Below are 144,179 nucleotides of genomic sequence, written 5' to 3' on the forward strand. Positions count from 1 at the left end.
CATAAATTCTCGGGTTAGTTGCACTTTAATATGTAAACATGCTTTTTAACTCTGTCGTAAATCCGAGTTTGTTGACTGTTATTTTGGTTTGCAGTTATTTGTAATAAGTTATTAGTAATAAGTTGTTTGTATTAATAAGTTATAAGTAATACGTTGTTTGTATTAATTTTAATTTTAAGTCGCTCTCAGCTTTATCTATCAGTTCTTACGAAGTTAGCCCTGTTATCTGTACCCTCTCGTTTGATGTGATTTTCCAACTTTGGTTCTGTGTAAACCGACGTGATATGTACTAGTACATGAACATCGGTATATAAAAGCCTTTAAATAAATAAAATAAATAAATAAACAATAGGAACAGGCCGTGGGCTCAAAAAATCAGGTCGAGAGACTGAGGGTCTCTCTGGGGAAGGCCCAGCTGATGAGACATGCCTTGGCTTTTTCCCTGAACTTAAGGTAGCAAGGTTCAAGGCACGAGGCCACTGGCACTTTGTTCCAAATATTCAGAACGTAACAGCTGAAAGCTGCTAATAATATACCTAATTCATGGCTTAGAAAATTTTCAGCAGAAGGATATTTGCCAGAGGCTCTGAATGAAAATAATCAGAGCTATGTTAGAAAAGCAGAGTAGGAAAAAAAAAAAAGCTCCCGTACACAGGCTTTAGGTTTGTCTCTATTCTCAAGCCCACACATTATCATCTTCTTCCCATAATGCACGAGCCTCATTATCTTTTTCCAGATATGCAAAAGTTACTCTTCTGATGTTACTAAACTCTAAATGTTCAATGTAAAGCCCAGTTGGCTACCTTTTGTTGTATGGAAACCGATGTGATGTTCCCTGAACGAATGTCGGTATACAAAAATTGCAAATAAATAATAAATAAATAAATAAATAAATAAAATGTGGCTAGAGGATACTCCAGCTGTGATGTCAGGTCAGACTAAAGGAAAGCTGCAAAAATGCTTACCTATAATTTAATTACCACTTGGATTCTGTAAAATATCCCATGAAACACTTCTGTACCCTGATTCCATCGAAACAACAAGTAAAAGGATCAATAAAGGAAAAATAAAAATACATAACTTTAGAATAAGAAATCACTTTATATATATATATATATATATATATATATATGCTAATGTTAGAGAGATTGTTCCAAAGGAGTTAAGTAACAGTAACATAATTATGATAGAAAATAATGAAAAGAAATACGATGTCATCTCCATTTGCCCTCACTCCCTTATGACCATCAGTGCACAACCTTTCAACAACTGTAAAGCAGCTCTCTCCACTTCATAACTCCAGACTGGCATGATTTCACATTTCTAAAATGCACAATATAGAACATACTCTCCAGAGGGTATTCGGGGGGGAGGAAGAATGAAGGATAGTGTGCATCTGGTTAGGATACAACAGTCATTAAATCTGCTTTATTAATGCTTTTTCTCATTCTGTGAGTATGGGAAAAAAAGCTTATAAATCGGGTCCATCAGCTATAAATATCACATTAAGGAAATAGGCTTGGGATTTTAATATTTCTTAACTTTTTTATGTTCTGTAAATACATGTTTTATAATATTTCGATATGTTGTCAGTTTTTGCATGAGCGCTTTTATGTACTATTGTTTATGCTGTATTATGTAAGACTTATTTCCTGCAAGGAGAATTATGTATGTGAAGTAAAACAAGGGTGTGAGTGAAATATGTGTTCAGCAGGTGGTTTGATATACACATTAGTGTACTGTACATAGTAATACTACTTACTTAATGCTATAAGTAGTTTTTGTTGGTGTCATGATCATTGATGTAGCTGTACATATTACATTGCTATTTATGACTTCTGATAATAATATAATCTGGAAAATATGGATGTGTTTAAGTGCTTGAGACATGTATATGTATAAAAGAGTTTTCATGAATGCATTAAAAATGTGAAGTGAACCTGAGATTTTGTCAGGTGTGACAACTTGGGTATGGTAGAGAGAGAATGAAAGTTTAACGATGTTAATGTAAGGAAATATAGGGTAGACCAGTATAAGAGATGTGAATGCAGTACATGCCAAAGTAGATTAAATGGCAGCTGTCTCCATCTTCAGCAGTAAAGACAAGGGAATTTTTCAGAGGTTTGACACAAAATCTAGGGATTTCCCATAAAAATACCCCCAAAAAATCTGTTTCAGATACCACTTCTACTACTACTACTTATCATTTCTATAGCTCTTCTAGACATGTGCAGCACTGTACACATACACCTAAGGGACAATCTCTGCTCCATGCAGTTTACAATCCAGTTAAGACTACAAAGTAAATAAGAGGCATCTGCAAATATATTATATTAATGAAAACATGGTTACAATCAATCAGGGAGAGCCAGGATGGAAGAACTAAATGCAACCTCAAAAAGATTTTGGATTTCCTAGTGACACAATTAAGTATTTTAGATAAAAGATTTACTTTTACGACTAGAAAATATTGGCATTTCTGGTCTAGCCCTTGCTTGATTCAAATCATATCTCTCTAACAGAAAGTTCTCTGTTAAAATAGGAAACAACCTTTCCACCTCATACCCTCTACAACAAGGAGTGCCGCAAGGCTCATCTCTCTCCTCAACCCTTTTCAATATTTACCTTACCCCTCTATGCCATCTACTCTCTGAACTCAAGCTCAAGTTCTACCTTTACGCGGATGATGTTCAGATCATCATCCCCATCCACACCTCCATTTCTGATGCACTAGAACACTGACAAAATTGTCTCACAGCCATTAACTCACTGCTCACTAACCTACACCTTGCCCTCAATACTAATAAAACCGAACTCCTCCTCATCTCCTCACACTCCTCCCCCACCCCCCTTCAGCCTAACAACCCCAAACTCAACCTCATCACAGCACAGCTCTTTGTCAGGGACCTCAGTGTCTTCCTCGACCATCAACTAAGTATGAAACCACACATCAACTCCATTCTCAAAACAGGATTTTTCAAGCTCAACGTACTCAAGAAACTCAGACCCCTACTGTACACCCAGGATTTCCGCATAGTAATACAAGCCAAAATAACCTCCAAATTAGATTACTGCAACGCACTCCTCCTAGGGCTCCCCCTCTCTACCATAAAACCTTTACAAATGTTACAAAACGCGTCAGCAAGACTCATCACTAACACACGTAAATACGAAAACATTACCCCCATCCTCAAAGACCTTCACTGGCTCCCCATTCTCTCTCGCATTCACTACAAAACCTTGACCATAATACACAAATCCATCCACGCCCACAACTCCAATTGGCTCGACATCCCCTTCAATACCCCACAGTCCACCCGTCCCACCAGATCCACCAACATGGGCACACTACATGTTCCCTCTCTGAAAACAGCCCACCTCTCTTCCACTCGCGATCGTGCCCTCTCTATTTCAGGCCCCTCTCTTTGTAACTCCCTTCCTGTACACATGCGCCTCGAACCATGTTTATTCAAATTTAAAAAGAAACTAAAAACGCTACTATTCAAACAGGCCTATTCAGAATAGATCCCCCATCCACCCCATCCCTGCACCGCCTCACAGTGATCACAACCTCCTTATATTAAGGAACTAATTATACTGTTAACTTATGCTGGTTCCTGTTATGTTAATCTTTCTTTCCACGCTGCTCCTCGTTATCCCCCTCCCAGTTCGCTTTCCCTGTTAACATGTATTTTCAAGCCTTTTGTTCAAATGTAAACCGGTATGATGTCCCCACTAATACCGGTATATAAAAGTTTCTAAATAAAATAAAATAAATAAAACTTTGAAACTATAGACACATGACGGCAGAAAAAGACTGTATGGACCTATCCAGTCTGCCCATCTGCCCAACTAATTTAGCATCACTTCCTTAGAGATCCCCTAAATTTGTCCTATGATTTCTTGAATTCAGCTACTGTTTTTGTTTCTACCATTTCCACTGGAAGGCCCTTTCCTTGCATCCTCCTCTTTGGAGTTCTTAGATTTTAGGAAAACCCTAGTGCAAGTTCAGCCTTAAATTTGTTCATTCGCCACTATCAAGAAAACTGACACTGGCTCTTTAAAACTGCTATTTGCACAGAGACAAGACAATGTTTAACAACAGGGTAAGATAGTTAACATTTTTTTTTAGCTTTTACATAGTAGAATAATATAAGAGGGTTTATTATAACTTCCTATTATTCCAAAAGCATAAAAAAAGTTTTCAAAGTGTCACAATCACTCCCATGGGGAGTGCAGTACATGGTTACAGAAGTGGTCTGGCCTGACTTACACTAACTTCAAGCATAAGCAGAAATAAATGTCATCCGGTCCAAGATCTCCCAAAGAAAATACAAGGCATCATTGTAGTCTGGTGAATTGTGAGTAGGTGGCTAAAGAGAACATTAATGAGAGTTATCTATGACTGCTCCCTCTCCTGTGCTCTCCAAATATCTTGCTGGGCTTTGTTTTAAGTCCTGTCAAATATTTTCTTTTTTTACCGCTGGATATATACCGAGTGCCTGCTTTCATGACAGCTGCTATTAAGCAAAACCCAAATGTTCTTTGCTATTTGCCTTCCGGAGACCAAAATTACATTTGGGTGAATTGACTTCCAGATTTGCTTTTATGAAGAACCTTTTTGGGAAGGTGGTCCTGCTTGATTTTTTAATGGGGAAAATATGCCATCAACATTTAGGAGCTCCAGGGTATGTTGCAGAGAACATGGACATTTCTGCCACTTGTCGATAGGGGACTCTTCATACCGGCAGCCTCTAATGCATCTTTAAGCTCCTAAATGTAGCAGTCCACGTTAACAACGGTTTAGATTAAATAAAAAATTATCCACATTTTTTGGAGCATTATGTTGATTCCGAGCAGCCATTACTACCTGAAAAAGTCACATTTAGGGAAATAAAGTATTGAAATAGGAAGGAACTGGAAAGTGATGATCAACCAGAAACACATCTGCTAGGTAGTAATATCTGATTGGTAAACCCCAAGCTGCAGCTGCTTTCAGATTATTTGGGTTGTATTTCAAATGCAAAGCAGAAGACCGAGAAGCAGGTACTCTTCTTTAGCAACCTGTTCATGGCAAAGTCTCTTCAGATGTTTTTTAAAATTAAGATGCACAGAATTTCTTGGCAGCAATGTACACACCTTGTGAGACTGGAAACATTTCTAGTTAAGATGAATTGCTGCATTAAGTCAATCAGGAAAGTAGTTGTTTTAATATATTGGAACATGGCAAGAACTCGTAAAAAGAACTAGGGAACAGTGAAAGAAAGAATAAACAGAGACAGGAAGAAGAAAAAAGGAGAGAGGGGCACTTTGAGAGAGGCATGAGGAGAATCTGCATGCAAAGTAGAAACCATTCTCTGCTTATTGGGTGATTAATATTTATGAAGCATGGAAGGCAGATGCTATTGACATCTGTGTGATGTCAGGATGCTGTCAACACATTGTTAGCATGGCTGACATGCAAACTGCTCAGCAGCCTCATCCACATGGTGTCATGAGTTATGCAGTGTGAATTAAATTTTCATGTTTATCTTACGACATTTGGCATCATCTCTGGCTTATGTTCCTTTATAAAATACCCAATTAGAGCCATGTGGCACGATGCGATGTTTTTATTAAACTCATCCTGCAAAGTGTAGATCTCAGCTAAATAACAAATGGCAGCTTTGAGGGAAGGAGTTTAGAAATTTAGAGTTTTAACTTATGGTTTCACTCAAAACACAGGAACACAAAGAATCTCTTCCTCTCTCTCTCTCTCTCTCTCTTTTTTTTACGTTGTGGTTTCAATTAAGAGGAAAAGAATTTTGTGATATGAAACAAGTTGAGGCAAATGTGCCAATTAGTTTGTTTGATCAATGCATTCTCATACCTTATATTGCAAGAATTCTCTCAGCCTTGGACTACATGAGGTGGAAGGGGCATGTTTTAAAATTATTTCTGACCTGTAGCATTCAGAGGTTTATACCAACCAAACAGTAAGGTTTTTATTTTTTTATCAGCAGGTGATTAAATAAATCCAAACATTAGAGATTAATAGGATAATGAATCTGAACTCCAGAGGCCAATGCACAATAAATGCTCATCACCAGAGGTCAGTGACTTAAGGACCACCAGTTGCCAATGCAAATGGATTGAGAGTGACTGAAGCCAGTAAAAAAATATTATGAGTGAGAATAGTCAATGTCCCATCCAGTTTCTGGATTTCTGTAATAGCACTGTGTAAACAAAGTGGAGCATTTGTCTGATGATTGTTGCATATTCAGTTAATTTGGTAACAGAGTAACATAACAACGTAGAGGTCAATATTTAGAAAGCCAGCAAGTGGGTAAGTCATGTAACTTTATCTGGATATTCAGTGGGGCTTACCTAGATAAAATTACATAACTAAGGGGGTCATTTTCAATAGCTTTCGCACGCGAAAAATCCCTTTTCATGTGCGATAGGGTGATCGGGGCGGAGTCAGCCCCGGAAGAGGAGGAGTTGAGGTCAACGCTGCGGAGACATCACTGGCGGCGAAAGGTAAGGACTCTTATCGCCGCCAATTTCGCACCAAATAACTACATCTTTTTTGGTGTAGTTATTCGGTGCAAAAGCCGGCAGCCAGCGCACTGCAATGGTGCGCTGGCTGCCGGCTTTCTCAGGCCCGCCCCCCGCTTCGCCCCCCCTCCGCCCCCGGTACCGCACGATTCACTATTCTCTGAATAGTGAATCCAGGCCTAAGTTTACTCGAATAACTTTAGGACAGGTATATTTCTGACCAGACTTGTAACTTTAGTTGGATGGCCCTCAGTGTCTGTCCATAATGACTAAAGTTTAGCTCTAGTGCTGGGACACCTTCCAGCACTGCCTATTTTAATCCAGATAGGTTTTGTGTGCACAGTGAGTTATGTGCACAAAATGTATCTGCTCAGTGGGGGAAGATATTCAAACCTTGGCTTTTACCCCGACAACTCCAAACATTAGCTGGGAAAAGCCTTTGAATATAGAGCTCATGGTAGATGACAGCAGATAAAGACCAAATTGATAATTGATCCATCTATTCTGCCCACTTGAAATGTTTCCACTTTGGGAAGAAATACATGAACATTCTCAAATGCAATCCAACACCAGCTCCCCCTCCCTGTCCAAGTTGCCTTTTACCTGACCTGTCAGTCTTTTACCAGCCACTGCCCTCTACATCTGACCCAAGCATGCTCAAAATCAGTTTAAAGTGCTGGCCTCCACCACCTCTGCTGGCAGGCTATTTCAGGCCTGATCATCTTCAACTTTGATTCTTACAAGATTGATATTTAATGTAACACCCAGCCTCCCTTCTATGTCACATGACCAAGTTTTTTAATAAACACCCCAGTCACCAAAATTAATGGACCTACTGTACAAAAAAACTCTATGCACATTGAAATTTGGGTTTTGACCATGGTCTTTCCATTCAGGCTATCCCTAGCCTTCTTGGAAGCCTAATGTACTATTGCTCTTGGTTAAAATTGCCTCTCTGTTCAGGTTATATATTAATTTATTTACAGTAATCTATTACCCGTCCATCACCCACCCAGACACCTGTTCTGGGCATTTTACAAGTTACATATATGCATAAGACAATAACAATCACTTAGTACAGAAACCCGCATTGCCTAGGTAGATTCAAAGGCTTCAGGACACAAATAAGCTTTAACCTGTTTCCTAAAGGTACAATAATCCTGTACCTGGTGAATCTCATCAGGAAAACCATTCTGCAGAATTAGAGTGGCCCAAGGAAAGGCTCGATTCCTAGTTTCCTGCAGCTGTCTGGACCACTGCTGTTTTGGGATTTAACTGCATTGCCATTAGATTATCCCAAAGCACTACATTAGAGGATATCATTAGTGTACATTATTCAATGCAGAAAATGTGAAGAAAGCATGCTATATTGATGAGGCAGGCCAGACATTAAAGGCAAGAATGAATTTTCACCAACACAAGATCAAATGCCACTGGGAAGACCAGACCGACACCTCAGTGGGGGAGCACTTTTTGGAACCAAACCATTGCATGAATGACCTTCTGATCAGGGTAATCAAAGGAACATGTTAAACCCATCCAAGAATGTAAGACTTTTGAAGTCAAAATGATTAGAGAATTGGAAGGAACAAAAAAGGATGCAATAAAATCCTAAGTTTCCTAACACATTCTGAACCATAAAATTATATTGCCTGTCACCTTCTGATCACCCATCAAACCTCCTCCACCCCTTCCCCTTCATCCTGTCATTGTAATGTCTTTTTTTATTCACTTCTTTATATTTGATTCACTTCTTTATATTGATTCACTACTTTATATTTCCCGATAATGTCATCTTTTGCACACTTAAATTCTGGACCTGAAGGCAAGCGTATTAGCTCTCAAAAGCTGGTCAAGACATGTATTGATAATCCAATAAAAAGACATCACCGTATATATATTTTTTGTTTTTATGTGTTAACTTTTATTTCTATGTTACTATGTTTGATAGCATTTCACTATAAGTGGATTTTCTCTTTTACAGTAGTTTTCGGAACACTTTGTAAAGTAAATTTATTCGTGACTATTCTCCAGATGATAACCACGTCCGGTCTTTCATGTATTGATAATTATTTTTCAGAACTTCTAATTGGAAGGAAGCAAATGAAACCATTTTGCTAGTGAGGAAATGGAAGCAAGAAGCTCCAAACAGAAGTAATCCAATGTACTTTTCATGATCTATGGCCTCATTTGCTGTGCACACTCATGTGTGGAGCCGAAAAAACACCCTGGTCCCCCTTACCCCTACCATATGACATATCCTAAAAATCTGGTGTCAATAGGGCACCGAACAGGATAGTTATGAGGGACCCCTCCCCACAAACACTCACGCACACTGACAGATGTGATCTCATAAACCTTCTTTCCCGTTAGAAAATAGGCTAAGAATTAGGGATGTATATTCATTTGACATCAAAGTTAAGAAATGCAATGAGACACATGGTTTTATTTTGTTTGGCAGTGAAACAAAATAAACCTGCTAATGAAAACGTTGTTTCGATTACATTCATTTTGTTTTGGTTCCCATTAAAGAAGGGATCCTGAGGGAGAGATTATGTGACCACAGATTTACTGCTTTAAGTTGCGTTGTAGAGAGAACCTGAGAGACTTGTACCAAATATTCATGTTGACTACTTCTGTAGAGGTTTACGTTGGAACACCTTTACAGTGTCCATCCTCGAGTCTTTATTGACATTTGAAAGTTCAGAATATACCAAAGGCCCAGGGCTGGGAGGTTTATCTCCCCCCCAGTGGAGAACCTGTATCTGGTATATCAAGAGATTAGGATTTTGTTCCAGTATTGAGCCTGTGCCCATCCCTCTTATTATTGACCCAAGATGGGATTACAGAAGTAGTTTAGAAAACAGTGCACTGCTGTACTTCAGGCATGTGCAGATAGAAAGATTTTGTTTATTTTAATTATTTGCTTTGTTTAGTTTGGGTGATTGTTTCGGGATTTGTGTCATGTAATGTTTATTTTGGTTCAATTCATTTGCTGAACTGAAATACACATTATATTTAAACAACAAACAAACATAAAAAAAACAAAACAAAACATTCCCCCCCCTCACTTTGGTCCCCTTGGCTATTACTTGCCCTATCAAGTGTTTCAAAAGGAGAAAAGGTAGTGTTTTAAAAATTGCACCAGTTTCAGGGCCAGACTTTTTCTTTATGGCTGTATAAGCGACAGGAGGCACCAAATGCGCAGCTTGTGTCACATAACCAATATTGTCCATTTACGCATTCGAGTACTGCCCAAGATCGTAGCTAACACTTCCTCTCCTGCCTTACGTAAGGAATTCACACATCCTACTGATAGACTGCCACTAAGAGGAAAGGTGGCAAACAGACCATTGGTCTTCAGAGAGACAGGCCTCAAACTACAGCCACTGTGCAGCTCCTTGCCCGCTCTTGTTGTCTATTGGGACTTTCACCATTTTCAGCATACTATCACTTTTTCCTCATTGCTACCAGCTCTGTTTCTCAAGTGGTCTATTCATCACCACAAATACCAAGGGCAATGCAACTTAGCTCTTCCAGTATGATGGCGCTATGCTGTTTTCTGCCTGCCTTATACAAGCCTCATTTTAGACTGCTACCTAGGCTCAGCCTTGCGTTCCTTCATCACTTCACAGTCTCTCACTGGATCCTTCACATCTGCTTGCCACCAACCCTAACCTAAATGTAATCCACACTTACTCCTGTCTGACATTTTTTATCCACCTCCATCTCTTACTACCTTTAACACTACCTGCTCAATTATTTAACCCACACATTGTTCTCTTTTCACTGTTGCCAACAGCTACTCTTTAAAGGAGAAGCAGGAATAAATGCAGGAAGAGGAGATCCTAGCATTTCCTGCTGCAACAACCAGCAGCACTTCCACCAGCCACCAGCTTCCCCCACTAGTTGGCTCTGGCCTCTTGGAGCCCTACTGTCCCACAATCCTGAGCCAGTAGGCTCTGCAGCACCGCCTCCCTTTCAGTTGCCCCCCCATGTAGATCTCCATCCCCTTTTCCTCCTGTTGCAACCGTCCCTTCCCGATGGCTGCACTCCTCCTACCTCTCTCCTTTTGCTCCTCCTCTTGCTGTTGGTGGACATCTGGCTGCCCCGGCGTCTGTCTGCCGTCCTCTTCAGCGTCCCGGGACCGGCTTGGGCACTGCCTCCTGCCATGCTCCGTCTATACCTTAGGGTGCGCACGCCGCGTGGCCTTCGTTCTTATTTCCTACTTGGCGCGAACCTCAGGGGCGTCCCCCTGTGATGACATCATGCTGCCTGGATATTTAAAGCCTACTATGTTTGTTAGCCTTTGAGATAGCAAGGGGGATTCTTACAGATGGGATTCGCTCTCCGTACCCAGCTACTCTGCCTCCAATCTTCATTGGACTCTTAATGCTAATGAGGTACCTGCTCCTCGGGGGCCTCACTTGCTTTTCAGGTCGCTATCAGGAAACCGGTACTCGCTCCACGAGGGCCCATGCTCCCTGACTCGCTGCCTGCTCCTACCTTCTCTTCTGCCTGGAAGGATTCGCTATCTTCAACACCAGGGAGTACTACCATCTCCACCTCAGAGCTTTCCCTGGAACCAGGTACTCGCTCCTTGAGGGCCTGCCTCCATTCCAGCCCTGGTGCCATCTCCTACGTGGAACCACTGTGTGAGTACATCTCCTACAAGTCTCTCAGCTCTCAGGGATCAGGTACTCACTCCTCGAGGGCCTGCTCTTCCTATCCTGGGGTTCTCCATACTGGGGATTGTTCATATTCCACTATACTCATTATTCTCAGTACTTTCCACTACAGCACTGCTACCGGAGGAGTTGCTGTTCCAGCGCCTGAGGGATACTAGCCCAGCTGGGCTACTTCAACTACTCATCACTGCCGCCTCTGGTGGCTACACAACATTTTTTAAATAAAGGTCAAATCTCTGTGTTTGTGTGTCCTCAACTGAGCCTGACCTGTGGCCCCTCATGGGACTGCCCACTGTGGGCGTGGCCAGCTGCCACAGTGTCCAAGGTTCCACCCAAACCTAATTATAAAACCTCCTGGGAGCCTGAAAATTAAGATATAGATCCTGCTGATGACCTCCATTTGGGGGGGAGAGAAGGAGGAATGCCAGCATGTTGGTCTACTGCTTCATTGACAAGCATGCTCTCCAGAGCTAGCTGCAGCTCTTGAGGGTGGCTCTATTCCTGTGCTGGAGCTGGCCTTTCAAAACCTGTGGGCGTGGTTCTGGAGGGGATAATGAAAATGTGGCGGCATGCAAGCTCATCTCAGAGTGCTGACTCTCATCTCATCATCTCATCTCATTTAGCAGCTGCTCTGGAGCCGCTGGCCATACTGCCATGACCTGTGCCACCCAGACCCCTAAGCCCTTTCCCTCCTCCAGTTTAGTGGTCAATTTTTACAAAATTTTAAATTTTGAGTTCAGCTTTTTATAATTTCTTTAAATGTATTGTTTGTTTTTCTTTATATGAAAGCTGCCATGTCTCTTCTTACTCCACCTCTTTCAGTAGTGATTTCCTGCACGGTCATGTCAGGTCACCATCCCAGAACCTGAGCCTATACCTTTTTTCATTACAAAAGAACTACTGCACAGTGCACAGATACATGCAAAGGAACCATTCTGGGAACGCCGTGGCCAAACAGTAAGCAGGAGGTATGCACCAAACTTTTCTCTCTAACTCCTCCACAATGTCATTCACAAAGTTATTGAGCAGAACTGGCCCCAAAACCAATCCTTGAGGCACTCCAGTCCACATAACACTGTTTTCTCTTCAGAGTACATTCTATTTACCCATACACGCCATGTCCTGTCAGTCGAGCAATTTGTAGTCCATTCCACCTCTTTGGCACCTACTCCCAGGCTTCTCATTTTATTCATGAGCCTCCTATGCTGGATCATATCAAAAGCTTTACTGAAATCCAAATAGATGACATCGAATGCTCTTCCTCGATCCTCTCTGGTCACCCAATCAAAAAAAATCAATCAGATTTGACTGACTGGACCTTCCTCTGGTGAATCCATGCTGCCTCAGGTCCAGCAATTTACCGGATTGTAGATAGTTCAGTATCCTTTCTTTCAGCAGTCTCTTCATTAATTTTCCCACCACCAAACTGTGGCTAACTGGCTTGTATTATCCAGCCTCTTCTCTGCTACCTCTCTTATGAAGCAGGACCACCAACACTCTTCTCCAATCTCACGGCACCACTCCCATCTCCAGGGATCTATTAAACAGGTCCTTTAGCGGACCCACAAGGACATCTCTGAGTTCTCATAGTATCCTGGGATGTACCTCATCCAGCCCCATGGACTTGTCCAAATTCAGTTTTACTAGCTCTTCCAAGATATTCTCTTCTGTAAAGGGAGTTTTGTCTAGCCCATTCCCTTCTATGGTCTTGTCAACTAGCAACCCCTCCCTCATACCCCCATCTGCCTTCCGCCCATCTCTCCTTCCTCATCTTCCATCCTTCCCCTCCTCTCGCTCACCTTCCATCCTTATTCTTCCTCTCTCCTCTCTCCTCTTTCATCCCCTTCACATTCCATTCTTTCCCCCCTCGTCCTCATTTTTTAAAATTCCCATCATCTTCTTCCTTCCCTCCTTTCACCTTTCAACCCTTTCACGTTGAATCCGTCCACCTCCTGTCTCTTTTTTCACATCCAGCCATCTTCCAACCTTTCCTTTCTCACCTCACCTCACCCTCCATCCTTCCCTTCCTCTTTTTTTTACCTTCTAATCTAACTCTTTCCAGCCTTTCCTTCTCTGCCTTTCTCCCTCCCCCTTTCCCCTACATTCTTCCCTTCCCCTCTTACCCCCCCCCCCCATCTTCCATCCTACTTAGGACCGATGCTAGCTTTTTTTCTGCCCTGAGCAATAATTACTGTGCTGTCTCATCCCCACAGCAAATCATTCAGTTTCTGTCCTGGACCCATCAAAAAAGTCCAACCTATATTTTTAAATATTGACACCTGCACCACCACCATCACCCCCATGGAATCCATGGTCAAAGTAAGGGTATTAGGTACCCTAGGCAAACCTTACAGCCTTGCACACATGCCACCCTCAACCCCCCACCCGCACACTCTCTACAGACAAACACTATTAAATTATTCATTTATATCAGATTTTACATGAAAAAGAACATTCAAAAGTGCAGTCTCATGAGGCAAAAATATCACTTACAACATGCAAATTGGGGCAGATTTTCAAAGCCTATGCACATAAATCCAGGTAGATTTTGCATAGGCCCGGCGACGCGCACAATCCCTGGAATGCATGTAAGTCCAGGGGCTTGAAAAAATGGGCAGGGTGTGGGCGGAGCGGTCCGGGAGTGGGGCATGGGTGTGGCCAGAGGCCTCTCCAATGCCATTGGGTCCGGGGATTGCGCGACGGTACCTCGGCCAGCATGCTCAACCTACGCCTGCCCGGAGGCAGGCACAACTAACAAAATAAAGGTTAGGGGGGGGGTTTAGGTAGGGATGGGGGGCAAGTTAGGTAGGGGAAGGGAGGGGAGGGGAAGGTGCGGGGGCCGAAGGAAAGTTCCCTCCGAGGAACAGGAAAAGCCATCGGGGCTCCCCTATGGCTCGGCGCGCGCAAGGTGCACAAATGTGCACCCCCTTGCACGTGCCGACCCCGGATTTTATAACATGCACGTGGCTGCATGCGCATGTTATATAATCGGGCATACATTTGTGCGTGCCAGGTTGCGAGCACAAATGTACACCTGTGCGTACGACTTAAAGTCCGGCCCATTATATTTATGTGCACTGCTATGGTGCCAACCAGAAAATTCTGCAAAAAAGACACTTGGAACTCCTATGAAATTAGACTTTTTGTAATGCATGTTGTGTGTGGGTTTGGCCCTCAGAAATCCATGAATAAATGGAATTACCATTACAATATAGTAAACCTCCCATACCAAATAACCCTAACTGCCAGCACTCAAACAGTAACAACCTTATCTATGAAAAAAGCAACACTACATAAACATTCCGAGAAGAACTGAACTGGAACCCACAAGAAGCCGGCCTATATATGTAGAGCAAAAATAGAAAAAAGAAACATTGCCATTCTTCATAAAATATTAAATAATAAAATCAAGAAAAATAAAACATCAATCATAATAGTAAATTCATATTCATAAAAAGAATAAATATTTCTAATCAGTTAATAAATAGAATATGCAAAATGTCCCAAACATCAATAAAATATTTCAAAACATCTGTTGAATAAAAAATCCAATAAAAAATGTTCTAATATTTCCCCCCAAAAAACAACAAAATATTCCAAAACAGTAGAAACATCACATTACACCAAATTAATAAGGATTTAAAAATCTCCTGCTCTTTATACCTGCGATCTTTTAATTTCCAATCTCCCTGAGATTGTCATGGTTTGGGGAAGGTAGGGCTGCACAAACTTTATTTTCTCTTGTTCACACACACACACCCACACATAATAACACATTCATTTTCTCACACACTCCCTCTCTCATATACCGGTATATGCCTATGCTCTCACACACACTCCCTTTCTCTCACATACAAAGGCTCTCTCTCTTTCACAGACACATTATGTTTGTGCGTGTGTGCCTGTACCTAGCCACACACACACACACACACACACACACATATGCACACAGACACTCTCACACAAACATACACACAGGCATGCACACAGGCTCTCACACAGATACAGTCATACACACACACACACACATGCACACAGGCTTTCACACAGACACAGTCACACACACACATGCATATAGACTCTCACAGAGACACACACAGAGGCTGTCTCACATACACACAAACATACATGCACACATGTTCTTTCTCATACACACATAGGCTCTCACTCACACTCATACACACACACACATACATTTATTTTTTATTTTATTTATTTAACACTTTTCTATACCGACCTTCATGAAAAAATTTCATATCAGATCGGTTATACATATACACACAGACTCTCACACATACACACACACACACATGGCTTCCTCTTCTCTTTGGGCCATGCTAGGATGAGCTTTACCACAGCCCTGTGGGCCTCCTTCTGACTTTGGGCCATGGTGGGATGAGCTCCACTACAGCTGCTGGCCTTCCTATGCTGGGGAGGGGATGGAGTAGAAGCAGTGCGTGTCCACAGGAAAAGTTGTGCATGGGCATGCATGCATGCAGATTAGAGGGAACACCGTGGTCTCTCCTTATTTTCAATTGCCGGTGGGTTGAGCTCTGCTGGTTGTCCCGTGGCCTCTCCTGCTACCAACACCCTCCCAGATGTGCTGACCCATGCAAATGCATGGTATACAACCTGTTCACACTGGGCCTGGTCCTACCTCTGTACCCCTTCCAAATTTACCCTCATCTTCCATCTTTCCCTTCCTTTCCCCCTTTCCCCCTTTCCCCCTTTCCCTTTTATTCTTCCTCTCCCTCTCCCTCCCTTTTTACTTCTTCCAAGGCAGACAGACAGCATATGGAGTTGGAGCCAGTAGCTGACATGTCTAGACTCCTCCTGCTATGGGCTCCTTCCTTTCCCACTCAGAACAGCTTTTGAACCATGGAGGAGGGAACGGAGCCGGTGACAGGAAGAAACTGAAAATATGGGCCATCAGCTTCCTTCCTTTAGCAATTGGCCATTGGGGAGGAGGAGGGGTGCAAAACCACTAATCTTAGGCCCTGTAGGCCATCACAGGAAAAAAGGTGGCAGGAAATGCCATTTTTTTTCCCAAACCACACAGCCACAAACAAACCAACAGGAGCAACTGTTACTGCAGGGCCATCTCCAGATGAAGGGAGGCAGTAGTTGGGGTAACCCACTGCCTTTGGCTTTCGGGCAGCAGCAGCTCCTCAGGACCACACACCCAGCTGTTTTGCAGAAACAATGGCGGAGAGCTGTGGCACCTCTAATTGATGGTACTTATGGTTGTGTCCATGTTGGTCAAAGGCTAGATATGGTTTACTTACCTTAAAAATGTCTCTGCATGAAATGAATGAATCTTTTTGGTAGATCCTACTTATGTTCCTCCTCTAATGTAGTATATATTATTCAATGCAGAAAATGTAAAGAAGCATGCTATATTGGTGATACAGGCCAGACATTAAAGGCAGAGTTAATTCACACAGACACAAAATAAAATATCACAGGGAACACCAAGCTGACACTTCCATTGGGGATCACTTTTCAGAATCATACCACTGATTCAATAACCTTATGATCGGGATAATCAAAGGAATATTTAAAGGAATCTAGAAATGCAAGACTTTTGAAATTAAAATGATCAGACACTTTGGAACTGACAAAAAAGGACTCAAACTATGAGTCATAAAATTATACTGTCTGTCATCTTCTGATCACCTTTCAAACCCCTATCAACCCTCCCTCCCTTCCCCTTCACTCTATCAATGTAAATGCCTTTTATGATTCTCTTATGGGAGCTACATTACTTTATATTTTCTGGTAATGTCATCTTTTGCTCATTATATTCTGATCCTAAAGCTAGTCAAGAAATGAATTATTAGTCCACTAAAAAGATATCACCTTATCTCCCTACCTATCTATCATTTTTTTATTTGTTAACATTTATTTTGATGCCTTGTCACGGGCATGGCATTTTATCTCTTCAAGTTCCACTTCTCTTTCCAGTCCCTCCTCCTACTCTTCCTCCAGGGTCAATAGGCTGTGGGACTTCATCCTTAGGAGGTGGCAGACCATGACTTTTTTCCAGATTGTGGAGCTTGCAGCAGGCTAGAAGAATGTCACAAACCTAAAAAGGGCTGTAGAAGAGACATCCTCTATATCTGTCCAGAGACAGAAAGTGGGTTTTGAGTGAGCCAGAAATCTTCTCTGTGATATCCCTGGTATTTTTGTGGTCGTACTTATAGTACTCTTATGCCATAGACTTGGTCCTTATTATGGTGTTCATGAGCCATGTTTTGAGGAGATAACCTCTATCACCTGTGGGGGAGAAAGCAAAGAAGAAAACTGATAGAGAGGCAAAGGTGGAGAGCACTGTTGCTGGGCCTTGGTAAGACTGGAGTGGATCTCCTTTTGAAGAGCTTCAAAAGGAGACCAGGAGACTAGGGGGCACTCCATGAAGTTAGCATGGGGCACATTTAAAACTAATCGGAGAAAGTTCTTTTTTACTCAACGCACAATTAAACTCTGGAATTTGTTACCAGAGGATGTGGTTAGTGCAGTTAGTATAGCTGTGTTTAAAAAAGGATTGGATAAGTTCTTGGAGGAGAAGTCCATTACCTGCTATTAAGTTCACTTAGAGAATAGCCACTGACATTAGCAATGGTAACATGGAATAGACTTAATTTTTGGGTACTTGCCAGGTTCTTATGGCCTGGATTGGCCACTGTTGGAAACAGGATGCTGGGCTTGATGGACCCTTGGTCTGACCCAGTATGGCATTTTCTTATGTTCTTATGTTCTTAGGGAACAGAGCAACGGCTAGTTGTAGAGTAATGGATGTGTGAGCTGCATAAATTTAGAAGACATCCTCTAGTGATGCTGTCACACTTAAAGCAGTCATGAATGGCCAACTGTGACAGAAAGTAGACATTGTGGAAGGAGCCAGAAAACTTGATACAATGTCAGTTATGAGAATTGAGTTGAGTTGAGGGAGTAAAAGCCCTTGCAGTTGAGGAAGCTGGCCTTAGTCCCAGCATGTGGTCTGACTGCTATGTGTGTCCAATCAATTGCCCCCATTATTGGTGGCTAATGAGCAATGTCATTAAACTCTGTTATTGTTTGATGTTGCCTCTCACCAGGAAAAGAAATATATTGCACATAAGAAAATAAGAATTGCCTCCAGGAACTTGTCCAAACTTCTTTTAAACCCTGTTATGCTAGTCACCATGAGGGTGGTGGATGCCTGGAAAGATTTCAAAGAGGCATCAGATAAACACTGTTGATCACTAAAGGCCAGAGGATGGAAAGGAAGAAAAAATACATGGGGGTAACTTGCTGGTGTGGCAGTTACTACTCTTAACCAATAAGCCTTCATACTGTTAATGCAACTCCATTATTGCTCTCTGCTTTTGCAGCAGGGGGAAAAGAGGAAAAGGGGGATTAGATTCAGACAGCAATCAACAAAGACACTGGATTTTATGGTCTGGGAAAGCAAATAAGCATGGGGGGGGGGAAACAAATAAGAATGGGGGTAATTTGCTGGTGTGGCGGTTACTACCCTTAACCAATAAGCCTGGTACTTTGGATGCAATTCCAACGTTGCTCTCTGCTTCAACAGCAAGAGGTAGCAGAGAACTGGACTCAGACAGCAACCAATAAGGGCCCTGACTTTGACAGTTTGGGAAACTAAGTAAGGGGGTGACTTGTATGGTGTCGCGCTGGAGGTGGACCCTTGGCCTGGTGCAGGATTGGAACAGCCCTCTTGTCAGACAGTGCCTGCCACCAGGAGGCAGAGCACACTCGGAGACAGAGGCTAGCTGGAGCTTCGCCAATAGCAATCCGGGGTTTCCACAGGTTGAGCCCTTGGGTACCCGGACCGCCTGGACTTAGGTGGGCTTCAGAGGGTCTCCCGAAGAGATAGTGGAGAGGTGTGCCCACCACTAGCAAAGGTGCGCGGCTGATGAGGAATGGATGCACTAGACCTGGATCTGGATCACTGGAGACCTCCAGAAGGAGACGGGAGGTGAAGGTGTTCCAGGTGAGATAAGCAGTGCCTATGGGTCTAGTAGGAGGTAGGCCACTGGTAGCGTCTGAGCAGGCTGGTCTAGTTGTCACAGGAGCGAATAGAGTATCCGAGTGTAGCACAAGGGTCAAAGCCAGGTTATCAGTCTGAGAATGGTCAGCCAAAGCAAGGGTCAGTTCTGAGATCAGTCCATATGTGGTCAGTAGGCAGGCAGTGGTCAGTTCCAGGCAGTGGTCAAACATGGTTAGTAGGCAGGCAGTGGTCGATTCCAGGCAGCAGTCAACATAGTCATGCAGGCAGAGGTCAGTACCATGTATCAGTCTGAGGAGTTACAACAAGAGGAGGAACGAAGGCAGGAAACAGGAGAGACACTGGAACACGAGGAGGATCACAGGAACACAGGCATGCAGGAGCACTGGAACGCAGAAACACCAGAAAGAGACTGGATCAGGCAGGGGAACAAGGAACAGCAAAATAGCTACACCAAAGTGTTGACCCGATTGCCAAGGCGAGGTTCTGGGGACAGGGCCTCGCCTTTTATACAGGAACTTCGTGATGTCATCACCAGGCACTGCGGACCGAGTTCCCGCGCTGGGCCCTTTAAAAGGGAGTGCAGTCCATGCACGTGCGCCTATGGGTGGGGCCGACACTGAGGAGGATACCGAACCCCTGCGTGAGGAGCGCTGAGAATCAGAAGGCCACGACGGGCCTGGGATACCTGGGAGCGCCGCAGATGGTGGGAGCTGGCTGTGGCAGCCAGAGATGAGGAACTGGAGCTGGTGGAAGGGAGCACGAGATGAGCAGGCCCGGTTGTGGCACCAACGCGGCTGGGGCGCGCAACATATGATGCAGCAGATGCTACCATGAGCTTGCTGGGCATAAAAAATGGACCGTTTGATCCTTTTCTGCCATCATTTTCTACGTTTCTATGTTTCTATTGAGTATGTCCTCTGGCATCAGATTCCACAGCTTGACAGTGCACTAAGTGAAAAAGTACTTTCTTTGATTTGTTTTGAATCTACTGGTTGTTAGTTTCATGGAATGTCCCCTAGTTTTACTATTATTTGAAAGGGTAAATAACTGTTCTTTATTTACCTATTCTACCCCACTATGATTTTATATATTTCTATCATGTCTCATCTCAGCCGTCTCTTTTCCAAGCTGAAGAGCCCTAGCCTGTGTAGCCTCTCATCATAGGAGAGATGTTCCATCCTCATTATCATTTTTATTTTATTTTTTTTATATCTTTATTTTCAATTTTTCCAAAATACAACCATTCAAAGTAACATTTGTGAAAACTGTATGTGTTACAAACATCTTACCCCCAGGTTACCCCATCCCCGTCCCCAGTCCCCAGTCTCTAATATGAATCGTCGTCCTGAAAAAATCCAATCCCATCCCATCCTTGTAGGTGAGGTATAGAGAGGCCCATCATAATAAGTCAAACAGCCTACTCCTTACTCTGGCATTTAAGGACAAAATATACACAGACCATCGGTCCAAGAACTCCTTGTACTTTGCAGGGATGGCTCTCTTAGCAGATAGATGTCCGAAGACGGCCGAATGATGCAATTTCAGTCTCCACAATGTCACCGTCGGGGCGTCCTCCTTGAGCCTCATATTCAGTATCATTTTTGTCATCTTCCTCTGAGAAAAGCACAAAAAACTGTTTAATATAGAGCAAGATGGCAGACTGGCTTATTCCTGCTGTGACCTTGAGAGGGGTCTGGAAGCTGCTGGTGGTGAAAAAGGCCAGGGCTGTGGTGACTGAGGTGATTAGCAAGGTGTGACCTCTCTGTGTAGACGGGTGCAGATCTTTCTTCAACTGCTGGCAGAGGTTTAGAATGATTTCCTTATTAAACCTGATCCAGCGCATGACATGCTCCTCAGATAAATCAAAAAACTGTGTTCTGGGCCTATATATCCTCTTCATGGGATAGCTCCTTCTCCTCTGTTGTTCCTGCTTCCACTGATGCTGATTTCTTAATATCATATTATCTACATATGTATAGCACTCACTACTGCATTTTTACCACCACCAGTAACATCCAGACCCTTCACCAGTAACACGCAGACCCTTCACTAGTAACATCCACAACAACAGACATTCTTCAAATATAGCCACATAAACTCAAAGCTCACAAACACAGAAAAAATATATAACCTGAGACACACTGAATGACAAACTAACAAGACAAATATGCTGATAAAGACAGAACAGGTACTTGATAGAAACAGCAGGTAGAGCAAAATAAAAATATTTATCACCAAACACTTTGCTAGACTGCCACCAATCTCCAGTGTTCTGCATTGACCACCACATCAAGCATCGGGTCCTCATAGACAAGTGAGATTTGAATTTCATGCTTTAAATAGCAGTGTAAAAGCCTCCAAACATATCTGATGATGTATGCATGTACTCCATTTACAAAATCCTGATATGTGAATGTACTTGCAAACCACACTTTGGAATACTCTTGACATAACTATTTTGCTCACGTGGACTTTTCCACATGATGAGTATGCTTAAACTTGTTATTTCCATGCTGTATGTACAAACCATTTTACATGTGTGACCCCTGGGTAATGGTTTGAAAATGCTTTTATGCACACAAGGAAGGATTTGAGTCTGGGCAGAGTTGGTACTTATGCCTATGCTTTTTGATTTTAAAATGTATGTGCTTAAATTTCTTGGCAAAACTACTGTGTATGCCTCAAAGAGGTGATTTTGTATGCAAGTCATTTTTCTGGGATACATTTCAAAGCAGACTTATTTCCATTTCATTTCCCACCTTTTCTTAGGAAAGACACAAAGTGAATTACAAAAGAAAGATGTGAATTGCAGTACTTATTCCTGGGAATATGGAGAGAGGGCATGAGAATATGAAACTTTGACTTAAGAATGCAAAACAGTACAGTACTAATGCATGATGTACACTAATTTCATAGTATTGGAAGGATACCTAGAAATAAGATAAACAAACACAGCACATAAAAGCAGAATATTATTTTCATAGTTAAGAGAGCATACCTAGCAATAAGATGGTTGGAAATGCAGAAGTTCACAAGAGGGTTTGGCTGAATAGCTGGGATTTGATTTGTTTTCAAAAGGAAGAGTAATAGGTTACCTTGCATAAGTCCTGTGGGATATTATTCCATAAGTTAAATGCAAAGCAACTGAATGCACAAATCCTTGAGCTGGCTAGTTTTGCTGGAGCTAGTGAAAGGTGGATAAAAGGGCCTGTTAGGGGGACCAAAATTCCCTCATTAGGACAACAATGTACATATTTGCTGACTAACTTATGTGCAATGTTACAAAATTACTCCTATAGAATTTGATAACAGCCTGCTTAGGACTGAAGTCCATGTGCATAAAGTACAAGTGGGCTCCAGCCCTAATTTTCAAAGTGGATTTATGCACGTTAAGTCCGCTTTGAAATTTAGTGGGTATATGTTAAACCCTGCATGGCACACGTGCACACATATATATTTATGTATGTATGTATTTATTTATTTCATAGCATTTATATTCCGCACATTCTGAATGATCATGGAATAACATGAATAACATTCATAAAAATTAAACAATAAAATAACAGCACTGAGTACAAGTTAAAATAATAAAAACTCATAATCAAAACACATTGGGGTAGATTTTATACATTTCCGAGCGCGCGTACTTTTGTTCGTGCAACAGGCGCGAACAAAAGAATGCTGGATTTTATAAGATACACGCGTAGCCGCGCGTATCTTATAAAATCCGGGGTCGGCGCGCACAAGGGGGTGCACATTTGTGCAACCTGCGTGCGCTGAGCCCGGCGCGCGCTGTCTGTTCCCTCCAAGGCCGCTCCGAAATCGGAGCGGCCTTGGAGGTACCCCCGCTGAACGACCTCCTGCAGTCGATCTCCTGCCGGCGCCATTTTCCGTACGGAAAATGATTCGTGGCAGGAGATCGCTCCCGGACCCCCGCTGGACCCCCAGGAACTTTTGGCCAGCTTGGGGGGGCCTCCTGACCCCCACAAGACTTGCCAAAAGTCCAGCGGGGGTCCGGAACGACCTCCTGCGTCGAATCGTGTTGGTCTATGGCCGCCGCCATTTTGCGGCAGCCATTTTGCAAAATGGCGCCGGCTGAAGACTACACGATTTAGTGTGCCGGTTTTCCTGCTCTCCCCCTTCCCCCGATTTAGCTACGGACCACCGCTACGGACCCCCAGGTAATTTAAGGCTACGGAGGTAATTTAAGCTACGGACCGCCGCTACGGACCCCCAGGTAATTTAAGGCATTTGGGGGGGGGGGTTCGGGAGGGTGGGGGATTTAATTTAAAGGGTCGGGGTGGGTTTTAGGGGGTTTTAGTGTGCCGTGTTTTAGTGTGCCGCTGGACCCCCAGGTAATTTAAGGCATTGGGGGGGGGGTTCGGGAGGGTGGGGGATTTAATTTAAAGGGTCGGGGGTGGGTTTTAGGGTGTTTTAGTGTGCCGGTTTTCCTGCCCTCCCCCTTCCCCCAATTTACGATTTTTTGACGATAAATCGGGGGAATTGGTATTGTATCGTGGCCCTAACGATTTTTGACGATTTAAAATATATCGGACGATATTTTAAATCGTCAAAAAACGATTCACATCCCTAATAGCAACTGCTATATACCGTTTATTAAGATAACTGCAGCAAAATCTTTGCTTTATTTTGTAATGACTATTCACCAAATACATTTTTAAACAAAAAATGTCTTCAAAACATTTTTTTAAAAGAAATTGGCTCAGTTAATGCATGCAGATTCTCACGTAATATGTTCTAGAATGTAGGTCCAGCTATGGACTGAGTTCTTTCTCATGCTACAATCAAATGCACTATTTTCTACAATGGTATCTTTAAAATGTTTTTATTGGCAAATCCCAAAGCACGGCTAGGCACATGGATACATAAAATTGAACCAATGTAGGGTGCTAGATTATTATTTAATATCAGTTTATGAATCACGGACTACACATATTTAATGTGCTATTGGAAGCAAGTGAAGCTTCTTCAGCACAGAAGTAATGTGTTTGAAGTGACTGGTACCAGTCAAAAGAGCTTTCAAAGAAGTCATAGGTAAGTCCAACAATAAAGAGTTACAGAAATCTAGGCTTGGTGATAGCAATGCCTGAAGAACTGACCAAAAGGCATCACCATGTAGCAGTCATTTGAGATGTCAAAGTAATCACAGTTTTATAAAAGGTAGATTGAACAATAGAATGAATATGCAGATTCATTGATAGCTCACTATAATAATAATGCCCAAATTCCTCACTTGAGAGGCAACTGGAATTGACACATCATTGAAAGTAAAGCTCAGAGGGGTATAGCAAACAATTCAACACAATAATCTCAGTTTTACTTAAATTTAGTAATAATCGATGATGAGATAACCAAGCTCTAACTGAGCCAAGACATAATGATAAGAAACCGTGATTTACCTGCCATGTAGAATACTTCAGACACATAAAATGTATGTCATCTACATACAATTTGTAATTCATGCCAAGAGTAGACAAGATCATACAAAGAGGGGCTAAAAAATAGATGTTAAAAAGGGTGGCTGACAGCGCAGATCCCTGGGGCACAGCATTATCAACAGTGTTCGAGGTCGATTGATTAGAAGCGGTATACACACAGTGGCTTCTGTTCAAGAGGTAAGAAGTAAACTAGTTTAGCACAGTGCCAGATAAACCAATGTCTTTTAAATGCGACAATAAAATTGATTGGTTAAGTGTATCAAATGCCACTAAAATATCAAGCAACACTAAGATTACCCATTTTCCCAAATCCCAGTTTCTTCTAATATGTTTCTTTCTAAAACCAAACTGATATTGATCTAAAATGTCATTAGTCTCCATAAAATCATTCAACTGAGTTAAAACTGCAGCTTCTAAAACTTTTGATATAAACAGGAGAGAAGAAACTATCTATAGGGGGTCATTTAATAAATCTGTCCGATAGGCAGTTGTTAGACATGAATCAGTTTGGTTTCCATAGGAATCATTCCACGGAGTATTTATTATTAAATATCATGGATACTCTATTTGCCTGCTTAGACCAAGGATCTTCGGGAATTTTGATCCAGTTGGAGCTGTCTGTAGCTTTTGATTCCTTACATCACGACATCCTTTTAAGGACTTTGTCCTTGAATGGAATTGGAGGCACTGTATTAGACTGGGTTCGCTCATACTTGAAGGACAGAGTACAAAGGGTCCAGATTGAATCTATGTACTCTTCATGGCGGAAAATAACGTGGATCATCCCTCAGGGCTTGGCCTTGTCTTCAGTATTATTTAATATTTATTTGGCCCCCATTGGAACTATTTTTCAGTCATTCAACATTAGATATTTTAAATACACGATGACATTCAGTTTTTCTTGTCATGTAGTCCTATATATACCCTGTGGGAATATCTACTTTTAAAGTGGCACATATAACTGCCTAGTGAATATTTCTAAATAAATAGTGAAAATAGGTGGTTATCATTTAACTGCTCTATATAGTAGAAAGTTTTCAGCCAGTCTGATCTAGTGACCTAACTCTGTTGATAGGCAGCTAGATAGTTTTGAAAATTGACCCTTAAGGCATGTTCCCAGTGGAAATTACTGATGTAAGAAAAATCACCATTCCAACCTATAATACTTGGAACTTCAGTTGGCAGTGTTAGTAGGGCAAGGACTGAATGACACTGAAAACCTTTCTAGCTCCCTAGAAACAGTTTCTGTACAACATGGGGAAAGCAAATTGGCGGGGAACTGTGGAGAAGCTTGCAGTTTGTATCGCTGGTACCTGTGATGTGTGCATGCTGTGGGCCATGTCTGTTCTGCTCAGTCTCATATTCTTTGTTAGTGCAGCATTTATTAAAAAAAAAATAAAAATAAAGCTGATAAGTACTGAAGAAGGCCCCCTCTTGTGCGAACAATAATGTTGGGAAGCCCATCTAAAGTTCCCAACTCTATAATAGCACCCAGTCCACATGAGACCTTAGAATCACAAGGTGAGGGAAAGTTGGTAGAGAAATGGATTCTAATCAAGAACTCTAGATGTGTGAGATTAAAGGAGACATGCAATGAAAACCAGTCAGTGTCCAGGTATTCTATTCCTCCCAAAACTAAATGCACCACATAATTGGGCTATCTTCAGGCATAATTTATAATGCTGGTTGGACTCTTTCCATCGTACTGCAGGAGCCAAGGGAATGGAAGAGATGTTCTGCAGTCCTAAATAATAAAAATGTTTTTCAATTTCAATAACACCGTAAAAATATTTCCTGAGGTGAAATTTTGCTAAATTAAGCATTAATTAAGCATAACTTCCCTGGAGCAAAGTCTTGCTGAAAAGAAGATTTACTAATTAGACTTTTTTTCATGGAAACTGCAAATGAACATCAAAGTGCAACACATAAAACTGGCTTGCTTTCCAGTAGCTTTGCAAGAAAAGAAAAGAAAAAAATGTTTAACTATTTTTTTACTTTGACTTTTTTCTACTTACTGTAAATTGTTGGAGGTAGCACTAACCAGCACACAACCAATTAGCGTTACCATCTCTTCCCTAATTTGTATGAAATCCCTTTGTAAAACTTAAATCTTCAGGTTAATTATATGTGACCCCACCCCGGTGTGCCCGCCCTTCATGGGTGGGGCCATAAACGTATTTGTATCCATTCTTTGGAGCTGGAACCTTGCCAGGCTAGCTTGAACATAGTTTCTTATTTCCAGAGCCTAGATTCTTTGTGGAGTAGGGGGGAGGGGGAGATTACTTCCAAGACTACCCCCCCCCCCCCCCTCGAGTGCTAAGGGTGTCCCTTGATGTCTTTGTGCTCCTCCCTGGGAGAGGGGTTATCTGTATGTCCCAATGTGCTGAAGGTGCCAGATAAAACCACTGGAGTCAGTAAGTTAGTGTCCAAAAATAAAGGCTTTAACTGTTGAAATCACTGTTGTATTATGGCAAAATTAATTTAAACTGCAGCACCACAGTATTCTCAGATATATTCTTTTTTACAACCTGTGTCCTCTATCTGTGCAGGAATATCTTAATCCAGGCAAGGGAACTACTTCTACCTCCCAGGAAAGAGTTCCCAGGAGGGCAAGGAATCCCTTAGCTGGGCGGGGAACCCCTTCTAAGCTGGTAAAAATGTTATGGCCGTGGACCCTTGGGCTGGCTGAGACTGCAGATGTTGCACTGTGGGGACCCACAGTGAGCGTCACAGCCGGGAGGCGGCGCTGAAGAGAGACTCCAGAGAAGATTTCACCACTGGAAGTCCGAGGTCCCACCAGGAGGAGCCTGTAGGGACCCGGACCTCTTGGACTTAGGTGGCACCCTCTGCGACCAAGGATCCAGGAAGCGGCCGAAGAGATGGTTGATGAGGACGGCAGGGCCCAGGAGGCTGGAAGAGTCTTCACCCTCGGAAGCCCGCGGCTCCCCCGCGGCTCCCTCGGGAGGAGCCCATGAGATCCCGAGCCGGTGGGACTTAGGAGAATCCCCTGGGCCAGCAAGAACCAGATTCCTCAAGAGGCGGAGGGAGCAGAAGTCGGAGTCCAGGAACGAAGCAGGGTCAGAAGCCAGAAGTCAGAGGTCCGAAGTCAAAGTCAGGGGCGGAAACTGGAAACAGAGTCGTAGGACGGAGCCGGGTCAGAAGCCAGAAGCCAGAAGTCCGAACCAAAACCAGGAGCGGGAGCGAAGACGAAGTCAATGGACGAAGCCGGGTCAGAAGCCAGAAGCAGAAGAGACGATCCAAGATCCAACGCAGCAACTAGTAACTCAGGGGACTGAGTGAACCTCATTGCAAGGCGAGGCACGTCAGTGACTGCTGGGTTTAAATAACCCAGCAGCGTCTGACGTCAGTGGGAGGCTGTCCCTGAGTTTCCTGCGCTGGCCCCTTTAAGACTGAAGCCCCGGCGCACGTGAGTGCCTAGGGGGCGGGGCCAGCTGCAGATCGTTGTCGGCGTCTCCCTCGCCGGGAGAGCGCCGCAGTAGGCCGCGTTTCAGGCCTTTGGGGCCGAAGTGGAGGGACTCCTGCGGCCGGCCCGGGCCGGGAGGTGAGTGGAGGTCCCGGGGCCCGGCCCGGGACCGTAACAAAAATGTGACTGTCCTGCCTCTGCACATAGATCTTAATCACTCTTTCTCCCCAGGGGTGAAGACTCCTTTGTGTGGTGTCTTCAGTCCTATCAGTTAGCTGGTTATACATTTCCTAGTTATATTAAATTCTCTTGTTATTGGATTCCTGGTGGGAGGAATTCCTCTAGAGCAGCAGCTCCATGAAGTTTAACATTGGAATGGCCTGGCAATAGGTCACCACCTCCTCTGACCTCATCAAGGTTGAAAGAGGGGCAGGTCTTCCCTAAACAGTGCTGCCCCAAAAACAGGGTTCCCCGTTCCCCGAGTCCAGGCGGTGCCCAGGGTTTCACCAGGCTTCCTAGAAAGTAAAGCCTTTTCAAGCCCAAAATATTCCCGGGATACAGACCTTACCCACCAGAGCGTGGATAGGAGAAGCAGGTCCCCAGCCACCAGGGTTTACTGACGTTTCCAGAGCAGGCCCAAAAATCCAAATCAAGGCAAACGCTCCTCTGCACCTCCACTAACGCCAAAACTAAAACTCACACTGCCCCCAGAGCTCTAGCCAGAGCACTGCTATAAAACCTCTCCAGGGGGACGGTCACTCCAAATCCCTGTTTTTCTGTACATCCTCCGACTTAATATTGCGGCAATATTATCGGATACTCAATTTTATGAGCGTCCATTTTCCAAACCCGCTGACAGCTACCCCTCCTGGGCTTCCACTGCTAAGGAGGTCTTAGGGGCACGGTATTGCCCCTAGAGCCTCCTTTTCAGCAGGATCCCCTCATTTAAATACGGTATCACGCACCCAGGAGAGGTGGCTGGGCAGGCGTTAGGAAAACGGGCGCTCAACACTGAGCGCCCGTTTTCCCGCGCACTTTACAGTATCAGCCTGTAAATGTTTCATCAAGTACTGCTTTTCACTTTTGTACGTGTGTTTCGGTTTTTCGTTTTTTTTAAGTGTTATGACTTGCTTTATGTCTACACCTCTCACAGGATCTGTGTTGCTACTTTTCAGCTATGTTCCCAGGGCTAAGGGAGCAAGGTTAAGTTTCTCGAGTAAAGAAAAGTTATAAGTGCTATTTCATGGACTTGCCTTCTCTTCCTTCTGCCAGTCATTAGTCACTGAAGTAGAAGATATTTAACAAACAATGGTGTGTCTTTTATTAACTCTTTTTTTTTCTCCTTTAACAACCTCATCACTTGTTCTTTGCTCTGCTTCTTAACCATAGAGACCTTGGAGGCTTCACAGGAGAGTTGGTATATTGTATTAGAACAGCCTTGTACAAGAACTAAAATAGGGCTTGTTGCTGCTGCTGACAAACTTGTCAATACTGGAAGACCAGCTTGGGAGGGGGGGGGGGGGGGGTCCATGGGGAAGGAAAGAACAGAGGGAGAATGAGGAGGGAATTGAGAGGAACATATGGGAGCAACAAGAGAGTGCAGGGAGGAGAGAGCAGGAGGACCATGGGGAAAAGAATGAGGATCAGAGGAGACATAAGACAATTAGAAAGGAAGAAAGACGGGTGGTATGAGAAGGGAGGAGACAGGAACAAAGAGGAACCACAGGGAAAGGAAAGAGGAGAATGGACAAATGGAATATGTGGAGGGAGGGATAGTGGAGAACCACAGGGGAGTGCAAGGAGCCACAAGGGAGGGAGGAGAAGTGGAGGGAGGGATAGTGGAGAACCACAGGGGAGTGCAAGGAGCCACAAGGGAAGGAGGAGAAGGCAGAGTGCTAAGATAGGGAAAGAAGGGAGAAAGGAGGCTCAGCTGACTGGGGCAGGGGCCTCATAACTGGGCAGGCATGCTGCAGCCAGCTCGAGGAGGGAAGGGTGGGGAGCATGCGGCCAATAGGGCTCCTTGGCTGATTTGAAACCAAGCCAGGAGCCAATGAGAAAGGGAGAGGCAACAAGGGCTCAGAAACAATACAGGGCAGGATATGTGGTGGTAGCACATTAGCTGACGGAGGATGAGAGAGCAACCCTCCCACAACCCCACAGCGCTACAAGGCATGGGCTATGGGTTGGACTTTGTCACAGCCTTAGCTAACAGTGGCGGCAGGATCCTCACCGGCACATAGGGGGATGCTTTGGTGTTTGGGGGAGGGGGAGGGTCCATGCACCAAAGATTACACATAAGGGGAAGCTTGTGGGGCACATGAAGCGAGATGCTATTAGCCTATTAATTGGCAGAGGGTGATGAATCTATTCAATGCATGGCAAGGACCGAGATGGTGGCTGGTCTGGGGGTGGCCAAATGGAGGCCTGGCATAAATAAATAAGCGTGGCCTGCAAAGACTGCCCGGGGGTAGGTGAGGCAGCAGTAGGGATGTGCATTCGTTTGCGACGAAATAGGAAATATAGACGATATTTCCTATTTCATCGCGGTTCAGGGGACCCCGAAATGATAGGAAAACCCACAAACTTTTGTGTGGTTTTCTTATCGTTTTTTTGGGGGGGAAAGAAAGGGCACATAAAAAAAAACCCCAAACCCACCCCAACCCTTCAAATTTAATTACAATCCCCACCCTCCCGACCCCCCCCCCCCCAAAATAAAAAAACTTGCCTAAAGTCCCTGGTGGTCCAGCGGGGGTCCTGGGAGCGATCTCCCCCTCTCGGGCCATCGGCTGCCACAAATCAACATGGTGCTGATGGCCCTTTGCCCTTACCATGTGACAGGGGCTATCGGTGCCATTGGCCGGCTCCTGTCACATGGTAGGAGCAATGGATGCCCCGCGCCATTTTTTAAGATGGCGGCGTTCAAGGAGCGGGATGCCAGTAGGTACCACCTTCACGGAGAGGAAGGTTGGAGGGCTGCTGCCTCACTGGGATAAAGCAGGGGGGGGGGGGAGGGAGGGTAACAGCATGCAGTCTTTGCCGGTGGGGGGTGTAGACCCAGTCTTGTAAAAAGTTAATGTTAAGTTTGCATAAAGTATTTCTGTATGTTTATTTTTAAGTTCATGCTCGTATGGCTGTGGCCTTTTTATCCACTCAATAAAGAGCATTATGGACATTGTACTGTATCATTATTGGCAATGGGGCAGGGACAGATTGGGGGGGGGGGGGGGGGAAGGATCTCAGGAAGCAATGGCATGCCCGTTATGCAAGGAGGAGTCACACATGAGAAAAAGGAATCAGAGGAGAGGGAGTGAGAACAGGGGCAGATGGAACTACGGGGAAGGCAGGTGAGAGGGGCATGGGGAACACAGAAGGGGGGGGGGGGGAGAGAAAGACAGAGGGGGCACAATAAGAAAGAGCCACCAAAGGGGCAGAAAGGGAGAAGGAGGGGTTACAGGAGTATGAGGAAGGAGAGGAAAGGTCAGATGGAGAACTGGAAGCGCAAGGGGGAGATAGTGGGATGGGAGGGTGGAAGAGTCAGCTTAGAGGGAGTAAGAGACAGGAGAGGGAAGGCTGGGATGAGGTGATGGAGGAATAAGATGGGAGATAGAAGGTCGAGTGGCCAAAAATGTATACGAGGTGGAAAAGAACGAGGGGTGTAAAGAGTTGAAGTATGGCAGACAGATAGGAAAGAAATGGGAAGACGTAGCAGGAAAGAGAAAAAAGATCAGGCAGAGAGGGAGGGCGTGGGAAGTAGAAGGGGGTGCGGTAGCTGGAAAACGAAGGAAAGTCATAGAAGGAGATGTAAAATGGGGGGGAAAAAAAAACCAAGGAAAGCAAAAGCCAGAAAATGAAAGGAGAGGAAAGAGAGCAGGATGGTATGGGAGAAGAGGCAAAGAAAAAAAGTTGTTTTTTTTTTTATTTTAAATTTACATACCTGTTTATGTAAATTTGGAAGTTTTAAATTAAAAAATATGTTTGTTTTTTTTTTAATTCTAGTTGTCTGAATATTAATTTTAAAGTTGCATTTCAGGGCTGACACGGCCCAAGTGGCGAGCTTCAAGGTGCTGATAATCTCCCTAGCTCCTCCCCTCTGCCCTCTTCTTTTCCTCAGACTGTGGGCAGTGGCAAATTTGTTTATCTGTGCAATGTTGCGGCCCCACTTCCTCCTCCTCCTGGATATTCTTTTGAAGTGAGAGGAGGAGGCAGGGCCACATGGCAGCTCACAGTCCCTGCGATCAGGCACCTAGCAATCACTCAATGTCAATTTCATCATCCGAGCCAGATATATGAGGAGAGCGGGAGGAGGCGGTGCGTCAGCAAGGGGTGAGGGGAGAGGGTGGGCACCACCATTAGGCAAGAGGAGTGGCATTACCAACAATGGTGCCGTGGGGGAGGAGTACACCAACTTTAGGAGTCATACAGGGCAGACAAAAACCGAGCCAGGCAAATCCTGCTTGGGGATGCTAACCAGGGTCAGGAGTGTTTTCCTTATCAAGTCCACATCCCTGGCTGGTTAGGATTTTCCCTCTGGGTATATTTTCCGGGTTTAAGATTTTAAGCGGTAGCAGGCCTTGTGAGAGCCTGTAGACCACCTGGGCCCAGGGCACGGGGAACCCTGTTACGGAAGGCCTGGCCTCCAATTCCTCAACGAGGACAGAGGCGTCAGTGACCTGCAGCAAGGAGGAACTCCAGTGTTAAAATTTAGTTGAGGGAAAAAGACACTGATTTCCAGATCAGGGGGACGTTTTGACTTCCCTACCTTCCTGTCTGAAGCAAAGAGAACTGCTTGATTCAAGGGGATCCCTCCCATCGGGGATCTAGAATTAAGAGATAAAGAGGGTATGTAAGAACCGAAGAGATCCAGAAGATCTGCTAACTGTGAGTAAAACAATTACAAAGATCATTAAGGCCGCCCATCTGGGGTCATCATCCCATAAGGAGAGAGAGATACTTTTACATTTTTGCCAGTTTGGAAGGGATGTCCCGCCCATCCTTGGGATACTCTGCCCACCTGGGAACTCTGGTTATCCTTACCCTGGAAGCTAGAAGTTCTTGGACCCTGCTATAAGTTATTCCTTTACAGACTGAGTAAAAGGACTGTAAAGAGTGCAAGAAAATCTGTGATGCTGGAGTCATATTTATGGTGCCATTATTCATAAGCGTTTGACAGTAAAGATTTTATTTTGGACAGTAACCTAGTGAGTCCATTGTGGTAATTGGGGCACACAGCACACACAATGAAGAACATTGTCCCCCTCATAGAGACAATCTGAAGGAGGAGAGTCCTGTTCCCTCCCCCCACTGGGCCCTGAAAGCAAATGTTTCCCCCATAAAAAGGAAAGAGGAGCAGAAAAGAGCTAACCAGGGTTCCTGCCCCAAAGAGTTAACAAATTCTTTTATGGCTCCAACCATGCAGGACAGGCACACCGGGGTGGGATTACACTTGCATTGACCCTAGAGCTTCTGTAATGCTTGCCTTTTCTGCACCTGCTGACATTGTTAAGTTCAGTGAGCAAAAAACAATCACATCCTATGTTTAAAAGTGATTGCGGTCACTGTCTCAAAGTCATGAAAATTCCCTTCATGTGTCTTTCTAGATCTGACCCTGTTTGGGATATAGAAAACAATACTAACAGCTTCATTATAACATGCATGGCTCATCACCTATGTCCCGATTTATAGTTGTAACAGAGTATACACTATAATTACTGCACAGCAAAACGGGACTCACAAGCCCATACACAATCAACAGATTAGGGACTCGGATATCCCAACACTCTGGAAACAAAGACAAAGAAAAACAAAAACGTTTGGGCAAGAACATAAGAAATTGCCATGCTGGGTCAGACCAAGGGTCCATCAAGCCCAGCATCCTGTTTCCAACAGTGGCCAATCCAGGCCATAAGAATCTGGCAAGTATCCGAAAACTAAGAAGATCCCATGCTACTGATGCAATTAATAGCAGTGGCTATTCCCTAAGTAAAATTGATTAATAGCTGTTAATGGACTTCTCCTCCAAGAACTTATCCAAACCTTTTTTGAACCCAGCTACACTAACTGCACTAACAACATCCTCTAGCAACAAATTCCAGAACTTAATTGTGCGTTGAGTGAAAAAGAATTTTCTCTAATTAGTCTTAAATGAGCTACTTGCTAACTTCATGGAAAAGGAAAAAAAAGGGACCCCAATATGTAGCTCTGGGAGAGAAAGGGAGTGAGCTCAACCACAAACCGACCACACCTCAAGGTCTAGAAAAGGGAGGGGATTATCGAAGCACTGGGAGAAAGGTGGATGAGAAAGTCTTGCCTGCCTCAGACAAAAAAAAGGTGGAGGGGAATTAAGAGTTTTACACCCCTTGTGGAGCCTTGTGGTATTCATGCCAGTGCTGATGGTGAGCTTTGCCCCTCTCACTTTTTCTTGAGGTGTTAATGCCACCCTTTACTGACAAACCTCTGGGCCTGTGATTTGGGGTCTTGATGGCACTGTGATCACTGCAATGCTTCTCAGGTCTAAACTCGTGATGTTCATGCCACTGTTGTTAACACTTAATTCCTCTTTTGTTACTTCTGGGTATTCATGCCACTATTGTGGGTGACTTATGCCCCATTATCTGTGCTGTGTGGTGTTCGTACTACTATTGCCGGTGCCCGTTTCCCCTCTTTAGATGCTTGAGGATTTTCTTTGCCCCCGTTGGTGCCTCTTTGCTCCTTTGGGTTTTGATGCCTCCGTTTTGGCTACTTTACCCTGTCATGGTGCCGTAGGCCATTCATGCCACTCTTGCTGCCACTTTGACACAGGGTGTCTTGGCGTGCTCTTCTTTCTGCTGTTAATATCTGTCTGCGAGTTTCACTAAACTTAAATAGAAAAACTCCAGTTTTGGAGCCCAAAATAGGATGCATTGAGCGCCCCATTGGCTTTAAGGAGAAACAAATGAATGAATGAATGAATAGCATAAATAAAATGAATTATGAGACAAACAAACCAAATTAAAACAAACCAAAAAGGAACCCTAATCTGTAGTCCCTTGATCTATCGGTCCCTTCTTTATTCTTGGATGGAACGTGAAGGTTCCCTGGGCAAACTGGAATAGGGGTCTCCTATCCCTTTAGGGATGTTCCCTTGAAATAACTGGAGATCCACTGCTTGATTTTGAACTCTCCAATTTTTATCCTCTGTTTCTCTTACTGTATCTTTAACTGTTGGTTGTTAGTGAGCACAAGTGCGGTGACTCAGTTTCTTCCCTCTGCTCCTGGATATAGTACCAATTGGATATATCCGCTCCTTCTTCGACCAGTCGCTAGATTGACAACAGAATCTCTTAAAACTAGGGCATCTGGATGATTTGGAAAAAAAAAAATCCAAATCTTCACGCCTTTCTCTCTCCCAAGTAGGAAGCGTGGGTAAAAACTTTCTCTCAACAAAACTACTTGAAAAGAGAAATAAATCGTCGATCACTGAATGTGAATTGAAATAAATCTAACTCTCTTAAGACTCCTCAGCCAAGGCTGTGGGCCTTGCACACAATACAAACAGAAATAAACCATTATAGCAACCTCCATTGGAGATGCTGTGGCACAGATTGCACTTTCCTATATGTAATACTGCTTGACCTAATTAGTAGCTATTAGGCAACACTCCTTAGAGAGGATCCCACTAGGACCCTACACTAACTCCTTGAGAGATGTGTGAAGCATTTTCCTGGGTCTGGGCACAGTCAACAAATAAAATATTCTTTCTCAGTTGCTTTGCTTTTCGTTTATTAGGTTTGCATGTCTTAGTCTCCAAATATAACATAATTAATTGTGGTCTTAATAGGCATTTGTTGTTTTACAGTGACTTGACAATGCTATTCTTTACTACTGTGTCCCATGGAGCTGAACTGTGTAAGTGTTCTTGACCATATTTAAATGAGTCAGCGAGTTCCTCGAAGCCTGGGAAAACATTGTTAGCTTCTTAATTTGAGTTGCTATCACAACAGAATAGTGCTCAGATGGCTTTTGTGCCCAGTTCCAGATGTTGGTGATATCCAGAATGTGACTCTGCATATCAGAATGGAATAGGGTCATACATATAACAAAGCTGTTAATGTATTATGTGATTTGGAATAAGAACCTACCTGAAAGGCACATAAAGGGTTTTTACACTGGCTGACTGAGATAGATGGGGTCTCTAATGCATGCTTTTTCAACACATAATTTGAAATTTTTTGTTCACCAAAGTAAACAGATATCTTTTGAAGGAAATTCTTCTAAGTCTTACATTCGTGTGAATAAATCGAAATATGAGAGAGAAGCCTGCTTTACTGGTGTATTCTTCATGACTTATAAACTCTGGAAGGCTGAACATCTTGTGCGTGCTGTGTGTGTGTCCCTTTTTCCAGATGGCAAGCCGAGATTATGGTTAGTGATCAACCTTCCATTTGTAGCACTGGAATTCATTTTGCTTAGCCTCTTATACATGCATTCATTCTGCAAGCTATATCTTATGTCCTACTTTATTCAGGCACATGTCTGGGTTGTTGGAGTCTGCAGAGTCAAACAAAACTGCACTCAAATGTAGCATTTTCTTCTTTTATTTCAGTCTCCTTTCCTACAATGGCCAACCTAATACTTAATGTGGAAAAGTAAACTAGTTTATGCAGAGATAAACATGAATAATGTACCTGCTGACTGTTAAATTTTTAGTATTCTGGTATCTCCAAATGTGTGCTTTTGTCTTTTCTACTAAATTCTGCAGATATATCTCTCTACTGTTTGCATCATATGTATTAAGCCTTTTAATAATACCATTTATTGAAGAAACACTTGACTGGTAAAACTTACACAGTTAGAGGATAATTTTAAACCATGTGGTTGTGCACCCTTATACGTGTGTAAGCAGCACTTTATAAGGCTTATCTGGCTAACTGGGTCATTTATTATTTCACTATAGGGTCTTAACGCGTGTGATAACAACCTAACATGCGTGATGACGCCCTAAAGCGTGCGATAAATACCGCAACGCAAATGCGTATGCAAGTATATAATTGAGTAAGTGGGAGGAGAGTGGGAGGAGTAAATGCTAAAGAGGGTCTTCTATCTCTTTCTGCAGCCAATTAATGCACAGTAATGTAGGATTTAGTGTCAGAAATAACTACACCTATTTTTTTTTGGAAGTACGGGGAAAAATGTTTTTATCGCACGCGATCAGCCGTTACCGTGGTTCGTGGCTATTACTGAGTGTGATAATTTGGGGCATTCTTGCAAACACACCTACCAGGTCCTCCTGGGCCAATAAAATCAGCTGTTCCCACCTGGCCTGCCTTCCTACACCTATTGGGGCTGATGCAATAAATATGCACAGAAAGCGGGCGCTGAACAGTCAGCGCCCGCTTTCTTATTGCACCCCCAGGCACCCCTCCTTGCTAACGAGAACCCGATCAGTGTCGGCTGTCCATCGATTAGGAAAACTCGGCGTCGGTTTTCCTAAACGGTGCACAGCCAGGGGTTTTGGTTTGGTTTTCGAGACGGTTACACTCCTACTTAAAATCGCAACGATATCGCAACGATATTAGTTAGGAGGCAGTACAGAAAAGCAGTTTTTCTGCTTTTCTGTACTAGTTTTAAGAGCACTCAGCTATTAATGCCTACTCATTTTTGCATTGGGAGTCAATAGCTAATAGACTCATTCACATGCCCATGCAAACTTTCTGCTCAGCTCTCTTACATGGAAGGGGAAGGGGCTGTGAGATGGCTGCTAGGAAGCTAGTATTCAGCTCCCTACACTGTCCAGTACAATTGGTGTCAAAATGTTTGGCTACTGATGCAGCTGCTATGTCTTCACTCTGTGAGGGGTCCAATCAGTGGCGTAGCTCTGTGCCCATCATAGTGCAGATATAACAAATCATTGCCCTATTCCTTTGTGAAGATATATCACTTCTGACCTAACAGTGGGCCTTCTGTCTTGCTGTGGGTCCGAATGCGCTCATAACATCACTCTTTTCTCAGTGGCCTACTTGAGCAGTTACTAAGTCCAAGGTTTTGTTCATTGGTAGTGAGCTGAAATGTGTAACTGCAGGGTCCAGGGCCAGAGAGTATGTTTTGAACGTGTCAGGCTTGTGTGGTGTTAAGTGGAAGTTTCAGTCATTGCCACACAAACTTTACCTTGGGCCCCCTTACTTGTGCCCTTAGTACAGTTAAAATGCTTTGTGGACCCAATCCTTTTTAGGGTTCAAACTACACCAAGTAGGTCATCAACTTGCAGACTGCTGGAACATGATGTCAACTGCCATGTGACAACTGAGGAGGAGTGAGGGAGTTTTGTCGTGTAGAAAATGGCCACAGGCCAAGGGCAGACGGTCTAGAGGGCTGCTCAGCTGCTGTTTGGAACCAGGCAGACTGGCACAGACTGGCTGCTATCCCTGTACTGGCCTTGCCTATGGATCTGTCTAATACCTGTTAGCTAAGGATGAGATTACAGGGTTTAGCCAGATCCACAAGAACTGGCCAGTACAGGGGTAACAGCCAGTCTGTACTAGTCTGCCTGGTCCCAAAGACCGTCTGCTCTTGGCCTGTGGCTATTCTCTACATGAAATTTATTTATTTTATTTTATTTAACATCTTTTCTATACCGACATTAAAATACACATCATATCGGTTTACATTGTAACAAAAAGGCTGAAATTACATCGAACAGGGGAGGGGAGAACTGGGAGAGGATATGAGAGAGAGAGAAAGGGCTCATGAGAGCCTAAAAGTTAAGCAAGGGAAAGGGGAGGGTGCGATGAACATATTTACAATCATTGATCTTGGTCATGAGGGTGAACATATTTACATAATTACAACGGAAGGGCGAGGGGTTGGGGGGAGGGAATCGGGGGGGGGGGGGGGGGGAGAAATGACTCTCTCACTCCTCCTCAGTTGTCAGATGACACTATATTCCTGCAGCCTGCAACAAAACAGCGGTACATAATGCCAAGGTTGGTTATTGGCCAAGTTAAATGCCAAAGGTTTAAAGGCAAACCTGTCTCCTAGATTAGACTGAAGATAGATGCCACCACTTCTATGTCTGCATAGTATATATATTGAGCTACATATACCTGATTCCAGGTAGTCATACCCTGCCAGCGTATACAGATGGTATGTGTCAAATGATGTGGCCTGCTGTGGCACCCTCTAGGTCGACTGTACATGTTATGATCTACAGAGAGGAGGCTAAAGAGGCCACTGTCTAGAAAAAGGGACCTTCAAATCTGAGTCCTGACAGACCTCTGTTAGGACCCGGACCCATACCTCCAGTCTGCCAGCGTGATTGGGACCCTCTTCAACGTGGCCGTGTGCTGTGGCATGCAAATCGACGCAGCCACGCTCCTCCCCTCACGTCTGCGTCTCTCCCAACATCCCCCGTGCCTAGCACAGGAAACATCCACTATTTAGGCTGACAGCCCAGCACAAGCCCTTGCCTCAGCTTCAGCTTGCTTGTGCTGATGCTACCCTCTGAGCGCTCCCTTTTGCCTTTTGGACTTGGATTCAGACTGCTTCTGGATTGCCTTGCCTGCCGCCTGCCCTTTGGATTGGATTGCTTCTGAATTAACTTGTCTGCTACCTACCCTCCTGGATTTGGACTGCCTTCTGGATTACCATACCTGCCGCTGGCCCTTGGATTTGGACTGCCTTCTGGATTACCTTGCCTGCCGCCTGCCTATTGGACTTGGACTGCCTTTGGATTGCCCTGTCTACTGCCTGCCTCTGGATTTGGACTGTCCCTGGATCTGTCTGGCCTGCTGCCACTCCAAGCTTGGATTGGGCCCTGAGTTTAGGTAAGGCTGTTATTCTGCCATTGGGTCCACAAAACTAAGCAGCTAGCTGAGGCCATGTATCCAGTAGATCTAATAGCCCTGCAGGCAATCCCAGGACTTGCCACACAAGTACAACAACAACAGGGTATACTGGACCAGGTAATGGGAGTACTGGAGAGATTAGCGGCTCATTTGGATGCCTTGGCAGTAGCACCTCCTCCATTACCCTGATGCCCCCTTCTCCCAGAGCCATCCTGTGCCTGCCTCCTCCTCCACGTTTCGATGGAGATCTGAAGCTCTGCCATGGTTTTATTAACCAATGCAAGATGCTCTTTTCACTGCAAACCCCATTATTTCCTACCAATAAAACCAAGGTCACGTTCATCCTTTACTCTTAGAAGGGTCAGCCCTGGCATGGGCCTCTCCTCTTTGGGAGCATGACAATCTGCTACTAAATAATCTGGATCAGTTCCTAAAGGATTTCCAGCTGGTTTTCGATGAACCGGGGTGATCTGTTTCAGCAGCCTCAGAGCTGCTTCAGATTCGACAAGGCTCAAGAACTGTAGGAGAATACACAGTCCAATTTCGGACTCTTGCCACAGAGCTTCTATGGGGGGGAGGAGAGCCTTACTACTATCTTTCAACAGGGCCTCTCGAATGCCATAAAAGATGAATTAGCCGGACGAGACCCACCAGAATCCCTGGAAGAATTAATCCAGTTAGCAAGCTGTCTGGATCTCCAATTTCAGGAGCGTTCTCTAGAAAGGAGCACTCTTCAGCGATCAATGTGCTTGGCGCCTTCATTTCAGTGACCGCTCATCTCCTCCAAGCCTCAGAAGATACCTATCACCCCCGAAGAACCTATGCAAATTGACCGATTTCGGATTTTAGCTGAGGAACAACAACGACAACAACAACAAAACCTGTGTCTCTACTGTGCTAGCTCTGGCCATTATACCAAACTTGCCCCCTAAAGCCGGGAAACTCCTGGACTTAGAATGGGTGGGAGAAGCCTCCCTGGGTAGTGCGACTTCCTCTCAACAGATACTGATTCCTGTAGCACTTTCTATTGCCAAGAAACTCATCCATTTGCAGGTCTTTCTGGATACCAGGACGGCTGAGAATTTCATTGAGGAAAATCTAGTCCAACACTATCAAAGTCCCACAGAACAACTAAAAGTGCCCCTTGTCATTTCTTCAGTGTCTGGACAACTTCTCCAGTACAGGATTTCATGCATCACTGGGCCCATCACCTTGACTGCTGGAGTTTTGCACCAAGAAACTATCCGCCTTTATGTTTTATCTTCCTTGGTTAATCAGATCATTCTGGGCCTGCCTTGGTTGAGACTGCATCAACCCAGAATAGACTGGGAGACACTACAATTGGCCAGTTGAAGTTCTGAATGTCATAAGAACTGTTTGCTTCCCATAAAACCTCCCCCTTGCAATCTCTTCTGTATGAAATCCACTCTATACGGATTGACTAATCAATACACAGGCTTCACGGATGTCTTCAGCAAACAGAAAGCGGAGAGATTGCCTCCTCACCGTGACTATGATTGTGGTATTGATCTATTTGCAGGGAAAATTCCTCCCCAAGGAAGAGTTTATGCACTTTCAGGACCCAAGACAGAGGCTATGGGCCAATACATTCAAGAGAATCTGGCCCGGGGGTTTATTAGGCCATCTTCATCTCCAGCAGGGGCCGTTTTTTTTTTGTTAAAAAAAAGGACGGGTCTCTACGACCATGTATCAACTGTCGTGGGTTAAATGCTATCACTCAAAGGAATTGATACCCAATTCCTCTCATTACTGAATTATTTGATCGACTTAAAGGTGCCCACATTTTTACGAAGTTGGATCTTCAAAGAGCCTATAATCTCATATAAATTCGAAAAGGGGATGAATGGAAGACAGCCTTTAATACTCTTGATGGGCATTATGAATAATTGGTAATGCCTTTTGGATTACGCAACGCTCCAGCAGTTTTTCAGTCCATGGTCAACGATATTTTCTGGGACCTTCTCTACTCTCATGTCCTTGTTTATCTAGATGACATTCTTATATTTTCCAAGTCCATGGCTCAACATCATCTTCATGTTCGACAGGTCTTCCAACGTCTTCGGAAAACAAATTATTCGCAAAAATAGAGAAATGTATGGTTCACAAGATGGAACTCCTCTTCTTAGGGTACATTATTTCTCAGGCCAGTTTACAAATGGATCCCGAGAAACTTAAGGCAATTCTAGACTGGCTGCAATTAGTAGGATTAAAAGCCTTACAACAATTCCTGAGTTTCTCGAACTATTACCGACAATTTATTCCCAGTTACTCAACCTTAGTGGCACCCCTCACAGTAATGACAAAAAAAAGGGCGATGTCCATAATTGGGGCCCAGAGGCCATTCAGGCCTTCTAATGATTAAAGGAAGAATTCATAAAGGACCCATGTCTGCAATGCCCAGATCCTATGAGACCTTTCTTTATTGAAGTAGACACCTCTGCCCTGGGCACTGGAGCTATCCTTTTACAACAATCAAAGGAAAATAATTTTGCCACCTGTGCCTATTTTTCTAAAACTTTCTCTCCAGCAGAGAGGAACTATGCCATTGGGGATAGGGAACTCCTGGCTATTAAGTTAGCATTAGAGGAGTGGCAACATCTGTTGGAGAGCGCAAAATACAATATCACTATCTATACGGATAATAAGAATTTGGCATACCTCTCACACGCTGTTGCGTTCATGCCTCTTCTCGCCCCTCGCTCCACCCTCTCTACCTGGGATGCAACTCCCTTTGGCTCTGACGGACAGTGCAGCCGCGGCTTCTCTCCACCTCCGTAGTCCTGGTTCTCCCGAGCTGGCCTGACGCTTTGGATCCGCCATGTTCCCGATGACGTAAGGGCACGCACATGCGCTCCAGACTATGTACCAGCAAAGGCGGAACCTCGGGGGCGTCCCCCTGTAGTGACGTTATCCATTTGCACTTTAAAAGGTCTTTGTTTGCTAACCTCTAACGAGTTAGCAAGGAACTCCAACAGACTTGCTTCGGCAGTCCACAATACTTGCAACAACGATCTGAGTCAGCCGGGGAACCCGTCCCCACTGCTCAGCCTTTTCAAACTTACCAGGAGTACCCGCTCCACGGGGGCTCCGCTCTCTCTTCTTGATTTCAGATTGCCAGAACACTCTGAAGACTCCTTGTTTCCTGGAAGCGATTGCGGATGTGAACACAGTGAGTTCTGTTACATAGGAATTGGTACTCGCTCCACGAGGGCCTACATTCCTATTGCTCTGAATATTCCCTTCCGTCCAAGACATTATTGCAGGTACAGAGATCAAGAGTTACATTGGCAAGATTACAAATAGGAACCGGTGCTCGCTCCACGAGGGCCCACATTCCTAGAATCCATTACAGACTCTCTTCTACTTTGGAAGCCATTCCATATACTGGAATTGTGAGTTCTTATTACAGACTGTTTGTGGGAATCAGTGCGCGCCTACGGCTCCTGTTCCTGAATGTACTGAAGACTCTCTGTGGCATAGAGACCATTGCAGACATCTACTATTGTGAGTGTACCATCTTGTATCCAGTATACCCTGTCTACTCACTACTTCTAGTCTCTCTCTACAGCTCAGCGACCCAGAGATTATATTCCAGTATTAAAAGGACTTCAGCCTTGCTGGACACAGTGACTCACTACTGCCACCTCTGGTGGTCCAGCTTCCAGTCTGATAAAGAACTATTGTGTTTATCTCATATTCTAGCCTAGTCGGTGGTTCCTCTCAGGATCTTCTCCTGGGGGCGCTGTCATCTGCCATCGGCCCAGGGATTCACCATTTCTTTCAAGTGGTCATTCCTTTCACTATTGTCACCTTATGGGAGCCAACCACTACAGACCACTGACTCCTCTCGGAAGTATTATATAGACAGCTACTCCTTTTTCTCTGAGACTTGCCAGCAGCTTATACATATATATATATATATATATATATATATATATATATATATATATATATATATTTATATATATATATATTACTACTCCATAGCGGGGGGCATGATAGATTGCTATCTCTATAGCGAAGAGAAGAACTATATACCTATTGCCAACTTCTCTTCCTTGGAGAGTTGATCCATAACAGATTGCTACTCCTTAGCAGATTGATACAGCTTACTACTTCCTTCCTTATAGGAGCATCTAACAGCAGTTCGCTGATAGGATTACAGATAGCTAACTCCTCCCTTCTGGAGGAGCAGGACATGTCATATTGCTACTCCTTCCCCTTTCAGGAGCACAGCAGAACAGCTTGCCAACTCCGCTCTCCTGGCGGAGTGAGCGACAGCAGATTGCTACTCCTCCCCTCTGGAGGAGGTGAGCGTAACAGATTGCTAGCTCCACCCCCTTGGAGAAGGAGAGAGTAACAGATTGCTAACTCCCTAGCAAGGTCTGTAACACATGCACAACGTTTGAATCCACGACAAGCCCGATGGGCTCTATTCTTTATCCATTTTAATTTTAAACTACTCTTCCGTCCAGCCGAAAAGAATCAGAGAGCGGATGCACTATCTAGAAGTTTTCTTCCTGATGATACTCCAGACCCACCTCAACACATAACTGACCCTGTCCGGATTGTGATCGCCACTAACTTTACTGTCCCACTTGGAAAGACTGTAGTACCCATGCGTTTGAGGGAAAGAGTTTTATGTTGGGCCCATGAGTCTTGTTTGGCAGGCCACCCAGGAGTCCCTAGCAGTAAAGAGCTTCTTTCCCAGACGGGTGGCCGCAATGGAAACAGGATACTAAAAGATTCATTGAGTCCTGTCCCACTTGCACTGCTCACAAAACTCCCTGGACTATACCTTGGGGGTTACTTCAACCATTACCAGTACCTGACAAACCTTGGACTCACATTGCCACTAACATTTTCACAGATCTGCCTTTATCTGAAGGGAATAATGCCATCTGGGTCGTGGTAGACAGGTTTTCTAAAATGGCCCATTTTGTCCCTCTTCCTGGTCTACCCTTGGCACCAAAATTAGCCTAGCTCTTCGCTCAACATATCTTCCGAATTAATGGACTACCCCAACATATCCTTTCGGACAGAGGAGTACAGTTCACAGCACGATATCGAAAGAACCTAAGTAAAATGTTTGGTATACAACTTGACTTTTTTTCAGCATACCACCCGATTAGTCTGGCAGAATGGACTAATCAGACTCTTAAAACCTTCTTGTGTTGCTATGTAAACCAACGACAAGACAACTGGTCCTCGCTACTTCCCTGGGCAGGGATCTGTCATAACAATCACCGTAGGCAGGCCACCGGATCCTCACCCTTTTATTAGGTCTTTGGACGACATACTCGAATACTTCTACCTGTCATTACATCTTCAGCCTGCCCTGCTGTGGATTTGGCCATCCAAGACCTGAAGGAATTGTGGAAAAATACTCATACTCTCCTACAGCAGGGGCAATTAATGCTAAGAGATAGGCAGATAGGAAGCGAAGACCAGCTCCCCAGTTCCATACTGGAGATCTTGTCTGGTTCAGCACCCGCAACCTTAGATTACGCATGCCCTCCTTGAAGTTCGCTCCTCGCTTCGTGGGGCCTTTTCCAGTCGATAATCAGATCGGGGAAGTTACCTATAAATTGCGGTTACCTCCAGCACTCTAAATTCATGATGTTTTTCATATATCCCTCCTGAAACCAGCAATCTCGCCTTGGTCTTCTAGAAAACCTAAGCAAGCTTCATCCATCATAGTGGAGGAGGACACACAGTAGGAAGTTAAGGCAATTTTGGACGTCAGACGAAAAGGACAGACATTTCAGTATTTAATATCTTGGAAAAGCTATGGCCCAGAAGAGAACTCCTGGGAACCAGCCAAGAACATCCAAGCTCCCCAATTAATTTGTGAATTTCATTTACGGTTTCCTCTCAAGCCCAGGCCTCAGAAACAGAGGAGAGGACCTTGCGGAGGGAGTACTGTTAGGACCCGGACCCAGACCTCCAGACTGCTGGCATGATTGGGACCCTCTCCAATGTGGCTGTGTGCCACAGCACAGCACGTGAATCGACGCGGCCGCGCTCCTCCCCTCACGTTGTCACCCCTCCTGACATCCACTGCGCCTAGCGCGGGAAAAATCCACTATTTAGGCTGACAGACCGGCATAAGTCCTTGCATCAGCTACAGGCTTGTTTGTGCTGGTGCTACCCTCTGAGCGTTCCCTTTGCCTTTGGGACTTGGATTCGGACTGCTTCTGGATTGCCTTACCTGCCGCCTGCACTTTGGATTGAATTGCTGCTGAATTGCCTTGCCTGCCGCCTGCTCTTTGGATTCGGACTGCTTCTGGATTGCCTTACCTGCCGCCTGCACTTTGGATTGAATTGCTGCTGAATTGCCTTGCCTGCCGCCTGCCCTTTGGATTGGATTGCTTCTGGATTACCTTGTCTGCTGCCTGCCCATCTGGATTTGGACTGCCTTCTGGATTACCGTGCCTGCTGCTGGCTCTTGGATTTGGACTGCCTTTTCGATTACTGTGTCTGCTGTTGGCCCTTGGATTTGGACTGCCTTTTGGATTACCTTGTCTGCCACCTGCCCATCTGGATTTGGATTGCCTTCTGGATTACTGTGTCTGCTGTTGGCCCTTGAATTTTGACTGCCTTTTGGATTACCTTGCCTGCCGCCTGCCTTTTGGACTTGGACTGCCTTTGGTTTGCTCTGTCTGCCACCTGCCTCTGGATTCAGACTGTCCCTGGAGCTGTCTGGCCTGCTGCCACCCCAAGTTTGGATTGGGCCCTGAGCTCAGATAAGGCTGATATTCTGCCATTGGGTCCACAAAACTAAACACCTCGGGCAACTGCAAACCTCCCTCCCTCCCTCTCCCCCCCCCCCATACACCCCCCCATAGGTCTCAGCACTGTGCCCCTCCACTAACTCATTTCTCCAGATAAGCCTATCATTGCTTGCATGAGGGGGCTATTGCTTCTCTGCATTCCAGCCATTCCTGCATCCCCACATTCAGGAGACAGCTTCTTAACAACCACAGCCCTCCCAAACCTGCTAGGCCTCCCTGTCAGCAGAACATCTGAGAACCCTGCATGCCCCCATTTTATGGGACTATTAGGAACACTTCCAGTACTAGGCGGAAGAGCTGCTGGGGGGTGGGAGATATACACTACAGGAGACATCGAGTCATACCAAACTGTCAGACTGCATATTGGAGTTGTGACATGGCCAATTGTCACTCCTTTCCCCACCCCTTCCCCCTCTCAACACAAGGTCTTACCAGTGATAGGTCTAGGGGGAAGGACATATTACTAGTCATGAGGCCATTCTGATAACAGCCCATTCTATCAGATCTCTGAGGCAACCCTTGTCACGAGTGGAAGCACTGGATCACTGCTGGCCAAGGACAATATTTCTAAAATGAATACATTTAATATTTAGTTCTTTTTTACACCGACATTCATGATACAGATCATATCATATCGGTTTACATGGAACAGGGGTTATAACGTTAGCATAGAAGAAGAGGCAAAAAAGTTACAATAAAACAGGGGCATGGAAACTAGGGAGATGAAGAAGCCAGAAACAGAAGATAAACTTGGTAACTATAGCAAATATTGATTTACACTCTCTTTAGGTGCAGATAGTCAGGTTCGGAGAATGGACGCTGAATTTATCAGCATCTTAGTTTCACTCTGCGTTGGACGCGCGTTGTAGAGGCGCTAATCCCCCTATTGCATAAGAGGTTTAGTTAGCGCCTATACAATCCACATTCAACTGCAGGCTATACAGTGCGCTCAGCTGAGCGCACTGTATTGCATCGGTCCCCTTACACACACTGCCTGCTGTGGGTTATGCATTGCTAAAGTAATGGAGGGAATTAACCGGCCTACATCACCCCCCCCCCCCCACACACACACACACACATAGATATTGACAGAGGCTAACACCACACTTCACTTACCCCCACACTGGTGTTGCTTAGCCGGATAAGTCTGAAAAGTACTACTTGTCCATCTAAGTAGCGCTTTTTGGACTTATCCAGATAAGTGCTGCTAATTAACCGGAAAATCACATTTATCCGAATAAGTGCAAACTTGCATGGCTCATGTTTTTTACATGCGCAAGCATATGTGCACACATATGTACTCATATTTTATAACCTGCGCAAATTATAAAATACAGTAGTAACTTTGAGTGCATCCATATATACGTGTAAATGGGCACATGCAAACAGTTTTGAAAATTATCCTCCCTATGTTCCTAATGTATTCCAGAGTTCTCGACTTGAGTTTCAGTAGTTGAGTACTCAAATGTGTAATGCAGTGTGCTGATTTGTAAACTCATGGTTTTTCAGATAGACCTTTGCAGGTGGTTGTAGTCTTCTCTGAAGCAATGAACCAGTCATAGCTGGGCTGTACTCTCATGATAACTGTTGTCTATCTTTGACTTTTGCCATTGAAGATCAGTAAAGTAAATTGTCTCCCTATTCATAAATAAAATCAATCAAATAAAAATGTCCATACTCTTGTGCACATTTTTGAAAAAGCTATTTCCCTGGTCCAGATATTTTAATGAAATATATTCTTGCAAAAAAAAAACAACAAAATTAACAGAAGTGTTGACCTATTTCTGTCTTGAATTTTCCCAGCAAAGATGAATTAACCCTCAGAGGCATACTTTACTGTATTTAATTTAGCATACACCCCTCTCATTCACCGTGCAAAATTTAGAGTTAGATTTCTGTCAGCACTGTCAATGTACCTCACTTTTACAGCTAAGTTCTCTCACAAGACCTTCAGAGTAATGTTTTTCCCTTCAATTGCCATAATTACATGTGGTATGATAATCTTTGGATTCACAGTCACGTGCTCACAGAATAAAGTCTTTTATAGTTTACCTCTTCCCAATTTTCCTACTCTTCTGCTTTCACTTAAAGAATGCAGCATAAATACAATGTATTTATTTAAAAAAGTTATATAATACATGATTAAGAAAAAAACCCTATTAAATTAGTTTATAAGAAAATATTAAAATAATAAAACCATAGATTATATAAATCAATAAATTGTAACATCAAAAGAAAAAATAAAACATACAAAATAAAGATAAACATAAATACATGGTATGATCTCAAAAATAGCCAGTGAGTGGAGGAGGGACATCAAATGTTCAACCATGTCTATAAAGTTCAAGAACAAATGTTTAATGTATATAGGCAGCAAAAGAGTTCAACTTGTCAGCATCGCGCCAAATCTTTTATATTAATGAATTCATAGTCCCCCGACATGGGCCGTGTTTTGAAAAGCCGCCTCGGCATCCCCCGGCACAGGCCGCAGTGCCGGGGGACTCAGGACCGCCCCTCCCAGCCCGCCCCCCGAACCATCGCCACGTCCCCCCGGACCCACCCCGATGCTTCATCCAGGTGAGTTTATTGAGCCTGAGGTCCCAGCACACCCCTGGCACAAAAAACAGGTTGGCCTTGTTGGTCATCACCAGGAATGTCAGAAATTGGAAGTCCCTGGTAGTAAAATTGGGCTGGTGGGCAGGACGAGGCATTTTGCTATCTATGCCCCTGTGGATCCAGATGTGGTGTGGCACTCAAGCAGGCAATTCACCCACACGTGCAAATATGCACACAGCATGTGTTGTGCACGCGTCTGTGCGCACATGATACATGCCCAGAAATCCACATGGTGATGTACATATTTTGTAAAGTGTATGTATACTTTGGCACACCACTTACAATTCAGTTTCTTGCCCACATGCGCTCACATAAGAACGTATGTATGCGCACGCATGCTTGTTTTAAAATTGACCTTTTAGAGTTCCGGTGACATAGAGGGAGAAGAGACTGGATATTCCTCCCTAGCTGAAGCAACAATGGAGAAGCCCCAGACCTAAGGAAAGAACAGTCACTGGAGATCAGTGGGATGGACTGAAACCTGAGCAGAGAGGAGTTAGGTATGGGATCTATATTGTATGTGGGTTTTTGTTGTTTTTTTTTTTACAAAGTAAATCAGCTGCGGTTTATTGTAACTGAGTGGGGCTGGAATTAATACCCAGAACTATATAGTGCTTTTGTTACAAAATAAAGCAGCCATGGGAACTTGCAACTGGATGGGACTAGAAAGAAAACAGAGAACTATATTGTATTTTGTTTTATTCACTTGCTAATGCAGTAGCAGGAATCTTCGACGGGTTAGGGCTGAAAGGAAAGGAAAACCCATCCGTTGATGTTGTGCTTTTTTCTCCTTTTCTTTATATGACTACTAGCTAGAAGGGAAACCTACCAGTTGTTATATTGGTCCATTATATCCCTTCAGGTCCTCTTTCACTATCCGGGGACTGGTAAACAAGCATAGTTTCCATCCAGATACTTGGGAAGAAGATTTCTCTCCTCAGAGCCCCAGACAATGATAGTCACAGCCCCCCAGCCATGCTGAAAAAGCCTAAGGAAGAAAAGACTATTTAGAACATGATGTATCAATGGTAAGAGTTAAGTCTAAATTCACTATTACTGCTCAGTGTCACCCTCTCAGCACACACTGTGCACGCAAATGTGTTGGAATCTCAAATCTTACCCTCAGTTTATGAACATATTACAAATGATTCTTTTAATACAATTGGGAGAAGGACCCTTCTGAGCATATCCTCGGAGTCCTAGTAGATATCTGGGAGAACTAGCTGCAAGTACAGTGAACTGGGAACCACAGGGGTCTGACGTAGCCATTATGACTATCAGACAATGAGCAGCAACACAGGATCTCTGTGTTTTTATAGTCCGATAACATCTGTTGTAGCTCACTTGCCACAGATGGCTTACAGCCTCTGATAAATTCTCACATTTAACAGATGCCTTTATGAAAGGGACAGGAAGAGTGAATGGAAGCAGTAACTCTCTTGTCGTCAGAAATATCAAGCCTTTTCCCCACACCATGGTAACCTACATGTCTTGCTATATGCTGTGTCCCTCCACATAGCAGAAAAAGTAGAATGTTAAAAGGGATATATTTTTTTTAGCAGAGAGTTCACTTCCACAATGTGTGGAACAGTCTTGGCTATGATTCCATTTAGGTATGCATTGAATTTTTTTTTTGTTTCATTTCTCGTTTTGTTTATTTGAAATAAAAAAAAAACCCAACAAACACAATGAAAAAATAAACAGGAAATAAAACTAACAGAATAAAAGTTTGGTTTGGGCACCTTCCTGCTGGAAACCCCCTCACAACCTGTAAATAAAAAGAAACCAAAAAATCCCAGTCTTGCTGACCCTTTGGACATCTCCATCCTGCCTCTTACCCCATCTGTGAGTCTTCATGGAACGGCAACGATCCTCAGTTGCTCCTGCCCAGCTGGTGCTGTTTTTCATAATGGCATTGGCTTTTACATTTTTCCATACAACAAAATGGCACTGGCCAACCAAGGGGAAAAATAAAGATTGGGGCTGTACCTTTTTCTAGGTCCCATGAGGGAGCAATCAAGTCTACATAATATGAATCGATAATTAAACATTAATATCCTTATAAAAAACTTCCTGGCCCTTACCTACATGGTCTGACCTAACCCCTATGGTTCATTAATCAGTGCACAACTTTCCACTGTACTTTCAGCATCCAGACCACAATTAAAAATTGCCAACTTATTCTTAGGAACACATGTACAAACAATCGAGGGGAGAATAAACAAAATCCTTGGTATCAGCAGCAGATGCATAATCCATTTTTTTTCAATAAACACATACTAAAAGTAAACCCAAACCTATTCCTCTTCCAGCAAGTCTGGAGGGATTTCCAGGACACTGTCAAACACATTTAAATACTTCAAGGGAATATTGTAAATAACGTTAAGAGGCAAGCATTTTTTTTTCCAGAGGAAAAGAAGTTCAAGAACCTGAGGTCATGACTTAAGACCACGGGGAAAGGTTAAGGAATAAGTTAACATAAGAAAGTATTTCTTCACAAAAAAGGGTAGTGGATGCATGCATTGTGCAGTCCGGCAAAGATAGTGAGGATTCCTGAAGGAGTGGCCGGAGAACGAGGGCAGCTTGATCACATTCTGCTTCTCCCACTGACAATCTTTTTGACCTTTGGCAGGTCATTTTGTCCTCCTGTTGTTACAGGTACCAACTTAATTATAAACCATTCCTGGGGCAGAGACCTACACACTGAACCTGGATTGTAAGTCACTTGGAGCACAGTTTTGGAAAGGTGAATAACTAAATCCCAATCAAAACAGCCTGCCAGTGTAGGCAATAAGGCAAAAACAATATTTTAATTCAGAAAAAAAAAGTGGGACAGTACAGAGGATCTTTGGCAGTGTGAGGGAAAAAGTGTAAAATTGGAGATCATATAAGATCCGTGTTACTTCAGCTAGAAAGGAGATTGGGCAGACCAGGTGGGCCTTGCGGTCTTTACATCCTGCCATATTCTGTTCTTTTGCTTTTAGCTCAGGACCCTTTTGTGTCTCATAAATAACTGATAATTATTTTAGACAGCTCTCCATTTCTTTCCATTAGTACAATTTTAACATATTTTTACATGAAATCGTTTTAGAGATTTCATGGATTTCATCCTGTTAGTCTCCTACTAACAGTGGATAAGGAATATACCATTTGGTGTAGAGGGAGACTGACTGGTGGTTTGTTGGGCATGTAGTTCCCCCATGTGGCAGATGGCAAAGGAAGTGTCCCCAGTGTTTTTCTAGAGAGATCATCATTTTGCCCACATGGATCCTTTTTGCTTTCAAGGGGGCAATATGTCTTAAGCTGTGCTCTCATTTTTTCTAAGTCTTACTTTAAGCTCCGTGGAGGCTTTTGTTTTGAATGAGAGTTTCTTTCCACCCACTCATGCCACCTTTTACTTAGTTGAATTTGGAGTGACAATTTCTTTTGGAGTCAGTTAAGCTTACTTAATTTTACTCTTCTATCTAATGGAAGAGGCTCCCTTCTTGCAGGTGGGACATGAGATCACCAGAATCCAAGGAGAGGATGACTTATAGCCATCCTGAGAGAAGAAAGAAGGAGACAAGGGGAGATAAGGAGAGAAGACGGTCCACCAAAAAGGGCCATGCATATCTACTGAAGATTGGGAGAAAGAGGAGTAAGAGGCATCACCCATTATACTACAGGAGGAGGCAAGAGACAAGAGACTAATGTGCTGTACATATCTGATTCTTTGACTACCATGGGAGGGAAGCATTAAAGAATGGCCCAGAATCCAATAGGAGGGAAGAAATCGAAGTAACTAAAAGAACTAATTAGAATAACATCTGAACTTAAGAAAGTCTGTAAGAAGTCACAAACTTACTAAAAGCACTTGTACCATCTTAAAAACGAAGTGCACAGATGTAAAGACTTTAAAACTCATCATTGCGCCTTATCATTAAAAGAGAACTGTTGGAAACTACCAAACAACTCTAATGTGTCTTATTGAGTAGGGCCTTTGTTATCCTTTATGCTGAGATTATCAGTGCTGTGTGCAAGAGACTTAATTATAGGAAAAGTAAACTCCCCCCCCCCCCCCCCGCTCAGGAAACCCCAGAAATAAATCTAATGGGATAGCTACAGTGTCATCTAAAATAGAAGTTTGAGATATGGCTTCTGGAACTGTTATCCGGATTCAAGCATTACAATTACTTAAGGATGAGTTAATATTTCAATAAAGATAAGTAGTTTAGTCATTAAGAGGTTTATGGGGAAGGGACGGGACTTTCACTCCTGCCATTCCTTCTTAAATTTGCATCTCTGTTTTTATGAGCTATTATGTAAAATAGTCCTTACTCCAATTTGTTTAATTTCCCATTCTTCTATGCCTATTGTACTAGGACTTCCAAAATTAAGTAGTCACAGATGAATAATTAGCCAAATCGGGTAGTATCTGATGATACAGTCCCTAGGGTTCAGATAAAAAAAAATCATAGTTGTAGTCAAGTTGAGATCAGATTCAAGAAGATGGTCCAAATGGATCAGGCAAAGAATGAATGATACAGAGTAAAATGCCAGACTTGAGGAATGAAGGAAGCACTTTGTTTTACTAAAGGACCACTCAACCTGCCCATCATCCATCCATCCCACTTTTTGCTTTTCTTATATTGTTAGTGGGCAGAGGCCTGATTTTCTTGCAGCTTTATCCATTTGGATAAAGTCATCCTGATTGTTGCAGTTGGACACTGCTGGCGAGATAGTGGACCCTTGGGCCGGCCCTACCTAGGGTGACAGGGCAGGCCGGGGGGCGGAGCCACAAGTAGAAGGCGTTCACCCAGGAACCAGGAACCCCCCCCCCCCCCCCCGGGAGGAGCCCGTAGGGCACCGGGTCCCCAGGACTTGGTATTGAGACAGAAAGTCCAGGAACTCAGATAGGCAGACCGGGACCAGAGCAAGCAGGAAGGATAGGCAGTCCAAGGTACCCGGGAGACAGGGACCGGCTGTACAGGGCCGAGGGCCGGCTGAAGGCAGGGCAGCGGGCAGCAGCGGAGTCTGTAGCGAGCCGGAGGCGGAAGCAGGCTGTAGGCTGAAGTGGAGTCAGAGGCAAACCGGAGTCGGAGGCAGGCAGCAGGCTGAAGCGGAAGTCAGAAGCAAATCGGAGTCAGAGGCAGGCAACGTGGAGATCACCAGGAACGCAACTAAGAACAACTATGGAGTTGTGAACCTCGCTGCAAGGCAATGAGAGATAGTTTGAGCGCCGGTTATATCGGGACTTGGGCATGACGTCACCCGCACGGGCGGGGCCAGGCTTCTGGGGGTTGAGCGCTCAAGACGGGTGTCCTCGCGCACGCGCGAGACAGGAGAGAAGCAGGCACATAATGGCGGATGCCACGTGGAGTGAGAGAAGCCCCCGGCGTCCGGAGCGGGCGGAGCGCGGTGATTCCTGAAGCGGAGGTAGGCAGGTTTGGGCCTTAGGCGGAGGGAAGCGGTAGAGACCGCAACACTGATCCTCTGTTAAACCCCACCTAATAACTCAACTTTGAGATTAAATAATTCTCCACAATCACTCTTATTGGTCTCATCCACATACCTGGGAACTCTCCGGATTTGGCCCAGAGACTCTGGAATTCTAAAGAATTACCGGGTCTCTGGGCCACTACCAGAAATCTCCGGGTGCTGCAGCAAAACCAATCTGCTTGGACCCGGAAAGAAGAAAGGAACGTCACTGGTCTTGCGCGGTTGAAAAAGGAGGAACTCAACAGTGATTTCTACCATCTCTGGATCTTTTAAACTCTTAACTTTGCTTCCTCGTGATACCACCTGCTCCTGCACAGCCTGTTTCCTGTATCCAGCCACTTGCCCACCCCATCCTGTTTGCCTTGGCCAATCGACATTGCGATTTCCTGCCCGTGCATCAAATGAGGAGTAAGAAACAGGAAGCGTCCACTTCCGCAGCACAGGAGGAGAAGGAAGAGGCTGCTGCTGCTCCAGGAGCCCAAGTTAGAGTCTGCTGTTGCTAGTGTGTTTTGAAGGGGGGAGAGAGAATGAATGAACATGTCTGTGAGAGTGAGTGAATGTGTATTTGTGTAGGAAGAAGAGATCTGAGAGTGTATGTAGGTGAGTAGGAGAGAGCTGAGTGCAAGTGAGCAAGGGTGTGAAAGTGAGTGGGCATGTATGTATGGAAGAGGGAGAGATGTGAGTGAGTGAGTGAGTGTGTGTTGGTGGGAGAATGGCAGAAGAAGGTGTAAATGGACATGTGAGAATGTGAGAGAATGAGCAGTGAAAGCAAGTGTGAACATGTAAGAGTGTTTGTGAGAGCAAATTTGTGAGCATACGGTCCCACTGTACAGTTGCCCCCTCCACTCCCCCCCCCCCACTCCCACTAATCCATGGTAATCTCAGGGTGACTGGAAGTCAAAAGTTCCCAGGTATGCTCATCCATCTGTCTTGATTACATTGTAAGCTCCATGGAGCAGTTACTGTCTCTTATGTGTTTCTGTTCAGTATTACATATATCTTGTAGTACTATATAAGTGACTATTATCACTGGCAGAGGCAGGAAAAGGCAAGAGTTAGGAACAAGCCCGGAATAAGCATGAAACAAAAGTAAATGGGAACTAAAGGCTTGGAAACAGAAACAAGGAAAAAGTGACTATGAGCTGTTGAACCAGCAAAGAGCCATGGCAAGAAAAGGAAGTAAATGTAACTAAGGGTAACATATAAATAAATAATTACCTGCCCAGTGGTTGGTGGGGCTCAAGGAAGCCCAGGAGAGGGGGGCCTGATGTTGTGCTGGGTCTATGGAGGCCTGTTGGAAAGTGCCCCCTTTTAAAAAATTGTTTTAGGGCCAGCAGGAGCAGCATTCTTCTTGCTGCTATTGGCTCCAGGCCGTGATAAAAATGAAAGCGGCTTTCAGCCTCAAAGTGCAGAAGGTGCACCAAGGGGCTTGAGAAGCTCCCCAGGGAGTTTATCGAGGCCCAGAGCAATGCTGCATTTAAAACAGAAAGCAGCGGGGAGCCGCGATAGAGCGGGGAGGCTGGCTGTGCAAGGGAAACCCGGAGCAAGCAGCTGAGTGAGATGTCAGAGCCACTCCGATGATTCCCCTAACACAGCAGTGAGCCACGATTAAAAATAAAGTGGCGGCCAGCTGCGCCAGTGCCAGAAGGGGCCTCAGGAACCTGGGGAGCTTGTGGAAGCCTGAAGACCAGTAGCCCTGGGGCTGCGGGAGCCTGGGGAGCTCCCAGTGACCTGAAGAAGAGGCCCAGTCATGCTGCAGCATATCTTGAAATTTAAATCAGAGCCGTGACAGTACGGCTGGGACCAGAGTGCAGCAGCAGCACTGGGAAGGCTGCCACTGCGAAATGAAGGGAGCAGACAGCATCAGGGCTGTATTCAAAGCCCCAGCGCATTAGTAGGCAATTTAAAAGTTTGAAAAACTAAATAAAAACTAAATGAATGTTTTAAAAAGGCAGCAATTTTGGTAGGGCACATCAGTAAGTTCAGCCCCTGGGAAGCACCCTGGTGAACCCAGCACCAATAAGTTTATCAAATTTTCTCATATTAATAAAATTACTTTATTTTACAGTGTTGATCTGGTTTAAGGGTTCCAGTGACCTGATCACAACAAGGATTTGGGGACAAAAGTTAATTTTAATCACATTATCCCACCCGTTTTCCCCAGGTGGGTCCTGTGATTAAAAAGTGATAAAACCATTTCAGAAACTGGGGTTTGCTAGTGGTAGTCATCAAATGTGATCTTAAAAACATAGGGGCGGATTTTAAAAGCCCTGCTCGCGTAAATCCGGGCGGATTTACGCGAGCAGGGCCCTCGCGCGCCGGCGCACCTATTTTGCATAGGCCGCCGGCGCGCGCAGAGCCCCGGGACGCGCGTAAGTCCCGGGGTTTTTGGAAGGGGCGTGTCGGGGGCGGGGCCGGATGACACAGCGTTTCGGGGGTGGGACGCGGCATTTTGGGGGCGGGACCGGGGGCGTGGTGCCTGCCGGGGGCGTGGTCCAGGCCTCCGGACCAGCCCCCGGTCGGATGACGGCGCGCCAGCAGTCCACTGGCGCGCGTAGATTTACGTCTGCTTCTAGCAGGCGTAAATCTAGGGACAAAGGTAAGGGGGGGGGGGGTTTAGATAGGGCCGGGGGGGGTGGGTTAGGTAGGGGAAGGGAGGGGAAGGTGAGGGGAGGGCGAAAGAAAGTTCCCTCCGCGGCCGCTCCGATTTCGGAGCAGCCTTGGAGGGAACGGAGGCAGGCTGCGCGGCTCGGCGCGGGCAGACTGCCCAAAATCGGCAGCCTTGCATGTGCCGATCCAGGATTTTATAAGATACGCACAGCTATGCGCGTATCTTATAAAATACAGTGTACTTTTGTTGGCGCCTGCTGCGCCAACAAAAGTACGCAATCGCGCTTTTTAAAAAAATCTACCCCATAGTTTTGACCCATGGTTTGGGAAAAAAATGTTTAATATGCAAGTTAAAAACATATAATAAGCTTTAAAAGTATTTATAAATAACTAATTTGGTTATGAAAAGACACAAGACCCTTGTTACATTTATTTGGAAGCTAACCTGTTATGACTGTCGCTGCCTGACATCTCCACTCCGCCCACCTTACCTTTTTTGCGACTCCTCCCGCGGTTGATGGACGTCTGGCTGCCGCGGCATCTGCCTTCCCTCCTCTGCAGTGTCCCCGGTCCGGCTTGGGCGCTGCACCCTGCCATGTTGTCCAGGTACCATAGGGCGCGCGTGCCGCGTGGCCCTGCTTCTTATTCTCTCTTTGGCGCAAACCTCAGGGGCGTCCCCCTGTGATGACGACACGCATCCCGGATACAAAAGCCTACACTTTTTGTTAGCTAATCGAGTTAGCAAGGGACTCCTTACAGATGGGATTCGCTCTCCGTACCTAGCTACTCAGCCTCTCCAACTTTTGGACTTTATCCTAATGGGGTACCCACTCCTCGGGGGGCCTCTCTCTTTTCTTTCAGGTCGCTATCAGGAACCGGTACTCACTCCTCAAGGGCCCATGTTCCCTGACTCGCTGCCTGAACTTATCGCTTCTGCTTGGAAGAAACCGCTGCCTACATCATCAGTGAGTTACCAATTTTATTTCCTCAGAGCTGTTCCCTGGAACCAAGTTGCTCACTCCTCGAGGGCCTGCCTCTATTCCAGCTTCTGTGTTACTTTCCGAGAGAAACCGCTGTGTGAGTAACTTTATCAACGAGGCTCTATACCAGAACTCTGTGTATGCTCCACTGTACTCACTATCTCAGTTTCTCTCCACTACAGCACAGCCATAGAGGGAATTGCTGTTCCAGTATCCTGAGGATCCCTAATCCCAGCCAGGCTTCATCATCTACTCACTACTGCCACCTCTGGTGGCTTCTCAGCTCTATCTAATAAAAGATATATCTCTGTGTTGTGTGTCCCAAAGCTGTGCCTGACCTGTGGCCCCTCACGGGACTTCCCTCCGTGGGCATGGTCAGCTGCCACAGTGTCCAGGGTCCACCCAAAACCTTACAAACAATAACATAGCCTGAAAATTTAATGTGATTTGAAACTGTTTAAGTGGAGTTTTTCTTGATATAATTCAACTAATTTTTCCCTATTCATTTTAATAGGCAGTGTTAAAATTGGTCAAAAATAAGATCCCAGAGAGGGGAAAAAAAACTCCTTAAGCCATCCCACTCTGGCAGTGCCATAGCAATGCGGGACCACCTTAGTGGCTATGCAAAGCAGTTAAGTGATCAGGTCTGCATAAGAATACTAAATTAAGGAAAAGCACAGACAATTTTAAGAAGTAAATTACATAAAAATAATGCTTTGAGCTTACTAAAAATTCTTTTGAAAGCTGTTTTCCTTAGCCAAGGGGTTTTTAAGTAGTTTCTAGGAGAATAAGAAGTTTTCTTGAAGTTGATAAGTACTATTAACTAAAAATTACATCAGAGGAGTAAGGATCTCTAATGAGGATTTCAGAAAGCACAATGTGAAACTGAGGGTAGAGCTGAGCTAGAAACTGGAAGAGAGAGACCAGGTTGCAGGATTCTGTCACTGAGTGCTAGACTAAGTGGAAGAGTACCCAAACACCTTATTAAACACTAGTTTTCTCTGCGACAGTGTATAAAAGTGGTATTTATTGTATTTCTAGTCATATCTGAGGTAAAGAATTAGATAAAATTAAGGTAAATTTTCTACAGCTGATCCATGGTATTTGCCAGCTTAGATAGTTGAATGTGACAAAAGTGGATGACTATTGATTGGATTTTCAGTTGATTTAACTGAAGTACATTCTACCTCAAGGGAGAAGTATTTCATTAAGTCCCACAGACTTCAAATTGTATGCACTCCATTTGTAGATAAAGGTGTTACAGTGTTTATCACTATATAAAGTTACTTCTGTTTTGCTTCCTTAGAGGACAAATCTTTGAAATATTTGGAATGGAGAAATCCTATAATTTGTTCTTGTCTTTACTGGCAAATTTATAAGAGTGGAATGAGAGAGAGAGAGAGAGAGAGTAAACATCATTTAATATTTTTCTTACTCTATAAGTTCTTACAAAGTCTGCATAATTAGACTGGACTGAAATAATTATTTTTTGATTTCTGTTAGCAAGAACTCCAGTCTCAATTAGACATCGCGACACACACTAGCAACATTGTAGACCGCAGAAGGTTGGTGGTGTCTTTGCTATTGATTTGATTTCAGTTAGTGTAGTAGGTAAACCACTGTATCCTGATATTTTGAGATCAAGAGTGGTAGTCCAGGTCCAGTCTGCACCATCAAGCAGCATAAGATATTCCTCGATCACAAGCCACCAAAGCTTCACTTCATTACTGGGTCAGCATTTTTATCCAGCATTCACAAGCTGCACTCTAAAAATTTAATACCCAGAAGTAAATTAAAAATAAGTATGCACCAACAAACTGTGAAACAATTTTGGTAAATTGCATTAGTTCAAACACACATGGACAGGCAAGAGATCATAGTCAATCACTGAGTTAAACTAGGTTAAAGAGAAAAATTGTTCATATTTACCTAAAGGGAAACCTGGAGGGTTCCAGAATATCCTGAGGATTTGTAATGATAAAATGTTGACACAAAGAATCAGATTCCTTGAATTAAAATTAAAATTCAACATTTGTTCTCACTAAGAAGTAACTAACTGAGAAAAATACTTATCTGATAGTATCTTGGTGAGAAGTAATCATTGTACTGGAACTGGTTTCTATTCAAATACTATGTTAAAGGATTACGGTGAGATTCAAATATACAAAATTGTTTTATGCATCAGAAAGAAATAATTTCTCACTGAAAATATTGACACTATTGAAATGTTTATTCTGTTCAATAAGTACACATGTTTCTAGAAGTTAAGAGAACTTGAAAAATTATCCATTTGACAGCAAAATAAAATTCTTTAATTTGATCATAGATGTGCCTTTGAGATAATTTTTCTATGTTGATTCATTTCCTGGTGAAAATATTCTGGATATGCAAACTTTTCCATAACATATTTTAAAGCGGAAACCCCAATAGCCTTACCATTTGGCTACCCAATGACAGTGCCTGAAATAGTTTTCTGCCCAAGAATGTTTACAATAGGGATGTGCACAATTTTTTTTTCAGTTCGTTTTGTTTTCAGGTTTGGGGTGGACCATTTCGGTTCACTCCCTGAACCTGGAAACTTTTTTTGTTTTGTTTTTGGAAATGGACCGAAAAAACCCCCAAAATGCCCCAACCCTTCAAATTTACTTAATTACAACCCCCCACCAAACTGATCCCCACCCCCCCCAAAGACTTACTAAAAGCCCTGGTGGTCCAGCGGGTTCCCGGGAGCGATCTTTTCCTCTCGGCCTATAGGCTGCCACTAATCAAAATGGCGCCAGTGGCACTTTGCCCTTACCATGTGACGGGGCTACCAATGCCACTGGTCGGCCCCTGTCAAATGGAAAGAGCAATGGATGGCCTGTGCCATTTTCTAAGATGGCGCCGGCTGTCCATTGATCCTACCATGTGACGGGGCAACCAATGGCACTGGTAGCCTCTGTCACATGGTAAGGGCAAAGGGCACTGGTGCCATCTGGATTCCTGGCAGGCCCGATGGCCCAAGAGCAGAAGATCACTCCCGGGACCCCCGTTGGACTACCAGGGCTTTCAGTAAGTCTTGGGGGAGATCGGGATGGTGGGGGGGGGGGTTTGTAATTAAGTAAATTTGAAGGGTTGGGTTGGGTTTGGGGTTTTTTTTTAAATAAATGTGCCCCTCCCCCACACGCTAACCCAAAAAATAATTTTTCTCAGCTGACCTAATTCGTTCAAAATGAATGCACATCCCTAGTTTACATAAATAATGCTTCCATTCGGAGGTTGAATCCTGAAAACAGGTTAGATTTCTCGAAAGATAGAGCTGTCCTAAACAATTTCTGATCATTAGCAAGTTCAGGAGTGTTAAGAATCAACTTGGCAGGATAGCTCACTGAATAAGAACTCTGAGCAGAAGCACTCCATTACCCAATTGAAGTCTGAATGTGCCCTGATAGGGATGTGCAGAGTCAAACAATTAGTTTTGATTCATTCATTCATTTTGTAGGTCACAGTCATTCATAGGTCACAATCATTTTCAAATCTAACAAATGACTGTTACCTCCTATCACAGGAGTGTTTTTATTTTATATATAAATTAATATACCTGAACATTTTGAGTACTTTTGTAGGAGAGTATTTTTTGTTTGTTTCATTTGGAATGAACCAAAAATGGCCTCATTCATCAGATTTTACACATTTGTTTCAAACAAATGCACATCCTTGTTCTCTAACAGAATTTTATCAGTTCCCCCAAAAGGGGTGCTATGGACGGGTTTCTTGGGCCAGATGAAATGTCCTAGCCAATAGGCATGTACAGAGTCAAAATATTCATTTTAGTTTGTTCATTTGTTTCATAGGTCATAGTCATTCATTTGGTTCATTTCAAATGGAAAAAAACTGTTTTGCTTATTTAACACTATAGACAATGGGGGAAGCAATACAGCCTATTTTGGGCTTCCAAATTGGGATTTTCTAATCATTTCTAATAAAACGTGTGGATAAACATTATCAGAAGGGTAATGGCATGCCAATGCATCACGGCTATGTCAACATGGCACCAAACATGGCATGAAGAACCTAAGGAAATGAAGCAAAATGCTACCAGAAGTGGCAGGACTTTGTCAAGCTACCATCAGAGAAGCAAAGCAGCACCAGAATAGTCAGAACCTTTCAAGGCTTCAAAAGTGGGGCACAGGACTCCAACAAAGTGGCAGGTACCCTCCCCTCCAGGTGCTACAAGAAGGACAAAGTGGCACCAAGTGTGGCATGAAGAGCCCTCTTGGACATTTTTTCAATCACCATTCCCTTACAGTTCTTATGATTATTAGACGTATCTGGTATTTATCCTTTGATGGATTTTACCACAGCAAAAGTCAAGGGTTGCAGAAGTGCAGCACCCAGAACTAGACTCCTCCATGATTACTACTTCTGAGGCAGTAGAGGCAATATTTCCAAAAACTGATTCTGAAGAAGAATCACATCCTAGATTCCCTTAATCACAGGATATTAAACATCTAGTAGCTAAAGAGCATGTGATGCCCCTAGTAAATAGCATCTTAGCCTCCAGTGAAGATCAACTCCATGCCTGAACAGCCAGCATCTTCACCTAATCATTCCATACGGAAATGACATCAGGCCTTCTCGGAGGATTTCCTCTGGATTCTCCATGCTTAGCAATTTCCACCAATTTGATTGATGCCCAATGCCACTAATTTTGAGTTTTGGGATGTTCTTGCCCTCTGGGTGGCTGCTTTGTGACTCATGATGCTTTGAGATCTTCATGGCACTCTTTCAATTATTTTGATCTTCTATCACTGCCTTGGGTGGGGGGGGGGGGGGGGGGGAGAGTTCTGTCTCTTTTAGTGCTTTTAGCCAAATAAAACATCTTTCAAAAACTGGAAGAAGGATCCATCTGAAGAAAATAGGATAAAACATAAGCATTGTCAAGTTAAGTGTAAATCACAACAAATTGGCCCAAACACACAGGGGCGGATTTTAAAAGCCCTGCGTGCGTAAATCCTTCCAGATTTACGCGCGCAGGGCACTCGCGCACCGGCGCACCTATTTTGCATAGGCCACCGGCGCGCGTAAAGCACCGGGACGCGTGTAAGTCCCGGGGCTTTGTAAAAGGGGCGGGGAGGGGGCATGTCGGGGGCATTCCCGAAACGATGCGGCATTTCGGAGGCGGGCCCCGGCGTTTTGGGGGCGGGCCCGGGGGCGTGGCGCTGGCCCGGGGGCGTGGTCGAGGCCTCCGGACCAGCCCCCGGGTCGGGTGACGGCGCACCAGCAGCCCGCTGGCGTGCGCAGATTTACATCTGCTTTGAGCAGGCGTAAATCTGCCAACAAAGGTAAGGGGGGGGGGGGGGGTGGGTTAGGGAGGGGAAGGTGGGGAGAAGGTGAAGGAAAGTTCCCTCCGAGGCCGCTCCAAAATCAGAGCGGCCTCGGAGGGAACAGGCAGCGCACGCTGGGCTCGGCGCGCGCAGGTTGCACAAATGTGCACCCCCTTGCGTGCGTCGACCCCGGATTTTATAAGATACGCGCGGCTACGCGCGTATCTTATAAAATCCAGCGTACTTTTGTTCGCGCCTGGTGCGCGAACAAAAGTACGCGATTGTGCAATTTTTAAAAATCTACCCCACAGTGTACTCCAGAAACCTTAAGTACAAGTACAAAATATCAAAAATGGTTTGCTGGTAACTCTTTATATCAATACATTTGGCCACACCAATATTAATTAAATGTAATACATTTTGTAGTTTTGTAGGACCAATATGCAAAGAGTCTGTATGTCAATCAGACTCACCATGGAATGGTCACATTACTTTATTTTATATTTACACTATTTTTAGAATTTTTTTGTATATTATGTCTTAAAATGTTCCATACTGCCACAGGAGACTCAGTGCAAAACAGACTAATAAGCCATTTTGGTCAAATAATCCAGATGTCAAAACAACCCTAATAAAATATCCATTCAAAAGAACACAGTCATAGTACTTAACTCAAGGTAAGATCCCGATGCAATCGCGTTTCAAACCAACGGTTCTGCTTCAGGGGAAACACCAAATGTACATCTTCTTCAAAGAGATCATCACATCTTGCAGAAACAATCTTCTCTTAGTGTCCATATCCACAAGATGTTGCCAAGGCCATGGACCCAGTGGAGGCTCCCACCGACCAGGCCACCCCGGACCTAGCTCTTAAGATTTAAGAGCAGCAACGGTTCCTTGAGGCATTGGCAGCTTCTATTGAACACCTATGCAGTCGATTGGATTCTCTTCCAGTTCCAGCAGACACCACTCCAGCCTCGGCTAGTTTGTCCTCATCGGCAATTCCAGTCATAGCCTTGGTCTCGCTGCCAGCTCCCCCACGCTTTAATGGTGATCCAAAGCTGTGTAGGGGCTTCATCAATCAGTGTTACATGCATTTTGCTCTTCAGCCAACTGTATTCCAGGATGATGCCATGAAAGTCATGTTTATTTTTTCATGGTTAGAAGGCAAGGTGTTAGCATGGGCTTCACTGCTCTGGGAGTGGTCAGACTCGCTTCTACAGGAGCTTTCCCACTTTGTGTCTGTGTTTTGAAGGAGCTTTGATGATCCAGGTCAACAGGTTACCGCCGGTTCTGATCGCTTACATCTCCGGCAGGGACACTGGTCTCTCAATGACTACACGATAGAATATTGCATCCTTGCAGCACAACTTGGTTGGCAGGAGGACTGCCTGTGATCCATCTATCTGGATTCATAAGTCATTGTAAAATCCCCTGGGCAAACCAATAGAGTCCGGGATAGGTTCCCTATTTGAACCTTTAGCTAAATTTGTGGACTATTTGTTATAACCATTGGTGAAAAAGATTAAATCATATGTCCGGGATTTGACACTTTTTTTTTTATTTTTATTTATTGAATTTTTACTATAATTACAGGTAATTTTAAAGCAAAATACAAATAAGAGTTATAGTTTTACATTTCCAAGAAAAAAAAGAAATAAGTTTCATTTACTAAATTACATTCTCTTCTCCTATGTAATATTAAAGAAATAAGGGGATTCGAAGACAGAAGATATATGAGCAGAATCTTAATAAAGCAAAAAACATTAAGCAATTGAGAGGCTTTCGTGATTCAATTTTTCCTTATAACGTAATCAAAAAAATACATATTAACCAGGACATACCAAAGTACGTGCGTCTAAAAAGGAACACAACTGTTCTGGATCAAAGTATACATATTTCATATCCTGTACATTTATTATACACTGACATGGGAATCTAAGATTGAACTTATCCCCCATACCCACTACTTCAGCACGCATAGAGAGAAATTTCTTCCTGCGTTCTTGGGTGGAACGTGTAATGTCCGGAAAGATCCAAACTAATTGACCAAAAAACTGAGATTTCCTAATACGAAAGAAAGATTTCAATATCATATCTCTATCTTGGGAAAAGTCGCATTGTAGAAACAAAGTTCCTTATCTGGATATCTTTATTTCTGAAGATGTTTCCAGAAACTGTATCATATCCCAGTCAGGTTCAAGCATCTGTTCAGACCTGTCTGCACCAATAGATTTTATCATGTAAACTTTGGATAAAGTTGGCATCACATCTTCAGGAATTTTCAAAACTTCCATTATATATTTTTTAAACATTTCCACAGGAGATATCAATTTTGAGATTGGAAAATGTAGTATATGCAAATTTTGATATCGAATAGAGTTTTCTATATTTTCCAACTTCCTTTGCTGTATGAGATCCAACTTAATCAGCTATTCTTGATTTTGTTGCAAAGAAGTAACTTGGGAATCCAGAGCTGCAATTTTCTGGGTGTTCGAGAGAATATTCAATTCCATAGATTGAAATTTACCAGTTAAAATAGAAGTAGCGTCAACTAATGAAGAAATGGATTTTTCCAGCACTATTATTGCAACCCAAATTGAATCCATGGTAATCTCTATAGGTTTAGGAATAGCAGGGCATAGTAAATTAAACATAGTACCTTGGTTTTCCTGCTGCATTTTCAATTCCCCTGACATTTCTTTGTTCCCTCTGGGAGTAGAGGCCCTCGTTGCATAGGGAACTATTTCTTCTGCTCCCTGTGCTAGGCCCTCTGGAAACCCCAAGGCTCCAGGTCCGGAGACAGAGCCAAGGGTTAGCTCAGTCCCGCCTGCAATGGGAGATATCTCTCCGTCGCCTGTTGATCCTCTCGTCACAAAAACCTCCGACACAGGAGGTGCCAGGGGGAACGGTGGGGGGGGAGGGGGAGTAAACGGAGCTCTGGGGCTTAGACTAACCTGCATGTTCGGTGACCGCTCTGCCCGCTCCTCTGGATTCGACGCCAAGGATGCCCTCGGAGTAGAAGTATCAATGACCAGCAGCAGAAACCCCTCAATGGTAGGTTGAGAAGCATCTGGAACTGGGGTGCTCGCCCCTTATTCCCTGATCTTCGCCTTTCTTTTCGTATGATTTGACACATTTTATTAATGAGTTAGAGGCCATCCCACATATTGAGTCATTGTGGATATTGGTTATGGCTGATATTACCTCTCTGTATACAAACATTCCCCAACGAAAAGCATTGGATGTTGTACAGCAGTCCTTAAGTCATCTGGAGATATCAAGGAAGAGAAAAATGGTCGTTATGCAACTTGCAGAGGTGCTAATTATATGCTTCTATTTTATATTTCAGGAAAATTATTATAAGCAAATTAAAGGGAACCCTATTGGGTCCCCACTTACTCAGTAGCATGTTTATATGTAGCGGCAGTAGAAGAGGAGTATATCTACCTATCTCAATTTTTTGAACATATCACTTTTTGGAACTCCTATATTGATGATCTGCTTTGGATATGGTTAGGTAATTGATTAATGGAATTTAAAAATTAGATTAATAATATTGATTCCGATTTGGAGTTTACTATCCAGTATAGTAAGAATCATTTGGCATTTCTGGATATGATGATATATAAAAGTGATGGTAAAAAATATAGTTCAGTCTACACAAAATCTACTGAGAGGAATTCAGTACTGCATTTTGATAGTTTCCATCCATGAAGATTAAAAGATAATACTCCTTATGGCCAGTTTCTCTGATATCTTCATATATGCTCTTCTATTGAGGAATATAAAATTAAAGCTGGAGATCTGATGCAAAAATTCCTTTCCCATGGTTACTCTAGAAAATGTGTAAAGCAGGCATATAAGAGAGGCTTGTATGTATGCCAATAGGTCTAATCTATTGGTATCTGCTGATCGTTCACAGATAGCATGTATGGTGTGTTGCATTCCGTACTTGTCCAGAACATCTGAGATTAAACAAATCATTTTGAAATATTGGCCCATTTTGAGATCTCTCCCAGGGTTCGATAAGAATCCTATATTTGCAATAAAAAAAAGGGAAACATTTTGAGGAATCTTTTAGTTTAACCTGTTTCTTGAGCTAGGGAGAATGATAGTGAAATTGAACAATTTAAATGTATGGGATGTTCAGTATGTGAAAATGTGATTGTTTTACTCACATTTAGCCATCCTCGGTTGAAATATTCATTTAACAAAGCTGGTCAATATACATGCCGATCTGCTGGAGTGGTATATGCCATCATATGTCCATGTAAGTTTATCTACATATGAAACGTGAGATCAGACTTAGGATCATTGAACATAAGAGTTGTTTGTGGGTAGGAAAGGAAACAGCTCTGTTGGTAGAACACTGGAAATCTTGTGCTCATTAGATACATGATGTAAAATGTTTTGTTATTCAACAGATCGGAAATAAGAGGGGTGGTGATTTTGTTCGTTAACTATGGCAGCTTGAGCAAAAATTTATCTCATGTGGAATACTCTTATCCTATAAAGAAATTGAGTGGGAGGCATATTTTTGAACCTTTTTGGGATTTTTTAATTCAGATGGTGGGCTTGTGTTGTGACATTCCATTTGGGGCTGAGTCCAAAATTGTGGTATATGTATAGGCTTGGATATGGTTGGAGGTAATGACAACTGAACCATGGGATTGGTGGGTGGGACAGAGCGCAGTGATTGGTTAAGTTTTGGTATTTAAAGGTTGGGTTGAAAAGGGATGCTATCCTATGTGATAAATATGGTATGACATGTACTATATTGATGGACGGGATGACACATTTCTGGTTGATGCATTTGAAAATGGCATTTTAGAGGTTTGTCATCCATACAAATTAATTGACTAAATAAGAAAAGTGTTGTAAAGAATTTGGGCTGGGGATAGTTGTGATAAGGTTATTAAAGTTAAATATAATGTTTTTATATAGTTATAGGTACACATGGAATGTTGAATTAGGGTAGTAACTATTCAATGTATTAGGAAACATGAATGGCTCAAGAAACGAAAGGGATAATTTATTGCAGCTGCGTGGAGTTGGGCACAGATCTCGGTTTGTGATATTGATAAGTTACAATGATGTATTTTCATGAAGGCAGGGATATACAGGGATTGGTCTTCTGAGTATGTTATTTTATATTATGTAGAATCACTGGACGAGAATATCTTATTTATTTATTTATTTATTTAGAAGATTTTATATACCTATGAACGTTGGGAACATCTCATCGGTTTACATTAAACAAAAATTGTAGCTAAACGAGCTTTACAGTGAAACATGGAACCAAATTATAGCTAAACGAGCTTTACATTAACAAATGGAACAATGCACTTAATATTACTAAACAGAGAACAAGATCAAATAACTTACAAGTGGGGAACCAGCTAAAACAAGAGGGAGAAATAAGCAATTTGCAAGATAAGAGGAATCAAGTCAGAAACTACTTACAGGAGGAATGTATGATTACATAATTAGTTACATAATTAAATTACAAGTAGGAAAAGTAAGAGGATCAAAGGACTAAAGAGGAAGCTATTATGGGAATGCTTGTTTGAAGAGGCAGGTTTTGAGATTCTGCTTAAATTTCTTTGGGCAAGGTTCTTGCCTCAGGAAGGGAGGGAGTTTGTTCCAAAGGACGGGACCAGCTAAAGAGAATGCCTGAGCTTTAGTGGATCCAAGTTTAGATTGCCTAGGAGAGGAGATAAGAAGCATAGCTCTATGCTGTTGCCTTATCGATCTGTTTGAATTGCGAAAAGTGAGGTGTTCCGTGAACCAGTGCATGTTTTGGTTGTGGAGAGCTTTATGGATCAGGATGAGTGTTTTATATGATATTCTTTCAGCGACAGGTAGCCAATGCAGGTTTTTTCAGAACAGGGGTGATGTGGTCGCTTTTGTGTGTGTTAGTGAGGATTCGTGCAGCAGCATTTTGGAGTAATTGTAGAGGCAGCAGCGTATTTTTGGGTGAACCTAGAAGCAAAGCATTGCAGTAGTCGATTTTGGATAGAATGAATGCTTGCAAGATGGTGCGAAAGTCATTGAGGTGCAAAAGGGGCTTAATTTTTTTGAGGGAGTGGAGTTTGAAATAACAGGCTCTGAGTGTGTTATTGATGTATTTTTTGAAAGAGAGGTGGTTGTCAATAGTGATGCCAAGACTGCGAACCTGTTGGTTGAAAACAGAGGTGGAGTGGGGGTCGCAGTCTGGCTGAAGGGATGGGGAAATGCTTTGTGGAGTGATGAACAGTAGCACTGTTTTGGTCGTGTTGAGTGCCAAAAAGTTGCTTGTCAGGAGTGCATTAATAACTGATAATGTGGAATTCCAGGTCTCAATAGCTTTTTGAAAGGTGTCTTTAACAGGTATAAGAAGTTGCAGATCATCAGCGTAGATCAGACCTGGGCAAGGGGCGGCCCGCGGTCTGAATCCGGCCCGCCCACTGCTGAGAGCAGACGGGGAATGAGGCACGCTGCCTTCCCTTGCAGAGGGAAGGCAGCAGTTCATTCTCCGCTCCCTCGCTCCCCGATTGGCCGGCAGCTCCCTCGCTCCCCGATTGGCCGGCAGCAGTTCATTCTCCGCTCCCTCGCTCCCCGATTGGCCGGCCAATCGGGGAGCGAGGGAGCGGAGAATGAACTGTTTTTTTTTTTTACAGCCTTGCCCAGCACCGGCCAATCGGGCAGCGTGTCTTCGCTCGAGTTTCTTTCCTACCTACCTACCAGTTCCGCCTTTCGTGGTCTTTTTCAGGGGTCCCCAACCACCGGTCCGCGGGAGTTTTTTGCCGGTCCGCGGCGCGCGCTCCCGGTCTCTGCCGCTGCCGTTGCCGCTGGGCTGTCAGCACGTTCAAGCCCAGTGGTAACGGCAGCGGTGTTAGAAGTGTGGCACCCGCGCGGCTGGCCTTTTCTTCTTCCTGCGCCTGCACCCCCCCTCCCGTGACCCGGAACAGGAAGTGATACTCGGAGCGGTGCGCGGGAAGGAGAAAGAGCCGTGCCGCATCGGCTGCAGCGTCGGTCCCCGAGCAATTAAAGCAGCCGGTAATCGAGAAAGGAGACAGCAGCAGGAGCCTCCTGCGGCCGATGGGATTCTTCTTTCTTGGCCTGCGGGGGCTGCTGCAGCTCCCATTTGTGCTCGGAGGGAGAGGAAGTGAGTAAGAGAGAGTGAGAAGCAGCCAGCCTGCGTGTGATTGAGAGCATGTGTGTGAGTGAGAGAAACTGGTCAGAGAGCTGATGTGTGTGTGTGTGTGTGTGTGTGTGTGTGAGAGAGACAATGAAAGTGATTGCTCAGGGAGATGACTGATGTGTATGTGAGAGTGTGAGACATTAGTCAGGGAGGTGACTGATGTGTGTGTGTGTGAGAGAAAAAGCATGGAAGTGAGAAGTCTGGGTATGTGGGAAAGCATGAGCGTAAGAAGCCTGGTGTTGTGGGAGTGAGAAACCTGGGTGAGTGTGCATGCATGAGAGAGAGAGACTGCTTGGTAAGGAGACTGTGTGTGTGAGAGAAAAAGACTGGTATGTGTGAATGTGAGAGAATGTGATTCAGGGAATGAGAAGCCTGTGCACGTGGAGAGTGAGCATGGAAATTAGAGAGACAGGTGTGTGTGTAACAGAGAGAAAGTGATTATGGGAATGAGAAGCCTGTGCATGTGAAGAGAGTGAGCATGAGAGTGAGAAACCTGGGTGTGTGTGAGACACAGCATGGGAGGGAGAAGCATGTATATCTGAAAGAGAACTTGGGAGTGGGAAGCCTGTGTGTGTGTGTGTGTATGCATGAGTGAGATCAGGTGACTGGTGTGTGTGTGTGTGTGTGTGAGAGAGAGAGAGAAAAAGTGATTATGGGAATGAGAAGCCTGTGCATGTGAAGAGTGAGCATGGGAGTGAGAAACCCGGGTGTGTGTGAGACACATCATGGGAGGGAGAAGCCTGTATATCTGAAAGAGAACATGGGAGTGAGAGACTGGTGTGTGTGTGTGTGTGTGTGTGTGTGTGAGAGAGAGAAAGAAAGTGATTTTGGGAATGAGAAGCCTGTGCATGTGGAGAGAACAAGCATGGGAGTGAGAGACTGGTGAGTGTGTGTGTGTGAGAGAGAGACAGAGAAAGTGATTATGAGAGTGAGAAGAACATGTAAGTATGTAAGTAGAACATGTAAGTATGTAAGTAGAACATGGGAGTGGGAAGCCTGAGTGTGTGTGTGTGTGTATGGCATGAGAGAAACTGTTCAGGAAGGTGACTGGTGTGTGTGTGCCAAAAACTGTTTGGGAGATGATTGGTGTGTGAGAGACAGAAACTGGTCATGGGGGCATGACTGGTATGGTGTGTGTGTGAGAGACATGGGCACTAAGGAAGAGGACCATAAGTATAGAGCTTAGCTTCTACTGCTGCTTCTGGTGTGTGCCACGGCCTGCAGGGAAGGGGAGTAGGAGAGCTGCTGGAGGGGGTAAGTAAAGGTGGCTTTAAGTTTATTTTTCTTGACTGCCATTTTAATTGTGTGATGTCTGCTTTTTTGAAATATTTTATTGGTGTTTGGAGAATGTTTAATAGTTTTTATGAGTTTTTAATTGTTGGATGTTATTCTGTTCATAGCTGTTTTGAAACATTTATTCTGCTTATTAGTATAGTTTTACAATTATTTCTGTGTGGGGATCTATAGTGCTTGCTAGTTCTGTTTTCCTAATAAGAGGTGTATTGGTTTTTAGGACCTGATTTAATATTTGTAGTGTTGCCTTTTCATAGATAGGGTTGCTCCTGTTTGAGTGTATTCCATAATACAGGTGTAACTGTGTGCGGATTAGTTTATGTGCATTACTACAGATCCTGGGAGTATGTTAGGTCGGTTCTGTGTCTGTTACCGAGATGAGATACTTTACTAGCATGTAAGAGTTTTATCAGTCTTATTTGTTGTGTTTTCTCAGAGGACATGCATTGGTGGTAAACTGCTGTCTTTTCATAAGTAGGGCTATTGAGAACTGAGTTATTTATATTAGTCCGGCCCTCTAAAACCATCCCAATTTCTCATGCGGCCCCATGGGAAAATTAATTGCCCACCCCTGGCGTAGATGAAGTGCGGGAGGCCAAGATTGTCTAAAAGGTTGCAGAGAGGGAGGAGGTATATGTTAAACAGAGTGGAGGAAAGGGAGGAGCCTTGGGGAACACCTTGTGGCAGGGGAATAGTTTTGGAGGTGCAGTTGCCAATTTGGACACTGTATTGCCTGTCCTGCAGGTAAGATTGGAACCATTGCAGAGCAGTACCTGTAATGCCAATATCTGAAAGGCACTGAGCCATTATTTTATGATTGACAGTGTCAAAGGTTGCTGAAATGTCCAAAAGGATCAGGATATGTGAAATGCCTTTGTCAAGGCTTTTGAGAATGTAGTCCGACATTGTAATTAGTAAGGTTTCCATGCTATGGTGTTGCCGAAAGCCATATTGCGAATGTGAGAGAATGTTGTGTTTGTCCAGGTAATCAGATAGCTGTCGGTTGACTGCCTTTTCAAGAATTTTAGCAATAAATGGCAGGTTTAAAATGGGGCGAAAGTTGGTAAGGTCTGACGGGTCCAGCGAAGATTTTTTCAAGGTAGGTTTAATAATGGCATGTTTAAGCTTCCGGGGGACGATACCAAGGGTGATGGAGCTGTTGATAATATTTGCAATGGGTTTGGCAATGATGTTAGGGATGGTGAGGAGGGTTTTGGTCGGTATGGTGTCTGGTGGGTGTGTGCAGGGTCTCATTTTTTTTAAGATAGAGTCAATTTCCATTGCGGATATGGTATCAAGTGCAGGGAGCCTTGAAGTATTGCTAATCAAATAGCAGTCAGACGAGACTTGAATGGAAGGGAAACGCGACATGATATTGCTTATCTTTGTGTTGAAGAATGAAGCAAGGTCATCACATTTGCCCTCTTCGTCAGTAACCTGTGAGCAGTTAGGACTGGACTTAGTTAAGGAGTTTACTAACTCGAAGAGGGCCCGGGGATTGAATTGCAGGTGGTGGATTCAAAGCGCGTAGAAGTCTCTTTTTGCTTTGTCAATGGTTGCTCTGTATGTATGGAGGTGAGTTCTGAAGGTGGCTAGTAGAGATGAGGAGGGATTTTTGAGCCATTTCCTCTCCAGTTTTTTGAGGCTGCATTTCATGGCTTTTAACTGAGTAGTATACCAAGGTTGCTTTTTATTTCTAACTGGGTCTATAAGGTGCGCTTGAAAGGGGCAGAGATCATCAGCAATAGCGTTAGTGAGGAGATTCCAAGACTTGAGGGCAGTATCTGCGTCTGTTAGGTCGAGTTTATTAAGATCCTGTGTGAGGGCTGTTACTAGGTCTTTTTGCTTACAGTTGCGTCTGAAATGAATGGTTTTTTTTGGTGTGGTGTGTGGGTAAATGAGCCGTTTATGGAGCAGGAAATGTCAATGCGGAAGTGACCAGACCATGGGATAGAGGTGCATGTGGGTGAGTTGGAGTTGATTAGGGAATTGGTGAATATAAGGTCTAGGGTGTGGCCTGCTCTGTGTGTGGGGTTAGAGATAAGTTGTTTGAAGCCTAGGGTATCTAATGCAGATATAATGGCTTCACAGGAGGGTGTGATAGGTGTCGCATCAACATGTATGTTGAAGTCTCCAAGTATAATTGCTGGGAGATGAATGTTTATGTGCTTTGAGATGTATTCAATTTGGATGGACGGGTTCTTTTCAAGAAGACCTGGTGGAGCATAGGCAAGGCAAAGTTGTAGATTGGAAGCTGTAAAAAGGCTGATTTCCAAGTTGTGTGGAGGGGTAATGGATTTGTGCACGATTTTAAAGACCTTTTGGCAGCTAGTAGGAGACCACCTCCTTTTTTTTTTTAGGTCTGGGAATAGAGAATATGTCATATGTCTGGACGGGTAGTTGGTTAATAACGGCAGTGTAAATATTCCCCTGATGAAGCCCTATCAGGTGAAACAAGGGACCTTGTCAGGATGTTTGAGATGGGATGTTTGAGATGTTTTGGTTGCGAACAACTACAGTAGAATAATGTGAAATAAAATTTGAATTTCCCACAAGGGTGAATAGTTTTGACAACAGGCAGCAGGCCATCCAGTGCACCTACCATGTGACAGGGGCCAACCAATGGCACCGATAGCCCCTGTCACATGGTAAGAGCAAAGGGCCATCGGCGCCATTTTGATTAGTGGCAGCCGACAGCCCGAGCGTGAGAGAATGCTCCCGGGACCCCCGCTGGACCACCAGGTATTTAAACATTTTTTGGGGGGGTCCGGAGGGTGGGGGGATACTAACAAACTCATTTTAAAGGATCAGGTTGTGTTTTTAGGTTGTGTCCTTTCTTCCCGCACCCCCCCCCCCCCCCCCATAACAATAAGAAAACCCACTAAATTAATCGTGGGGTTTCTTATCGCTATCGGGGACCCCCCGATATCTGATGATATTGAAAATATCAGATGATATTTTCAATCATCAGATAAACGATTCACATCCCTAATGAATGATAGAGGGGGTACGTATGAATCTGAATAAGCTAATATTTATTTATTCATTTGTTAAATTTTTTCTATACCGGTGTTTGAAAAAAAACCATCACATCGGTTTACAGCAATTACGTTAAACATAAAATCAAAATAAATACAGAAAAAATAAAATATCAGTTAAATAAAATTCAGACATAAAACTCAGTATTTTAACTTTAACTATTATTCCTATTACAATCTTAAAATAACACTGAACAAAGTAAAATAAATCTAAAAAACCAAATAAAAGACATAAGGATCCAGTTTGTTATGGCACAGTTCAGGCATTTGTAAAATGCGTGAGAAAGATGATGCTAAGTTTGGTTAGCCTATGCCCTCCTTAAAATGGGAGTCAGTTGTGAATAATACACTGTATACTGTGTACCTATTGTTATATGGGGATACTTTTGTAAGTCGTCTATTAATGATTGAATTATGTAATAAATACTTTATAAATGTGTATAAGGCTATTTGATGTAAATTGATTGACCCTCTGAGTATGGCAGTGTCACAAAACATTGAATTGCCAGGGCAAGATCAAGAGTGATCAAATACCATAAAGGAAAGGGATTTGGAAAGAACCAATAAGATAGCTGGAGAAGAGGAAGAAACACCCTGCAATATTAATAGGGATGTGCATCGTTTTTCTGATGGATGAAAATATTGTATGATATTTTCTAATCCGTCAAGTATCGGGGGGGTCCCCAAAGCGATAGGAAAACCCCACGGAATTTTCGTGTGGTTTTCTTATCATTTGGGGGGGGGGGGGGCACACAGGAAAAAAAAACCCAAACCCACCTCGACCCTTTAAATCTAATTATTTAGAATCCCCCACCCTCCTGATCCCCCAAAAACTTTCCTAAAGTACCTGGAGCAATCTCCCGCTCTCGGGCTGACGGCTGCCACAAATCAAAATGGCTCCGATGGCCCTTGTCCTTACCATGTGACAGGGGCTATCGGTGCCATTGGCTGGCCCTTATCATATGGTAGGAGCAATGGACGGCCCACGCCATTTTTTAAGATGGCATTTGCACGCAAATGTGGAGATGCAGAGATTTATGCTAGTACTTTACAAACTGTGCGGCAGGAGCTGCATATTTCTGCTCTGAAAAATACACAGAAATATTTCCAATACAAAAAAATCCATACTTTCTCTACCCATTTTATATGCATATATTTTAGGTGCATTAAAATATATATCATGCACATGTAATAATTGTAGTTTAATTGCAAAGGCAGGTATTTTATAAAATATGTGGAAATACCTTTTTGAAAATACTTGCATGTGTACTTGGAACCACCAGTTCTCTGATACCTCCCCCAGTTCACCCATTCCTTCTGTAGTTTACATAGACCCTCTAGCCCTTCATGCCGAACCTCCATAATTCACCCAGACCTCCAATCCAAAAACTGCAGACAGCAGACAAAACCGATTTCAATTGCACGACTTAATTAGCAGGTGCAAAAATGTACAACTATTTTGGCAATATATATATGTGCATTTCTCTTATACGCTAGCAACTACCAAGTGTACTTAACGATCCTCTCCCTGGAATGCCCTTAGCCTGCACCTTTTTTTTTGTTTGCCAAGAAAATGCACACACAAAATGGAAAATACACACATACTCTTGAAGTTTATAAAACAGCATGTACACATATACATGCTACTTATGCACAAATTTCAATTTCTTATAATGTTTGGATTAAGATGATGGATGCTAAGAAATCTGTGTATCTCTGAGAATTAAAATACTTGCATGTTTGACAAAGACCAGCAGTTACCAGTAGTTACTGAAAACAGAGTTTTCAAGTGTGCATGAAAAAGGATTCTCATAGCAAAAGGAGATATTAATAATCTTGGTTTATCTTTGAAGAAAATGCAGGAGAAAATCAAATGAAATCAGCATAAGGAGGGGCAGACTGTTCTGCCCAAAATCAGGTAACTTTATCCACCCTCAGATTCAAGACATAACCTTGGATTTGGATAAATCGAGATCCGCTGAACAAGCCATTTTTAAAAATTGATAACAGAGGCCAGTTGCCTACAGACAGGTAAAACTAGAAAAAGGTTAAAAAAAAAAAAAAAAAAAAGCTTTTGTTATACAACTCTTGGTAGCCATTGACTCACTTGATATTCCCCAGGAAGACTCCTGAGAGAGAAATCCCACGTGGTTCAGTCCAGGATGTGATTGATCAGTCTGAAGAAAGATCCAAAGCCCTTCCGAGAGAGATGAAGGAGTAGCATCTCCTACGATTTCCCTGAGATAGAAATGCAACATGCTGCTTTGATCATAGTGGCAGCCTAATACCAGGTGCTCCTTCTAAAAAACAGGAACTCATTGTAAAACTATGAACATGGAAAGGAGAAATACTAATTTTTTTTTAAGCTTGTAAACTTTATAAAGTAGTGAGATTACCTAAAGAAGCAATGGATTGAGTCATCTAATGTCCCCAGGAGCTGTCCCGCAGTAGTCTGGTAATTGCAGAGCATTTTTTTTTCGTTGCTATACAGAAATCCCCTTTGGTGGAAGGAAGCATGTTGAAGTGTGACGATCTCTTGGACGCAGAAAGCTTACAGCTGCAGTCAGAAGTGAAGATACTTTTGAGTTTTATGGGAAGTAGAGGTAGATTGACTAAAAGCACTTACTTCCTGCCTACTTGTGTGAGGATATCATGGAGAAGGCAGTTTTCAAAAGCCACGCACCCATGTAAATGGCAAATTATCCAAGTAAAAAGGCTGCTCTGTGTGCGGGTAAAAGCAGGCAGTTTGTTCTACAATGCACTTACTTTAGTCTCCGTTTTCAGAGAGGACTTTCCAGGGTGACTTTAGGGCAGAGGAGGCAACAGCACGTATAGTTTTGCTTTTTCAAAACTATAGCTGTAATTTTCAAAGGAGTTATGAGTGTAAGAAATTGTTATAGTAACAATTTTCAAAAGCCCACTTGTGCACGTAAAGTGCATTTGCAAGTGTAAAACCCAGTTTTAAGCATGAAAATCCGTTTGAGAATTACCTCCTTATTGTTTTAGCTGGACAAGTATCCACATTAAAAGAGGTGCAAATCTCTAAGGGTACTTTTTATTTGAGTAATTTTCAAAGGGAAACTGTACACATCGTTAGGCTTGGCTGGCCTGGACTGAGGGAACACCATCTGGAGAGTGGCACGAGACAGCAGGTCAGAACTAGGGCTGGTCTTTCACCTAGCTAATCCCCTCCCCCATGGGGGGAACCCTTGGAATTTGGGGACAAGTAGGGCTTGACTGTGGCACTGGTACATCTTAGTGAGTGTTGGCAAGTGCAGGAGCTGATACTGGAATAGAGTGCAATAGAGAACTAGAACTGGATCTTGAATGCAGACAAGGACTGGAACTGAGGCTTTAGTGCAGGCAAAGACTGGATGAAAACAAAACAGGACAGGGCGAGACAAAGACAAAATAGAACAAGGAACATAAAGGCCCGAAGGCAGTGATACAGGAAGCCCATAGGGGCTAGGCAAGGTAAGGCCCAAGGGCAAGGCAAGGAGAGGCTTAGATAGGCCACAGAGCAAGACAAGGCCTAGATAGGCCAGAGATTATGGAAGGCTTAGGTAGGCCACAAGGCAAGGTAAAGAGCAAGACAGTTTGTAGGCTACAATGCAAGGCAATAAACACAATTGTAGGCTACAAGGCAAGGCAAGGAGCAAGAAGGCCCTTAGGCCACAAGGCAAGGCAAGAATAGGCTGTGTAGACTTCAAGGCAACAGTTGCTAGGGCAAGGATCCAAGGGCGAGTCAATGCAAAAGCAAGGAGGGTTTGGCAAGACTGGATTATGTAGGGCAGTGGCTTGGGTATGGTGCAGGCAAAGAGGAGGAGGAGCTTGGCAAGGCTGGAGACATGGCTCACCAAGGGCTCCTGGTGGCTAGGAGATTGCATCACAGGCTGGGTTGAATGAACTCTGAGGAGCTAATGTGGAGAGGATGGAACAAAGCTCTGAGAGACCTCTGCTGGCGGGGAGGTGTCATAGTCAGGGTAGGATGAGGCTGTGAGGCAGGTGAAATCATAACATGCATATTCTCCATTAAAGAACTGATGCAAAATCGAGTACAAGTATCCATGAATGATGCATCTGCCTCAACAGGTAGAAAAATTGACTTCCATTAGAAGGTACTGCAATACTGAAGAAGTGTTGGAAGTACACTGTTTGGATCCTGTAATAAGTTATTGTAATGTGACGGACCCTACGGTCACATCATCAGTAAGACCTGCTTAGCTCTTAGTTCAGCTGCAGAAATGCAGGTTAGTGTGAGGGGGAGGTAACCATTCAAATTCAGCCCCTCCCTTTGAGGGATCTAGAATGGCCTCCTCGAGAGTCTATATAGCAGCTTCCTACAGAGAACTCAGCGGGCAGTCCGTTTAGGTTTGCAAAGAGTACAGAATAGAGAGGAGTTTTTGCTTAAGCTGTTTTTCAGGCTCAGTAACAGGACCTGCTTGGTGGTTCTGACCAGGATTGGGAGATGTTTCCTCTTTCAGCCCACTCACTGGCTGGTTAGAATTTTTCCTCTGGGTCTATTTTTCGGGTTTTAAGATTGTAGGTAGTAGGAGCCTCACTAGACACCTGGGCCTTTCTTGGACTCAGGGATTGGGGAAGACCTGCCCAGGAATAGGGAAGACCTACCCCTGAAGTGATGGTGACCCGTTGTAAGGAGGAACTTCATTGTTAAATTCTGTTGGGGAAAACAGACTTTGATTTCAAGATCCAGGAGGAAGTTTTGGCTTCCCTTCCTTCCTGTCTGAAGCAAGAGAGCTTCTTGTTTCAAGGGGATCTTTCACATCAGGGATCCAGAAAGAAGAAAGAGACTATGTAAGAACTAAAGAGATCCTGAAGATCTGTTAACTTTGAGTAAGGGAAATCAAACATCACTGTGGACACCCATCCGGTGTTTCAACACCCTGGGGAGAGAGAGAGATTTATTTTCTGTGCTGTAGACTCATTAACATTTTCATCAGATTGGAAGAGGTTTTTTGTCCAGTCTAAAGAAACCCTGCCCACCTGGGAGCTCCACTTTTCCAAATCAAATGAGTGTATGTTTCCCTGGCCCTGATAATTGAGTCCTGCACAGATAGAGGGACGAGACTGTAAGAAAAGAAAACAAGAGAATTCTGTGGTGCTGCAGTTTGAGTTATTGTGCTAATCATCACCAATGTTTGAACAGTAAAGACTGTAACACAGTGACTCCATAGTATTTATTTCACACACACTGCACCCACTTTGAAAACAAGTCCCTAGGGATGTGAATCGGGTCTGGAATAGTAGCTGGAATCGGAATCGAACACGGAGCGTGGGAAATTTTCATTCCCGCGATTCGTAGTGATCCGATTCGTGGCATTTTAATCAGCTGCGTTTTAATCGGCTGCGCCGAGCCCTGACCCTTAAAATCAAATTCTTTAGAATCTACCACCCTCCCGACCCCCCTCAAAACTTTCTTTAAGTACCCGGTGGGCCAGCGGCCCTCCTGACCCCCCCAAAACTTTCTTAAAATCCCTGGTGGTTCAATGGGGTTCCCGGAAGCGATCTCCCGCTCTTGGGCCATCGGCTGCCAGTAAACAAAATGGCGCCGATGGCCCTTTGCCCTTACCATGTGTCAGGGGCTACCGGTGCCATTGGCCGGCCCCTGTCACATGGTAGGAGCAATGGATGGCCCGTGCCATGTTTAAAGAAGGCACTGTCCGTCCATTGCTCCTACCATGTGATGGGGCCGACCAATGGCACCGGTAGCCCCTGTCGCATGGTAAGGGCAAAGGGCCATCGGCGCCATTTTGTTTATTGGCAGCCGATGGCCCGAGAGCCGGAGATCACTCCCGGGACCCTCGCTGGACCACCAGGTATTTTAAGAAAGTTTTTTTGGGGGGATCAGCAGGGTGGGGGATTCTAAAGAATTATATTTAAAGGGTTGGGGGGTTTGGGGGGAGTGTATGTGTTCCCTTTCTCCCCTACCCCCAAAACAATACGAATACCACACTAACCATTCGTGGGGTTCCTATCTGTTTTGGGGGGGGGCTCCGAAATCTGACGAATTTTGAAATATCCTACACGATATTTCAAATCGTCAGAAAAACGATTCACATCCCTACAAGTCCCCTCTCTCAAGGGAAAACCAAGGAAAAAAGGAATGTGTAAAAAGGTCACTCCTGTCACAATGGGCTCTGGAAGTAAATCTTCCCCCTCCCACCTACAAAGGATCCAGCCCTGAGAGTAAGAGGGAATATGAAAGAGCTAGCCACGTAGAAACAATTCTTTTATGGCCCCACCTGTGCAGGATAGGCTCACCTGGGAGGGTTACAATAAATACAGGCAGCCAAGCTTGGTACTCCATAACAATGTGGCTTGCAGCTTTTGGAAAGTCCTAACAGAAAAATGGGGTAATTGTTTGTTTTCATGAGAATCGTATATTTTAACCTTTTTGCCATCTGTGCATACTTCAACAACAATGTGACCTGCTCAATTTGAACCACAGAGCTCTCAGATTCACTGGGGAACTTGGGCACATCTCTTATTTCCATGCTAAATCTGAACTAATCATAATTTTGATCCAAAATCTCTTAGATAAAAGTCAGAACCTTAATAACAACTGAGTAGTTTCCCTTTGGAATGTTTCTAAAAAAATGCATAAATAGGCTTTTGGAAATTTACCCTGGGGTTGTGCATGTAGAAGTACACGTGACAGTGATTTAATGTGTACTTTTCTATGTACTGCAAAGAGGCGTTCACCTGGATGGAGTTGTGGGCGAGGAAATTATTTATATATGCACTTTCGATTTCTGAAAGCATGTGCGTAAATGTTTGCATAAACATTGACACCACCTCCCTAGCAGGTGTAAATGTGCCTGTCTATGCCGTGCAAAGGTATGCGCAGTCCTGCTAATTTTCAAAGCAGGTTTATGCATGTAGGTTCACTTTGGGCTGAAGACTTCAGGTACACTGTTATAAAATTGGGCTCATTGTGGAGTACATTTTGAAAGGGGGTTCACATGTAAAAATTGCATATACTGTATCAGGTAAATTTTCAAAGAAGCTATCTGCATAAATGTAACATACTATCTTAGCAATTTTCAAAAGCCATTTACTCATGAAAAGTGCACTTACACGGGTAAATCCTATAGACAATTCAATGGCATATATTATAGCAATCTTCAAAAGCCCACTTACATGGGTAAAGTGCATTTACAGGTGTAAAACCTAGTTTTACTCATGGAAATGCTTTTGAAAATCAGGCCTAATGTGCATAAGTAGCATGTTCTCATGTACATGCTAAATTATGAACATTGTGAGTACATGCGTATTTTCCATTTTGTGCATATATTTTCCTGGCAAAAAAAAAAAAAAAGAGGCAGGCTAAGGCATTCCAGGGTGGGGTTCAGAAGTACGTGCAATAGATGCTATTTTGTAAAAGATATAAACGTATTCATTACCAAACTTATTCATACACTTTTATACATGCTAATTGACTTGAGCAAGTGAAACCAGAATTATCTGTTGTTTGCAGTTTATGGATGGGAGGTCTTGGTAAACTGGTGGTGGTGGTGGTGGGGGGGGGGGGGGGGGGTTCAGGGTGAAGTGTTACAGGGCCTTGAGGAATTGGAGAAGGACTGGGTGGCTTGGCGGAGGTATCGGCGAACTGGTGATTTCAAGTATGCGCAATCAAGCATTTTCAAAATGTTATAGACGCATACTTTATAAAAAAATCTGCCTCCACATATAAATCGGGGTTATTACCCATACATGTTATATCTTTTATATACCTAAAATATATGCACATATGTTTATAAAAATAGATAAATTATGTGTTTTCTTGCATTGGAAATATTTGCACATACTGAAACATATGCGTATACTTTCAGAGCAGAAATACGTAGAATTTTCTAATCTGTGCAGCCTCTGCTGCCAAGTTTATAAATATTAGCATAAATCTCCACACATCTATGTTCGTGAGAAAATGCTGTACTGCAGGTAGTTTTGAAAGTCTGGCTCTGTATGTACAAAATGCCCCTATACTTTGCCCCTGCTATCTCTTCTGAGTACACCTACCTAAATACACCCTTAGGAAAACCTCTTTTTGATCTGCTAAAAGTATGTGTGTTGTAAAATCCTCTACATATATTTATCTGCTCTGAGGAAGACCTTTTTCAACCAGGGAATTCCAGCCTGGTGACTTTGTGTCTACCTGCCTAAATCTGTTTCAGGATTGTCATTCAGTTCTAGAATTATTATGAAAATAAATGGAAAAGGTATGGTTTACAGAGAAGGTTTGTGTAATTGTAAGATCAAAAAGATTAGCATTCCAAAAGCAGAAGAGAACACAGAAAAGAAATGGCATGGGAGAATAACAGGTAAAGATGAGAAAAGCAGGAAAAATAGTCGGTGGCAAAGGCAAAAGTAGAAGAAAGACAGCTAAACTGGTAAAGCAAGGTGTCAAGACTTTTCTCAAGAATGTAATTTAAAAGGAAAGAGAAGAAGTGGGATTGTAAGACTGAAAGAAGCAAAAGAGGAAAGGGTGGAGATTGACAAGGAAAAAAGCAATGCTGAAAAAATATTTTTGTTGTATATGCACTAAAGAAGAAATTGGAGAAGGCCCACTGGCAGAGGAACATATGGTAGGCACTATACCACTAACAATATGGATGTGCAGCCCCAAACGTTTTGCCCCAAGATTCATCAAAATGTGATGAGAGAGAGAGAGAGAGAGAGAGAGAGATACTTTCTTTATAAGACATTCATATTAGTCAACTATTTATTGGAGGGCCAGCTAGTAACTCGAGGTGAGGTTTTGGTGGTTGTCTAGGGTTTTGGGGCCAGTTTTACATGCAGAGTGAGACGTACGAACAGCACAGTAAACCTCGGTGAAAGATTTGACATGATATGGAGTGAGGAAAGTCAGACCAAGATGAGATTACTTCAATGTTCTCTCACTCTAGCTTGAGAGTACCCTGGTAGAGAGTCCATCAAGCTAGGATGAGAGAACATTGTAGAAAGCTCATCTTTTTGTGACTTTCCTCACTCCAAATAACATCTACTGTGCTGTTCATACATCTCACTCTGCATGTAAAACTGGCCCCAAAACTCTAAACCACCACCAAAACCTCACCTCGAGTTACTAGCTGGCCCTCCAATAATGGTATAAAGAGTTCACCACTATGTGTTCACCCCAGAGGTTCTCTTTCTCTCTCCCTCTCCCACTCCCACTTGAAGAAATGCTGACCCTTGACTTATGAATATGCTGAAGCCAGAACCAGACTGGGCCAGGCACCTGGATTTGAACCCAGTGGGCAACATGTACAAGTTGCACAAAAAGATCTTACAGTTTCAGCAATTCAAAGTCTAAATTGAGAAAGTGAACAAACAGGAAAACGAGGCTATGTTTCAGAGTACGAAAATAAAATCTGTGAAGCCAAGGACGTGTGTGCTAGGAACTGATAAGGGGAAGAGAAACTAGGCCACAGTGACAGTTGGCATGATAAGGAAAAATGTGACCCTGAGTGTAGGTATGGAGCAATCATGAGCTGATTTAGAGTAATACACTTTCCTGCTTGCAGTGCATATTATGAAAACTATAAAAATTGAAGGAAAAGAGGAATAACTAAGCAAAGCTGTTTCTTTCATTGACCTGTGTACTTAATTGTGAGTATAGCAATAGATTAATTTTATCAATCAGTTTGATTCTTTGCTTCCTGTATAGGCCACTTGTTGCCTATCCAGTTTTATAACAAGGTATTAATAGAGCATGTAACAGATTTCAATTAATAAATTTTTTATTTGCATTAAGAAGCTTTTGTAAATTGCAGTTTGTTCAGTGTCATTTTCTCTCACATTACAATAGTTAAATAAGGATTAAATTCAAAATGGCGACCGCGGCAGGACTGTGATCGTTTTAGTAGGCCGTGATAGAGGGTGACACTGAATATAAAAGTTTTGTAAGGTATATATTCACGTTCCTGATATCTCTTTTAAAGCCGGAGTGATCAAACGTGCTTGAAGGGAGAAGGAAATCAGGTCCTGTGTGAATAAAGGGTTAACGAGTACTCAGAATTAATGAGAATTAATATTTTTGGTTTAATGGATGATTCATGCTATATATCTCTTTGGGTCGCTATTGCTTGCAATTGCTTATTTTGCCTTGTGCTTGGCTGTTGGATATATTGTACAGTTGGGCGTACGTCGTCTAATCAAGAGGAACAGGAGCAAGATTTTGAGGGAGAAGCTCAGCTTTAAATTAACAAATATGGAAAATAGTGAGCTTAATGCAATAACCCTGAAAAAGATCCCCCAGCCTACTACCCTATATATTGATAGTGCACAAAACAGTACGGCACTTCAATATGTTATTGCACTATTCCCATTTCAAAGGGAAATAATAAAGAAAGTAAATGACAAATGGGTAAAATATGCAGCTAAGGACTCTTTTCTGTCCTGGCCTTTAGAGGGCTCTTTACAGCCTAGTCGATTGTCCCCCCTCCTACAATTTCTGCAGGTTAAAAAACAAAATAAGGTTGCTAGTCTAGAGAAACATTTACATATTTGGAAACTTTTTTCCTTAACATCAGATTTGTATTATGCTGAGACAGATATAAAAAAGGGAGTAAAAATAAAACATGAAATAGTGAAAGACCACTCAGAGTTACAAAAGAATGGTCCTCCGGACCAACTTGTTGATCCTCAGGCCCACCCGCCACCATATGTAATGACTTGTCCAAATTTAAAGGCAGGAGACGAGGATGGTTTTACTTTTCCAACCCCTGCCGGGTATAGGCCCCTATACAGTGAGACCAGTGAGACACCAAGTGCTCCATTATATCCAAGCCTGGATACACAAAAAGAGAGCATGAACAAACCTGAACAAGGGGTATCGAACAAATTAATAGATGAAAAATCTAAAATGCCAACTCCGATGGGATATGGCTCGACTCAACCGTCATCACATACACCTAGCCTTGGTATAGAACATGGACAGGATACCGAAAAGAGGAATGAGTTTGAGATTAAAGGAAGAGTACATTTAACAGCAGTACAGGAAGAAAATGAATTCCGAAAGCAAGTAGAGCAGATAGAGAAAATAGACCAGGGGAAAACTCCGGTAAAGGAACAAGATGAGGAGGAGAAGAATGTAGCAATAATCACATGGGTGCTTGATTATTTAAAAGGTTACAGTAAAAATAAATATGGTAGACCTTGGTGGGAGGTTATCACACAAGAGTGTGAAAAACAGCAGTGTCGCATCCCGTGTTCAAATGTTGGGCCTGTAAACACGAAGCAAGTCGATGACTTGACGACGACTCTTGCTGTTCATTGTGCTGACTCTATCCACTATGACTTCATGGTAAAGGGATGTGAAGTCTGGGGTGAATCATTGCTAGAATATGAATCAACTACGCCCTTCACAAGATTAAAAAAACAAAGGCAGAATGCTGGGCAGATAGCTTGTGCATTACAACATAAAGATTCACGAGACAGAGTATTACAACAACCTGTTTTCGTAAGAACAAATGCCCAGAATCAACCGGTAGCTACATATAAGCCATATAGCCCCACCGACATCAGTACCATCATTCAGAAATTGCCGAGTATTCATAAAGGAGCTAGAATGTGGCTAGAAGCTGTAGATACAAATACGGCAGGGACACAACTTGCCATCGGTGATTTTAAAGCATTATGTGCAGCCAGTGGTATAAACTTATCTCAACTGTCCGTAGTCAGTGTATGTCCTGGGTTACTTACCTCTGCTGTGGATGGAAACCCATTTCAAGGACGTGATAGAATAAATTTAGCAAAAGCCTTGGATACTTTATACCCAACTACAATTGATTTCACAGCCATTACAGCAGGAAAATGGGATGGGAGTGGTGATTTCTCTGCACATTTGACAAAGTGTATGGACACATACAAGGCACAAACTGGACAGGATGCTGATGTACAGCCTAACATCCCAGTGTTCTTGCATTTGTTTTATGCTACTTTACCAGCAAATATGCAGACAAATTTGAATAATGTTGTGGCTTTATCTACAAAGGCATGGCCTGAGGTGAGGGCAACTCTGTTACATTTTGCTTCAGTGCATACAAAAATGTTACAGACTCCACATAAAGAACAGCAGAAAATAGCTCATAAATTAATGACTATGCAAATTGCGGAAATAGAGGAAAAGAAAAAGGTCAGATGCCATGATCAGAGTAATAATTTTCCAAAAGATCCCAATATCGCAGTTGGTATACAGGATTGTTATGTGATGCAAAAACCACCCTCAGATATATACCAGGGAGGATATGGCCCATATATCCCCCGGGGTAGAGGAATGCAAAGGGGTAGAGGTGGCCGTGGTATGACACAGGGTAGAGGAAATAGGCCATCACCAGATAGAAGAGCTCATGTAGAATGTTGGAATTGTCACGCAGTAGGACATTATTCAACTGAATGCAGACGGCCAAAGAACCCTGATTCCTATCATGCACAATCGCCGGCACAAGACCGTTACCAGCCTAGCCAGCCTGGGCCACAGCCCACACAGCAATTTCCTGTGTACCAGCCAGAAAGTTACTGACATAAGGCAGGGAATACAGGAATCGTTCAAGGTGATACTGTATTCCTCCAGACATCAGAACCATTTGTTCAATTACTAGTAGGCCCCCAACAAGTTCCAATGCAATTTTTAATTGATACAGGGGCTACCTCTTCTGTTATATGTGTTAAACCAATTGCTGTCAGAGAATCACATGAAACCAATACTACTATAGGTTTTGATGGTAAGCCTAGTGAGAAACATCTAACTGAGTTAACACCTGTGACAATTAAGACTACACAGGGCAAAAGGGAGGCATCCGTAAAATTTTTAATTGCCGAACATTGCCCAGTTAATCTCTTAGGTCGAGATTTACTCACTCAATTTGGATTGACACTAACTTTTAAAATTCCCGATTCTAAGAGCATTCTCTCATTGGTTGCTCTAACGAGTAAAGAAAAGAATGATGAGATTCCTGACGAGTGGAATTGGGATAAATTGCCATCAGAATTATGGAGTACAGAAGAAGCCCCCTATGGAAAGGCTAGGACAGCTCCCGCTTATCGGATTAAAATAAAACCACATGAGCAAGGTCCATATGTGAATCCTTATCCAATTAATAAAAAATTGACAGTCCCTACGATGCGTCAGATTGCGAGATTATTAGAAAATGGTATTATAGAAGAATCTGAATCACCCTATAACACTCCTCTGTTCCCTGTACCAAAAGGAGAAAATGATGTGAGAATAGTTCATGATTTACGTGCCTTAAATGAAATGGTAATCCCACAATATCCAGTATGTGCAAATCCATTGACGCTTTTGCAAACTCAGCCAATACATAAGTTCAACTCAGTTATTGATTTGTCTAATGCATTTTTTGCTATCCCCTTACATATGGCTTCTCGTGATTTGACATCATTTGTATTCGGTAACAAAGCGTATCGATGGACGAGACTTCCACAAGGTTTTACGGATAGCCCTACTGTATTTTCAAAACAATTGAACAAGGATTTGGAAAGATTTAGGAGTAAATTACCCAAATCTGTGTCCTTATTTACATACGTAGATGATATCTTGCTTTCCACAGACAATAAGCTGGACTGTTGGGAATGGACCTTTAAATTGTTACAGGTATTAAGTGAAGCTGGATATAAGTGTAATCGACAGAAATGCGTTTTAGCGAAAACGCAAGTGAACTTTTTAGGTCAAGTGATATCTTCCAAAGCTAGACACATTACTAAAGATTTATTGTTAGAATTGCAGAAGCAAGGACTTCCTCAGACATTAAAACAACTTCGTGGATTGCTGGGAACCTTTAATTACTGTCGCCAATGGATCCCAGGCTACTCAGCTCGAATTTCTCCTTTATTACGGCATCTACACGTACCTGCGGGTACTATTTCCAACACACAAATTGCCTTAACTAAGGAGGATGAATTGTCCATACATGACATATTACAGACTTTGTTACGAACTGAACCCCTGAGTACTGTAGACCCTCAACTAAAAGTGCATATATGGGTACGAGATTTGGGTAACACGTGGGCCGCTCTCGTAAACCAAAATGATACCCCAAACCAAGCAGTGGCATTTCTATCCGGCTCTTATAGCCCGGTGGAAATGGCACTGCCTGAAATTCCAAAATTACTGACAGCCATTGTTGCTGCAATTGGAAAATGGAGAGCGATCATGCCATATTGCACATTAGTATTACACTGTGATCATTCCATACATCATATGCTAACCACCAGTAAAGCAGCATTAACCGCCACCAGATATGGTAAATATCAGATAGAATTAAATGGCAGAGATATAGAAACGAAACCCCTCACGAAAGCCCAGAATAAATTGTTAGATTGGTTTTTCCCTAATATAGAACAGTCTCAAGTAGAACGGAAAGATATCCCTGAACTATTGTTAATCCGATTCAGTCCTCTTGAAAAAGGATTGATTTGGTTCACTGACGGAGCACAGAAAGGCCAACAATCTGCATTTGCGGCACTAAATGTTACACCTGAGTTAGAAATTATTACGAAAATACAATATCAGACAGAAAAAGGTGTGACTGCTCAGGAAGCTGAACTGTTAGCGGTAATAGCTGCTTTAAAATCGACAGGGTTAAAGGAGCACTGTACTATATACACTGACAGTTCATATGTGGTTAGCTCCTTACAATATCATTTACTTAAGTGGAAAAGGAGGGGAATGATTACAGCCACAGGTCAACCTTTACAACATATTAAAGATTGGAAACAAATTTTGAAAATATTGTCCAAAAGGGAAGGCATAGGTACTGAGACTGCAATCGTATGGACACCTGCACATACAGAGCATACAGACTTTGAGGCAAAAGGTAATGATTTGGCAGATAAAGCAGCCTCTGAGGTGCTGTCCGTAAATCTAATGATTATGCAGACTCGCTTTAGCTCAGAATTGACTCACACTCCTTATCCAATGAGTAATATTATATTTCATGAACAACCAAGCGGTGAGGAATTAGAAAAGTGGAAATCATTGGGATGTTACCAACGAGGAAAAACATGGTTACATCCTAATGGTAAACTTTGTGTCACAACTTCGGAAATTTTAAGATACTTTACTGCCTGGCATAGCACCTTGCATTTGTCTGCTACAGCGTTACTAGCAGGAGTACAGGCTAATCATTGGAACCAGAATTTGTACGCTCTAGCTGTGCAGATAATTCATAACTGTCTAGTTTGTTCCACTCATATAGCTCGCCGAGGACCTGCTGTGAGCCCTGGTAGCCTACCTATTCCTCAGGGGCCAGGTTTGGAGTGGCATATTGACTACACTGATATGATTGAACCAGTTAAAGGAAAACGGTATGTATTGGTATGGGTGGATGGCTTTTCACATTGGATTGAGGCGTTTCCGTGTACTAAAGAAACAGCCCATGTGGTTATCGATACCTTTATCCGCAACATACTACCTTCCCATGGCTGTCCCATTAGACTTGTGTCAGATAATGGCACACATTTTAACAATCAAATAATGCGAGAATTACAGGATATCTGTAATATAATCCATCGTAGAGTGTCAGTTTACAAACCTACATCAAATGGCTTAGTAGAACGTTATAATGGAATTTTAAAAACAAAATTGAGAGTACTACTGGCAGCTCTAAATAAAACCAAAACAACGAAATTATATACCTGGCTGGATATATTACCATTGGCTTTAATGAATATACGAAATACCCCAGGTATACGTCATGAAATCACGCCTTTCCAATTGCAGACTGGGAGGATTATGAACCCCATACATGCAAAGACTACTGATACTCCAAGCGAATACTGGAGTAAAATTCAACCGATAGTAGCGATGGCTACCGATTTAGTCCAATCCAACTCGAGATTAGCGCCAAAATTGACTCTATCTTCTGTGTTCTCAATAGGTGATCAAGTTTTGCGGAAGAATCACACGCATAAAACTTGGAAAGATCCAATTTACATCGGACCATTCACCATTACAGGACTAAGCCATACTGCTGCTAAACTATCTGAACATTCCACCTGGGTACATTTGTCGGATATTCGTACCTATCGTCCCATCATCTGAGAACATGAATAACCGACTTCCTAGTCTAATTCTTGCCTGCGTTTTGCTGTGGTGGTGGAGTACTCCCAGAATCTCCTCTACCTTGGACAATGAATCATTGGATGAGAGGTTTAAACATAATTTGTGGTTGCGTTTAGCAAACATTACACATGTTACTTCCTTTTGCTTAATGATTAGTTCGGACTTACATACTATGTTGGGCTCATGCCTCATTCCGGTTTGTAAGGATCCGAACGATATTCACAATGATACCCAATTACCTACTATTGGGGAAAAATGGACTTATGAATCATCCGTTAATTGGGGAAAAGTTACAAAGCACCTGCCGTCAGATGCTTTGGAACTTTATACTCCATATGTTGCAAATCTGGAAAACAACACTTGTGCACGTATTGTGAATTGTAAAGACCAATGCCGTAAGTTGCCAAAAGGGCAATGGCCCTGTAACAACCCCACAAACATCAGCTATAATTGGGCCCATATAATTTTACCGCTGGGATGGTTTTTTACTTGTGGAACCACAACATTTAACTATATTCCAGCTAATGTCAGTGATTGCACCTGTTGCCTAAGTAGATTAGTACCTATCTTGCCAAGCAAACCTAGCAAGATGAAACAATTACACAAATCTCGTAGGAATCGAGATTTGACTTCTCTTACACCTTCGTGTGACGGAAATGTGTCATTATTAAATAGACATGAGACTATGGCTTTAGCAATTACTTTAGTTGGTGTACCCGCCATGGCAATGCATGCTGATAACCAAGTGACAAAACTAGCTTGTAATTTAGCTAAATCTATAAATGCCACTTCGCACGCTATCGCATTATTAAATCAAGAGCAGACTGCTCTCCGTAATGCTATTTTAAATAACCGAGGCGCTATTGATTTTCTACTGCTGCAGCACCGGTTTGGTTGTGAAGTCATGCCAGACATGTGCTGCTTTAACCTCACGGACAATTCATTAGCCATTGACCAACAAATACAGAAGTTAAAAACTTATGCTGCAAGTATACACATTGATACAGGATCAAATATATGGGATAGTTTGTGGTCAATATTCCCAGTAGGGTGGATAAGGAGCATGTGTCAATATGCAATTATAATTATAGGAATTCTTATAGCTGTTTGTTGCTTTGTGCAATGTATTCCAAATTTAATTCAAACATTTCAAAGATGCATAACTCACAGGATAACCACAAATATTACTCATCATGATTCTCATTATGCTGTCATGGCCCCAGGCCATACTGAAACCAATTATGCTGTAATGGTACCTGCTGCTATTGAAACTAATTATGATAATGTAATAGTAGAAACAGTAATAGAGTAGTAGAAGCTTCAAGATTGTTCCATGCATGTCATTCTATGTCACATACTGATAGAAGAATAGAGGGAAATTGGTAAGTGAGTGTAGGTAAAGAGGGAAGTAGAAAGATGATGTGAAGAGGTTTGCAGATACCGAAGAACGGCTCAACATAGTCTCCCCAATGAAGGAGGTGAGACAGGGACAAGGCCTGTCTCAAGGGAGGGTTGAAGAAATGCTGACCCTTGACTTATGAATATGCTGAAGCCAGAACCAGACTGGGCCAGGCACCTGGATTTGAACCCAGTGGGCAACATGTACAAGTTGCACAAAAAGATCTTACAGTTTCAGCAATTCAAAGTCTAAATTGAGAAAGTGAACAAACAGGAAAACGAGGCTATGTTTCAGAGTACGAAAATAAAATCTGTGAAGCCAAGGACGTGTGTGCTAGGAACTGATAAGGGGAAGAGAAACTAGGCCACAGTGACAGTTGGCATGATAAGGAAAAATGTGACCCTGAGTGTAGGTATGGAGCAATCATGAGCTGATTTAGAGTAATACACTTTCCTGCTTGCAGTGCATATTATGAAACCTATAAAAATTGAAGGAAAAGAGGAATAACTAAGCAAAGCTGTTTCTTTCATTGACCTGTGTACTTAATTGTGAGTATAGCAATAGATTAATTTTATCAATCAGTTTGATTCTTTGCTTCCTGTATAGGCCACTTGTTGCCTATCCAGTTTTATAACAAGGTATTAATAGAGCATGTAACAGATTTCAATTAATAAATTTTTTATTTGCATTAAGAAGCTTTTGTAAATTGCAGTTTGTTCAGTGTCATTTTCTCTCACATTACAATAGTTAAATAAGGATTAAATTCACACTCCAATCTCTCCAAAAATGCCCAAAATAGAATTTGTAATGTTTATCACAAATGGCATTTCAGGAATATTGCACAGCTTAACGCTAGAAAAAAGGTGTAGTTATTTCCAGCGTTAAAAGCGTGCAATAAGCCCCTCATTTTCATTAATCCCACCCCTTTAAATACATTTTCCAAATTTATATTTGCGCTGTGCACTACGATAACTATCACATGCATTATTGCATTATCGTAGGCATTAACACCATAACACATTTTAATGACTGACCCTGTTAGTTTGGTTCGGGATTTTTTTGTTTCATGGGTTTTTACATTTTTAGTTGTTTCATTTAGGGGTAGATTTTAGAAAAGTACGCCGGATTTTATAAGATACACACGTAGCCGCACGTATCTTATAAAATCCGGGGTCGGCGCGCCCCGGGCAGGTGTAACTCGCGCACGCCGGTTGGCTGCCGCCGCGCGATTCCCTGGCCCAGGAGCGATTTCGGAGGCCTCGGCCATACCTCCGAAATGCCCCCAGCCAGAACCATGCCCCCGGAATGCCCCGAATGTCGTGCTGCCCCCAACACGCCCCCGACACTCCCCCCTAGCAAAGCTCAGGGACTTACGCACATGCGCGTATCCCCTTTAAAATCTACCCCTTAATGTTTTATTTGGCTCAATTCATTTCCTAAGCCATGCCAAGGCCTACCCCTGGTGCCAAGACTTAGCCCTGGACTAGATCCAGTGCCAGAGCCTAGTCCCAGGTCCTGCCAGGAGCGGGCCAGGGACAGGTCCTTGTCAAGTGCCAGGGCTGGGGAACTCTTGCAAGAGGCTAGTTTTTAAAAAAAATTTCATGAATATGAAAATACCCCAACATTTTCAAGTATTTTCATTGCAGGCTATTTTCAGTTCATTCGTTGCATTTTGCACATTTGTTGAAAGCAAATGCACATCCTTAATTGATAGAAGTGGGAGATCTTATGGAACTTGCAAAACTGAAAACTGCAGGGCCAGATGGGATTCATTCTAGAATATTAAGAGAACTCAGAGAAGTTTTGGCAGGACTGCTAATAGATTTGTTCAATTGATTTTTAGAGACAGAGTGGATGTGTGAACTGGAGAAGGTCAGATGTTATTGTTATTTACAAAAATGGAGAAAAGAAGAAATTGGAGCCTACAGGCTGATAAGGGCCTTGGTAGTGAGGACAATTAATGAAGATTCTACTACAGGAAAGGATAGTAAAGTATTCTGAGTCTAGCAAGTTACACAATTTGAGGCAGCCTGGTTTCACCAGAGGTAGATTGTGTCAAACTGCCGGCTTTTGCACCCAATTGCGCCATCATAAAAGGTTGTGCTATTGGGCATGAAATTGGCAGCGAAAAGGGTTCTTACCTTTTCACTGTCCGCAATGTCTTCGCGGCGTCCACCACAGTGCCACCCCAACTCCTCTTGTTCTGGTCTTGACTCTGCCCCCATTTAGTGATCGCACGCGAAAAGTCCCTTTTCGCATGCGATTGCTTTGGAAAACCACCCCCATAGATGGAGAAACCAATAGACCCGATAGTGTTCCGCGGTGCGGGGTAGGCCAAGGATCTATGGAGAGAGAGATAAGACAATGCATAGACAGAACTGGAGTGGTAGTACTCACTCTGATGCTGGTAGTTGTAGTAGAAGGGAACCCCCGAGAAGCGGAGGTCCCAGACGAACAAGGTCCCCGAGGAGCGGGTACCATAGGCGTACTGGTAATGAATAGGCAACCCTGAAGGGTAGGTAGGAGCACGGCAAGGCCACTGAGGAGCGGGTACCTTAGGCATCCTAGTTGGCAGGATGTAACCCCGGAGGGTAAGGAGGAGTGAGGCAAGGCCCCCGTGGAGCAGGTACCTAAGTCGTCCTGGAGTGAGAGCAGGAGCGTCTGGTAATGTGGAGAGATCAGCATGGAGGATTCCTTGCTAACTCGTAGAAGGAATCGTGAGCGGAGATTAAATACCAGAGCTAGTGACAACATGCGGTGGGGACGCCCCTGAGGTTCCCGCCATGATACATGTAAAAGACAGGGCTGTGCATGCACGTGTACCCTAGGTGACTACTGGAGAAAGATGGCGAACGCAATCACCCAGGCCGGACTGGGAACGCCAGAGTGTATGGTGAGGAGAAGCGGAGGCAGCTATCTTCTCAAAATGAACTGAGTCAGGTAGAAAAAAGGTGAGCAATAGAGGGCGCAGCCGTCTGCGACCGACGGGCACAACAGTCATCTTGGGATGATTTAATTTCATTTGTAACTTATATTTCACTTTTCCAAAATAAACTTCAACTAAGAGAGGATTACACAATGATGATATAAAGGTAGCGATACAATGTGATAAGATGGTGACCAGAGCCAGAAGAATTCTAGGGTACAAAGGTAGAGGCATAACCAGAAGAAAAGAAGAGGTGATAATATGACATTGTTGAGACTTCATCTGGAGTATTGTATTCAGTACTGGAAGTAATACTTCCAAAAAGATAGACAGAGTGGAGGAAATCCAGAGCCCGAGCAATTAAAAAGAGTGACAGTAAGACTAGACCAGAAGGAGATGAACTTTTTAAAAAATATTTTATTATAAGTTTATCAAATTTTACAAGAACGTGGAAATTCCTTTGTCACAGAAATATATCGATTCTAGCAGTAAGGAGTAACATACCTTGAAAGGAAAATAGAAGAAAAAAAGAAAACCAGCATATATGCTATCCTGCAAACCCAAGCAGTATAAATAAGACTGGTCAAAGAAAACATGGGAGAATAGAAAGATGAACAATAATCACAAGAAACAGCTTAACATAGTTGTAAATAGCAGATAAATAGTACAGTATGCCCCTTATTAATTAATGGACACTGGGAAAGAGGTTACAGTTCTTTGGGCTTCCAAGAAAGCATTCAGTTGTTCAAGCAGGAAAAAAATAAATCATTCATTACTGCACTTAACAATGCACTTATAAGGAGGATAATGTAATATAAAAGAAAAACCTAAAGATATAGTTTCCTGCCTTAAAGCTAAGAGAGGAAAAATTTCTAAAGTATATTTACGCATTACATTACTCAAATCAGCAGAAGAAATAAAGGAAAGCAATAAAGTACAACCATCAAAAATTTCCAGTGTAGAATTCTCAAGGAAATTTGTCAAGTTAGGAAATTGCACTTCAATATTTTGAGGAGAAACAGATGACTTATTAGGAAGAAAATAACAGGTATTAACACTTGTAAAACCTAGGACATCCTGGATATACTTCTTTAAGGTAACATATGGAATTTCCCCTAGAACTTTTGGAAAATTCAAAAAACACAAATTTAAATGTCTCATATTATTTCCCAAATACTTGACATGTCTAAAAGGATCATTACAATCTTTTATAGTAGCAACATTGAATTCCTGAAGGGATTTGACAGTATTCTCAATTTTAGACATTTTTTAATTAGTTGAAGTTAATTGCTCTTGCAACTCAAAACAGTTTTTGATAGCAAGTTGATGAGAAAAGGTCCATCTTAGTATTAAGCAATTTAAGAGACTTCCCAAATCTGGCAACCAAATCCCAGATGGCTTCCAGTGTCACCACCTCCAGCCATGAGGGAATGTCATGGTCTGCTCTTCCCAGGGCAGACCCACCGAAGGCAATCTTACCACCGAGTCCAAGACTGAGAATCCAGCCACAGAAGAGGGAGGTTAAGCACTCTCAACTCCCATGTATTTGGTCTCCAATAGGAGCGGTGTATCCTGTAGTAGCGGTATGGGGCAAGCAAGCGATCCATCCACCACGGGTGAGCCTGATGCGTCATTGACATGCGCTGTGGAGGCACTTGCTGCAACACCCTTCTCTGCTGGTGGAGCTCAGGGATGACTCATCTGCGGGAACATGCAGCTCTCCCTTGCCACACATCACATCAGGGTCCTTGGCTCCAGGCACAGATGTTATAGAAGTCATATACACGGTAATAACCTGCCGTCCCAAAGAGGAGGAACAGTCTGGAAGGAAGACTCTCATCCTTTCCTTCCATTTTGGACGCATAACAACCCAGGAAACAGGTAATAGGAAAGGACGGAGTCGAAGCAGCAGAGTGTTGTAACTTCAGCTATGCTGCTATCTTGCCCCTCAAGGAGATGAAATTGCCGCTTAATGAGGTAACCAACTATAGAGCGATTTCAAATTTGCCCAACCTTGCAAAAATATTAGAGAAGCCTGTTTTGCAGCAGTTTGATGATTACTTAGTGGATCATGCTTGCCTGGATGATAATCGATTTGGAGTTTGGAAGGCTCATAACATGAAATTGCTACTGCTTTCCTGGCTGGATACACTGTTTTGCAGTCTAGATCAGGGTAGCCCAGAGATTGTAGTGCATCCAGATGTGTCAGGTACATTTGTCAAGGTTCGCCATGCCTTATGGCTCACCCAGTTGCAGACTATAGGATGGGCTTACATCATCTTTCATACAAGATAAGGGACAGCAAGTACAGATACAGGTAATTCATATTCCTCATGGAGAAAAACAGTTTTAGGAGTACCCCAAGGCTCAGCACTATGCCCTGTCCTTTTTAGTTTGTATTTGACTCCTTTGGCAATACTATTGAGAATTTTAGCCATGACTTGTTTTATTTATGCAGATGATGTCCGGTTGTTCCTTCCCTGACAGAGCGATGAAGCATTTTGTATTGTTAATTTTTGAAAATTCTGTGTCCACCAACTATTAAGACCTGGTTGGCATAGCATGGTTTGGGTTGAATGTATAAAAGACCAGATTGTTTTGGGTAGGAAATAAGATGGCTAGTGGAAATAAGTCCTCTGTGAAGTTTGCAGCTTCATCTTTAACAATCCTACCACACAGGTCCATTGCCTTTTGACTCTGTTATCATTGAAACCACATGTTTGGCGCCTGGCAAAGATGGCATTTTACGAACTAAAAATCCTAAGACATTTAAAGTTTTATCTCTCTGATGATATTTTTAGATCTGTGCTTCAAAAGCATTTGTTTTAGGGCAGTTAGATTACTGTGCTAGTCTCTGTGTGGGCCTTCCTGAGAATCTACTGAGGGTAATATAACTTCTAGTGCAGCACGCTGCTGCTCGTTTACTAGTTGGTTTAAATAAAAGAGATCATACCAACCAAATTTTACATGAATTGTACTGTCTTTCAGGGAAATGGAGGGCTAAATTCAAGCTATTAGCAATAGTTCATAATTATATTCTGAACATACATATTTGAATGGTATTTGCCCATGCATGCATTCAGGTCATCTTCAGCTAATTTGTTGAAAGAGCCAGGATTAAAGTTGTATAAATATCAATAGACCAGGAATAGAGCATTTTCTTATACAGCTCCATTTCTTTGGAATGAATTGCCATTAGAAGTTTGAAAAAAGCAAGATTTTAAGGCTTTTAGAAAACTTTTTTTTATTTATAGTTTATTGAGATTTTATCAATTTTAACATCAATAAAATACATGAAATGTTGCACTCGGGGGTGGACCCTTTTCCTGGAGCAGTGGAGACGGCTCCCTGGTAGGGAACAGGAAGCACCTGCCCCCAGGGGGTGAAGCACTGAAGGAGACATAGGCTAGGATAAGCTTCACCACTGTAAGCCTGAGGTCCCCCCTGGAGGCGCCTGTAGGGACCCAGGCCGCTTGGACTTAGGTGAGCCTTGCAGGGTCTCCTGGAGAGATAGTAGACAGGCGTGCCCACAGGCAGCAGGGGAGCGCGGTCGGGCTTGAGGTTGTAAGTCTGATGGAGCAAGGAAGACCAGAACAGTGTAGGCGATGACAAGGCAAGGGACAGAGCCAGAATCAGGAGGCGTGGTCAATCAGGCAGAGGTCAGAACCGGGAATCAGTCCGAGGAGTATTCAACGAGGCAGAGGTCAGGTTCCGGAGATCAGACGAGGTCACAAGGCAGGCAGAGGTCAGAAAGCAGGCAGCAGGCAGAGAGGTCAAGGAACAGGCCGAGGTAAGTACCAGAGAGACAGTGTGAGGGTACTACCAGGGAGACGGACAGACACAGGAACAGAGGGATTTTGGAACAGTAGGATGCAGGAACAAAGCTGGAACAGTAGGATCCTAGGACGAGGCTGGAACGAGACTGGAACAAGGCTTAGAACACAGTGAGAATCTAGCACACAATACAATGCCGACCCGATTACCAAGGCAAGGAAGTGCAGGCAGCGACTTCTTTAAGTAGTTCCTTCAATCAGGGTGTTCCACAGAGCTAGGACCCGCCCCTGGCAGTTTTTCTGGGTAAGTTTGCAACTTAGGCAGATATACCTGGGGTTTTGAATTTTCCACTCTTCTGAATGGCCTGAGTCATTACCCATCTAACTCTTAGCTGGATTAAAGATAGGCAAGGTGGGGGCATTTTGAAGCATGGCATACATTTGCCTGGCTAGCTCTGATATTCAGGGCTAGCCAAGTAAGGTTATCTGCCTAATTTTGGCTCTGATGTAATAAGGTGCACTTGTATGTGTGAATTTATGTTAGTGCATGCACTATTGTGTGCATCTATTCCTGGAAATAACTATACCTTTTTCTCTGGTGTTGAGAGAGAGAGAGAGAGAGAGAGAGAGAGAGATCTCCATAGGAGGGCCACCTGATAAGTTGAGGTGAGGTGTTACTGAGGGTTTAGGGGTCTGTTTTGCATGTAGAGTGGGATGTAAGAACAGCACAGTACACCTTGGTGAAGATTTTATGTCATTTGGAGTGAGGAAAGTCTCAAAAAATGAAATTTTGTACTATGTTCTCTCACCCAAGCTTGATGGTAACTAGCTTGATAGTACCCTGTTATAGATTAGCATAGAGGAAGTGCTAGCCACAAGAGTTTTGAATAGCACATAGGCTGGCACATGAGGAAGAGCAGCAGAACGGGCTCCCACTTCTGCTCCTGATGGGGAGACTGCCTGGGTTTTGTGTTTGTGAGAGAACACAAGCCTACCTGGGTGTGTGTTTGTGTAAATAGGAGCCTGCCTGGTATGTGTGTGTGTGTGTGTGTGTGTATGTATGTGTGAATGGGAGCCTGCTTGGGGGGTATTGGTGTAAATGGGAACCTGCCTGGGTGTGTGTGTGTGTGTATGAGAGCCTGCCATGGGATGGTGGTGGGGTTGTGAAGGGGAAGCTGCTTGGGGGAGGTGTGAATAGGAGCCTGCCTGGGGGGGGGGGGGTGTATGTGTGTGTAAGAGAGGGAACATGTGGTAGTGGAGAAGCTGTATGTGTGTGTGTGAGAGAGAGAGAGAGAGAGAGAGAATGTGGGTGTGAGAGTCTGTAAGAGAGAGAGAGAGAAAAAAATGTGTGTTTTAAAGAGAAAAAGTATGTTGGAGTGAGATTCTGTGTGTGTGTGAGGAAGCATATGTGTGTGGAAGTGGGAGCCTGCATGTGAGAGAGTGTATGTGGGTGGGTACCTCTGTGTGGAAGTGGAAGCCTGCTTGTGAGAGTGGGTGCCTGTGTTTGTGTGTGTGTGTGTGTGAGCCTATGTGTAAGAGAGAGCAGGTTGAGAGCCTGTGTGTTTGTGTGGGAATGTGAACCTGTGTGTGAGAGGGCATGTAAGAGTGAGAGTTTGTGTGTGTCTGTAAGGGGGGATGGGAGCCTACATGTAAAAGACAGCATGTGACAGTGAGAGTGAGAGCCTGTGTATATGTTTGGAAGTAGGAACATGCATGTGAAAGTGAGAGCCTGAGTGAGAGAGCATGTGTGGGAGTGGGAGCTTGTGTGTATGTTAGAGAGAGCATGCAAGAGTGGGAGCCTGTGTGAGAGAAAGCATGTGTATGAGAGAGTCTATGTGTATATGAAGGAGGAAGGAAAGAAGACAAGAGAAGAGAAAAGAAACAGTAAAATAAAATAGACCCTGAAAAAGGAATTAGGAAAAGACAGTCAAGGGGAAAAAGAGACTGCGACCAATTGAGTAGAAAAATAAGATCAGACAACAAAGGTAAAAAAGAAAAATTTCAGTGATTGAAATATGCCATCTTTAGAAATGTGCATTTCTTATATATTTGTATTTTGCTGTTTCTTCAGTATTTCAGTGTTCACAGAGTCTGGTTTCTCAGGCTTTCCATTTCAGTTTTATCTACATGTTTTTTTTTCTAATTTGTAGTCCTTTATTCTGTATTGGGTAAGGGTCTATCTGTGTTGCTCAAGTATAACAGAACTGCAGTATTTTGGCTAGCATGTAGTTTCTTTGAAGGGATTTGTAGCAGTATGGCTTGTTCTGTTTGCCCACTAGGTGGTGTGTTAGTGTTTTAAGGCTTGATGTCTACTTACTGTTTGCTTTTGCTGCTTTTTTGTAGATAAGATTGCTGCTGTTTGAGTCCTGAGAGTTACTACTATTATGGTATGATATAGCAAGTTTCTAGGCATTGTTTTTTTTTTCTGTAGGGATTTGTCTTACTTCACAAAATGTTTGGCATTGGAGAGAGTTTGTTTTGCTGTTACTGAGGTGGCACCAGAATTTGAATATATAATTTTTGCATTTCCTAGTTCTATTGCTGTTTTATTGTAGTTATGATATTCTCTGCATTTTCAGAAGGAGGATTCATAAAAGAATACATCGATATTTGTTTTATTATGTGATTGAATCTGATGTTTCTGTTATGTGTTCTTTGTAGGGATGTGCATTCGTTTAAAATGAATGCACAATCCGCAATGTATAGGTCCCTATTCGTTGCATTCGTGGGGTTCCGAAACATATGGCGAACCCCCATGAATGCAACGTATCACTAACAAATAGAACTCCTACCTTCCTGACCCCCCAAGGCTTGCCAAAAGTCCCTGGTGGTCCAGCGGGGGTCCTGGAGCAATCTCCTGCTCTCGAGCCATCGGCTGCCGGTATTCAAAATGGCGTCGATAGCTTTTGCCCTTACTATGTCACAGGGGCTACCGGTGCCATCGGTCGGCTCCTGTCACATGGTAGGAGCAATGGACAGCCGGCGCCATCTTGTACTCCTACCATGTGACAGGGCCTGACCAATGGCACCAGGGGCCCCTGTGGCATAGTAAGGACAAAGGCTATCAGCGCCATTTTGAATATCGGCAGCCGATGGCCCGGGTGCAGGAGATCGCTCCAGGACCCCCGCTGGATCACCAGGGACTTTTGGCAAGTCTTGGGGGGGTCAGGAGGGTGGAGGGTTATAGTTAATTAAATTTAAATGGTTGGGAGGGTTGTTTTTTTTAACTTTAATGGGAAACAATTACCATATGTAACTAATGGACGAATCGGGGTCCCCCGAAAATGGATGTAATGGATTTGGGTCCCGACGAATATGAATACCGAATTGAACGTATCCGTCCCTGCTGCACATCCCTAGTTCTTTGTTTACTTTTTACATGATGTATATTTATAAACTGCAATAAATAGAAATAAATTAATTCAGATTAATAAAGTATTTTTATTGCAGGAAACAGAATTTAAATATTGTATAGCATCGCTCATGATGAAACAAGCAGTTAAGCCCGTTAAAACGGGCTACATTAAATTTTTTTTTCAGTCCATTTTCGAACACAGCACCCTTCTACACTTTTTCTCCCTCACTCCCCCTTCCCCTCGTTCACTCACCCCCTTCCCTCCACTCAATCTTACTCACCCTCTGTCTCCCACTGCCTCTCTCACCTCCCTCCCCTTCCCTCAGTCACTCCTCACCCTCTCTCAATCCCATCCCCTCTCACTCAGCCCTCCTCCACTCCCTTTTTCTCTGCTCCACTTCATACCCTTCCACTTACTCACATCCCTCTGTCTCTCACCTCCCCCTCATTCTCCCCCTCTTCCCTCTTCCCTCTCCCCCCTCATTCTCCCTCTCCCCTCACTCCTCCCCACCTCTCCCACCCCCTACCTCCCTCCCCTCCTTCCCTCTCACCTCCCTCCCACCACTCTCCTCCCTCCCTCCCACTCACCCACCCACTCTCTCCTCCCTCCCACCCACACACTCTCTCCTCACTCCCTCCCACTCACTCTCTCCTCCCTCTCTCACCTCCCTCCCTCTCACTCTCTCCTTCCTCGCTACTGGCTGCTGCTCCTTGTTGCCGCCGCCGCTGCTCGACGCCGCCATGTTGATATCCAGTGGACGCTCGCTGACACCGACGTGCTTGCCCGCACAGGCGCAGTAGAGCTGCTCTCTACTGCGCATTTGCGGCACGTCGGTCAAGCTTCGTTTATTAGGTTGATTACTTAGAAAGCCATTGTCAGGTGCTCACGTAGGGCCTGATTTTAAAAAGCATTTACTTGAGTAAAATTGAGTTTTACTCAAGTAAATGCACTTTACTCGAGTAAGTGGGCTTTTGAAAATTGCTGCTATATATGCCATTGAGTTGTCCATTAGATTTACTCACATAAGTATACTTTACTTTTAAAAATTGCTATGATAGTATGTTACATTTACATGCATAACTCCTTTGAAAATTATTTCCTAAGGCATTTTTATCGATAAGAGTGCAACTAGTAGGGCTTAGACCTATATGTCAACTGCCTACCCATGTTAACCTTGGGCCCCCCAAAAAATTCATTTCTGCCTATGCTACTATGGCCTCCTGAATATGGACCTCTAAATATATACATTTTAATTTTTAAAAATGTATGTACATAGTCAATGCATGTACTTTCCACGTCCATTGGAATATAACATAAAATATGCACATATTTGTTATCCCTATAATCATACATTCTTCAAACACAGACTCTGTGGGTTCTACTTGCATGGTTTATGTTTGAAGGTCAAGTTGGTATGTGCTGTCTGTAAAATACACATGCACTTTTTCAGTTTAGCAGTTTATTAAAGAAGAATCCTAAATATGTAGTTGTACTCAGAGTCAATGTACAAAATTAGAAGACACTCTCAACCTATAGTACAGGTATAGTTCAGTGTACAAGCAGTGCTGCTAAGACTAGAATGGTGGATCCTCTCAGATCTTCTCATTTATCCTATTCTCCAGGATTACGCTTTCTTTTTAAAGCAGACACATTTTTTTCCTTATATCATTTAAGTAGAAAGATTTCATTAGTGTCACCTTCAACATCAAATAAGTCTATTAATACTACAGAATGTCTTTTTTTCTGAAAACTCATTACAAAGTCAATTGATGGCTGAGGAGGCATCAAGCGTCCTCAGATGCAGGAGAAAGTGATTAGCAATGATACCATAGAGGCTATTGATGAGGGTGAGAGCATTCAAAGAATAGTAACAAAGTGTACAAAGTGTTCCCAAAGATATTATAAAAGTTAGTAGGGTATAGGTTGAATCAGATTCATTTTACATTAAAATTATGGAAAACATTTATTACAATCTAGGAGATAAGGCTACAGAACAGCCAACCATAGGCCTAGATTCATCAAAAAGCTATAAATATAGTGAAAATAGCACCCGTGATAAAAAAAAAGGGGCATGGTTAGGCTAATTTCCCTGCTCCTGCATCGCATAGGTAATTTCTGCAAGTTGCGATTAATTTATCGCAGCAGTGCTAATTTTCGCATTACATACTGATTAATCCACCACAGGCACATTACTGACCAAAAAGTATTTTATTGCAAATGCTGCTTGGGGGAGAGAGAGAGAGAGAGAGAAATGAGTGCAAGAACCTCTATAGAGACCAATATGTAACTTTACTATTTATACCACTGTAAGAGGGGGTACTTTAAATTTTACATGCACAGTCAGAAGTACGAACAGCAAAGTTGACATCACTGCAGATTTTCTGTCATTTGGAGCGATTAAAGTTAAAAGAGGAGTTGATTTGTACAATGTACTCCTACCTAGATTGATTGAAGCTAGGTAGAGAATATACATCAAGCTAGGTAGAGAGTACATTGTACAAATCAATTCCTCTTCTACCTTCTCCTCCACTTCTCCTCTCTCTCTTTCTGTCTTCACAGCACACAGAAAAAGGTGTTGCGCTTGGGGGTGGACCCTTGTCCCGGAGCAATGGACAACGTCTCCCTGGTAGGGACCAGGAAGTAACTGCCCCCAGTGGGAGGAGCACTGGAGGAGACAGAAGCTAGGATGAGCTTCACCACTGGAAGCCCGAGGTTCCCCCGGGAGGAGCCCGAAGGGACCCGGACCGCTTGGACTTAGGTGGGTCTTGCAGGGTCTCCTGGAAGGATGGAAGTCCGGCTTGCCCACAGGCAGAAGGGGAGCGTGGTCAGGTTCGAGACTGGAGTTCAGATGGATCGAGGAGGACCAGAAGAGCCTAGGTGATGACAAGGCTAAGAACAGAGCCAAAATCTAGAGAAGTGGTCAGGTGGGCAAAGGTCAGAGTCCAGGGGTCAGTCCGAGAAGTAGTCAGCAAAGCAGGGGTCAGGTCCCGGAGGTCAGATGAGGTCACAGGCAGGCCAAAGTCAGAAGGCAGGCAGCAGGCAGGCAGGTCGAGGAACAGACTGGAGTCAGAAGGCAGGCAGCAGGCAGGCAGGTCAAGGAACAAGTCAAGGTCAGTACCAGTGAGACAGTCTGGAAGTACTACCTGGGGAGACAAACAGACGATCAGGAACAGAAGGACGCTGCAGAACTAGGATGCAGGAACAAGGCTGGAACAGAACTGGAACAGAAGGATCCTGGAACGAGACTTGGAACAGACTGGAGCAAGATTCAAACGCAGTGACAATCTAGCATAAACGCCGACCCAATTGCCAAGGCAAGGAAGTACAACAGGGACATCCTTATATCGGGGAATCAATCAGGGCGCGCCGCAGAGCTAGGACCCCCCCCTTGGCCCTACAAGAGGCCGGTAGGTCCGCACGCGCGTGTGCGTGTGGGGCGTGGCCATCACAGCCGAGGATGCTGAGCTCTGGCATGAGGCCTGGTGTGCAGTGGAAGGCCCGGCGACTGCCGCTGCAGGACACCGAGGCCTGGAAGCGCTTGCAGCTGCCGCTAGGGAGGCTGTCCCAGGATCTGCCGTGGAACCATGGAAGTGAGCAGGCCCATGCGCGGGCTGGGTGCGGACGGGTTCGTAACAAAAGGTGTAGTTATTTGTGGGTTTTTAGACTGAAAACATGTTTCTGTTGTGTCAAGCCTTATTCTGCATATTCTAAAAACACATTTAATCTATATTTTTACATTTCCTCTAACCTCTTAGCAACAAAAGATATCTTCAATTTATTTATAATACCACAACCAAAGATGCATTAACTGATTTATCTAGAGGTCAGGAAAAAACAATACAAGATTCACCAAGCTGAAGTAAATGACCCTGCAGCTTGGTGAAACACCCTGCTGCTTAATGAATCCAGTTGTATTTTTCCCCTTTGGAAAATACCGTGGTGTCAAAAGGAACACTGAGCAACACACAATAGTGGACCTGTGACTCTGGGGCCACCATTGCTTAAGGGGGCTGCTCAGCCCCAAAAATGCCACACCCACAATCTAGACCCCCATTCTCTTAAAAAAGTATCCTGGTGGACTAGTGGGGGCCTGGAGTACAACTAGGCTCTGGGATCCCTCTGGACCACCAGGGTACATTTTAAGGTACTACAGAATCTTATTCAGCTGAGAACAGCCCTCTGCTATCCTGTCACAGCCCCTTGCAATAGGTAGGGGACTGAAAGCACCAAAAGTGACTAAGGGCAGCACAATTCTAAATCCATCTCTGAGTCCGGGGAGGAGGGGGGAGAGATGGGAGAGAGTGGGGAGAGGGGTCCTAGCATCCTGGGACTGGGTTTTGGCAGTGAAGGGGCAGGATTGGTGGTGGGAGTGGGGCTTGCCATTGGCATAAAAAAATGTTTGGTTTTTTTTAAACAATGGGCTGCCTCCAAGGGTGGCTGGGGGTGGGGTGAGTGGGATATGAGTTCTATGCAGATCCTTGGGATTTTTGCAACTTTGGTTGGGGGGCATTCTCAGGGCTAGGCTCTGACAGCATCAGTGCATGTGTTAACCTCCCAATGCACCACCAGGGAATTAGCTACCACTCTTGAGTCGTAGCTAATTTCAGGTCAAGTAAAACAGCTTGCAAATTTTATGGCAAACTGTATTATTTGAATAACATAGTTTAGGGTAATAATGAGCTCAGCATACATTTGCATGCTAACCATTTAAATACACACAGTGCGTTGCCCGGAATAATGTGAGATATTTGAAATATCTCACATTATGCCTGCATTAGGCCATTTACCATGCAAAAAACAGCATTTTTTGTGCAATAAGTGGTCTAACACTGCTTAGTGAATGAGATCCTTTGTTTTTATTGAAGGAAAAGGACAGACTGAAAAGGTCAATTGCATAGATTTCTTAGGACATATCTATATAAATAAAAATGTAAATGTTCGTTTGTTCAAAATCTTAAATCTCCGAAAGTTCTTCACCAATTGCTTTGAAATTTTGACACAACGTTGCATTCAAATACGCACGTGTTTTTATATACCTATATCATATAGATGTCACACCTGTGACAGGTAAAAACATGCTTTTTTGGAAAAACAGCGACATCTGTTGGACATAAAAGCAACATACGATATCTACAATATAAATGGGCTCTGACCGACGGACCGCAAATGCGCAGTAGAGAGCAGCTCTACCACACATGTGTGGACCATAGAGCTCTGCGCTACGTGCTGGGTGTCACAGAGGGGAGAGGAAAGGGCAGACGAGTCACCGCTCCAAGAAATGGCTCAGCCCGTTCCTCCGCCACTGGGGAAGGGGGGAGGGAGAAGGGACTGCCGGACAGTTACACACAGGAGGAGGAAAGGGTAGAAGAGTCAACTGAGCCAGTCCGTCCACTGCCGGGGAAGGTGGGGAGGGAGTTGGGACGGCCGGAGCAGAGCAAATGCAGTAGAAAAGGGCTGTGAAGAGATCACAAGCAGCTGCAGCCTGCAGCAGCCAAAGCACAAACAGCTGAACAGAGAACAGCTCGCCCTCCTCCCCCGCCCCCTGAGTCCCGCAGATAAGGAGAAGCCAAGTAAATATCCCGCAATTGTGGGGGGGGGGGAGGGGGAAGGCAGTGCTGTCAAGCCGCCCGTGGGTCTCAGCCACCACGGAAGGAGTTTACATGGGCATTGCTCCACCCCCACTCCCAGCAAAGCTAGAGTCGGCAAACCAGACAATCTCTATATCTGCACAGACAATGGAACAACAAAAAATATTGCATACCCACAAGCATTGTGAAATTAAACATATTACAAACTTGTGCTTTCTCTTTTCTTTCTTTTCCATTTAACCAGACTGAGCCATAGCAACGCGTGGCCGGGTACAGCTAGTTTACAATAAACAAGGAAGGGAGAGTTTTTCTATTGAGGGTGGGAGTAGAGTTATACTTCATGGATCTACTGGTTTCTCTCTGGAAAACCAAGGCAATCAGCATTTAATCCTATCACTACATACAACGTTGGTGTTTCAAGGAAAAGTTTTTACTCAGTGTTAGGCAGTGCCCAATGTGTTCACCTATGTACCTGTGCAGGACTGGGCTAGATGCCTGGTCCACCTTAAATCCAGTGAGGAGAGTATGCTCTGTGGGCGGGATCCTGCAGGGCAGGTGGGGCTAAGAGGGAATAACCAGAGACTGGGGAATAAGAGCTGGGATCCTGGTGGGGATAACCAGACCAGACCTGAGGACTCCGGGAGGAAGGCAGCTCCTGTATGCAACACTGTCCAAACTCTGAGCTGAGATGAAGTAACACACTGTAAGTAAAGAGTATACACTGTCTGAGGAGAAGGCAGTCTATGTTTGTGCATGTGTGATATTAAATAAAGAGTTACTGTTTTAAGAAAACTGGAGTCAGTTTAATTTATCTCCAGGCCTGTGGGAATCACTGCTCATTCCCACATATGGTGTCATACATGGGATTTTTCTAAACTTTGTACAGAAAAATCCCAGCCTCCAAGAAGTGTCTTCGTGGAATGCAGAGAGTTATGAAGAGGACCTGTGGCTCTAAAGCTGAGTTATAGGGTTTAGAGGAGTACACGGTGGTTATTGAAAGGGTGTGGCAAAAGCTGCACTGAATAAAAAAAACCCCAAAAGTTAAAAGTTTCAGGTAGATAGGAAACTGTGTGTGGGTCTGGTTGCAGAGGCAGCTAGGACGTTTTAGGGTTGAACTGGCTCACCGTTAAATCCCTGTCTGCTGGGAGACAGACAGGGATTTAACGGTGAGCAAGTTATTTATGGGCAGCAGGGCTGTGCTGAGCATGTGTGGCCCTGGAAAAGCTGCCAGAGTTAGCTGAAAGTGCTGTGTGTGGGGGCAGGGTTTGTCCCTGTAGAAGGAAGCAAGCTACTCTGCAGTGCTAGGTGTGCAGCCAGAAAGAAAACCTGGAATGGTACAGCAATACCAGAATGCAGCAGTCAGAGAGCATGATGGAGGTCTTGATCCAGTCTCTCCAGGAGGGAGATAAAGGTTACAAGAAAGCCTGGCAAGGAGTCAGCATGCCTGGGCTATCGTAAACTTCTTTGTGGAGTGGGGCCTCGCAGCCTTGTCCAGAAGGGATGAAGCAGCGGGCCCAGGAAGGGCCAATACAGAATGGTGGCAGCTGGTCGCTCAACTACAAGAAATTTCAGCACAGATGACCCAGTGGGAGGAGGACCGGCAGCAAGTTGCCAGAGAGAATGCAAGGCTAATGAGTGAGCTGAGGGATTTTTCTTCCAAAAATACTTGCAAAACAAGGTAGTTGGAATATCCCACTAGAGAAGTTATGATTAAGGCCAAAATAGCCCAGACAGATGTAGACAAAGAGCATCCAGATGTGAATGACTCTAAACTGCTTGTATCGTTTGCTAATAAGCAGGTTGTGTGAATACAAAGAGAAATTAAAGTACAAATAGAAAACATACTTTGAAATGTCTGTATGTGAATGCCAGAAGTCTGAACAGTAAGACTGATGAGTTAGAATGTATGGCATTAAATGAGAAAGTAGGCATAATAGGTATTTCAGAAATGAGGTGGACGGAGGAAAACTAATAGGACACTGTAATAACAGAGTATAAATTATATCAGTTTAATAGGGCAAGTCAAATTGGTGGAGTGGTGGCATAATTGTAAAAGATGGCATAGAGTCAAGCATGATAAAATATCCTGCAGGAAACAAAATGCACTGTGGAATCCTTATGGATAGAAATTGCATATGCGATACAGCAAGAGTAAAGCAGTGGGTGCATACTGCCAGCCACTCAGGCAAAATGAAGAAACAGACTGTGAAATTCTAGCTGAAATTAAAAAGCAAATAAATTTGGCAACACAAAAATAATGGGAGATTTCAATTGCTCAGTATTAACTGTGTTAATATCTCCTTAGGACATGCTAGACAGGATAAGTTTCTCAATGTAGCTGGTCCTAGAACTGATGAGAGGGGCAGCTACTTTAGATCTAGCCATCAGTGGAATGCACAACTTGGTGTGAGGGGTTACTGTGGTGGCACCACTAAACAATAGGGATCATAATGCAATCAAATTTGTCCTAATCTCTGGAGGGAGGAAATTAAGGAAACCTACTATAGTAACATATAACTATAAAATGAAAGACTATGATAGAATGAGGAAATTAGAAAAAAAATAAAAGGAGTGGTTGCAAAGATTAAAGGTTTGCATTAGGCATGGACATTTTTTAAAAATACCATTTTGGAAGCCCAGATAAAATGTGTTCCATGCATTAAAAAAGTTTGAAGGAAAACCAAATGACTGCCAGTGTGGTATAATGGTGAGATACAAGAGGCAGTTAAAGCTAAAAGAACATCATTCAAAAAATGGAAAGCAGACTTAAATAATGAAAATAGGCAAGAGTATAAGCAATGGCAAATTAGATATAAAACAATAGTTAGAAAAGCCAAGTGAGAAAAAGATTGCCAGTGGGTCAGTTGGATTGCTAGATGACTGAGGGGCATAAGGAGTGCTCAGGGATGACAATGAAATAGCAGAAAAACTGAATGAATTCTTTGCCTCTCTCTTTATGGAAGAAGATAATGGGAACATACCCATACCTGAAACATTCTTTAATGGTGGACATTCTGAGCAACTAAAACAAATATCTATGACAATGGAAGATAGATCATATTGACAAACTAAAGAGTAATAAATCATCAGGAACAGATGGCATCCACCGCAGAATTATAAAAGAACTAAAATATGAAACTGATGTTACTAGTTATCTGTAACCCATGACTTAAAACAGCCATGATTTCTGAAGATTGGAAGGTGGCCATTGTGAATGATAAGTGAACCAAGGTACACCTATGAATGTGTGTATTGATCTTGCTTATTATTAAAAGAAGATTTACATTAAAAAGGGTTCCAGGTGTGATCCAAGAAACTATAGACTAGTGAGCCTGATGTCAATGCAGGGCAGAATGGTAGAAGCCATTCTTAAAAACAAAATCATTGGCCATATAGATAGATATGGCTTAATGGGGAAAAGTCAACAAAGTTTTTTAGCAAAGGGAAGTCTTGTCTTACATACCTTTTAGATCTTTTTAAGGGAGAAATGCAGATAAAGGTGAGCCAGTTGATGTAGTGTATTTGGATTTTCAGAAGGCATTTGACAAAGTCTCCCAAGAGAGATTCATCAGAAAATTAGAAAATGATGGGATAGGAGGCAATATTTTATTGTGGATTGGTAACTGGTTAAAAGACCAGAAACGGAGGGTAGAACTAAATGATCAGTTTTCCAAATGGAAAGAGGTTGTTTAGTGGAGTACCACAGGGACGTGGGATTTTGCCTGTTTAGCATATATATAAATGATCTGGAAAAGAGAACAATGAGTAAAGTGATCAAATTTGTAAATGACACAAAATTATTCAGTGAGGAAAATAGGAACCGTCTGGAAGGATTACAGGACAGCTAAGTGAAAGCATCGTGCACCACAAAATTGTTGGCCTACACAATATAGTAATAATTTGAGAAAGCTGTTACGAGCACGGCCTCGGCTTCTGTTACGAACCGAGGGCTTGAGGGCCTTTGGCTACTGTTACGAGCGCAGAGGCATGGTCGTTTCTGAAACAGGTGATGTGAGCCCTTGGGCCACGGCATGACTCAGGGAGCAGCCCCAAGACACACCACAGGAGGCGAGCTGGTCCGAGCATGGGTAACGAGGAGCAGGACAAGGCTGAAGCGAAGACAAGGATACGGAGGTCTGACCCTCTACCAGACCTGCACGCCCCAGGATGACCAGCAACGCAATGTTGATCAATGAATAGTCCTCCGACCGTTCCAAGCTTTTTCGGACCTGCTACTGGGTACAGCAAAAGGCGGCAGGCCGGACAGAGGACAAGGGCAGATAGAGTTCTTAGAACACAGAAGACTTTGAACAAAGACTCAGGCGAGGACACCGTAGATGAAGGCTCAGGCGAAGACACTAGATGAAGACTCAGGCGAAGACACTGTAGACGAAGACTCAGGTGAAGGCACTGTAGAAAAAGACAAGGATCAAGGCACTGTAGGCAAAGGACCAAGGCAAGGATCAAAGTGTTGGATCAAGACTGCGACGCAGCGTGCCCTACACAGTCCACCCGCGGGACTGTGTCGGCCACGCTGGGCTCGAAGCACGCTCTAGGAGCGATACTGGCAGCTGATACTGGAACATGACGAAGATACTGAAGAGGCCTGCACCGGGGTACGCCTTACACAGTCCACCCGCGGGACTGGTTACGGACCACGCTGGAGTGGAGCAGGTTCGAACAAAGTCTTTGGCATGGACGGATGCAAATGCAAGGAGCTCCAAAGACTGGGACAAGGTTCAAGCACAGAATTCAAGATTCTCTAAGATTCAAATACAACTCAGGATTCAAGACTTAGGACTGAAGCAAAAGTCTTCTTGAGGCTAGCACTGCGGAGTTGAAGATGGCCTAATACTGTGAGGCGCCCTACACAGCCCGCCCATGGGCTGGTCGTGGACCACAACAACGGCACACCAGAAAAGTGGACATCAAGGAACCAAGGCATGGAGGCAGAGGTGAAGGCAAGGCGTCAGGAAGGAACAGCGGACTTCAAGAACATTGAGACATACGGACAAAGGACATCAGGAACCTGAAGACATCTGGAGGCATGGACAAAGGGCAACAGGAATGTGAAGACATCTGGAAGCATGGACAAAGGACATCAGGAACTTGAAGATAACTGGAGACCTGGACAAAGGACATCAGGAACATGAAGACGAAACTGTCAAAGCAGGAGAAGCCCATGGAGGACCTGGACCAGTCATTTATTTATATTTATTATTTTTATATACCGACATTCATCTCAATTGAGATATCACACCGGTTTACATTCAGGTACTGTAGGTATTTCTCTATCCCCAGAGGGCTTACAATCTAAGTTTTTTGTACCTGAGGCAATGTAGGGTAAAGTGACTTGCCCAAGATCACAAGGAGCGACAGCGGGACTTGAACCTTGGTCTCCTAGTTCATAGTCCACTGCTCTAACCACTAGGCTATTCCTCCTCCCTCATGAAGCACAGACAACAGTGGAACCCGATCCAAAGGTCCGGAGTAACTGAAGAGGGGGCCCTTAAATAGGGCTGAAGCAGGAAGTTGTCATCAGGTGGGGCCCGGGGCATATCCGGCCGCGGGACCTTTAAATGTAGTGAAAAGGCACGCGCCACCGCCTAGAGCAGGAAGCAAGAAGAGAGCACAGGGCCACAGACAGCGTCGATCCTCCTGCATACCGACACAGACACCAGGAAAGGCAGGCAGGCTTCAGGATGGCCTACTGCCATCCGAAGAGAACCCCAGCAATGGTGTCACGGCTCCATGCTGCAGAGAGGAGCTGGCTGGTGCAGCCTCCAGGCCGCGAAGGAGGAGTTCTTGGCGGCGGCAGCCCCGCCACGAAAGAAGAGGACGAGGCAGGCTGCAGGAGCGGCAAGGACAGCTCCAACCGGCAGCGCTAGGACCACAGGGGAGCCGGGACACAGCAGCATGACCTGCCGCAAAGAAACTGCGTCGGCAGCCCGGCCGGCCGTGCTGAGGCTGGTAAAAGGTAGGGAGTCTGCCCGCATGCCGCGGCACATTCACAACAAAAGCTACATATATATTTTGCATATGAGTGAAAATAAGGAAACTGTGCTACTACTGGCATTTTTTCTTAGTGAAGCAAAGAGAACATTAAAGAGAAAAATTCAAAACCACAAACATATTTACCTTCTTTGTTGCATCACATCTGAGGATCAACTTGAACACCTGAGGAAAGAAAGTTTTGAAAGGATCATTTTCTGTTAGAGCTAACTTTGGAAAGAGTCAAACACACACATCTATAGATAGATATAACAAAGACAGAATAAGGTATTGAATTAACACACAAAATCTCAATTATACTTACCTGATAAAAATTTCCTATTAGAAGGTACCGGTACGAGACAAGGAATAAGAAATCCTAAGGGAAATGTGATATAGGAAACAAAAGAGTTCTTTAATACAATTTTCTTTTGTAAATAGTACTTTCTGCCTTAAATGTTTCTTTTGTAAACTCCTAAGAATTGGAACTACTGATTTATGTTATTTTCTTGGTAAACAAACTGTTAAACTGTTTCCTTTAAGTTTACATTCAATTTTTCAAGGTATTAGACTTTCAAAGACTTTGCCTTCCCTTTCTATCCCTGGGAGACTGGTTAGGTGGGTTTCAGTCCCTTGTTTCCTTGTTTTGGATTCCCAACACGAACAACAGCACAATTTTTCCTCTCGTAGCCCCTCTTTTGTGGACTTAGTAGCTCCCAGAGTAACACCAGAAACCCCATATCCTAATAGTCACCTTAGCCACCATAGTGGGAGAGTCATTGCCCAAAAGTAATGGGTACACCATTTTCCAACCATTAACACTGAAGCCTGTCACTTACAGCTACGGCATGCCATGTTCCAACCATTACCAATCAGGCCTGTCATAGCTACAGCATGCCATATTCCAAACAGCAATGAATCCTATCACTTACATCAGCTACGACATTCCATGTTCAATCCCTTACCACTGAGACCTGCCACTCACAGCTACGATATGCCATATTCCAAACATTACGATTGAGGCCTGTCACTTACACCTATGGCATGCCATGTTCCAACCATTACCAGAGGCCCTAGCCATAGATTGCATTACAAACTTACGGAAACATTCCTCAGGATTTTAAGACTATTCTTCATCTATGGCATTCATCTTATTGCCATGTCTTGCTTTTGCCATAGCTATCCATTCTTTTGCACTCTTGTGGCACTGCTTCATGAACCATTACTGATTTCATGGCCCGCTAGCAGTTCCTCTGTACGTCACATTTGGGTACCTACCTACTACCTAGCTATGACGTGTGTTGCTTACTCTGTAACACAAATATATCATACTGGACTTGTAGATCAACTGGGTACAGCCGTACTTTGATAGGAAGAGTCATTCCCTCTCTCTTTGGTTGTCTGCATATACTCCAATGGAATGACTGGTATCTCCCATGCTACTCTGCCTTAATGCTTTGCCCCTCATCCTACACATTCAGATCCTTGTGCCTCTCAGCCTTGCTGCCATGCTCAGATTTTATATCTTGATGTTCTTAATTTCCTTCTGGCTGTATCTTCCTGGCATACTCCGGCTCTTATACTTTGAGCACTTCTTGCCAATCTCATGCGCTGCTGTACAGCTCTTTCATGCTTTTGAATTTATCTTGATACCACTCTTTCTGATTCTTGGTCCCTTTATCTGTACCTTGAAAGTTTTTCTTGCTATATTTTCTGCTTTATTCCCCCTTCATGTTTCCTTAGGGTCCTGATGCCACTTTTGGTGCCACTTTGCCTTTCGTGATGTCATCAGCTCTTCATGATACTATTTCTGGGCAGCCATCCTCTTTCTAAACCTTGAGTTGTTCTTCTTCCTATTACTGCTTCTTTGATTCACTTCATTGCATTATAGAGCTCCTGCCAATCCCGTAAGCTTTGCAACCTTTTGTGGAGCCTTAGCCTAATTCATGCCTCTATTTTGATGGCACTTTGCCATTTTCTAAAGTACCCTTTCTCCCTTTTTGATGATTTCTTCTCCCAAGTTTCATTACAATTGATATAAAATTCACTATTATAGAGCCTATCATAGACTGTAATAATTCTCCCATATGGAAGAATTTAATGGAAAATGAGTGGAAATAATGAAATGAATAAATGAAAAAAAAAATCATATTGAAACTAATGAAATGAATGTGGGTCCCAACAAAACGAATGAGAAAACCAAAACAAACTTTTTTGTTCTGCACATCCCTAAATTGGTTGTCTGTATATTCCAGAAAGGTCAACCACATAGCATTAAAAGGAGATTATTGTTCTTAATCTAGTAGGATAAATATTAGGGATGTGAATCGTTTTTCAACGATTAAAATTATCGTCTGATAATGTTTATATCGTCTTAAATCATTATAGAACATGATACAATAGAAATTCTAACGATTTATCGTTAAAAATCGTTAAATCGTGTTAGTGCGCACTAACTCGAGTTAGTGCGCACTAACTCCCCGTTAGTGCGCACTAACTCGATTTAGTGCGCACTAACTGAAAATGATACAACTAAACACTTTCCAGGTCACTGAAGGTCAGTTAGGAATGAATATGTGTTCCTATTGGCTGGCTGCCCTCTTATCTATTGATGTTACCAAGGTTACCACTGAGGTGATGGTTGGGGGGATGGGAAATGGAACTGGAAACTAACGAACACCAACAGAAAATGAAACAAAGTGTTCACACTTCTCAGGTCAGTAAAGGTCACTTAGGAATGAATATGTATGTATGTATTCCTATTGGCTGGCTGTGCTCTTATCTATTGATGTTACCAATATGGTTGGGGGGATGTGAAATGGAAACAGTTGGAAGCTTGACAAAAAAAGTAATGTAATGATCAGCACTCACGTGACTAGAACTTGTTTGTTTATTATTTTTGTTAGCAGGCACCTGAAATGCTAGTGCATGTTGAATTTGCCAATCACTGTGCATTTTAGAAAGGTGGTCCTGGCAGGAACTGTACACAGTTCAAATATATGTAATTGATTGTTGGTAAGTGTATTTTTTAAGTAGCCACACTGGCACCAGTATGTTTACTTTTCCTCCTACTTAACTCACTAGCTCAGCTTTGTAAGAAGGGCTTCTCTGCTTGTGTGTTGTTTTTGTTTGGTGTGAGGAGAGCAGAAACATCAGATCTTTATTCAATCTACTACAGTCATCTCTTACAGTGCCCTATCCCTATTAATACCAGGAGTGTTGTGATCTTCCTGCACACAGTGCCCTAACCCTGATACCAGTCTGAGACAGCTCCCTCCCTGCATTACTAGTGAGAGGCTGGCTTCACAGACAGGGGGGAGCTGCCTGACCCTCACTCCTGACTTCCCCCATGTCCCAGCTAGTGAATGGTGTGTGGGTGAGGGGGGGGGGGGGAGGATGGTGAAGTCTGAGACAGCTCCCTCCCTGCATTACTAGTGAGAGGCTGGCTTCACAGACAGGGGGGAGCTGCCTGACCCTCACTCCTGACTTCCCCCATGTCCCAGCTAGTGAATGGTGTGTGGGTGAGGGGGGGGGGGGAGGATGGTGAAGTCTGAGACAGCTCCCTCCCTGCATTACTAGTGAGAGGCTGGCTTCACAGACAGGGGGGAGCTGCCTGACCCTCACTCCTGACTTCCCCCACGTCCCAGCTAGTGAATGGTGTGTAGGTGAGGGGGGGGGGGGGGGGGGAGGATGGTGAAGTCTGAGACAGCTCCCTCCCTGCATTACTAGTGAGAGGCTGGCTTCGCAGACAGGGGGGAGCTGCCTGACCCTCACTCCTGACTTCCCCCATGTCCCAGCTAGTGAATGGTGTGTGGGTGAGGGGGGGGGAGGATGGTGAAGTCTGAGACAGCTCCCTCCCTGCATTACTAGTGAGAGGCTGGCTTCACAGACAGGGGGGAGCTGCCTGACCCTCACTCCTGACTTCCCCCATGTCCCAGCTAGTGAATGGTGTGTGGGTGGGGGGGGGGGGGGGGGAGGATGGTGAAGTCTGAGACAGCTCCCTCCCTGCATTACTAGTGAGAGGCTGGCTTCACAGACAGGGGGGAGCTGCCTGTCCCTCACTCCTGACTCCCCCATGTCCCAGCTAGTGAATGGTGTGTGGGTGAGGGGGGGGGGTGGATGGTGAAGTCTGAGACAGCTCCCTCCCTGCATTACTAGTGAGAGGCTGGCTTCACAGACAGGGGGGAGCTGCCTGACCCTCACTCCTGACTTCCCCCATGTCCCAGCTAGTGAATGGTGTGTGGGTAAGGGGGGGGGGGGGGAGGATGGGGAAGTCTGAGACAGCTCCCTCCCTGCATTACTAGTGAGAGGCTGGCTTCACAGACAGGGGGGAGCTGCCTGACCCTCACTCCTCCGGGGTATTGTGATCTTCCTGCACACAGTGCCCTATCCCTGATACCAGGGGTGTTGTGATCTTCCTGCATGCAGTGCCCTATCCCTATTAATACCAGGAGTGTTGTGATCTTCCTGCATGCAGTGCCCTATCCCTATTAATACCAGGAGTGTTGTGATCTTCCTGCATGCAGTGCCCTATCCCTGATATCGGGATGTGTGCAAGAAGATCACAACACCCCCGGTATCAGGAATAGGGCACTGCGTGCAGGAAGATCACAACACCCCCAGTATCAGGAATAGGGCACTGTGTGCAGGAAGATCACAACACCCCTGGTATTAGGGATAGGGCACTGTGTGCAGGAAGATCACAACACTCCTGGTATTAATAGGGATAGGGCACTGTGTGCAGGAAGATCACAATACCCCTGGTATCAGGGTTAGGGCACAAGTTCTAGTCACATTGACTGATCACATTACTTGTTTTGTCAAGCTACCAACTGTTTCCATTTCCCATCCCCCATATACTGTCAGTAGGAAACTTGGTAACATGAATAAATAAGAGGGCAGCCAATAGGAATACATATTCATTCCTAAACTGACCTTAACTGACCTGAAAAGTGTCAAATTGTATCATTTTCAGTTAGTGCGCACTAACTCCCAGTTAGTGCGCACTAATCGGAAAAAACGATTTTTAACGATTTTTTAACTAAAAAATCGTGCCTAAGACGATTTTCTTGCCCTGCCACACGATTTCTATCGTTAAGACGATATGGAAAACGATTCACATCCCTAATAAATATTCCATTGTTAATATATGCCATATCTTTGAATACCAATCTGAGAGATCAGGACAAACCTCCATTTCCATTTGGAAGCAATGCTAATTCTAGCTGTAATCAGGAGATAGGGTGCCTAGCTTTTCTTGGCAAGAACCAGCAGCTTTAACCCCAGCATAAAAAAAAGTTTAGCATGGCCAGAAATTAATGAGAGGTTCCAACAGATTGTGATGTTAGTCACGAATACAGCATTGGAATAGAACTACTTGTGCTGGCAGTTCCACCATGTAATGTATGCCTGATGGTGCCTTTATGAGTGCACACTCACTAGCAAGTGCCAGGGAAGTCTGGCCACATTTTATTTAGCAGGGGTGAGCTGCAATTGCAAGAGGATCTTATGTCTTTGTGAAAGGTACAAATAGATGTCTACAGGCATTGTCTTAGATGGTACCTTACTGAGTCTTAAAAAATTGAAGACCCAAGGTCTGCCTCCAGTTTGTACTGACTATCCAAATTTAGGGGATTTGAACTTGAAGGTTAGTAGTTTGCATAGAACAGAAGGTAGCCTTGTAAAGACACTTCTGCCTCTTCAAATAATTGTATCCAATGGTCTGAGGAAATACTTTTTCTGGGTTTGAAGGCAATTATTAGGTCGCATATAAGAAAAGATTAGTATTATATTGTCCTGCAAATGTAAATCAGCAACTAATATAAATAACTCATCCCAATCAGTCACATGGCTTCCTTCCCCTTATAGCCAGCCAGGCAATGAAAAGTGGAAAATTGACCCTTGGGTGAACATGTGAATAAGACATATTGGGGCCAGCAGAGATTGCATTCTGTGTGCAGGTCTGAAATATTTATTTGTAACTTATGAGTCTACCCACTTTACACCTCATATCATGTTCATTTGATCTCTAATTTATTTTCTACTGAAAATGTATATTTCAATTGCATTATTTTTTATTCTCTTACTGATTTTTAATATTTTATAATATCCTCCCATCTCTGTCCTCTCCTGTGGAATATACATGTAGGGTTGCATTGGAATCCCTATGAAGATGTGACTTTGTAGAAAGACTATGCATTTACAGCAGGAGAGAGGAACATACCATCTATGTCACAGTACCCCCAATAGAGTCTGTCCTGGTTTGTTCCTGTTTGAATAAAAACAAGAGACTCCCTAGAAGAGTTCAGTTCTCTTAGATGCAAATATTTAAAAACCTGGAAAATTGATAGCATATCTGACTAAAGTTAAATGGGTGGGTGGAGCGGGAGGGTTAGGGGTGGGGGTTGTGGGATGAGGAGGGGGAAGTGAGATAAAAGTGTTATGTCCCAACCCACGGGAAGGGAGGGATGACAATCAGCTGTAACCTTTCAGGATTGACAAAAACGTTTGAGAGACTCAGTGGGTGAGGGTGTGGTGCTCGTCTCAACAGGCTCCACTTTTGTGGCACTGGGGTGGGGGTCTCAGGGATTGGGCTGGTAGGCCCACTCACCTGGTTTTTTTCCCTTCAGGCCACTTAACTGGCTATATTGTTTGAATATAGCTAGTTAAGATTAAAGTTATCCAGGGATATGCTTCCAGATAACTGTAACCCTGCTCTTGACCATATCTAGGGTTAGCTGAATAACTTATTCTGCTCACTCCAAATATCAGAGTGGGTCAGAGAAGTTATTCAACTAATTCAGTTCTGCCCCAGAACACCCCTGAAATGCCCCCAACTTCCCTGGCTAAATTTTAACCAGGCAATGACTTATCAGGCTAAAATTTAAGCTGGAAAGTGGCAGAGATATTCAAGCTTTAGAATTTATTCGAATAACTCAGATGTTATCTGAATAAATACTTTTGAATACTAATCTCTTAATTTTCAGAGGAAAGGTCTAAAATCTTGGCTGATGGGTTTTTGAAGGCAAGAGGAAATCTTACAACTACCCACCACTTAGAGAGGAACGAGGAACAGTATTTTCCTAAATTGGTGCCCTTTCAGCCAAGGGATTCCTTCCCTATCTGGTAGAAACCCAGGAGGAGAAGTAGGAGAGAATATCCATCTAGTATTCAGGGTGTGAGAGGAAAAAGAAGAAAGGAAAAGAGTGGCACCCAATGCCAGCTCAGTATAGAGAAGAGGAGCAGAGGAAAGGAGCTAACGAGAAGAGTCCAAGAAGATCTATAGCATAACTAAGGTGCCATTTACAAGGATCTCCAAATTGGAGGGAGTATCTGTTGTACAAAGTCCTGAGAGTCCCTAAATCCTAAGTGGAATAGCTGTTGGCACCCCTAAATATCAGAAAGGAATAATGAGGACCAGTGACAGAAAGAAGGGACCAACAGATACTGATTCAAGCATTTATATTCAAGCATTTATATTCATTCAATTTATATTATATAAATTATTATATAAATATAAATTTATATATTATTTATATTTATATTCATTTATATTTAATATATATATTTACATTTATATACATTTATATTCATTGATATTCATTTATATTCAAGCATTTATATTCATTCAATTTATATTATACAAATTATTATATAAATATAAATATAAATATTATATAAATATAAATGAATATTCATTCATTTATATTTATTCATTCATTCATTCAAGCATTTATATTCAAGCATTTATATTCAAGCATGTATATATACTGTACTATTGTATATAATTAACCTCCTCTTTCTCTCTCTATTTTTCCTCCTCCCAGTTTACAGCCCCTGTTAATTGTAACTGCATCTCTTCATCACGTTTAGTTATGTTCTTGGTTTGTTCTTCACACCCCTGTTTCATGTAAACCGGCATGATGTGAACGCTTTCATGAATGCCGGTATAGAAAAACCTTAAATAAATAAATAAATAAAATTTATTTCTGGATTGTGCTTTATCAAAGGAAAAGTGTATTCTGTGTCAGATTCCTGTTATATCACAAATGCTTTAGTAAAGACTATGTTGGAACACCAGTCAAGTGTCCCTCTGGTTATTTTGAATGTATTAGATGATTGACATACTTAGAGGCTGATATTCACAGGTGTTTATCTTTTGAAAACTTTTTTTAAAATAATCTTATCTGGATAAACCCTGAGGTTTCAATATTTTCATCACTTATCTGGAAAAATAATTATATGGATAAGTCATTATCTAGAAAAAATGAGTCTGGATAATTTGAAGATGTTTTGGGGGCATTCCAGGCTGGAGCTGGCTTAGCCTAATAGCTTATCTGGTTAATTCCAATATTTAGAGTTAGCCAAATAAGTTATTTGGCTAAGTATAGATGTGCCTCAGAGCAAGAGTAATGTTATCCAGAAATGTGTTGTCTTAACCGGTTATATTCAAATGATATACCTGGTTAAATGCTGACCAAAGAGAAAAAAAAACATCCAAGCAGACCTGCCGGCTAATTTACCTCCTCTCACATCCTCCCACATCCTAGCAACACAAATGTTGAGCCTTACGCTTGATCCCCTCTGCTCTCTAAAGTTTCCACACCCAAACTTCCGCAAAGATAGTTAAATAGTTTATGGCCTATCATGTTGATAGCTGCTCCCTGCCATGGTTTCTCCAAATAGCCTTCTTCTCGAACCTCTCCATCCCCTCTCTCTCATTCCTTCATTTGCTCAATCATAACCCACCTACTCCATCTGTTTGGCACCCCCAAAAGACATCTGGGCTGCAGGCATCACAGTACACTCATACTATTCTCAGCAGCTTCCAGCATGGTTTTGACAGCAATACTGTAAGTATAAATTATCAGTGTTACTGTCAGAGTAGCATTTGTACCCAAGATAACTTTCAGATCTAACCAATCATATTCAAACATAGCCAGTTCGGTTTAAAAGTTATTCGACTATGCATCCCTGAATAACTTTATTTGAAGATATTCAGCGAATATTTATCCTATTAAATATCCTTAAGAACTTAAAGGTTAACTTTGGCTGGATAAGTTATCCATTTTCTCTATATTGGCCTCTTTAATGCCTTGTACCTTGGTAGATATCCTTCCCCCTCTCCCCGCTAAAGAATCCACTGTATAAGGCTTGAAGAGAGCCAATTGTGAATGTTTATGTGAATAGTCTCTATGTCTTTTGTGACTTATCCCGTGAATATTAAAGTATTCTCAAAGTTAAGAGTTACATACATATTTAGGTCCTTAAGTCACTCCTCAGAGGTCTTATGATGAAGACTTTTTACCATTTTGTTGTCTTTCCCTGGACTCCCTCTACTACACCATGGGGCCTATGCATTAACACTTAGGGGCTAATTTTCAAAAGGATTACATGCATAAATGTAACTACTATTGCAACAATTTTCAAAAGCCATTTACCCATGTAAAGTACACTTAGGCAAGCAAATCCTATGGACAATTCAATGGTATATATTGTAGCAATTTTCAAAAGTCCACTTACATGGGTAAATGCATTTACATATGTAAAACCCATTTTTAGGTGTGTAAATGCTTTTGAAAATTAGGCCCTATGGGGTAGATTTTCAAAGGGTTATGGGGGTAATTTTCAAAAGGAGTTACATGCGTAAATGTAGCTACTATTGTAGCAATTTTCAAAAGCCATTTACTCAAGTAAAGTGCACTTATGTGAGTAAATCCTATAGACAAGTCAATGGCATATATTGTAGCAATTTTCAAAAACCCACTTACTCGAGTAAAGTGAATTTACTAGGGATGTGAATCGTTTTTTGACGATTTAAAATATCGTCCGATATATTTTAAATCGTCAAAAATCGTTAGAGCCGCGATACAATAACAATTCCCCCGATTTATCATTAAAAAATCGTAAATCGGGGGAAAGGGGAGGGCGGGAAAACCGGCACTCTAAAACAACCCTAAAACCCACCTCGACCCTTTAAAATAAATCCCCCACCCTCCCGAACCCCCCCAAAATGCCTTAAATTACCTGGGGTCCAGAGGAAGGGTCCCGATGTGATCTTTTACTCTCGGACTTCCGTGCGTTGTAGAAATGGCGCCGGCACTACCTTTGACCTGTCATCAGGTCAAAGGTAGCGCAGGCGCCATTTTGTTTTTTTGTCCCCCGACGTCAGTGTAGGAGATCGCTCCCGGACCCCCAGGGACCCCCAGGGACTTTTGGCCAGCTTGGGGGGGCCTCCTGACCCCCACAAGACTTGCCAAAAGTCCAGCGGGGGTCCGGAACGATCTTCTACCGCAAATCGTTTTTCCGTACGGAAAATGGTGCCGGCCATACATCTGCAGCCGGCGCAAAATGGCGCCGGCCGTACGGCAACACGATTCAACTGCAGGAGGTCATTCCGGACCCCCGCTGGACTTTTGGCAAGTCTTGTGGGGGTCAGGAGCCCCCCCCCAAGCTGGCCAAAAGTCCCTGGGGGTCCAGCGGGGGTCCGGAACGACCTCCTGCAGTCGAATCATTTTTCCGTACGGAAAAACGATTCGCGGTAGGAGATCGCTCCCGGACCCCCGCTGGACTTTTGGCAAGTCTTGTGGGGGTCAGGAGGCCCCCCCCCCCCCAAGCTGGCCAAAAGTCCCTGTGGGTCCAGCGAGGGTCCAGGAGCGATCTCCTACGCTCCTGACGTCGGGGAAAAAAAACAAAATGGCGCCGGCGCTACCTTTGACCTGTCATATGACAGGTCAAAGGTAGCGCCGGCACCATTTCTACAACGCACGGAGGTCCGAGAGTAAAAGATCACACCGGGACCCTTCCTCTGGACCCCAGGTAATTTAAGGCATTTTGGGGGGGGTTCGGGAGGGTGGGGGATTTATTTTAAAGGGTCGGGGTGGGTTTTAGGAATGTTTTAGTGTGCCAGTTTTCGATTTACACGATTTACACGATATTTAAAAAACCCAAACTGCGACGATCCGATTCCCTCCCCCTCCCAGCCGAAATCGATCGTTAAGACGATCGATCACACGATTCACATCTCTAGAATTTACTCCAGTTAACCTGGTTTTTACTCGAGTAAATGCTTTTTAAAATCAGGCCCTTTGAGTGTAGGTTACGCGCATAACCCCCGAACACCTACCCCAAACCCCCCCCTGCGCACGGCGAGCCTATCTTGCATAGGCTGCCGGCGCGCTTAAAGCCCCGGGACGCGCGTAAGTCCTGGGGCTTTCCTGGGGGGGCGTGTCACAGCTGGAACGTCATCGGGGGCGTGTCGGGGGCGTGTTGCGGCCGGCGCGTCATCGGGGGCGTTCAGGGGGCGTGGCCGAGGCCTCCAGACCAGCCCGTGGACCAGACCATGGTGTGCCGGCGGCCGGCCCGGTGTGCGTAAGTTACGCCTGCCCAAGGCAGGCATAACTTGTGCAACAAAGGTAGGGGGTAGGTTTAGATAGGGCCGGGGGGGTGGGTTAGGGAGGGGAAGGTGCGGGGGGTGGAAGGAACGGAGGCAGGCTGTGTGGCTCGGTGCGCGCAGGCTGCCGATTTTGGGCAGCCTTGTGCGCGCCGACCCCGGATTTTAACAGATACGCGCGGCTATGCGCGTAGCTATTGGAATCCGGCGTACTTTTGTTTGCGCCTAGTGCGCGAACAAAAGTACTCGCGTGCGTAATTTTATAAAATCTGGCCCTATGTGTGCACACAAATTCCATTTAGCAAGTGCTAAAATAGTAAGCTATATATTAACTGCTTAGATATTGATATTTAAATGAAAACATCTATGTAAGTCAAGCAGATAAAACATATCCAGCTAACTTATATGGGATATTCAGCAGCATGGCTAATCTGCTGAATATCCCTGTAATTGCTACGACTTAACCGGATAAGTTATATACGGATAAGTTATACCTGCTCTATGGTATGTTTTTTTGTAAACCGCTAAGAAATGGTGATTGGCAATCTAGAAATGTTGTAAATAAATAAATAAAAATAAACACATTAAATAACTCCATCCATACAAATGGCTGTCATAAAACTGCACAATGTTTGCGCGGTCACTTTGAACCTCATATTCAGCCGCATATGTAACTGGTTAAATACAGCTGAGTATCTGGATATAGTTAACTGCCTAAAGTTAATGGATTAACTATGTCCACTCAGCTGCTGCTGAATATCAGCCTCTTAGTGCGCATTCTACACCGGTCTGAAAAGACATTAGAATGTATAAATGAAAGAACATTGGATGCAATGAGGCTTTAGTCAGTGGGTGCATGCTAAATAGCATCATATACTGTCCTTCACATACTATTTACTTAGTGAGTGCCCAATAATTGAAAAACGTTACACCTGCCAAATTGAAAGGGATGGTTAGCATAAGGGATTTCATCCAACCTTCCATCAAGGTTGGATTCCCCCCTACACACAATGAAGAGTGGAACTTGCCATTAACAAGCCTATATGAAGGTCTTCTCTCTCACCCCTGAAGCCCCTCCCACTTCTCCAGAGGGATGCTTTATTATTACTGAGGATCCTAGCTGCAACATTTAGAAAGTGGTAGAAGTGGCAGCAGAAAGCTGCCTTGTCTTTCCTACCAGTAAAGATTGGGACTCAAGACCCTCCATAATGGTATGAGAAGTGGGATCAGTGGATGTCGGGGTGGCCTTGAGAGGAGGTCAGTGTTTTGGGGGAGGGGGGGTGCCTTCTGTAAGGGGACAATATTCAGAGAGGGATCTGATAATTCTGTGAAGGAGTCTGACCTTGATGGGGAATTGGGGGATGAAATTCTCTGTACTATCCAGTCCTTTCATTTTGATCTGGTTAGCATGAAGACTTTCAAGAGACAGCTAGACACCAGGAAGCACAGTATCAGTCCACACCAGTCAGCACAGAGCAAACAATCTGTCTGGACTGAGCACAAAAGGACAGCTCAACTCCTAGCAACTGTTTATATACCCTACAGGCATGTGACTTCACGTTATGATGTCACATTGGGGGTGCATCTTTGAATTTCGAAATAATAATTTTTCATATACATTCCTATATTCCATTAATAGAATAGATGTGTGTCCCTAATGCACGCACAATGTGGACATGCGATATAATATGGGTGCCCGATGCAATATACTGCGGAGCACTACAGATTCACTTTTTTCAATTCTGTTTACTTTTTTGGCGCCCTTTTCATTTCAGTTTAATTTGAATACTACATCGGGTGCTCAAGGAAAGTGGTGGTGGGTGCCCATTTTTACGTACATTTTATTGCATCGGCCCCTTCATTGGGAAGCTCTAATGTGCCATATGCCTACTCTTACAGAGAAACCATTGAGTGAAACAAGATGGGAATGTCAAATTCATGCATTGAAAGTTCTTTGCTATCAACTAGGTGATATCTATGATGTAGTATTTGAAATTGTTGATGGCACTAGCCTAACATGATCATCTGGCAATACCTCACAGATGGATGCACAAGCTCTTCCAAAAGATAGGTATTTCAGCTTCAAATTTGTAGTTTCTCTTGTTGAGTGGCATAACATCCTTTTTGAGATCATAATGACTAGAAGACAACTTCAAGTGAAGGAATTTGTCATACACAATTACATTAAGCAACTGAGTGGAACCAAGAAGTTTCTTTTAGACTGCAGGAGTGATGAAGGGTTTACAAAATCACTGGTAGATGCATTAGAATTTGCTAAGGGATTGGAGATACCAACATGCTTTTAACCAGATTTGGTCCATATTAAAAGAAAGAAGAAGCAGTTTGCATATGAAGCTGATGATGAGCCTATTTAGAGCGCCGAGAAAAAAATTCAGCATGAACTTCTATTTTGCAGTCCTTGACAGAGCAATAAATGGACTGATCTATGATTAAAATAATGTGAAATATAAGCTAATCAAATGTAGTGAACTTTATATGCAGACATAAAGTGATAGATAATGTCCCTAACATATTTATTGTTCTCCAAATCCTCTTGACTCTCCTTGTTTCTGTGGTCAAGTGAAGTTTTTCCAAGTTAAAGTTGGTTAAAACATATATTCATTCCTCAATGAAGCAAGAAAGACTTGTTGGCCTGGCCACCTTGTCAACAGAAAATGAAATTACACAAAATCTTGACTTGAAGAAACTTGTTTCTACATTTGCTAAACTGAAAGCAAGGAAAGTAAAATTCTAATGTGCAGTCTTTCTAACATATATCCTATGTAGCACACATTGTTTGTTTGGTTTGAATATTTTATATTTTATTTTGGCCTCTTGAATATTCTATATCATAAATAGTTTTGTTGATTTTGAGCAAAAAGTATAATCATTGTTTTAAGTTTTCCTATTGTAGTCTATTAAATAATTCTGTAACCAGCCTCAAGCCAAACTGGATAGGTAGGAAATTAAGTTGAAGTAAGAAATGAGAATGTACAATAAGTATCATATTCTTATTTTCACGTAAAATACATTTGTTATAAATGCAGTCTTCTTTATTCATACAAATGCAAAATGTTAATTTTAAGAAGTTGAGTGTGCAGAGACTGGCAGAGGAGGGGAAGCATGGCTAAAACCTTTGCACTCGCCCTGTCTCCTCCAAACTCACTACTTGTTCCTCTAACCCCATTCAGTTCTGTTTCTCTTGCAATCGTTCCCCTCAGTCTATCACATCCTCAACTGATCACGTATCACTGCAGCTGTCCCCTATTTCTTCAGATATGCTGTGATCAAACTGCTACTCAAACAAAACCTTCACTTGATCCTATCTGCCCTGCTATTATCCATTCTCCCTCCTCTCTTTCACATCCAAACTGCTTCAACATGCCAAGTCATCTCTGCTATCTTGATTTTTTTCATTTTAAACAATTCTGGATGCACTCTGGCTTTCACCCTCTGCATTCCACAGAAACTGCTCTTGTCAAAGTCTCCAGTGACTTCTTAATGGAAAGATCAAGGGCTTTTAGTTGATGCCTATGCTCCTTGACTTTTCCACTGCTTTTGACACCGATGATCACCAACTACTCCTTCACATACTGTACTCAATTGGATTTTAGAACTCTGCTTTATTTTGCTTTTCTGCTTACTTCTCCCATCATATTTTTTTTGTACCCTCTGGAAGTTCTTCCTCTACCACTATTCCATTATCAGTCAGTTTGCCCCAAAGCTCTGCCCTGGACCCTCTGCTCCGTTCTCTCTATGCTTCTTCCCTTACAGGTAGATTTTTATAGTGTTGCTCATGCAAAAACAGCCCCATATAAGCATATGTGGGCCAAACACGAGCAACGTGAATTTTAAGAAGCCAGGAAGTACACACATCATAGGTGTTGCAAAGACTTACATGCATAACCCCTGAATTTTGCAAGGCTGAACATGGCAATGTGCACCATTTTACCTGAGTAACTTGGCACAAGTCAAGGAAGGGAGGGAGAGAGAACGAATCTGACACTCCCATTGTAAGAGAAACGCTTTCAATTCAGGGTGGGTTTGAAGGGCGGGGGACGGTGTTACATTGGTCTGCCTAGAGTGCAAGAGTCTGTAGACCCTTGTAACACTGCCCCCTCCAAAACCCACCCTGAGTTGAAAATGCCCCTCTTATAGTCAGATTGCTCTCTAACACAGTCTCTCTGTCTCTCTCTCTTTCTCTCTCTCCCTCCCAATGGTCACTTGTGAGTGTATGCATAAAGGCTCCATACATGCAGTAGGGATATTTGAAATGATATGTGTGCACTTGCACGCCCAATATAAAATTAAGCATATTTTTTCTCGCGTGCCCAATACGCGTGTTTATGGGCTCATGCGTTCTCCTTTTAAAATCTACCTGTTAGTGTTTTGATCATCTGTCACAGCTTTTAGTATCACTTGTATGCTTCTGACTCCCAGATCTACCTCTCTATATCAGAAATTTCATCAAGAATCCAGTCCCAAATTTCAGCCTGCTTGTCTGACATTGTTTGGATGTCCCATCGCCAAGCCAGAACTTCTTGTTTTCCCCTTCCTCACCCCCAAATCCACCTCTACGCTTCCCTTTTTTCAATGTCTTTGTGGATAGTTTCCTCCTCCTGGTTCTTTCAGTCCATAACCTTGGGGTCATCTTTGATGAATCTCTGTTCTTCTGCTAAAGTGTGTTGTTTCTTCCTCTATAACATCACTACAATCTGTCACTTCCTTTCTGAGCATGTTACCAAAATGCTCATCTATTTTCTTATCACCTCCCACTTAGACTGCTGCTCTTCATGGGCTGCCTACTGAATCATCTTTCTCTGTTGCAATCTATTCAAAATTCAACTGCATGACTTATCCTCCCTCAACTTCACTATAACCGTGTAACTCCTCTTCTCACACCCGCTCCTTGTCCATGTTCACATGCGGTTCAAATTTCTTTACCCACTAGGGGTGTGCAGATCAAAAAATGTTATTTCATTTTACTGGGGGAGGTTTTTATCCTATTTCTGTTTTGTTAGGGGGGGGAGTATTTTTCTTTATTTTAGTTTTTTTAATTAGACAAATAGTGTACACTATTTCTCAATAGTGCCTACTATTTGCACTTCTTAGAAAAAGTGAGTGCTGTTGAGAAATAGTGCATGCTAAAAAAAAGAAAAGAAAAATTAACTTTCATGATTTTTGCAGTCATTTCATTTTAAAAAAGACATGAAATGATATTGACAGTCATTGTCAATGTCTGTGTTTCAATTGAAATACATCCCTATTACTCGCCTTCAAATGCATTCACTCTTCAGCTCCTTATTACTTATTTTCTATTTTCTCTCCCTGTACCCCTTATGAACTCTCTTCATTGGACAAATCACTGTTTTCTGTACCTTTCTTCTCCACTACCGACTTCTGACTCCATGATTTTGTTTTCCGCATATGTCTGGAATACATTTTCTGAGTTAATATATCATGAATCCTCTCTGGCCATATTAAATCAATTCTAAAAAGTCACCTGTTAGAGGCTACTTTCAAATCCTAATCACTTCTCTCCAATATATTAACTTCCCATAGACAAAAAATGTATCATATATATTTGTCATGGCTAGATAGTAAGCTTCATGGAACAAGGACTGTCTTCTTTTTAAGTGTACCTATCCAGCGCTGCAAATTTTCTAATAATGCTTTAAAAATGATGAATAGTAGTAGTAGTTTAGCTTAAGCAGCTAAAGACTAGAGCTCTACCAGATTTACCCAGTTCTTTCTTATAGTGCAGGCAAATTTGGGTCTTTCATTGATCTGTTGTCCTTAGTTTGTCAGTAATTTGCCGTATACATAACCTCAGTTCCTAATGATTGTTCTGAATGCAGTTTACTTGGATTAAACAATACATATGAAAGGATTATCAAATTGCCAGGAGAAGTCAGTGTGTATATTTAACAAAGGATGCCCTTAATACATAGACTGGAGTAGACAAATTCCACTATACAGATTTTCCTTTCCAATTTACCCCTGCTCTTCTCCTCATCTGGGAGATCTATCAGCTCCGTTACATATACAGTAACACAATAGCATTTCACTTGTCAATCACTCTGATAATTAAATCATTCTGTGAATACATTTGCATTGTAATCCAGAGGCAGAGGAACATCTGGCAATGGCAGTTTAGCAACAACAGCTTCAAGAGCCCAGATGGGATACAAAGCAAAAAAAAAAAAAAGTTTTATAGCAAAAGTCAATGATAAATATCACTCTGGCTAATTTTTGCTGTTTTATCTCTTAAGCTATGTGTATGAAGGGAGGGGCTATTAGCCTGGCACCAATCTGCTTCCTGTATCACTTTTAAATAGGCACGTGCACTCTGCTTTCTTCAGCTATTGGGTTACACAGACACATGGAATAGGATGGCAGATAAGACTTTTAAGGCCCATCTAAACTGTCCAATTTATTTGATGTGTGCCGAGGACCCCATTTGGCTTTCCTTTCACTTCTTCACAACTAGGGATTCCCCTGTGATCATCCATGAATGTTTTTGCCTCCCACTGTCCCTAAAATAAAAACCAAAAAAATATTCCACGTACCCATTGCCCCTTCTGTGAAGAAATATTGAAGTTTGTTTGGAAGTTTGGTTGCTCTAAAACCGCTGTACAGAGCAGAAGCTTGTGAGCAATACGTAGCAGAGCAGTTCTCAAGCCTCTAGGGGAGATAAAGAGAAAGAAAGAGAGAAACATTTTTTTTTCCATTTGGGAACTTGTTTTACTAAAGGACACAGAGCAGTGCTCAAGCCAGAAAAACATAATTTTTTTTTTCTGTGCCAAGTTGGGCCTAAGCAAGGCCCAAACCAAAAGAGACATTGGAAAAAAAAAAACCCACACACAGAGCTTGACTTGTTCAAAGGAAGCATACAATGAGAGAAAACAGGAAAATACATTTTCCCGGGCCTGGCTGCAGAGGCAGTTTAAAGTTAAATGGCTACATGAGCAGTCTAAAAAAGTTTTTAAGTGGTAACAGATTAAAAGAATAGCTCTGCCTATGTAGAGAGGATTTAAAAGTCAGTAAGCACTGGACAAGTAAGGATTGTTTTGTTTATTTGTTTTCCCCTGTTTGAACAAAAAGAAAGAGAGAAGAAAGATTTGTTGGTGTGCATTCCTGAACAGGGCAAACCCCCCCCCCCCCCCAAAAAAAAAAAAAAACAACTCTGTACTGCCTATCCTGAGTTCCTGAGTGCTTCCTTGAAGGACAATTGGTGCCTGGGAATAATGGTAGGGCTGCCAAGGAAGCCTAGGCCAGGATCCCTTAAGGACGTGGAAGCATGGTGCTAAAACTTTGTGTGGAGGCAACGGTGGCAGTGGCGGCAGCTGGAACAGGTCCTTAAAGCCCGCCATCAAGCCTTCTAGCAGCAGAGGCAAAGCCTGAGCCAGACCCTGAGAGAATGACCACATCAGTCACAACTACTGATTCAGAGCTAAAGGGTGCTGCAGCGAGCGCTGCTGTGAGAACAGCAACTATTACAAGTTTAGAAGACAATAGACACCATGGAGAAAGTGGAGAGGTAGTAGGAATTAATGAACAAGAGAAGGGCTTGGGAAGCAGAGGATGATGCTCCAGGGAGGTCTGATGAAGCACCAGAGAATTTAATGAAGGCTGAGACTAACCAGGGCTGTACTAGTGAAGGGGGCTGAGAATGGTGCTACAAGTAGGCCTGGCAAAGCCCCCCTGGCGATATTGACTGCACCATTGGAGCAGATGGTAGAGGTGCAACCAGAAGTGCAGGAACAGGCCCAGCAGAGGGTAAAGAATATGAAAACCCAGGAAATATATCCATAGTAACTGTGGCATACAGGCCAAGAACTTGTGATGGAGCCTTGCAGGATGTGTCTCCTTGAAGAGAAAAGAAAATCTTTTAAAAGGGAGGATGTACAGGGGACTAGAGCCGGGTTTGGTCTGACAGAACCAGCAGAGCAGGCTAAAAGTAAGCCAGTACAAAAGGCCGAACAGCTATGGGGTTCCTTTGTACTAGCCAGCCGGAATTACCTTCAGGCCGATACAGTACAGTGCGCTTCGGTGTCATACTACCTTTGCCCTCACTATGTCATACGGGCCGACGTCGCCCGTATGACATAGTGAGGGCAAAGGTAGCGCCGGCGCCATTTTGAATATTGGCAATACGGCCCGCGTGCAGGAGGTCGCTCCCGGACCCCCGCTGGACTTTTGGCAAGTCTTGTGGGGGTCAGGAGGCCCCCCCAAGCTGGCCAAAAGTCCCTGGGGGTCCAGCGGGGGTCCGGGAGTATCTCCTGCACGTGTGACGTCGGCAGCCAGGAACCAAAATGGCGCCGGTGCTACCTTTGCCCTGTCATATGATAAGGGCAAAGGCCACCGGCGCCATTTCTATTAATGCAGCCGTGGCCAGAGAGCATGAGATCACGCCGGGACCCCCCCCCCCCCACTGGACCCCAGGTAATTTAAAACATTTTGGTGGGGTTCGGGAGGGTGGGGGATTTATTTTAAAGGGTCGGGGTGGGTTTTAGGGTTGTTTTGGTGTGCCGGTTTTCCCGCCCTCCCCCGATAAAACGATTTTTTAACAAAAAAAACTAAGACGATCATATTTCCCCCCCTCAGCCAAAATCGATCGTTAAGACGATCGATCACACGATTCACATCCCTAGTATTTGGAATAACTGTTAACATCATATTAGTGATATATGAGGCATTCTGGTTTGTTCTGTAACTATGCTCTAATTTGTATTTTAATGAGTGAATGTGTGAGTGTATGAGTGCATTTTATGACACACTTGGTTTGTTATTAAAGATTTCTTGTAATAATAAAAATGTTGCTCTCTCTTATAAATATATGTATTGTCCTAAGGTGGACCAGGACCAGACAGCTGGGACCAGAGTTCTGAGGCTTTTTATGTATGCACCTTCATATACTTCTCTCCTCAGTATCATCTTACCAAATTCAGCACCTCCTCCTACCATGTTTTAAATGCTTTAAAAATGACTCGAGAAGGTTACAGCAGTGGTATTGTTTGTGGAGTAGTGCGGATAGCTGGCTCCTGTCCTGATTCAAATGTTTCCGTGCCTTTAGAGAAGTTGTTGAGAATTGGCGCAGTCATCAGGTATGTTGGATTTGGGTCCAGTATATGGTAAAAGTTGAGCTACTGATTAGTTATGAATTTCGATAGGTTGTGTGGGAAGTCAGTGCATTTTGTATTATCTTTGTATGATATGCTGGGTGATTCGCATGAGAAACGAATTGAGAATTAGATATACACGTTTTGAGACTCGGCCTTTGAAAACTTTGCCAAGCTGGTGGAAAACGTTGTGGAATCAGTTATTCATGAATGATGCGGAAGGTCCGTTGAAAACAATCTTTCAGAAGCAAGATAGGTAAAGGTTTTTTCAAATGGTTTAGACAGTGTGTCTTTTAACATGGTATCGCGTTTACTAAAATCAAAGATGTGTGGATTTGTTTTCCTAGATGGTCAACTTCCCTCTGATGAAGCTGAAATCAGAGAAACAAGGGCCTCTTGTCTGGGTTCGTTCCTTGTGATCAATGCAGCACGGACTTCATACATGGATGAATAGAGCATATAGTGAAGAACACCAGATGAAGAGATCTTATAGGGTCAAGTATTTGGATATACTGAAGTTACATGTATTTGGTGCAGTGATTTATACATGCAATGTGGTAATCAAGACCAACAGTTTGAACAACATTCAGAGATAGTACAAGAATCTTTAGAGTTGTAGGTGGTTTTAGATAACCACAGGAAGCACATTTTCAGTAGTATTTGGAATAACCTTTAACATCATGTTAGTGATATATGAGGCATTCTGGTTTGTTCTGTAACTATGCTCTAATTTGTATTTTAATGAGTGAATGTGTGAGTGTATGAGTGTATTTTATGACACACTTGGTTTGTTATTAAAGATTTCTTGTGATAATAAAAATGTTGCTCTCTCTTATAAATATATGTATTGTTCATAATTGGGTTGAGGGAGTGGTATAATTCACCCATTTAGTCTACCTTATACGGTTTCCCACCTTAGGACAAGACATTCTGAGTGTAGGCTGGTTCCTCTGAGCAAGGAATATAATGTAGGCTCAGAGGAGAGCAAGAAAGGTCCGTGAACTATAGGAGAAGCCAACTCCCTCACACATAACTGTGAGGAAGCAGCCTTTGAAAATAGGAATGCTTAATGTTTTTGGTTATGAATGATGAAGATACGGAGCACTATAAACAGAGCACTGAGAAAAGCCTTGACTGTTCATGTGTTGTGCCACAGTTTGCTTAAATTTATCTATACCACATCCAGCACACACTCTTGCTCTAATTTTGCGATGAACCAATTAAAGTATTTAATCAGATTTGCTTGACCAGATCTTCCTCTTATACAGCCTTTCTGACTCAGATTCTGTAAACCAAAAATTTAAAGACACCTTACTATCCTTTCCGTCAGTAGAGTCTCCACTAAATTTTCCACCACCAAGATTAGATTTGTGGTTTCCAAATTTCTTCCTCTTCCCTATTACTGCTTTGATAAATAGAAGTAATATTCATCCTTTTCCAATTCTATCCTGTAGATCCAGTCCAATCTCCCATGATGTATAAGTGAGCAGATTCGATAGAACCTCTCTCAACTCCATCAGTATCCAAAGAAATTCCTGATTAGTAGCGACTTTTTGTTTACCTTCCTGGGAATTCAACTGGTGGCCATTGGAGTCGCAGATAGTGACACATTCACTGTGTCAGACCTGGTATTGATAGTCTAACTCAGAGCTGGGCACACTTTTTTTAGGCAGGGCACCAGAGTCCATGTGCGTGTACATGGGGGAGATCAGGGGGTTCCTTTAGAACTCTAGTCAGCATGAAGGAGAGGAGAGGGGTTCCCTTCAGACCTCCAATTAGAAATAAATTAAAGAAGACATGCAATGCATTTCAAATTGAAAAATTAATTAAAGCAGAAACTAGCTTCTGTGTAAATACTGCTGAAATAATCAGATACCATGGCTTACAGATACATACACATTGGTAAAATAGCTATCTGAATGGAACTCTTTCAGTACACTTTAAAACCATTTAACATTCAATTAAATTGGAAAACAAAATGCCATTTGTGTTGTGAGCATGGACCCTTGGGCCGAGGGAGAGTTGACGCTAGCTGCAGGGTGGAAACCTGTAGGTTCCCGCCGTCGGCAGGTACACTCAGATGAGGCAGAGGCCTAACTTGAACCTTCACCTTTACCAGCCCACATTCCCCTCGGGTTGAGCCTTTGAGTACCGGGACCAACAGGTCTTAGGTGGGGGCTCCTACTTAATGAGATTTAAGGGCATAGCAGGGTTGGAACAGGAGAAGGCAAGGTGTATCCAGTGGCAGGCTATGATAGAAGGCAGGTAGCGGCCAGCCAAGTCCAAGAGTTAGGCCGAGGTCAATATCAAGTGTCCGCCTGAAGGGACCAGGGGGGATGGATAGGCGAATGGGCAGGCGAGGAGTAGAACAAGCATGAGAGATGCAATGAAGAACTGAAGAGGTAATAACAAGGCTAATGAGAAGACAAGGTCCATGGAGGCTGGGGTCAAAGATTGAAGACACAGGACACTGGGTTGAAGACTGAGATCAAAGACAAGCTGGAACTGGAGACACAGGAACAAGTCTCTGGCAACTCGCATCACTGGAAGAAGGTTGACCTGTCGCCGAGCCGAGGACTAAAGCACTTGGGAGTCTTTTATAGGCCAGGACTTGTGATGTCAATCTCAGGGACCGCAGGGCTTTTCTCACCACAATCTCTTTAAATCTTTGATAGACATACGTGCATGCCTTAGAGGGGCCTGCGAGAAGAGAGTGCTGGAGCAGTAGCATCTATCACATGTCAGCAGCATGTCATTGCCTTCACTGAAGCAAGTCTTGGCAGCGTCAGTGGCAGTATTCTGGGCCTAGGACTGGAGATGAGACTGCTGGTCCATGAGATCAGTCCACGGATCGCCAATTGCAACAATTTGTTTTGTTTTTCTTTCGTTTCATTTTGAAAATGACACAAAATGAAACAAATTTTGAAAATGTTTCTGTGTCATTTCCAAATGGAAGCTCATCCCTAATGTTTGTATCATCTCCTTTCTCTGTTTTCATTCTATAGAGTACATTTTTAGCTCGTTCAGTATCATATGACTTACAGTGCAGAATATATGCACCATTATGGTGACACTCTTTGTACTGCATCTACCTTATTAATGTTCTTTTGTATATGACAGGCCTCCCCAAATGGGCCCCTGTAATCATCTGGTGGCATTAAGAAACTGGGAGAGGTGTTTATCTATTTCTAATGTCTAAATGTTTGTTCAAATTAGTGTTTAGGACCTTTTGTTAATACTTGCAATTTGGGTGAAAGACCACCTTATGGCAGCAGGAGGGTTGGCCATAATGGCCAATATTTAATACATTTGATGCTTTTACAACCTATAGAGAGGACTTTCCAGAGTTCATGGATTTTCAAGATGGTTGCTTTAAGTGGGTGGGAAGATGGATCTTCTTGGGGGAGGGATTTTAATACTATAAATTGAGGTTTCCATTTTGCCGCTGGAGATTTGGAAGGAAATTCCACAATGGAATAGGATTGGAGGGAGGAGCCAGCCAAAGCTGGTGGGCCTGGTGATCCCCTCCTAAATGAAGGGGCCCTGTAGGGGCTTTACTCGAGGTCAAGGAGGACTGGTTCTTTCTGATTGGGATTTTAGTCAGGGATCTGGCTGGGGAATCAGTGTGGTAATGTCTGAGAGGAGAAAGGACCCTAAAATCACTGGAGGACCCAAAGAAGAAGAGCCCATTTTTCCAGGGATGTGTAGAGAATTGCTGGGGATGTCTTCATCACTGCATGGGAAGTAGAGTCTAGCACCCAAATCAAAAAAGGGAATGTGAGTATCTGACCATCCACTGGGAGTACTATGCTTGAGCAAGGGAGACCATATATCACCTGTTTTGAGTGATTTACATTGGCTGCCAATTCATCATTGCATTTCCTTTAACTTTTCATGATGGTGCAAAAATTGCTCACATTGGATTCATTACCTTGGGCTAATGCTCTACTATGAGTTTACAACCTGTCTGCTTAGATCCTTACAAAGAGGACTCCTTGATATCCCATCTGTTAGGTAAGATTGGTAGAGACCAGAGAGTCTAACTTTTCGATAGCAGCTCCTATGTTGTGGAACTCACTCTCAGAAGCATTGTGCTTGATGGAGATGTTCAAAGAAAAATCATGCTTAAAATATTCTTATTTAGGCAACCTTTTGGTTGATTAATTAGAAGGCTCAGAGTCTCAGCAAGCTTACAAGCTCTGTTCTTTTTCTTTGGATGCAGGATTATAGTTGATTTTTTCTGTTTATTGTTTAAGGTTTTATGTACACTTAGGTATTTGTAGGTGATTAATAAATAAATAAATACAATATGGAAGAGTGCTGGGTAACTGTATTTGTTGTGAACCTGCTCGCGAGTTGCGCAGGCAGGTCCCTACCTTCTCTCTTCGCGGCCAGTCGGGCCACTGACACTGCTTCTCAGATGCTCCTCAAAAGCGGCAGTCCACCACCATCCTCCACGGCACGGAGGCCGCGTTTCTCTTCTGCCCTACACAGCAGGGTTGTGCCCCGCCAGGAGCCTTCCCTCACGGCTGGGATCACCGCTGCAGCTCCCGGGGTCCTTGGATGCATGGAAGCCATCCTTGCTGCTGCTGGGGTCCTTTCCTGGCAAGGAAACCATCCCTGCTGGTGCCTGCAGCCTGCCTGTGTTCTTTCTGCTATCTTCGCGGCCGGGAGCCACTTTGTCTTGGGCCCTCCACTGTCTTCTCTCCTGGATTCCCCTAGGCACGGGCACATGCCTCTCCTTGACTTTTAAAGGGCCAGTGGTAGGAAAAGGTCCCATGGCCCTCATCTCTGATGACTCCCACCTGATTGGCTTCAGCCCTATAAAAGGGGCCCTGTTTCAGTCCAGCTTTGCCTTCACAAGGAGTTAGACACTCCTGGTAGGGATGTGCAGAGGGACGCCATACGTTGCATTCGGCAAGGGGGCCCCCGATACATTCATGCGTTAATTCTTATTCGTTTCCCGGCTAAAATTGAATTAACTACAACCCCCCCACCATCCTGACCCCTCCAAGACTTAACAAAACTCCATGGTGGTCCAGCGGGGGGTCCGGGAGCCATCTCCTGCACTCACACCCTCGGCTGCCGGTATTCAAAATGGCGCACATAGCCTTTGACCTTACTATGTCATAGGGGCTACCGGTGCCATTGGTCGGCCCCTGTCACATGGAAGGAGCAATGGATGGCAGGCGCCATCTTGTGCTCCTACCATGTGACAGGGGCCAATGAATGGCACCGGTAGCCCCTGTGACATAGTAAGGGCAAAGGCTATTGGCGCCATTTTGATTACTGGCAGCCGACGGCCCAAGTGCAGGAGATCACTCCCGGACCCCCGCTGGACCACCAGGGACTTTTGGCAAGTCTTGGGGGACCCTCCTGACCCCCACAAGACTTGCCAAAAGTCCCTGGTGGTCCAGCGGGGGTCTGGGAGTGACCTCCTGCACTCGGGCCGTCAGCTGCCAGTATTCAAAATGGCACCAATAGCCTTTGCCCTCACTATGTCACAGGGGCCGACCAATGGCACCAGTAGCCCCTGTGACATAGTAAGGTCAAAGGCTATTGGCTCCATTTTGAATACTGGCAGCCAAGGGCATGAGTGCAGGAGATGGCTCCCGGAGCCCCCGCTGGACCACCAGGGATTTTTGGTAAGTCTTAGCGGGGTCAGAAGGGTGGGGGATTTGTTTAAATTCGCTCTTTTAGACAGCTGAATAATTCGGCGAAGCTTCGTTGTATTCGTGGGGAATCGTGATACGTTTTGCTTCCCCACGAATACAACGAATATGACCCTATACGTTGCGGATTACCAATACATAGGAAACTAATGCACACCCCTAACTCCTGGATGTTCCTGTCCTTCGCTCCAGGAGTCCTCGCTGTTCCATCGCTTCTTCAAGGTCCTGTGTTCTTAGTTGGAGCTCCTTGTCTTGTCCTGATGTCCATGATCCAGTCCAGATGTTCGTCTTCTGTTCCTGATGTCCATGGTCAGTCTTGATGTCTGTCTTCCAGTTCCTGTAGTCTGTGATCCAGTCCAGATGTCCGTCTTCCAGTTCCTGTAGTCCGTGATTCAGTCCAGATGTCCGTCTTCCGTTCCTGATGTCCGTGATCCTGTCCCGATGTCCGTCCTCCGTTCCTTATGTCCTGATCCATCTGGTTCCTCATCGCCACCTCTCCTGGCATGCCATGTTGTGGTCCAGGACCAGCCCCACGGGTGGGCTGAGTAGGGCACCTCGTGGTACAAGGCCTTCTTCAAAGCCACAGTGCAAGCCACCAGGAGACTTCCGCCTGAAGCCTTGTTCCTGGTCTACGGAGTTCCTTGCATCTGCTCCATCTATGTTACAGTCTCTGCTTGAACCTGTGCTGCTCCAGCGTGGTCTGCAACCAGCCACTGGTGGCTGTGTAGGGCACGGTCTGGTGCAAGCCTATACAGTCTCTGGGGCATTTTTCTCTCACTCGCTCCATTCTCATCTAGAGTCTGCCTCAAGTCCAGCGTGGTCCGCAACCAGCGCCGCGGGTTGGCGGTGTAGGGTATGCTGCATCGCAGTCTCAGCCCAGCTCTTTGATCCTGGATCCTCACCTACAGTACCTTGCTTTTGAAATCCTCGCCTACAGTACCTTGTTCCTGAAATCCTTGCCTACAGCCTAGTGTCCATGTCTTCGCCTGAGTCTTTGTCTTCGCCTTCCATGTTCCAAGGTCTTCGCTTGCCCCTGGCCTCCGTCCAGCCTGCTGCTTCTTGCTGTTACCCAGTGGCAGGTCCGAAAAGGCTTGGAATGGTTGCAGGACTGTTCAAAGCCACCACTTGATTGACCTTTTTGTTTGATGAATGCTAGGTCTTCCCCTACAAAATGGAATCTGGACTTTAGATTTCTGCACCACAAATGCATTATTTTGCATTTTTTTGATTAAATCCTATGAGCAAATGAGTAGAAATAGAAAATTGGAAAGTGACTGGACATGAGGACAGGAGAAGAGGGAAAAGAGGAAGGAGGTGAGGATGAGAGGGAAGAGGGAAGAGAAGACAGGTAAAAGTTTACGTCCAGAATGTGGACATTTTCACATGAGGAGAATGAGATGCTTTTAATTTATTTCATTTATTTCTTATATACTGCTTTACCAGTTAGCAAAACCTACCCTAGATGGAGAATCGCACAATAAAAATTACACAGCAACATAACACCCCCTTTCCTAATGTAACAAGGGCCTTAATCAGATCCTGGTCACTAGAAATTGCTTTGTACAAAGAAAAAATTAAGAGATTGTATTATTTATTATTAAATTTGACATTCCGCTTTTTACCATGAAGGAACTCAAAATGGATTACAATAAATTTAAAGTAGGTAACAATAGTAGTAGATCAATAAACAATCTTAGTTAAGCATGTATATTTAGCCTGTCCCCTGTTTGTGCTGTGAACATCATTCAGGGGTGCTACGATGCTGGGGTTCAAGTCTGACAGGGGGAAAGAAATCTTTCTATGCCCCTGACATGGTCAATAATGCTTTATTCCAATGGCTCACACTCCAGCTGGATGAGGTTCTGAAAGTGCAGCAAGACCCAAAATAGGAGCAAGCAGGAAACAATTAGCAAGAGAGTTAGGTAGCAATCACTACAATGTCCATCCATACAACCAGGGGTACTGGAAAAATAACCAAACAGAGACCAGAGTGGTGATAAAAATAACAGTTTACTTTAACTTAAAAATGAGTATCCCGGCCAAAACTGAAAAAATTAAAAACAACATCAAAACCATCAAAGTGAAAAAAAACAACAAAAAAACAAAGCTTCCTTGTCCATATTAGGTCTTCTTACAAGCCTCTTTTCTCTTGCATCACCATCCATATTGAGGAACCCCTCACCTTGATGGGTAGGGTAACTGGAGTGTAGTTTCAGCATGCACTGGTCAGAAGTTAGAAAAATCTTCCCAAGCTCAAAATATTAACAAAGTCCAAAAAACGTCAATTTTCACAACTGTAATCCAAATCTTAAGTTTTTTGGCTCCTTGGGTTTCTTAGCCAAGAGTCCTAACTTCTTCTTACCCTTGCTGTAGCTGTTAGCTCAGGCAAACAGATCTTAGATGCAGCCTTTCAGGGTCCTAAAGGACACTCTGCTATCCAGACTGGATCACTCTTCTTCCAAAAAATCTACCTTCAGAAGGAAAGCTGATTACATCAAGAAAATGTTCCCTGATTGTAAGCATCAAATAAAGATCAAGAATCTTGCATTCAACAATATGTCATCTGGACCAGATATGGGCTATCAATATCAATTCATCTGAATGCAGCAAAGGCCAGGAGCCCCCCGGCCCTCACTTACCCAGTCTGGTGGGTATCCACCAGCGATTCTTACACCCAGGCCAAAGCCTCGGCCTTGCATAGGCCGAGGGAGCTGTATGTCGCTGTGATCTCGGCCTATGCAAGGCTGATGCCTTGACCAGACCCAGGCCCAAAGCCTGTGCCTAGGCCTAGGCCTACAGCCCAAACCCAGGCCTGATGTCGCAACCTGGCCTGGAGACTGGGTCCTAATGCAGGGCCTCAGCTCAGATCCAGGCCTGATGCCACATCCCGACCCAATGGACTATAGCAGGTTGCAAACCTCAGCTGAAAAGGGAGCAGATGGATAGCCACCCACACAATTAGGCCAGAGTCTTTCCTAGGGTTCCAACACTATGGTTTCCCAGCCACAGTTGTTTTATTATGAATGTTTTTATGTAACCCGCCCTGAACTTTGGAGGGAGTGGGATATAAGTGATTTAAAATAAATATATTATTTTGTAGGGGACACTACTGACCTCATTCACTTGACCTCATTCACTTGACACTACTGACCTCATTCTTTAATCTCTGAATAAAGTGTATTATGTACTTTGACCTGATATGTTTGACTTTTATGGCAGTACTTTGAGCTCTTCTGCTTTGTAAAACTTGTATGTAAAATATGGTCCTTGCCTGTGCTGTTTGGAGTTACGTTTAAACAGTGATAACTTTGCCTTTTTCCTTTCTGCAAAAAACATAGTAATAGATGCATATGTAACCCCTGACAGGATACATAAAATGATGACATGGGATTTCCCTGTTGTTTAAGGATCATCTTTTCCATCTTTGTTTTGTAGGCTCTTATAGTTATCATGCATTTGTCATGGTGAAATGGACTTATGTAGTGATAGTCTGGGTACCTCAATATATACACACTCCTTTTCCCCTGACTGGACAAGGAGGATTCCCCATAGTCACTTCCATGAACTCTGGTCCCAGACATCCAATAGTGCT

At 43.5% G+C, this 144,179-nt stretch overlaps 1 protein-coding gene across 1 annotated transcript; it reads left to right on the plus strand.

The window, feature by feature from the left end:
• Positions 1-89,715: 89,715 nt before the first annotated feature.
• LOC115080496 lies at positions 89,716-91,264 on the plus strand. Its single transcript, XM_029584696.1, has 2 exons — positions 89,716-90,611; positions 91,184-91,264. The coding sequence occupies exons 1-2, from the start codon at positions 89,974-89,976 to the stop codon at positions 91,185-91,187; spliced, it is 642 nt and encodes a 213-aa protein (XP_029440556.1). The 5' UTR covers positions 89,716-89,973; the 3' UTR covers positions 91,188-91,264.
• Positions 91,265-144,179: the final 52,915 nt, after the last annotated feature.

The sequence above is a fragment of the Rhinatrema bivittatum genome, chromosome 1, assembly GCF_901001135.1.
Source record: "Rhinatrema bivittatum chromosome 1, aRhiBiv1.1, whole genome shotgun sequence".
Taxonomy (NCBI): domain Eukaryota; kingdom Metazoa; phylum Chordata; class Amphibia; order Gymnophiona; family Rhinatrematidae; genus Rhinatrema; species Rhinatrema bivittatum.

Bases quoted from the DNA above. Each gene is read 5' to 3' on its own strand.
- LOC115080496 (XM_029584696.1), top strand. From the start codon at position 89,974: ATGATTACAGCCACAGGTCAACCTTTACAACATATTAAAGATTGGAAA.